The sequence below is a fragment of the Zeus faber genome (genome assembly GCF_960531495.2).
Source record: "Zeus faber genome assembly, chromosome: 20".
NCBI classification, from domain to species: Eukaryota; Metazoa; Chordata; class Actinopteri; order Zeiformes; family Zeidae; genus Zeus; species Zeus faber.
Window position 1 is genome coordinate 21,060,074 of NC_137207.1, and position 144,179 is coordinate 21,204,252.

Genomic DNA, 144,179 nt, shown 5'->3' on the forward strand with positions numbered 1-144,179 from the left:
CGGCCGCACGCTTTGGTCATGGTCCCAGAGGTGGAATTGGATTCCGTTTCGGATTGGCTGGGTTTAATTATGGGATGAGGTTTACATTCCTCACTGACAAATGGAGGAATTTAAAAATCCAAGCGAGGCTGCCTGGCCGGCCCTGGAAAAATGTCAATAGTTTTGCCGGCATTTTACTTTATGAGAAATGATGCACTGTGTTTGATGGGTGCCGGTGTTACACCACCTGTTTCCTAATTGGGTTCATGGTTTCACCATGACAACCAGATATGATTATCAATGCGTCTCGATGGAGGTTTGATTTACTTATGGCTGTCTGGATTGTGAGGAATGCTACGTTTGTACATTTTGCAGTTTTTGCTGCTTACTTTTTTTTATTTTATTTTTTTTTTATAGATGTACATTTTAAGGTTAAAGTGGTAACTTGTGATATTATTTTGTTCAAAAATCCCATGTTTGATACTTTACTGAGCTGTCACCTCACCTGAAACAGCCATTCAGTGTATTTGCGTTGTGCATGTAATCCTCTTTATGCTGTTTCAGTTGTCTCGGCAGGGTCCGCCACGCCTTTCCCGGCGAGAATGGAAAGACAGGTGAAACGCAGCTGTGGTGAATTTGCTAGGCAGCGTAGTTCACTGTGGTCAGTAAACTGACGATATGGAGGAATGTTCAGGAAAAAAAACAACCAAAAAATATCCCCACCACCTCAAGTGAAAAAGAAAAACTTTGAGACGTCTTGGACCGAAGACGAGGGTTAAACCCGGAGGGAAGTTGCAGTTTTGATTGGAATTCTGGGACTTGTAGTGTAATCCAGCCAACACAGACAATATTCAAATATTTTATTCTAATATTTAGATATATAGTTAAGTTCAAGTTCAAGTTAAAGAGATTATTTGTCACATACATATACATACGTTCATACATATATGCAGTGAAATGTCATGACACCCGGTGATTACGCACAATAAGCTCTATAACTAAAAAATACCAAAATGTGCGTAATCGACACAAGGTGCTCGCGCAGGCAGCCGCAAGGGGAGGCGCCACAATCGCGATTCTGGGTCCTATAATTATATAATAGAATTAATTGACTGTGTTGTATTAAATATACATTTAAATCCTCCTAAAAGTAATTTTAAATAGCATTACATTATTTAATCTTACAACCAGACAGAGAATGCAGTGCAAGGAAAACATACTTGAAGAAAACACAATCAGCTACAATACTCAGGTATGCTGTGGCCTTTAAACCATGCTCAGTTGGTACTAAGGGACCCAAAGTGTGTCAAGAAAATATCCTCCACACCATTACACCACCAGTGTGAACCCTAACCCTAACCCTCAAGGCAGGATTGATCCATGCTTTCAGTTCTTTACGCTAAATTCTGACCCTACCATCTAAATGTTGCAGCAACGTTTAGAAGAAGTAATGATAAATATTAAATATTTTCAGTTTTTTTATAACTCATAAAGTCACAACCCAAACTTAATTACATTTTGTGAAATTAAATTGGTTCAATTATAGTATAGTAATAGTGCAGCAAACGATAATAACAATGTCATCGTGACTAAAAACCCAATGGAGTTTTCTGAGCTTCTAAAAGGCAGCTTCATCCAGACAGCAGTAAAATGCAAAGAGGCCTCATGATAACGCCAGGAAAACAACGCCTGAGCAAAATGGGCGTAGTCTGAGCCTGTGGCGGTCCCAGTTCTGGACCAGGACCCACTAGTTGAGAACCACAAATCCCATAATACAGAAAGTTTTCCATGTTTTTCTTCAGGGCATGAGAGTGACCTTCTGTTCTCTGTTTGTATGACCCCACAGCTTCGACGACGGGGAGAGCGGCCATAATTGTCCACGCCCCCTCCCCCCCGGGCGTTTTCCATCTGGCGCCTGCAGCCGCCTGTAGATGATCGAAGCCATGCCCATCGTGTCGGCAAGCACGGGTACGGCCGCACCTCCGCCAGATGCATCCCTGACAATTCCGACCATCGCCTCAAAATCTGCTGCTCAGTCACGATATGAATCCGTTTATTTTGCCATTTCATACATTTTCACATTCCAGGAATTTGTTGCAGTGAGGATCGGTGAATTGCTGAACAGACAATTTGTATTAAAAAAAATCTGCAGTCTGAAAAAGTACAAGAAGAATAGACAAAAACAGCCCAATTTACATTGAAAGAAAATGCAAAAATACAATTATATAAAATATGCTAAAAGCGATACTGTGCGCATTGATTGGTAAGAAAGTGTTTTTAAGTAATAATCTACTCTGGAAACTTCCCTTCGCCACTAAATAGACAGACCAAGTGAATTTTGTTTTTGTTTTTTGAATATGAAAGTTGTGGAAAACAGGACATTGTTCCAGTCGGCAGATATGAATATATGTACTAATACATCATCATGAAAATATAATCATGTACAAGCTCACACACACACACACAAAACAACTCCCCAAGATACCCATTCTAGAGAGCACACAAAATGGAATTCAAATGTTTCTGCGGTTTTTCAAGGACTTCAAGTTGCTGGAGTAAACTATTATAGTTAGAAAATATTTGTTCTCTAGTTGTGCAACATGTACTGTACATGAGGGATATTTAAATTTAATTTTGTTTTCTTTTTTTAAATTGTCCCTTTAATTCTTACCCTAAAATCAACTGCTAAATGCAGAATAATTTATAATTGTAATATTCTTTATTTATTTAAAAATATTTATTCATATATTATATTTGATGTATTCATAATACAATATATATGTTTTATATTTATTCATATTTATTGATATGTATTTATATTTTTTCAAATTTTTATTATTATTTAATGTCACGAGTGTCACTGCCCTGCTTTTGGAAAGGCAGACGACTGCTCCATCCTACTCCTCCACTCATATTGGCAGGAACTGAAACGGGAAACATCGGTTTCCAGAGACATTTACAAATAGAACAAAGAGGCTGAGGGGGTCCTACAGAACTGCTTTGTAACAAATGACTGGCTGCTGCTTGAGGACACAGCTGATGGCAACATCAGCGAATACACAGACTCTGTCACAGGCTTTATTTCGGTAGTAGGCGCATCGATGACGCTGTTCCAAAAGCCACCGTCTGCCTTTACCCCAGCCAGAAACCCTGGGTCGGCCGGGAAATCGGCGCTAAGCTCAGAGCGTGGACTACCGCCTCCAACCCAGGGCACCCTGACGCCCACAGAGCAGCCAGATATGACCTTTGGAAGTCCACCGGGGACGCCAGGAGGGACTACAGAGCCAGAGTGGAGACTAATTGCGGCTCTGACCCCGGACGCATGTGGAGTGGATTACGTCGCATTACGGACTACAAAAGGAAAAACAGGAGCATTGTTTAGCCCTCCGCATCGCTCAACGCCTTCTGCGCTCGGTTCGAGTTGGACAACACAGCGCCCGCCACATGTCCGTCAGTTTCGAGGGTCACTCTGGCAGCTTCCCCGTCCACAGCCGATGTCAGACGGTCCTTTCAAAAGTGTCAACGCCCGCAAAGCTCCGGGACCGGGAACGGCAACCCGGGCCGAGCTCTCAGGGCGTGCGCTGATCCGCCGGCAGAGGTGCTCGCAGAGGTGTTCTTCAACCTCTCCCTCAGTAACTCACGTGGTCCCCAGCTCCTTCAAAGCGTCCGCCATCATCCCTGTCCCCAAGAAGCCGGTGGCCTCCTGTTTAAACAGCTGACGTCTTTAGACATGAAGTGCTTCGAGCGGCTCGTCAAAACCCACACCTGCTCCTCCCTTCCACCCCGACGCCTTGGACCCTCTCCAGTTTGCTCACGGACCAAACAGGGCCACGGGATGATGTTGGCAGAGCCTTGGCGACGCACACTGCGCTCACCCACCTGGATAAAGGGAACACATATGTGAGGATGCTTTTCATCGATTACAGCTCGGCAATCGATACGATCCTTCCCTCAAAACTCATCACTAAGCTCGTCGATGTTGGACCGGACGCCTCCCTCTGCAGCCGGATCTTCAGCTTCCCCACGGGCCGGCGCCAGGTGGTGAGAATGGGCCGCCACACCTGCCCCCTCACTGACACTCAACGCAGGGCTGTTTGCTCAGCCTCCTCCTGTACATCCTGTACGTTCATCTACGACCGCGCTGCCGAGCACAGCTCAAATTTCATCATTGAGTTTGCTGATGACACAAACGTCCTGGGCCTCATCACAGCCAGCAATGAGACAAGAGAGGAGGTGAGGCAATAACCAGCTGGTGCCAGGACAACAACCTTCCTCTCAACGTCAGGAAAAACAAAAGAGATGATGGTGAACGACAGGAGGCAGCGGAGAGGAGGACACCTACGCATCCTCTTAAGATTAAACAGGACAAGCTTAGCTCGGCTTTATAGTCACAAACACACCACAACGCACATGCATTACGTGCAGCAACGACCGACACACACAGACACACACACACGCAATGGAGGCCGCGAAATGTCTCTTTTGCATTTTCCCATCATGGCTCATCCTTCCTCCGGGGGACAGGCCAGGAGCGGTAGGCAGCTGTACAGCGCCTGGAGACCAACTTCTACATCCATCGCTGGTCAGATGATGTTTCTTGTGCATGTTTTTAGTTCCTACGATGTTATATGGAGGAAACCCCATGCGAGCATGGGGAGAACATGCAAACTCCACACAGAAAGGCCCCTAATCAGACGATACCCTCCGGAGCGCAGTGCCAACAGCGCCCCAGGCGGGAATCTGACCCAGGACCTTCTTGCGGTGAGGCGGCAGTGCAATGCATCTTTGGTGACGCTGTGGTTGAAAGGGTCCGCAGCTTCAAATTCCTCGGAGTTCACGTCACCGAGGACGTCTCTCCTGGAGCCTACAGACAGACATGGTTTCGAGAAAGCCTCGCCAGAAGTTCTGTTTCCTGGTACGAACACCTGCCTCCAGCACAAACTTCCACAGACGCACCCGCCCAGAGCTGGCTGAGCGCTGCACCGCGGTACGGAAACCGTTCTGCCCGCAGTCGCAAATCACTACAGACGACAGTGAAGGTGGCAAAGCGCACCGCTGGCAACGGACTCCCTGCCAGTCAGGACATCTTCCACCAGCGCTGCCTCCCTGTGTAGTCTACAGTAGACTGTACAGGAGCACGGCTGCGCGCACCACCAGACTTAAAACACTTTTTACCACCAGGCTTCTGAACACCTAAAAATAGGAACACCCGTTGCATATCTGCTCACCTGCTTGTCCGCACTGCTGCCATTCAACCAGCACTCGTGCAATACACCTGTCACTTTTATGTACATAGAGCTCACTTTACCATATGTATGCTTCTCTTATATTGTATTTATATTGTATTTGTATCTCATTTATATATTTATATTTTATTCCTAATTTTTCTAAATATTCTTCTATATTCTTACCATAGGTTTTTTTTTTTTTTTTTTTTTTTTTTTTTAAATTACTGTTTAAGTTTTTTACTGCTGAGCTGACCTGTCCAGCACATTTCATTGTATTGTTGACCCTGTGTTAACCTACGTAGGTTTTATATGTTTCATGTGTTTTTTGTGTGTGCGTGCAGGTCTCCATGAGACCCTGGCTCTGCTCACATCCCAGCTCCACCCAGACGCCAACCACAAGGACGACATGGTCTTCCTCAAGGACGTCTTCAGTGAAAAGAGCCTGGGATACCTCATGAAGGTGTGTGTGTGTGTGTGTGTGTGTTGTTTGGGCATGAGGTCAGTGACTGGAACTTTACTTTGTCGTTTTAATGATGGCTTTCAGCAGAGATTCTCAAGCTTGGGTTTGCGACCCCACATTGGGTCACTTGATATGCACACGGGGGTCGCGGTCTCGTGGAACGTGACTAGGACTGATACATTTATATCTGATTAGGTTTGAAATATATTATAATTTCTATATAATCCATTTGGGGCTCCGTCCGTGCTCTATGATGTAATAAAAGCAATATTAAAATTCAGATGAAACAGTTTCCTAATCTGCAATGTGGAATATCTGCATTTGAGTTTAGAAAGTCCTCAGGCTGTTACTTATAGGTTTAAATGTGAATTGTAATGTATAAAATAAGTGGGTGGTTTTTTTATTTTTTCTTGTCCTTTATTGATCTTGCTGTCTCCAAAATAACAATTACTGTTGCCAGGGGAATTTTAGGATCCAGAAACGGGGCCAAGGGCCGAAAAAGTTTGACAATCCTCGTTTTAGAGGGATAGTCCAGTCAAGGTGAAGATCTTTATGAAAATTTTTTGTGTTATCCATCTTATCCGACACATTTAAGAAAAACATTAGCACACTTTTGCGCGAGGATTACTGTTTCTTTCAACGAGATTAAAAGAAACCCCAAAAAAATCCTCAAGTGTTTAATTTTTATTATTTTTTTATCTCTATGGAGAGAACATTTTGAGGGTTGTAATATAAATGTATGTGTGTGTGCGTTACAGATCCACGAGAAGCTGAAACAGTATGCGAAACACAGTCCGACCCCGGTGCTCCACAGCGCCACCTGCCTGGCCGAAGATGTAAGGATCCCTCCACGTTTCAACCACGGCAGAAATTAAATTGTCGCTTTTGATGCAGACGAGGGACTAGTAGTGTCCTGGCTCGTGTGACTTGAAAAAATTCAACTGTATTTGTATCGCATCGATCGAAAACAGATAAACTGAGCACCCAAACGCAAATATTAAAAACACAACAGCTGAAGGACAGGTCCACTGCTGTCTCATTAAAATGTTTGTTCCCATCGTTTGCACGACTGTTCACAGCACAACCTCACTGAACGCATCGCCGCTGAGAAACTTACCTCTCTGCTGCAGCGTCTCACTCTGCTCCAATGCAGTTCGATGGGGCCAACGATTAAAACCTTTTAAAAACAAAACAAACCTCAAAATAAAAATAAAAAACCTCAGCACTCACGTCAGAGACTAGAAACACAAAGTTGCGTCGCTTCCCACTGGCAGCCTGTTGGAGGCGTCGTCTCAAGTTCTGGATGCTACGAACGGTGCAGCACGATGACGTGTGAGTGTTTATGCTGCTGCTGCTGCTGTTGTTGTTGTCGGTAGCTGGCTGAAGAGCTGCAGAGCGGACGGATGGAGGACGACGAGAGAGAACTGCTTTTCCTGCTCAGCACGCCTCATCTGAAGGTGCTTCTAACACACACACACACACACACACACACACACTTAGAAGCAGCACCATTAGGACCCTGTGATGGATGGATGCTCAAAGTGCGACAGACTGCCCAGCATCAAATCACTTCAGCGTGAGTGATTCTCACACTTCCTCCGGACCTTTTTTCTGCCACGGCACAAAACCACCATCCTGTCAACCACTAAAAATGTCAGAAACACCTAGAACTCTGATTATTATTATTATTATTATGGCCTAGTAATAGTGATGCCCGACCTGGGAACGATTCGTTCGTAGCGAACAAATCTTTTCAATGACTCCGGAGTCACTCCGGCTAAAGAGTGAATCTTCGATTCACAAACGGAGAATAGTTGGCTGTCGTTCACCGTTCAGTGGAAGTCCTCCCTTGTTCATCGAGCGTTAAATCAACTGAGTCCCATTTTCAAAAGAATCGCTCGTTTTACTGAGGGACTCGTGAAGAACAGAATCTCCAAACGGAGTGGAACCTTTCATCACTACGGATGGCCGTCACTTTCAGAGTGAAACTTGTTCTGAAGGACACAGAGCTGCTGAAACCGATTACGTTACAGTAGAGGAATTATTGCAGCCTTGCAATTTTGATCTTGCAACGCAAAGGCTAATTTCAACTGTGTATATACAGTATACATTTCTATCAACATAAAGATTGAAGTGGAATTTGAAAAACACTCAGGGCACACAGGACGAGTTCTCGCGGTACAGGGATTGAAAACTGATCTAAGCCTTGACTTGTATTTTTGTTCTCCAACTCAATTGGATGGAGGGATGTGATCACAGCCAAGCTGTGCGGTGTGACAGCCTCCCTCCCTCCCTCCCTCCCTCTTCCCTAATCACAGTCATCAAGTCATTAAACCAATTGTTGCCGCCTTTCAGGGCCACAGCAGCAGCTTGTGACATTGAAGTGGTAATTCGATGCAGCAGCGTGTGGTGAAAGCTGTCGCTGGGAAAGTTCCCTCGTTGTTTTGTGTTTTCCCTCCAAACATACTGTGAGGTGCCTTTTAGCTTTTTGACTTTTCCAATTTCACTCGGACACGTTTTTCTGCCTCAGCGCATTTGTTTTGATTGTTCCATTAAATATATTTGTATATCTATTATCTACTTAACATAAATGTGTCTGTCCATGTTGTTGTATATTATATTTAGATCTTCATATTATGTTTACACATGATTACATTAATTATTAATAATCAGATATCATTATTCATGTCAGTATAACTAGTGTGTGTGTGTGTGTGTGTGTGTGTGTGTGTGTGTGTGTGTGTGTGTGTGTGTGTGTGTGTGTGTGTGTGTGTGTGTGTGTGTGTGTGTGTGTGTGTGTGTGTAGGCGGTCCTCTCGGCCCACGACACCGTGGCCCAGAAGAACTTTGACCCGGTGCTGCCTCCGCTGCCAGATGATCTGGACGACGACTTGGAAGAGGAGTCGGTGAAGATCGTGCGGCTGGTGAAGAACAAGGAGCCACTGGTGAGCGGAGACGGGGAAAACTCTGCGAAATGAGATTCCTTCCACTCTTTGTTCGTTTGATTCGGTCGGTACGACGAGTCAAGAGTCGTGAATGGAATTCCCACGAGAATCAATTCAAGCTGTTATTATTTAGGAAGATTGTAAATCAATCACTTCCACATGAATTGAGTCCTCAGTCATTATTTTCCGTTCACCAGTGGAAGACTTACTGTGACTCACGACTCTCCGGTCTTTTGTGTTTGGGATCGGAGTCTCGGTTGAGCCGGGGTTGCCTTGGCTGCAGTTACCGCGACTCCTAAATCATTTAAAAGATGAATTCACAACGAACGTCTCGCCGCACGTCGGCGCCATAATGATCATTTGCCCCGTGGTCGGATTCAAAGCCACTTGGTCGCTCGAGGGTTAAAATCAAAGCGAGGAGTCGTTTCCCGAGTTCGAGCGACGTCGGGACGCCAGACCCATCCCAAAAGTACATGTCGTGAGCGCCGAGCAGCCGGAGATGGCGGGGCCGCTTCTTCGGAACACGGCCTTGCGTAATGTAATGTGATTATTTCGGGATCCAGAACACAGTGCGGCGCCCCTGAGATCTGATCCCGGATTAGCGCTTGTTCAGCCTCGCGGCGGCTCCGGCCCTGACCGTCCGGTTTGGGAAAGGGGCCTCGCGTTCCCCTGCACCCAAGCGGGGCCAGTGGGGATGGCTGGGATTTGACCGACTGGGATTCCACTTCCTCCCCCAGGGGGCGACCATCCGCAGAGACGAGGTGACGGGGGCCGTGATCGTGGCCCGAATAATGAGGGGAGGCGCGGCGGACCGCAGCGGTGAGACCCACCACTCTGTTTCATTCTGTTTGCGAATTAAGTTTTCAATGTGTGTGCGATGGAGAAGACCCATCGAGCGCGCACACACACATTCAAGAGCCAAGGGCATCTGGTCTGGGAGTTGCCCGGCTCCGCCCAGAGTTCTGATCCATTTCAGACTTGGTCTTTCCACCTCCAACCCTGGAAAAGACAATCCCAAACCGTTACCGTAACTTCATTTCTTTTTTCTGGGTTTAGATTAAATGCTCTTCTTTTCAGTTTCTTCCCTGTCTGCCTAACGCCTGCTGCTGCCAGACCCGCCTTGGGTTGGCGTCTATTTGGTTGAAACTTGATGGTTCCTTTATCACCAGAAGAGACAACGTTTTGCGGGATCCCCCCGGAGGGCGAGTGGAGTCCAGGTTTTTTTTTTTTGTGTGCGGCGCAGAGCAGAGGATCCTCAGCTGGAGAGAAACAAGATGTGGACACGAGTTGTTATTGATGATGACGTGCTGATGGGGAAGACGCGGGACTACAACGCTGGACGATCGCAAACAAAACAAATCGCTAGTTCAGCACCAGTCAGAGGGGATGAACTCCTTGAGATTAGCGACACCAGATTACGTCTTGGGAGATTACAGATCACTGGGTTGTCGTGCCCATTGCCATGGCACGTATTTAAATTATTTTACAGCGGCAGAAAATCTTCCCCCTTCACATCCAGGTTTATGAGACGATATATTGGACAAAAAGTTATATTGTTGTTATTGAGTTGTGTTTACTGGTATAGATGGGGTTTTTTTGTACGTGTATAACCATGTGGTGCTTATATTTGAGGGTTGTTGTTTTTTTGAGTCGTGTATTTATCTTGTGTTTATCTATTGTTTATAATAATAAGGTGCGCGTGTGTGCTTCCTCCAGGTCTGGTCCACGTGGGAGATGAACTTCGAGAGGTGAATGGGAATCTGGTCGTACACAAGAGGCCAGATGAAATCAGCCAGATCCTGGTAAAGTAATAGAGTCAGCCTTGACGTGCGTCTTGTCGTATGATAACATCAAACTGCGGCGGTGATCTCTCTGCCGTTAGAGGAATAGTGAAAAGCTTCAAAGTCAGTTTTTATTCTCCGGTTGAACGGTCGTTCGCCCGGGGGCGGCTGGTGTTTAGATGTAATTTATCTCATGCTCTCGTACTGAATTTGTACATGACTGGGCAAAAAATACCTATAATCCGAGAGCGAACCAATGCGAAACATCCACGACAGCAGCATTCCAGCCCTGCGGTGTGGACGTCAGTGTTACTATCCACATGATGATGAAGGAGTCTTTCTTCTTGACCAGTCCCAGTCCCAAGGCTCCATCACCCTGAAGATCATCCCAGCTGTGGTGGAGGAGGACAAGCTGAAGGAGAGCAGGGTGAGGACTTAAAAAGAAATGTATAACACACACACACACACACACACACACACACACACACAATATGAACAATTAAAATACACCCTGACCCAGGGTGATGTGGCTTCACCGTACCACCCTGAGATAAAGATGTTTTGATTTGAGGTGTGTTGATATGAACATTGAACACGGCGAGACATAAAAGACTTGACACTGAAGCTATAGAACTAAAAACAGAGTAAGTACAACTAAAATTAGAGATCAAAGGTTAAAGTACAATTTAATACAGGCTGGAAGGCTGTATTAAGCTTAGAACCCCACCCACTTTTGGGTGGATAGCACAGGTGTAGACTAAGGTGTCATAGAGAGGGGACGAATAGTGCATCTGTTTTTTTTTTTTGTTTGTTTTTATTTCATGAGCATAAAACTGTCCCTGAGCCACGGAGCGGGTCCCCGTGGAAGTGGACGGAGGTCGCGCAACATTTTAGTAAAAAATGATCACTTTCTGCTGAAACGCTGCTTACTTTCCCCAATGTTCATTTTCAAATTCGAACCATGACAAGGCTTGACGTTAAATCAATCAGTCGATATTTTACTGTGATTGCAGGGTTTTCTTTTTACAATTCAAGAGTTAAATAAAAATGCTGTTCATCTCATTTCATCACTACACGTAGGCGCAGTTTACATGTTGACTGCACCCAGTGTTGTCCACACTACAGAATGATTTATTGCTTGTGTTTAGTGATTAATACAGAAGATAAGGAACTTAAAAAAAAAAAAAAAAAAATCCCATCCTTAATCACAATCTCAATATTGATCAAAAGGAAAATCGCAATCACATTATTTTCCCAAACCGTTGAAGCCCTTCTCATAACCGCATTCAAATGCGTTGAAAACAGGACTGCGCATCTTTGATGCTACGATGTTACAGGTTTATCTGCGGGCGTTGTTCGACTACACCCCGTTCGAGGACAAGGCCACGCCCTGCCAGGAGGCGGGGCTCCCCTTCCAGCGCGGCGACATCCTGCAGGTGGTGAGCCAGGACGACGCCACCTGGTGGCAGGCCAAGAAGATCGGAGACTGCAACCTGCGCGCTGCCCTGGTCCCCTCCACCCAGTTCCAGGAGAGGTCTCCATTTCTAAGATCTCTAATAGCTCCATTTCTATTATATCTCCATCTGTAATATATCTAATGTCATTTCCTGCAGGAAGTGACATCTTAACAAGCGAAACGACCTTGAATCTGATTTGCTTTTTTGTTGTGTCTGTTCTGGCCCAAATCTGGCTCTGCCGGCTCATCTACTTTTCACGTCACAAAACATTTTTGCTTTTCATATCCACTGAGGAGCCGGGGGAAGCTTTAGAAACGGCAGAAAAAAAACAAACAGACGCACACATTCCCGTCCAAAGGTTTTATAGATGATGTCTTTGAGAATCTTTTAACTATGAATCATTGTTTATAAACATTTTTTTTTTTTCTATTAAGCTTCACATCAAGATGAATGAATATATATATATATATATATTTATTTATTTTTTTTATTTTTATTTTTTAATCCACAGACGCTTAAGGTACCGGATGAAAATGGGAACCTACCCCGCCCCAGTGTCCCCGAAAACACCAACCTGTAAGTTTTTGACCTTTAACCCTGGTGACTGTTTGTGGTAATGAAACACGTCCTGCTTTATAAAAGATGTGACGACAGGTGGTTGTTCTACTGTTGAGCAGCACAGCTGTGATGGGGCCGTTCGGTCTGAACCGTATTACAAGGGGACCTCAAACAGCACAATCTGTTCACTTGCTTTTAAACAACAGTTCTATAAAAGCACATTAATGATGTTAAGGTCATACTACATATTTGGTATATCATCATCATTCATAGAATGCCTCCTGTCCAATCAGATTACAATGTTGAGTATATGTAAATAAAACTATTTCCGTTCCAGATACCAGCAGAAAAAAAAAGATTAGCAAAAAGAGGGCAGTGAATATCTAATCTCTAAAATTCATAATCCATAGTTTGAGTTTGTTTGATCCAATATTTAACAAAACACACAAACCAAAGTGGTGTCTCCTTTAATCTGTCTGGTTTAGGTTTATTTGATTTGATTTTATTAGTTTGACCTTTTACCTTCTGTTGATCTGAGCCTGAAGAGATTAGTGGTTCCTGTCTAGATGCCTGATGGTAATGTCCCGTTCAGGCAGCACCCAACCAAATTTTCGTATAAATTTCCACAAACTCATACTAAACGGAATGCAGTTTTACATGTCCCTCAGGTCAGTGCCACAAAAACCTTTCAAAATTGCAAGTCTGCACTAATTCATTTGTTCCGGACAGAACAGAGAACTACTAGTCTGCTATGATGGATTTTTGACGAGTTTGAAACATGGCAGCCATCAGCCAAAAAACACATTGCACACCAGTCAATATGGCACAGCAGGGTTTGGTTGATACTTGTCCTTCATTAGTGCTCCACATGTGGTGAAATTCTGTCCACCTGGTTTTCAGATACAGGTTTTTGGCATTTGTGGCGCCCCCTATGGATCAGGCTCAAAATGCTTTGGTCGACCGTTTCCCGAACACGGACTGACTGTATAACCCAAGATTTATGATGATTGGACCCTCAGCTCTGCCTTTTGCGGCCTTTTTTGGGGATGATGTCGGCCATGTTTTTGGACCGATCTTGCTCATTTATAATAGAAACGTGTATCTCGGCCGCAACGTTGTATCCCAAATTCGGTGTTGATGCAGTCAAAATCCAAAATGTAGATGTCACACAGCCGTCTTTCACATTATGCAAAGGAGCAAAAACATTTATTTTCAAAATTTGCAAGTGATTAAAATTGTGAAGTTTCCATATCGACACATTACTAGTATCAAATGTTATTGAACAGGGCTCTGGGACACAACGTTTGTGTTAATTTGTGTGGCTGTGATAAGTAAGTAAGACGTTTCTGATGTTCTGTGTCATCCCTTGCATTGCTCCCCTCAGATGACCGAACTGACAAAGGTAGGCGTGTCTCCTCTCAAGGGAAACCTCTTTCCCGGCACGGCATGCAGCACTTCTGTGTTTTTAAGAGTCAAAATCTGAGTCGTCCAAGACTCAACACAAAACACATTCCTGAGTTTTCCTCCAAAGCCCCGCAACCCTGAATGGATTTCCAGTTGCATTTTGACCACGACTCCCAGTAACTGTCCCTCACACTGCTCCAGCATCCCCCAAAGCTTTCACCCCTGTGTTCTCTCCCTTCTTGCATCCCAACAGAGGACAGTGACAGTGATCGTACTCGCAGCGGACAGGACATAGGTGAGGAGGATGGATGTTGTATTCACTGCTCAGGCAGGCATGGCTCATCAATGCACTACACTGCACTGACCTCAACAATAGCAGAGAGGGATACTATGTACTACTGTGGATGGATGCTATAGAGCATGATACTGGAGAGGATGGATACTAGAGAGGGTGGATGCTATGTTCTATAGAGGAATGATACTATAGAGGAATGATACTATAGAGGGTGGATTCTGTAGAGACCATTGAGCTTCTTCCAAGCTCTCTGCAGCACATTTATCCCACTCATGACCCGTGTTCACGCTGCGGGTCGTTTCCACGCACCCACGTCTCACATCCTGGTGGACGGCCAATCAAACGCATGGCTTCTGGCATCACCCGCCTCTGTGCTGTTGCTGAGACGCGCTGCCTTGCCCAATGGTCTAACACCAGCTGTAGTCTCTCCCAAGAGTAAGGCTCCCGCCTCCTGTGGCCAAGCTTTCTCATGGGATCTCTACTCAGGTACGCTCAGCGACTCCTTCCGCCGCCGTGCCTTGTTGTGGCTTGTGGTGGTTTTGATTTTTAACGACGAGGACCCCACCAAGCGTGAGATGGGGAGGCGGCCGGCTGCTCGGATCTCTGTCGCTGGTGTGACTTTGAGTTGCTTTGTTTGTTCGCTTTGTGTAATGTGACCAAGCTGTACGTGATGTGTTGTTCTCCCGGAACCGTTCTCCTCCTGAGCTCTCCCTGTGTGTTTCTGTGCTTGCAGCCGGGCTGCGCAGAAGTTTCCGGCTCAGGAAAGACCGGCAGGGTTCGCCGGTGGAGGCTCGCACGCCAGACGCCGCCACCTCTGCCGCACACGTCGACTTCCTGATTTACGAGGAAGTGACGCTTTACCAGCCACGCCGAGGGGAGAGGCCACGCCTCGTCGTGCTGATAGGTGATTAAGTAATAACCAAGTTGTTCCATAACTATTGGTGTAACGGATGCACGCTGCAGGGTTTGAAACGGTCACTATTCCTGCCCTCTAGTGGTTAAGGTAAGTCATGTAAAATACCGACATTTAGTTGATACCAAATAACCCGTTATCTCCATGATACATAGTCACAAAATGTTGTTGAAATTGTTCCAGTCAACATTCTACTGAAGTGAAAGTATTTGGGTGTGGGGACACCTGCACCCATTTCATTTACTGCCCCACCCCCATATTTATTTAGAAATTGGAGGTGCGGCTCATGTTTGAATGACGTCATGGCAACGAGTGAAAGACAAAGCACCTTGTCAATAACAACAAGTGAAAGTTGTGAGAAGGCAGAACAAAGATAATCTTAGATCACATTTTTGGTGTTTGTATGTTGATAGCCCACATCAACATAATTAAACCGGGTCCTGTTGTCCAACACAACGTCCCTCTTCCAGGTTCCCTCGGAGCTCGGATCAACGAGCTCAAACAGAAGGTGATCGCTGAGAATCCCCGGCGCTACGGTGTGGCCGTGCCTCGTGAGTGACTTCACACCGTGTAACCGTCGCGGGGCGCTGAGCATTCAAGTTCTTTCGACCATAAACAGAAGTAACAGCACAGCCAGCGTCATGGAAGCGATGAAATGCCGCATCATTGAGAGGAAACTTTAAAATGCGACTCCAATCGACACCTTTGAACGCCGGCTAAATCGTTTGAGAGATTTCCCATTTTTCCAGCGCAATCAGCCCATGCTGGTTAAACGGAATGATGAGACGGATCAGCTCTGTTCCCACATGGAATAAATGCATCCCAATCAGCATTGTTGTTTTTGTCTGTTGCTGCGTCAGATACGACCAGAGTGAGGAGGAGTCACGAGAGGGAGGGCGTGGAGTACCACTTCATCTCCAAAACAGCCTTCGAAGCCGACATCCAGAACAACAAGTGAGCGCAGAGGTTCAACATTAATTTGCCTATTTTTGATGCAGTAATTTATTAACCGGAGATTTAAAGCTTTTAAGAGAAAATAACTCTAACATAGTGGAATAGCAAGCGTACTTGATATTGTCAAACCACAACTAAAACACTTAAATTCAGATTACACTGCCCTACAGAATTATTAATCAATACTTTTAAAAAGGTCTGTAAGTATACACACTTTAATGCAATTGTTTTAATTATTCTACTTTGTAAATGCGCTTTGTTGAGGGACCTGCAGTGATGTAAGTGCACGGTCCCTCCGTGCCAATAAAACAGTATTTTTGTTGTAGATATCTTCTTCTCGTTTTTTTTATTTTCCGGCGTTAATTGAATGATGCGAGCCTGTGCCTTAGGAAAGTCGGAGCAAACATTTAAATGACATCAAATATGAGTGAAGATTCAGCAACTGGATTGTTTAGTCCTCGCCTCAAATTTGTTCAGAATCAGTGAACGCTTGAGTAAATACAACACAGAACTCGCTGAAACCCTGTTGGCTGACCGCAACCAGAAAAAAATAAAATAAAAAGCCTTTGAAGGTTCCTAGTTCCCCGCAACACCTTCAGAGTCTTGTGGAGTCCATGCCTCAACGGGTCACATACGTAATATTAGTGGAGGTTTTAATGTTGTGGCTGATCGGTGTAATGTAAAGCACGTCATCATTATTTAATTCCTACAGATTTATAGAGTATGGCGAGTACAAAGAGAACCTGTACGGCACCAGTCTGGAGTCCATTCACAGCGTTTTGGACCGAAACAAGGTGTGTCTGGTGGACGTGCAGCCCGAGGTGAGTGTCCGAAAACTACTGGTCGTTTAACCTCTTTAGACGGTATTAGAGCTGACTTGAAGCAGTAAAGTGTATTCTGGGATATAAGAATACTGTCAGTAGGTGACTGTTCTTCTACATTCAGGCCTTGAAGACGCTGCGTAGCGCTGAGTTCAAGCCCTACGTTGTTTTGATCAGACCTCGGATCCACGACAGCCACTGCAAACGTTTCGGCTCGTCCTCCTCCCTTAGCGTCGGCATCACGGTGAGCCACATTTAATTCTTACAAATTATGGATTAATATATCAAATTAATTAACGCTCAATTAGTTTTATGCCGCCTCACACGATGCATATGACCCGAATGGAACATTTGATTCTGACATAATTATTAATGTCCATGGGATGGTGTAGCTGCCACCAGAGGGCGATATACACAGGTACTCCCTTTTAATGACTAGTTCCGTTCCTAAACCTGTGTGTGTAGAGGGTGATGCGTGGTATTGTACGCAGCGTACTGGTCAGAGAGCTGGTCGTCAAGTGAGGAGTACATGTATATATGCGTGTAGGACAGTTTCGTTTTGTGATTCTTGGTATAGTAAGGACACCATGAATATTGCTGTCTTGATAATCTGTGCACTTGCATGTGATTTTTAACTTGAGATTTTTTCAGATTGGTATAATGGCCACAGTAAAACAAGAGTGGTGTATTGGAATTTTTTAGAAAAAGTTAAAGAGGCCAGACATCTGGTAAACAATGCATTCGGCTGTGAAGAGTCCCATTTGCAGATACAATAACTAATGTGGACGTGCGGATCATACATTTTTTCCTACCATGAAGACATTGTTTAAAAGCACATCCAAGAACATGAATTATCCCACAAAGTTAAATTTACTGATTAAAAGGATTCCTCTGCACAGTTGAGGCCTTTTTGTATCAAGAAATCTGAAAACTAGCCGGAGCCCAAGTCTCGTTACAGTTCTGTAATTAGTCACATCTGTACCTCCAGGACGACGACCTCCAGGAGATGAGGCAGTCGGCCGAGCAGATGGACGAGCGCTACGGCCACTGGGTGGACTACGTACTGGTGAAGGAGGACCCCATCAGTGCCTTGGAGGAGCTCCACGCCGTGCTGGAGCGGGCGGAGCTGGAGCCCCACTGGGTGCCTGTGTGCTGGGTCCGTACCTGAGGTGATGATGGGCACCTTTGAAGCATCTGCATCGCTGCCCAGGTACATGTGGAGCCATCTTCGCTAAAGTTACTTAACTCATTGGGGAAAACAACCGGCTTGATGGCCACGATGTAGCTAAACTGTAGTGGTAGCTATTGGCTCTGAGGGCAGGTTGTACATCCTTCAAAGAGATTGTCTCAGCTCTACACTCTGGGTGATGACGGCGCTTCAAACGTGGTGATTCCGTAGGCATCACCATGTAAGAAGCTTCCACCATGAAAAGGTCACAGCTGTATTACTCTTTCCATATCTGAAACTAAATGTGTGCCATATTGAATGTTATGACGAGGAGAAGGCCCTGTGATGTTGACGCAAAATGAAAACAACCTGCGGTTTTGAATAAAGACCTGGAATAATGAGTCACACCGACCTTCACTGTGCAGACGCGGCGCCTTGCTGGTAAACATTTTATTTTAGAATAACTAACTACAGTAGGTTACAATGAGGAACCAAACAGAAATAAGGAAATATACATGTGATGGTGGATCTGTCTCACTACTTCCAGAGCTTCTTGATGGACATGTTCTTCTCACTGTCTTTCTGCATCACCTGGGGACAACGGGCAGTGGAGTAATTCATATTAGAGGTATTGAGAAAGTATCAGCCAGCCTTTTTAGTCAAATGGTTTGTTTTTCCTGCAAGACACGAACCTTTGCCACGGCCATCTCAAAGTCCTCCTGGGTGACGTGGACCCGCCGCTCTCTCAGGGCGTACATCCCCGACTCGGTGCAAACCCCCTGAAACACACAGTGAGTTATTAGAAGGACGCGCTGCGTTTCCCCAAACTGGTGACGTGGCTGGTTCCTCACCTTGACCTCAGCCCCGGAGGCTCCAGGCATCAGCTCCGCGATTTTCCGCAGGTTGATCCCACGCGTCAGGTTCATCTTCCTGGAGTGGATCTTCAGGATGTCCAGACGAGCCTGAGGAATGGAAACGGAGTACAGCAGTCAAGGTCACATCCAAGCAGCAGCGCAGATGTTAAACAGCTAGTAAAATGAGTGGCATATTGTTAGTATTCACTTTGTTGCATAACCGCCACCTGCCCAGGTTGGGCTCACTAGTTAGCATAGTACATGTTTTTGACTTGGGCCGTGCACCTTCATATACCCCCTGGCATCAAAGTGTCATCTTATAGAAAACAAACATTTCATCAAAATGTTCCTCAGTCACATAAGGTGGAGCACTCACCTCCTCGTTGGGCGGAGGAAACTCGATCTTTCTGTCAATCCTGCCGGGCCTGAGCAGAGCCGAGTCCAGGATGTCAATACGGTTGGTGGCCATGATGACCTGAAACCAGAGAGAGGGTGAGTCACGACGGCGAGTCCAGCGGCGGAACTCGGGACGCGCTGGGGGGCCTCCGGGAGTCACCTTGATGTTCTTTGTGGCCTCGAAGCCGTCCAGCTGGTTGAGGAGCTCCAGCATGGTCCTCTGCACCTCGCTGTCGCCCCCGGAGCCGCCTTCCAGACGTGACGAGCCGATGGAGTCGATCTCGTCCATGAAGATGATGGAGGGAGCGTGCTCTCTCGCCATGACGAACAGCTCACGCACCATGCGGGCGCCTGGGGAAAATTCACACCGAAAGAGTTTAACATATAATACATGTTATCAACATAATAAAACCTACAGATTTCAAGGCGTAGTGAAGATTCGATCCCTTCAAATGAACCGTTCCAATATTTTTCATGACATGAATATTGCCGTTAAAAACGAGGTAACATTTGTGCTCAGAGTATCACAGTGGAACCATCCACTCACCCTCTCCAATGAACTTCTGGACCAGCTCCGATCCAGACACCCTGATGAAGGTGCAGTCTGTGTGGTGGGCCACAGCTCGGGCCAGCAGGGTCTTCCCGGTGCCGGGGGGTCCGTACAACAGCACTCCCTGGGGACACAAGTAGTAGTTAGATATTGCAAATACAGGGAGATGTATATATCCTTTCATTACACACATCTACACACTTTTAGGTTAACGCCGCTTATCTGAACGAGTCTCTCGCATATGAGCACATATGGGAAGGATTTGTCATGTGAGAATATCTGCATTTCTCACACAATTAGGATAAACAGTAGCCAAATACACTTCTGTAGTTATACACAATATAAGAAGTGATTATTGCTATGTACTTCCTAAGTTATTACACACACTCCCTACCTTGGGCTGAGCGATGCCCAGGGCCTCAAACAGCTCAGGGTGCTTGACAGGAAGCTCAATCACTTCCTTGATCTCTTTGATCTGCTTGTCCAAGCCGCCGATCATTTCGTAGGTGGAGTCTGGGACCTTCTCCACCATCATCAACGACACCAGGGGGTCCACCTTGTTGGGCAGGATCTTGTGCAGGGTGTAGCTGTCGTTACGCAGCGCGACGCGGCAGTTGGGGGTCACCTGGCCAGATTGCGGAAACGTCAATTCAACTGTGACATTGTTGAGCTTTACTATAGTTAATATCTAAATAATAATGATTGAAAACCCGAAATAGAATAAACATACTTATTAAATGCATTGTTTTAATTTTTTTTTTTACTATCTGGTTGCCATCTATTGATACCAAAAAAATCACTGAGTTGCATGTTGTGTATGAAAGGTGCTGTATAAATAAAGGTTTTTATTACTATTAAAAGCTAATTAAGTATGTGAAATCAGCATTAAGAATTAAACTATCAATGCTAGATCACTTACATCATTGATGTCAATATTCTTGTCAACATCCACAACAAATTTCCCCTCTGGATGCACCTGATGGATGAAGGAGATTTGTTTAGATCAGCCACTCGTGGTCAATTCAAATCATTCTACAAAGTCTTCAACAGAAAGGAACTTGAGAAACTGAGAAAAATGACCTCAAATCAACATCACATTTATGGACAACGATGAACAAATTTGTTTTCTTAACGTGGCACAAAAATATTAAAGGAAAAACTGGTGTTACATTCAGACAAGTGTGAGCTCATAGTCAAATTTTCTTTGTTCAGTCTCCTGTCGGCTAAATCCAAAATGTGAGCAAATCAGCAATGTTCTATTTTTTGTTAAGATAACACTATAAATCACAGGGGGAAAATCAGGCATTTCCTCGCGTTGACTAGAAAACCCGGACGAGGCCTGGAAGATGACATGATGACTGGGTGTTTCTTAAAGTCGGTATCGAGGTAAAATAATAACTTTGTATACGTCCAAGTCCTTGTAAACAAGCTGGAGCAGAACCTGTCTCTTACATCTGACAGCGTTTTTGTTATCCACGAATTGCCCGTTTTTGACTGGGAAAACCTGCCAACATATTTAAATCTCTCCGGTCATAATGTCTTGAGAAACAAATTCCCTCCAAGCACAATTTGAATGAGCGCTGGTTGGATCATTTAAATTAAAAAAAACAAAAATCTGCAGATATGTTCATTCCCTGTTCGGCAAATTGCAACAGGAAGCCAATCAGTTTGCACGATCTAAAGCTGATCCGAAAGCTTCACCTCTGACCAATCACGTTTTTCGATATAGAACTAAGCCCCGCCCCCTCCCCCGTAGACAAGTTGCTGTTGTAAACACAGTAAACACTGAGAAGAAGCAGAAAGATGTATCATTTGGACACATACATCCAGTTTGGCGTTTATATTTGGATATTTACGCTCCCACCCAAAGCAGACTGTAAAAATTCATCGTGAAAAAGATGTCGACGGGACGTCACCACCAAAAACTTAATTATATATTTCGACCTACTTGCCATATTTATTTTGTTTATGATTGAATTGTATTGTATGATTGAATTAAAGCGGCTGCACTTGTTATTTATTGTTCACGAACGGAAATTATTTAATTTCAATTAGTTAGACTTAATGTCACTCTATACAACCCGCTTATCAATTGTTTTTAAGCTCAATATACACAGATCATATTTGACCAGAACTTTTCCCATCTGTCTGGGAAATTGAAATCTTCCAGGACACGTTGACCGGCACCAATTCTTTCTAAACTCTGGTCTCGGACCCATTTGATGAACAGGTGCTACAAAACACACCTTGACTAGAACCTTCTTCTTGTCCATGGCTCTGACCACCTCCCCCACGTAGGAGCCCTGTTCCTGCAGCAGCTGCAGCTCCTCGCGGAGCAGACGCACTGGAAGCATAACACAGCTCCAGTTATTTTCACATTTGACTTTAAAAATATTTGGTAAAAATGTTATTGAACTGGCTTTAGAGGAATACCTTTAGCATTGAGCTCATTTCTCTGTGCCTGCAGACGTCGCAGGTTCTGGCTCTTGTCGTTGACCGTCAACTGTAAAAGATAACAGTGTGAGACGGTCGGACAAGGGAAAGCCGTGCACCACGTAGCTGACGTACACACGTAGCGTTTAACATTCCTCACCTGAAGTTCTTCTATTTTAGATAAGTAATACTGCCGCAGACCCGAACCACCTTTACTGTCCCCCATCTCTGCCTGTCAAATGCAAAGTAGAAAATCAGCAAATGCAAAAACAAAAAATACTTAATGTGGAGAAAGTTGGCTCGCTTTTTAGGAAAAATCTGAACAAAAATTATGTTTGGACAAATCATTTTCCATGGAATTCCGACCAGTAAGTACAAGGATTTTCTTGGATTTCTCTCCACGAGTGCGATGGTAATTGAGTGGTGGGCTGAGACGCGCTGACTCTGTAAGAAGTCCCAACTGTCAAACTATGGCTGATTGATCCGACCAACGTTCTGCATCGTGAACAAATAACAGTCACTTTAACAGACACCAGCACAATAGTTTAAGATCTGGCAGCCTCCGTCATTTTGAGTTACACTATCATTATCACAAACGGATGATCCACTTGGTGTTTGCTGTCCAAACTCTAGTCTTTCACCACATTTAATTTTCTTTTCCATATATACCAAGTAGGCTAGGAGGGGGTAGTTGGAACAGTGTTCGTATTTTTGTTTAGTTCTATTTAATAAAAAAAACAAGTACATGAACACAGTACTCATTACTTATAGTACTTACAGTACATGAAAACCTGTTTTCATGTTCTGTCTCTCAAACCCCTGTACCTCCAATACAATTAGCTTGACAGAAATGTTAACTGATGCAGAGCAACTTGATTAATTTTGACAAAAAAATATGGATGAAAAGGTCAAAAAAGTTGAGGCTGAAGTTAGAACCTCAAAACCTGTGATAGGACTATCATGACTTAAGGCCTAACATTTGTGAAACTGATTTAAAGACTGTTAAGGACGCAATATAAGAGAAAAATCTGGGTTTTGAGCAAATGTCTAAGAAAACACACTTTGACCACAAAACTCTTTAGTGTGTCTTTAGAAAGAATGAGGAATAAACCATTGAGTCACACGGTAAGTTTGGAGCAACCAGAGTGTGTATTGATGAATATAAAGAGAATTAGCTAGTGCATTTGAAGAAAAGACAGACTTATATTTATACACTTGTGAAAGACATGGATAACATAGCTCCTTTGGCAAATAAGGAATTATAAGCAATGTCGAGGTAGATCTTTGTCCAAAATGTTCAAGGATAGTGTAAACTCAGATGGGTCAGGGGAAGCGGAGTTATGATATACACTCAGTGGGCATTTTGAGGTACACCATACTACCCAATGTAATGAATGGCTTTATTTCAGCTATAATTTTCAGGGTTTTTTTTACGCTGTCAGAAGAGGTGAATTAAATATGTTTTAGTATCGAGGTCATAGTTGGTGGTGTTGTACTGAGCTCCATTATATTCAGAGGTGTTTCTAATATTCTAACCCCCTTATGTATGTCAGCAGGGAGGACAAAAAATTAGAAACACCTCCCAATATAATTAGTTCAGTAAAACACCATATTTAACTATCACCTCAGTCATGAACATACAGAATAATTTAATTTACATATTTACGACTGTGAACAAAACTGAACATTGTAAACTTTATAAAAGTAGAATTTGTGGCAGAGCGGTTGTACTGGATTACATTGGATTGTACAGGTGTCGCGAATAAAGTGCACACTGAGTGTTTAAGAAATGAGGGCGTTGCAGCAGCTCGCAACAAAACAATGACATAAGTAAATAGAATAAATAACTGGCAATATGCAATAAACGTAAAAAAAAGGCAACGTACAACAAACTTAACATATAACTTATTTATACATTTCGAAAAAACTACCCATATACAATGCACGTGAAAATAAACTATAAAATATAAACATGTACAACTAATTTAAAAATGAACGCTACACCATCAATAATTCACACAAAACACACAAGCAGTTTATGGTTCGTATATATAATAACATCTCCAGATATCGTGTTAGTTACATTAATGATGGAGTTTATTGAATCATAATGTATCAGTATAAAAGTATTACTATAAACAATTCAGTCGACTAACAAAACGGTGATTAGAGCGCTAGCTGCAGCTTGTGTTAGCCGTTAGCTTGATGCGACAATGAGACAGCAAACCGGCAGCGAAGCGGGATTGACGGGGACGATAAAACCCGACATTTAAAGTCTAAGTCCCGGTTCGTTTGGAGACGTCGCGGTGAGATGATCGACTCTGCCGCGGGCGCCGTTCGACGGTAAAATACAAACAAAACAAACATAAAAAAAAAACCGAACACGAAGCGGGAAAGAAAAGGCAGATTCGGAAAAGAAGCCACTTACATGGTCCAGCCCGTCCACCTCCATCTTGATCTCTCCAGCTTCCGGCGGGAGTCCCACGTACTTCCGGCAGACGCTCCTCCTGGGTTTTTGAGGCGTTACGCGACGCCGCCTAGCGGTGTGGCTGCGTCGGTACACGTTAATAGTGAACTGAGTTCCAGATAGAATAACAAATATATATATATATATATATGAATATATTATACAATATTAAAATGATGATGCTATAAAAAAATATCAAAATAATAAAATAAACCATTAAAAATAATCAAACAAACATACATTTTAAAAGTTAGAAAAAAAAATATATATATATAACAAGTGAGCAAATATTGGCCTTTTGTTGATAGATGTGTAGGTTTGAATAGAAGTGGAATGCAAGGCACATGGCAAGCACCGAATAACAGGAACAGTAAAAAGATCAAATAGACTAGAATAGTACCAGTCTGTGAAAGAGGACAGGAATTGAGTGAGGAATGCAGGGGCAAGGCCGGGGACCAGACCATAACCCAGTGCAAAGTGCACCTCGGGGGGGAAAAAAAAGCACCAAAAGGGACGTGTTTAATCGCCAGCCCTCTTTAATTTGTACACGCAAAGGACGATGGAGGCAGCGGCCGCGAGGCAAGAGAGGGACAAAGACAAACGGTGAGAGCTGGACGGGGGCACACACACACACACACACACACACACACACACACACACACACACACACACACACACACACACACACACACACACACACACACACACACACACACACCTACAACCTCCCGGCGGTGTTTCGGTTGGGCCAAGCCAAGCCGTTATTCAAAGTGGGACGGGGGAGTAGACATTTCGGTGAGACAGGTAGGACCAGCCGCACCGGTTTCGCTCCCACAGCTCTCCGCAGGCCCTGCAGCTGCTCAGCCAGTCTCGACAGGAACCCACCGAGCAGCTGGATCGGAGCGACGGGACCGGCGTGACACCCCCTCTTCCCCGACAGCACACAATCACCCGACACGAAGGCTCCATAGAAAAAGATTCTCAACGGTGAAGGTACTCCTACAACGCAGAGGCTGGTCTCCAGTGAAGATATATTTAATGTAAAAAAAAAATAAAATAAAAAAATTACAAATTTATAAAAGATAGGTGTTTGATTGATAAAACATCACATGCAAAAACTCTGTACATGTAAAAAAAAAAAAAAATGTATTAAAGCGGCACATCAAAATTTCACTAAACCCAAGGACACTTTTGGCGCTGTGGCTCAACTTTCATTGAGGAATGTTTTGAAGGTATGTCCTGTTGAAACCAACCAAAAAACCCAACCTCAGTGTAAGGAACGGTCGTTCCGCGGTTTGATCGGTGCGACAATTCCTTTGCCTATACGATCAATACCAGTCCACTTATTGTTTCCAGACAAGAGGGGGTTTTTATCAAACACAGTTTAACACCCCGTCCGCCCCGGCTGCCCTCGCCTGGCGTCATGACACTGAAGCAACACCGAGGGCAAATGAAAACAGCATGTAAACATCAAGTTGTACAAAACAATCTCTTCTGAGCTGAATTAAAACAGCTGCGGCGTGTGGAACGCTTCCAGCAGAGCAGAGCTTTCCATGTCGGATAAGGAAGGATTCCACCCCAAGTGGGGGGCGGGGGGATATTTCAAAACAAAACTGTCCAACATTTACAAGTAATACATGTACTGTATAATTAACAGAATCCTTAGCAGTTTTTAGGGTTTTTTTTGCTTTACATATTCACTGAAATATTTAAGTTGCAAATAAACAAACAAACAACAACAAACAACGAGTCGTCGTGACTGTATAAAGCGAATTAAAAAAACAAACAAAAAAAACTCTTCATTCCAGCAACTTCTCCTGAGCCGGGTGTTCTGATACTGGACCAGAGTGTGGCTGTTATTCCGATTTAGCGGATATGGCTTTTCAACGTTAAGAGTCGAAACCTACTTTCAAGTTATGGCACACAACGACGGCTGCTTAAAAACAACTTCAGCAGAACGTACAAAACAACGTACCGTACAAAGCACAAAAGATGAACATTTAGTCAAAGTCCAGGGTCGACCCGAACCAGCTACTAGTTCCAAATCAAAGACAGTAAAAAGTTAAAAAAAAACAAAAAACATCAACTTGGTCCCAAATAACCTGCTTCAGACACATTACCTATGGACAACGCTGCTGCATGGCAATCTGCCCTCCTCAGGGAACGTAACGTGAGCTCGTCAGGTTCCAGATCATTTGGATTATACATTTAAGAGGATCGCACAATGTGAGCTGTAAAACACAAGGAGCCATCCCCCTCCTCCAGCGGGGCATCAGGTGAGTCGAATCCCCAAAACCTGCTCCAGCTCCTGCCTTCGCTGCTGCACCTGGAACAGAAAAGATCGTCTCCGTGATTAGAACCACATGTTTCCATTTTAAAGGTGAAAAATGAAGACGATGTAAGAAATCCTAAATTACAACCCGGGGATTAATAAAATACTGGGGCTCTGGGCTAGACCTAGGGTGGTGCGGCTCTGGCCTGGATCTGTGCTCTCGGGGGTTTTGGGGTGGATCTGAAACTCTGGGATGGATCTACGTCTCTCGGGTGGATCTGGGTTCTGGATTTGATCTACGTCTCTGGGTTGGATCAGCGACTCTCGGGTGGATCAGCGTCTCTCGGGGGGGGGTCAGCGACTTAAATTTAATCGGGATCTTGGGGTATACAGGGTACACAAGGAATACTGGGAATACGGGGTGGCTCTGGGGTTCAGGAGCTCCCACCTTAGAGTAAACGTATCGGCCCACGGCCTCCGGCACCCAGGGGGCCTGGTAGAACTCGGTCCTCCGCTCCTCCTCCGGGTTCCCCGACACATCGGTCATCAGCTGAGCGAGAGAGGGACAGAGATAGGAGGTTACACTCTTCACCTTAAAGTGGACTTTAACTATTGAAGTCATGCGCTTAGCTAAGCACGCTTCATAGGCGCCGCGGCCGTAGTGTCATCTAGTGCTCACGCCATAAAACGCCACCATTGCTCGCACCGGCGCCGTCAACGCCGCCACCTCTCGTGAGCTCACAATTTTTTCGAGAGGTCGTGGAGAGGTCCGCAGGTACAATCTACACCATCCGTCCATGAGTGACCACAAAAACAACCGGAATTCATGGAAGGAGATAGCGCGTCTATGTTTACACCGAAGATTTGCACAAACCCACGACTATATAAATGTCCACACCTCCACTGAATACACTACGCAGATATAATTAGATTTAACACTTTCTATTTTAAATTTTACTGCCCTTCTCCACTTATTCAGATCCTTCCCTCGGGACATCTTTGTCATGTTTACAGCAGTTCCTTCAGTTTCCCATGACGGCACGGCTCGCTTGAGGCGACCATAAAGCAGGGTTAAAGACAACTAGTCTCCTGGAAGAGCCAAACATCAAATAGACATTGTACCAGTCAGTGAAAGATAAAGGAATTCCGTGAGGGATGCAGAAGCAAGGCCTGGGGCAGACCATAACCCAGTGGTCGTAACTCTAAGGCGTACATTGAAAAAAAAAAGGGCACCAAAAGGGACATGTTTTATCTCCAGCTCTCTTTAAATTTGTACGCGGAAAGGACGAGGGAAGCAGCGCCGCGGGAGGGTCCTGCCATGTTTTAGCTCCCACCGCGCGCCGACTCAGCCGATTCCACTCCAGTTGGACCCCTGCGCTCGCGACGCTAGACAACATGGGGTAACTCGCAAGTCCCGGAGCGGGGTTTTGACTCTCCGGGGCCGGATTTTCCACCTCTGCCGGAGAACGGGCTGAAAGCCCAATTTGCCACCGCTACGGTCCTCGCGGGTTCACCTTCAGGTCTCTGCTTTGGGACTTGAGCCAGTCCTGGATGAAGTCCTGCGGGTTGTTGCTGAAGCTGAGCATGAAGTCCCGCTGGGTCTTCAGCTGGTTGATGGACTCGATGGTCTCGTGGATCTGTGGATCGGGAGAGGACGACGGACCTCGTCAGGATAACATATCACAAGCACTCATTTTTGGGATGTACGTGTACCGTAATTGGTGGGAGGCTGAAGCATGTGGGCGCAGAATGGAAGGGTCAGAACTTTAAGGGAAAACTCCAGTTATTTGCTCATGCTCTCGGTGCTGCACCGATTCCAAAACTTTCACCGACGCAGGATTCTTCCTAAAAAGGGCTTTTCAGTCAGACGTCAGGCAGAATCGATATGAACATACGTGATTCATATTCCTATCGGGTGACGAAGGGGAAAAAAAACAAAGGAAAGGAAGAAAAACTACTTCATCCTATTTATCTAAAATGTATTTTAAGTCTTACTTTGAGTTGCACTTGTGTATGATATGTCCTGCACAAAGAACACAATTAATATGTGTAATAACACTGCACATAGCTACATAAAAATAATTGATTATTATAATTTATACCCTATAAACCCATACAAATAACTTATCCCGTGCATAAAATCACATTTCTATGTTCTGTATTTATTTATTTTATTTCTTTATTTATATATCTGACTAGATTACGGTGGTGTGGTTTGAGCAGCCACACCTGTCCTGGGTCTAGATAATTGGGCCCAGGATCAGGGTGGCTGTACGCCTGTTGCTAATTGGACCAATCAGCGCACAACAGGCGTACAGCCACACTGATCCTGGGCCCAATTACCCAGACCCAAGACAGGCGTGGCTGCTCAAACCACACCACCCCCACACCACAATTGCATATTATTTCTATATTTGACTATTTATGTTTTATATTTTTCGGCTATTTGTGAATATTTGGCAATTTTTGTTTTTATTTTACTTTTTATTCTATTGTATTTTCTTCAGATTGTGAAGCTTTTTTCCATGCTAATAGTCCGTAGTGAAACGCACCAATCCTCACCACGACAACTCGTATATGTAAATCATTTTAATTCAAGTTTTTTTTTTTTTGTTTAGTTTTTTTTTTTTTTTACACTTTTTTTACAGATTTATTTTTTTTAATTCTCATGGGGATTCTGATGAACATGTCGCGCTAAACACAGTAGAAAGACAGTGAGCACTGAGGCTCATTGTTTAAGTGCGGTTAAAAGTCATTCTACGAAATCGACAAAATAGCGCCAGGACTCCCATGATGCACTGGGGCCGTTTACTAACTCTGTGAAGCCAAACTGGGTCAAGAGTAAGACTGGGGAAAACAGATTGCAAGTCCGAAAGCTTTCTGGTGCTCACTGATGGATGTTTCCAGAACAATCCTCAACTTGCTGCAACTTGCGCCACATGCAGCGCCGGCCAAGCGTCAGTTTGGAAACTGTTTCAGTACTTTTTCCTGCACCTTCATCTCCAGGATGTCGATCTCCGGCTGGTTGGTGGTGGACGACAGGAAGCTGCTCATCTGGCCCTTCAGGGGGTCGTCCACCTCCACGTCGATGTCGTAGCACGCCGTCTTCTTCTGGTCCTTGGGGTCCACGCTGGCATGAAAAACAGTTCAACTATCAGTTAATTATTCACTTCATTAATGGTTGATAGAAGGGATACTCCAGTGTTTTCATGGAAATGTCACAGGAGGCTAGACGAGCTGATCCCATCTGCGGCCACGCAGAGTCTATTTCCCTAATTTTCACTGGAGCTAGGTTAGCTGATCCCGGTAGCTGAAGCAGTAAAAATAAATAAATGACAAACAAACAAAATTATACATAGGATACTACGATGGGTCAAATGCAGAGAACTCATTTCCCACACAGGGATTAATAAAGTATATCAAAATTAATCAATAAATAACAAAGAATAGCAGCAGAAATAAAATATAAAAATAAAAAAAAAAACAAAAAACAGGTAATCAATAAATAAATCCATACGTGCAGAAAAAAAATGTGGATAAATTATGACAACTACAGAATGTCCCTTTAGAGAAAAACATCTGCTATAAATGACTAAAATGGTAAAAGTATGAAGAAAAGAAGGAAGAGATTACAAAAAAGATATTCTTCCCCACTCCCAAAACATCGACAAGATGGATTGGCCGTAAATGTACCTGATGATGTGATTGATGATGATGGGGTCGGGGTGCTGCAGCAGGCCGGCCAGCTTCATAGGGATCTCCGAAAACCTCATGCGGGTGCAGGCGAAGATCTGCACGTTAGGTGTGAGCACAGAGCGGGTTGGAAAATGTTTACGTTTTCAAAATATATATATATTTTTTTTTTATGTGTGTGTGTGTGTGATTGTGTGTGTGTGTGTGTAAATCAGCCAAAGTAAAAAATAAATAAAAAATAATAAAAAACATATTCTTCAAAAGTGTTTGTAATATAAAATGAATAATGGAAATTTATATTTAATTAAATTGGCATGGTTTAAAGCAGGGCTAGGCGGTACTTTACTGGTATTGCGTATCATTTTTCAGTGTTATCCTATAGTCTACTCAGTAGATATCAAGAGATCTTTGGGCTGGGACTCAAGTTGGGAAGAAGATATGACCTAAATCTTATGATGATGAGGTTCTGAAATATAGGAGGGATTTTTACTTAGAAAATTTGCACAGTACCATAGAGAGCTTGCACATTTCTGAGAAGATTCCGGGATATTTATGTATCAGTATTGGGTGATTAGGTTTATTTTTATTATTATTGTATATTCCCCAACTTCTACTGAATCTCTCAAATGAATCCCTGGATTTACTGTATATCTATCCGTGTGTGTGTGTGTGTGTGTGTGTGTGTGTGTGTGTGTGTATGTGTGCGTGCGCGTGTCCCTGCCTGTCTGAAGTAACGGTTGCAGTTGATGAACTCCTTGTCGTGGGCGTCCTGCAGCTTGTTGTTCTTGATGTAGAGCCACAGCGCCTGCATGATGCTGGCCCGGGTCTGGGTGTGCACGCCCAGCAGACGGGCCAGGCGGAGGTCCAGCTTGTACTGGGGCGGCTGTCGGGGGGGGACAACACAACGAAAAGTTTGGGCTTTTTGGAGCTACTTCATGTTTTTCTCTGGCATTCTGAGAGGTTTTCCTGTTTAACGTTGACTTTACTTTACAGACAGTTTTTCTCCCTGAAACAATGAAAACAGCTACAGCTCAGTTTACATTCATTCATTCATAATTCCTCACATCTCTGAGTAGCTGCTGTTCCCAATGTATGAAACCATAAATAATTAAACAAAGTTCACAAAAAATATGTCCCAATAAAAACAACAGTAAATGAGCCAGAAAGTTAAAAATGTTGTCATTATACAGTATGTTATGGGCTATGCAGGCGACTTTCTTATTTAAGTCTATTTTATTCATTTATTTACTTATAGAAATGTTTATGCAACATTGAGAATTAAATATTTGTATTTAAGGAGTAAAAAAACAACTTTATTTTTGTAAACTTCTTAGCATCAGTGTGTCCAATTTGAAGTTTAATGTCAAGTTGAATAGCAGCTGGCTGCACGTCTACCTGGTGGTCGAGCATGAGCAGCAGCGTGCACTTGACGTTGACGTCACCGGGACGTTTCACTTGGAAACCATCCGTCTCCTGCGTGGACGGCATCCGGTGCCACTGAGGAGGCCAAGCAGCAAAGAAGCACAAAATAAACCCAAAACTCATTTAGTGATGTTAAGAGGAAACCTGTTCGAGGTGAACAAAAGCATGATAGTCTACAGCAGTGTTTCCAAAGCTTTTTTTTTGGCGGCGGACGATACCGCTTTACTTTTAACCACTAAAAACCACAGAAACATGCAGAGCTGTGCTTATGGGCTACTGATGGTGACGCACGACTTCCAGATGATTCGCTCAAAAGGAACAATTCTCTGGAATCACTCCGACAAAAGAGTGGGCGAGTGTGGGAATGTTCAACTCACCAACTGAAAATTTTTTGACTCTTGTTCATCGTTCACACGAAGTCCCCGCCCCCACCCTCCCTCCCATTAACTTTTTTGTTTTTTTTATAAACCACCAACCCCCCTCTTTGGAGAACTATTTATCATGTTTGGGTCTATAAACAACTGATCACTACTCCAGGGAGGGGGAGGATCACCACGGGTGAGACAAATAAACATAGAAACAAACAACATTTACACAAAAACAAACATTGGATGACAACATGTATTGATATATAAATAAAAAAAAAGGAAAACTAGAACTACACCTGGTCATATGGCCTCTTCCTGTCATAATCATGGCAGCAAATGAGGGAGGGAAGCAGAGGAATGCAACCAGGAGGGTGCTGGGGTGCACTCCAAGCAGGTGTGGTGGTGTGTGCATGTGTGTGTTTGATGGGACCGCCTGTATCTGTGTGTGTGTGTGTGTGTGTGTGTGTGTGTGTGTGTGTGTGTGTGTGTGTGTGTGTGTGTGTGTGTGTGTGTGCGTGCGTGTGCGTGTGTGTGTGCGTGTGTGTGTGTAATATGTCCACTAGTGTTGGTATTATGTTGTGGCGCCTCCAAGCAGCGGAACGGGCTCCGAAGCCCCCTAACTCTGCAGCCTTGTCGACACCCTACGACTGCAGGAAAGCCCTGAGCACCCTGCCCTGCGGCCACAGAAGACCTCCAGGCCCCAAGAGAAGCCAGAGGGCTGTGGAGCAGCCACCAGGTGCAAGACGCCAGGACTCCAGCCCAGCCGGCAGGGGGGATCCGCCAGTGACCAGCCACCCCGGAAAACCCCAGTGCTCAATATGTGCTGTTGGCAATTGCAGTTAAAATTGCGGGGTTAGGTTGGGTTAGGTGTGTGAGTGCAGGCCCCTGGTCAGCCCCCAGCCGCCGAGCATGCGGATCACAGAACAGAGGGCGGCAGACGGCACCCCCAACCACAGCCCAACCACCCAGCGACAAGCGCCCCACGCACCGAGAGCACCAGAAGACAGGTACCCCAGCAGCCCGGGGTGACGACAGGAGACCGCCCCCCCACCGAAGGATGCCACATGGTGAGCCCTGCACCGAGCACAGCCAGCCAGGTAGAGCACAGCCAGCCATGTTGAGCACAGCCAGCCAGGTCGAGCACAGCCAGCCAGGTCGAGCACAGCCAGCCAGGTCGAGCACAGCCAGCCATGTTGAGCACAGGCAGCCAGGTCGAGCACAGCCAGCCAGGTCGACCACAGCCAGCCATGTTGAGCACAGGCAGCCAGGTCGAGCACAGCCAGCCCCCCTCACATTAAACAAAGTGAATCAAATGAGCAAAGAAGGAAACTCGAATGACTCGTTTCACTGACGTGATGAATCTCACTACGAATAGTCGTCACTTTCACAGTGAAACTTGTTCTGATAAAAACAGACCTGCTGTGCTGTCTGGAGCTGATCAGTTACACAAATGATTATGGAAATTTAGATCTTGCAACACAAAGGCTAATTTCCCTTCCTTTCAATAAAGGGGCAAGAGACAACTTTTTTGCTTTTACTTATCATTATGAAGCAAATATGTCCCCTCGCACAGTAATGCGCTGGGATTTTTATTGGTACAATAAACACGTCTACAATAAAAACACACAAATAAACAACAAACTGTTATTATTGGTTTTGTTTGGAGAAACCGGGAACGGACACACACTGGATCGGCCGGTGGAGTGGAGAAAACGGAGATCGGCGGCACAGCCAACCCTTTTTTTATTATGGTTAAAACTCTGGGAAAATTAAAAGACACAGCGGACAGCGGGAAAGACTGGAAAATGCAGGAAAATCCGGGGAAAAATGGGGGGTTGACAGCTACGCATTTCTTACACAGAACTTGGGACTGAGGAAAACGTAAAGCGATCCGATTGTCTGTGCGACAGTGGCGCAAAAAATAATACCACTTGGACACGATTGGGGGGGGAAAGCTGAAAAGTTGTTGTGGCAGATCCTCGGCCACACGCCATTCAATTGGCATTTTCAGGGCCCCGTGAGTGGGTTGAAAACACACCAGTTTATTGTTGAGAGTCGGCTAGGTGGAACAAGCCCGGAGCAGAAGGAAAACATGTCATGACAAAGGCTCCTCTCGTGTGTGTGTGTGGGGGGGTGGGGGTTTTACCTGTTGCTCATGGATTGATCTAACGAGTAACAGCCGTACAGCCATCCTGATCCCGGGCCCAATTACCTAGACTCAAGACAGGTGTGGCTGCTTAAACCACACCACCCCCACATCAGAGTTGTCTAATGCCCCTTTAAGTGAAATTTAAAAAGCACAGTGATTCCATAGCACATTGGTTGTAAACACTGATCTACACTCATCATTGGAGTTTAGTCTTGATAAACTGCTAAAAATGTCCTACAAGGAAGAGTCAAGTGGCGTTTAATGTAGTCGTGTGTTGTGTGTGTGTGTGTGTGTGTGTGTGTGTGTGTACTTTAAACGGAACATGGTGGCGACGTGAGCAGCGTTACCTCCACCAGGTGGTTGTCGGGTCCGTAGAGCTCCTTGTCGAGCTCGATGACGAGGCTCTTGAAGAATGAGGAGAACTTCCTCTTCTGCTTTCCAGGCTGAGAATAGACAGAACACAGGGAGAGTATGGGAAGATGTAGCGATGGACAATAGGCCCAAAAAAAAGTTTTAAGTAAACTATTTTTCATTACAATTACAGCATATAGATAGACAATAAAGTAACATATATTTTAATTATTGTATTGACATTTCTATTATTATTATTATTATTATTATTATTATCATCATCAATGACACAATATTATAATAATTTTGTTTCAATTACATATCTTTTTTTAATGTTTGTGGAGATATAATATAATATTCAGCTGAAATAACTGCACAAATTACCTCCGAAAAACAGAATCAATACTATACATCTAATTTTCAGTAAATCTTTTGGATGCTGCTTTGTTTTGATAGGCATGAAGTTGTGTGGACAGACAGACTGACAAACAGAGCAATATATAATTGAATATTAATGGTATTGAATACAAATGGAGCTTCAGGCAGCTCTGGTAGTTCACAGAATCTGTCAAAAAAAAAAAAAGAAAAGAAAAGTAGTGTGTGTTGCACCGTTCAAGTTGCACCGCTTCTTTGATTTCCATACGGTTTCCATAGCGACCGTAACAATGCTGAAAAAATATTTACCATGTGGCATATGGCCTCTGGCACTGACATCACCCACCACAACAAGACCAAAAGATAAACAAGTGTTTTTTAATGGTTACTGCATTGTTTTGGCTTTGACCACATCGTGTGTGCGTGTGTGCATGTGTGTGTGCGTGTGTGCGTGTGTGCATGTGTGTGTGCGTGTGTTGTGGAGCTTGCAGCAGACCCCCCCACCCCTTCCCAAAGCATGCGTTTGCGCAACATGCCCCCTCTGACCCACTCCTCCAGTCGTTCTCCCCATTTCTGTTCAACTCCTACGCATGCCTGAACAACCAAGGGAGCGAGAGGGAGAACGGGAGAAACAGTGAGAGAATAGGAGAAAGGGAGAGAAAACAAGAGAACGAGAACGAAAGAGAGAGAGAACAAGATAAGTGGGGGGGGGGGGAGAACGAGAAAAAAAGAGAGCGAGAGAGAGAGAATGACAGAAAGAGAGTGAGCCAAAAGAGAGTTGGAGTTTAAAAAAAAAAGCTCTTTATATAGCTCATGTCATATTTACTGTGATTCCAACGAAATCAAGAAGGTTTTATAATAATAAAGAGAAAGAGAGAGAGAGAGAGAGAGAGAAAACCCCCCAGAAACTCGGAAAAAAAAAAAAAAAAAAAAAAAGAAGTTCTCTATCTACACATGATCCCCGGCTGACTCTGCGTCCTGCTTGGAGCTGATGGACGGAGAGTGTTAATAATGTGCACTGGCGGCACGAAAACGCCCGCTGGTTTCAATTCCTAATTTTGGAGGGGGAACATGAGTGTGTGCGAGCGTGTGAGCGTGTAGCGTGAGGGAAGGGGGGGTTATTCACATCTGGCTCTGTGGTGGGAGGCCGAGCCCGGGCCCGAGCCAGAGCGAAATGACTGCGCACATTTCTCAGACACAGCACCAGCGTCCGGGCAGCGGGAACATTCAGACCCGACAGCGCCGATTTGGTGCCGAAGCGAATTTTGTGCAGGTTCTGGCTTTGCTGCGGCTGGAAACCGGCCAGAGAGGGCGTGGCGAGGGGGGCGGGGCGCGGCCTGCTGGAGGGAAGAAGCTGTGTTAGTCACTCACATCCTCCAGAAGTTTGCCTTCCACCCGCAGCTCCCACGACGACATCTTCTCGGCCTCCTCGCCCTCGGGCTTGCCAGGCGTGTGCGTGTTGGAGATGTAGATCCTCAACTTGCGCTTTTGCTATGAAAAGTCAGTTTCATTAGGGGGGGGGGGGGGGGGAGAATATATATATATATAAATAAATAAAAAAAGACTCAAACTGGTCAAGAGACAGGTATTGGTTCTAGGACTAACAGGGTCGATTCACTGCGGCAAACTCTCCAACTCTGCTGCCAGCTCTGCGCAAAACCTGAAACCGGAAAAGTCTCTTTCCACATCGGTTCCATTCGTGGCAGCGGAAGGTGCGGATGGGCAGCAATGCGGCCGTGGGATGCCAGGTTTGGGCAGGTTTTCGTGCCAAACCAACCCCTAAATAAGCTCCTCCTCGTCACCGTCAACATCATGCTGAGTGTGCTAGTCATTAGTGTAATCACCGGTTGGAGGGAAAACCTGCAGAGTCCCGGGCCAAGGAGACGACTAAAGAAATAGGAAACAGGCTCAATAAAAATGCAGATGAACTGGCGGAGGCAGGTCGTCAGGGAAGACCACTAACGACAGTGCATATACTAAAACCCAGGAACTTAAAGGAAAACTCCAGCATTTGTTTTCCCTACACCACACACACGCACACACACACACACACACACACACACACACACACACACACACACACACACACACACACACACACACACACACACACACACACACACACACACACACACACACACTTATTTATTTATTAAGAGAACAGCTTCATGGCCCCCATGGCTCCCGGCCCTCCTTACCGTGATGGGCTTCTTGATGGCCTCCTGGATCTCCATGCGCTTGCGGGCGATGGTCTGATCCAGCTTCCTCTCAAAGGCCAGGAGGTCCATGTAGGCCTGGGACTCTGGCACCAGGTCGCGGATCTGAAGGGCCGGCAAATATATTCAGTTTCAGGATCGGGGGTCACGGTTCTACCTAGGGAGAGCTCGGTACGGTGGATGTGGTTCCTACCCGCTGTGGGAGAACCTTGTCAGCCAGCTTGCGTCTTTTGGACCTAAAATGTAGATAACACTGAATATGAAGAAAGCTGTGCTTTTATTTTGAGACATGCTGAAATCATTTATCATCAAGTTGTTCACCAACTGAAAGGATTTGGTTTAAAACCAGAGGAGACTAATACCTGATGAATTCCCTTTTGAAAAACGAACCAAAGGAACATTTGATTTTTTAATTGTTACCTTTGCCAGCTTTCAATAAAGAACCAATCTCATCATTGTAACTTTAATATTATATAATTACAATATCTACATCTAGCGAGGTAGCATACGTAAGACAGGCATTGTGGTCTAGTCAACGAGTCAACAGTGGCACCAAAAGTGTCCAAATGAAGAGACATTAAGACATTTATGTGACGCGCCCTCGAGTAAAGACTTAAGCCCACTTTACACCGAATCAGAGAGACGACGACAACAACAATCCGGGAGCCCATGCCCTCCGACGGAGAGTCGGGCTCTGCACGCGGAAAAAAGCCGCGATGCCCCGTGGTGCTCAATTTCCTGAGCGTACCGCCACTTCAATCCCTTTCCGGGATCCCACACTCACACCCGGCATCGCCAAAAAGAAAAGCCATGTTGTTCCTCGCCGGCATTGCGAGTGAATCTAATTCTCCGGACCCGTCCGGGGATCTTAAGTTGCCACTCGCGGCTTCATAATGTGAACCGAGCGCGTCGACATTAGCGACAAAACTGCGGAGGACAAAGAGGCCCGTTGTGGCGGGGAAGGGGGGCGGGTGGGGGCTTCAAAAAGCCTCCGGGCCGCCGCGGCTCTGCGGCTTCACGAGCCGGTGGCGTCACTGGGCCTTTTGAAGTCAGAGATCATCTCGTCTTTGTTGCTTTTAGAGCGTAAAAGGACGATCATGAGATACTGGTTCGCTTAGGGACACTTTGTTTGCTCAGATATGAGGTTGTTGTTGTTGTCGCCCCCCCCCAACGGTAATTCTAACTGAAGGCAGATGGAAACCCACGAGGGACGCGAGACATGTCTATCTCATAAATATCGAATATCTTAAGAATCAGGACTCTTGGTTTTTCCAAATTCGATACCGCCGCGTTGATTCCGCAAATAAAAGCGTTTTATCATGTTAACATATTTATGGATCCCTCTTTATCACAAAACTCCTTGTCACCACGGCGTTCGCCGACGAGCTTCTTCCTTTCAACGGCTCTTCTGTCGGAATGAGTCGAACCGAGCCTCGCTGGGCGATGAGGCGCTCTTTGTTTTGTCAAGTTTCACGGTTTGACGTCGTGTTGTGTGTTTAAGTCGCCGCCGGCAAACGTTTGCCCCTCCGTGTAGGAGGTAAGCCGATGCGCCTCCCTCGCCGGGAGGTGCCCTGGCGGTGAGGCAGGGCTGCCAACCCCGGGAAGATATTGTGAGAACCCCAACGGCGGAGTAGAGTCTCCGTGGTGTTTGAGTGACTGCCGCTCAACGACTCCATCAGTCACTCACACCGTGGCCGTCTCCTGACGAGGATAATCACAACGTATGAGAGCTACTACAGCTAACTATATACAGTACACACATTCATCTCATTAGGATGTACCCCTTGAAATGCATCATCTGGTAAAGTTACCCAACATGTTTACCAACTAGAGATGCACCGATTGCAATTTTCTTGGCCGATTTCTATTTCTGATTTTTTTGTGAAACTGTCCCTGAGTCCCAATAAAATAAAATACAACATAAAAATGTTCCTGAGTTCCAATAAAATAGAATATGGGACGGCCACCAAGGTTCAGTGTAATTCAACCTGTAACTCACTGAGTATTAGGACACAACATATAACTAACGTGGAAATGTCCAGTTCAAACTTCAATGAAAGTCTCTTTCCCTTTAAGTGCAAATATACATTCATATCATATTTATATGGTGCTTTGCAAATAAATTGCAATCATCACAAAAAAATAACAAAATTAAATAAATGGCCAACTCTTCTCACTCTGGTTCACCGGAAGTCCTCCTTCCCTCACAGCGAATTAAACCAACTGAATCAAATGGAACGACTCGTTTGACTGAGTGACTCGTCAAGAACCGGGTCTCGACAAAAGAGTCAAACTTTTAAATCACGAGAGGGGCCCTGCTGTGACAGTAAAAGAAACACAGTCTGCATAATGTTAGAATATTGTCAGGTGATAGATAAATCATTTATATAATCTTAATCGTTTACCTTGAAGTACCTCCAAAAAGAATGTCCTTTCTATTGCTCGCATTTTTGAGCGTCAACTACGTTACATTACGTTGGTATCGGGTTTGAGTATCGGAGCATTTTGACGAGTACATGAGCACAGTATCGGGCGTGTAAATTTGACCGGCACAGAATCAGATATATCTCACACTGATCAGCCGGTGAAAACCGGCCAATTCCGGTCACCGGCCGATCGATCGGTGCATCTCACGTTTTTATACGTTAACATTCCGGTCACATTTTTGTGCTTTATTATAACTCTCCCACTTCCCATTTTACCGGAGCAAGCAGCGTTACACCTCGCTGGATAATAAAGTACGGCTCAGTGCTGCGTATCAGCGGATGTTGAATGAGAGGAGAGGGAGGGACGGGCTCCCAGAACCACAGGTCGTAGCATCTGGTCCAATCCCAGGGATGTAGTTAAAATACCCAATAAATGTACAGTATTTTTTTGTATTGAATGATTGATTTCCATCATTAAATAACAATAATATATATATAAAAAATGTTTTGCATAGCTTCAGCTGGCATTTCATACCTGTGTATTTTGACTAAGAATTGCGTAGTTGGTACACAGAATGTGTGCAGGTTGACAGGTCTGGATAAGGAGCGCACCCCACTGTCACGTCAGGTTCACAAAGCCAAGCCACACACGCACTGTTCGGACGGTGAGGTTTTATTTCAATACGTTATTTTACTATTATTATGTATGTGTGAGAAATGCTGTTTGTACTGTACCTGTTCTACACAAATATAACTTACTATAGTACTGTTTTTTTATTTATTTATTTTTAACCGTTTTAAAAATATAACATATATACAAACAAACAAACAAACAAACAAACAAACAAACAAACAAATAAATAAATAAATAAATAAATATTAATGAAAATGTATCCTGGACACCTCCCCTCCAATCAGATGAACTTGCAAATTATAACAACCCACCATACATACAAACATACATACATACATACATTCCAGCCACTTACCCCCGCCGCAAGCCCCCCAGGGCACCGTGCTGCTGCTGCTGCTGTTGCTGCAGCTGCTGCTGCTGCTGCTGCTGCTGCTGGAGATGGAGGAACCTCTTCCTGGAGGCCTCCATGGTCGTGAGCCCTAGGGCCCCGTGCCGTGCGGCAATGTTGCCCCCACTGTAGGAGGGCCCCGGGAGCGGCCCCCCCGTGGAGCTCAGATTACCCAGTGGACCCCCACCTCGGCTGGGGGGCATTCCCGGGCGCTGCAGGAGAGGATGGAAGACGACGCAGCGTCAGAGGAATTTCCCATCCGGGTTCAAAAGAGAAGAAGAGGTGAAGGAGTTGAAAGACTGAAATTTAAAATTTCAAGTTCCAAGTCTTGAAGTTAAAGGATTCTTCCTCTATTAGCCATCACTAAACTCATTATAGTGTGTGTGTGTGTGTGTGTGTGTGTCTGTGTGTGTGTGTGTGTGTATACACTCATACCATCATACCACCTCTCCCTTTATGACATTGCCCAAATTATAATGAAAACCTTTGTGTCAGTCTTTGTTTTTTATTTTATTTCATGTAAAACATTCTATGAGGTGCATACTAGGTATGGATGGAGATATATAAATAAAGTTCATTATCATTATCATTATCATCATTATAATCATTATCACCAATAACGATGATTTTGGTTTTTGGGCAGGTCTCTCTTGCAAAAGAGGAAACAACAGCCGTGTGGTGGTTGTAACCGTCTTTTTAAAAGTGAAAGTTTATTTAAAGCCTGAAAAGCTGCAGGTTGTGAGGAGTCAAACGGAGCACGTCAGCGTAAACATGGAAGAACGAGATAAAGACCCGGAGGCACGCACAGTAAATCACCCAGCGTGTGCAACACAGTGGACTCGTTTCAGACTGATTATTTTAACTCCTTTATTTATGAATTATGAATTATGAATTATGAATGACTACTGTCCAAATAATTATTGATGAAATTTTGATTAAATCGGGGGGGGGGTGGGGACAAATCCGGAAGTATTGTTCCAGATTGACGAACTAAGCAACTTTATTATGTTGGTACATGATTCTAAACACAGTATTATTATTGTATTATTAGCGTTGTTGTTGTTGTTGTTGTTATTATAATTATTATTATTATTATGTTATTATTGGTTAGTTGAAAAGTTGCTTTTAGAGCAAATGTATTGTATAATACCATGGTAATAAAAAAAAATCTGCGGACTTTCGGTGTTAGCGACTCGGATCAAAACAAATTGGCGCAAAAGTGTCAATATTCAAAAAGTTAAAAAACAAAAAACAAAAACGAAGTTAAAACAGAAAATAAAAAGTTTAAACACACACACACACAAACACACACACTTTTTATTTATTTTTTTGCATTAATGGAAAATAAATAAAGTTATTACGTGGCGGTACCGTGTCTAAAAAACCGTTTTCCAATCTATTCATGAAAAAAAATACATATTTTATAAAAAATAAAATTAAAATTAAAAAAATAATAAAAAATAAAGCTGGTACCTGGTAGTGCGGAGCGCCGAGCACCGCCCGGGGGAGCCCCGCCGGACTCCCCTGCACCCTCACCCCGGCAGCCGCCTGCGCAGGGTTCCCGGGGCTGGTGTTCGGACTCATCAGAGAGTTGGAAAAGCCCCCTCTGGAAGTCATGTTGTGCGGCTGGGGCTCGCCGGTTGGCTCGGGTTCAAATGTCGCTCCGGCGGGGCGTGCGGTGCGCGTCCAAGTGACCCGCGGAGTGAGGGCTCGCACCGGGTCCGTCTGACAGCGCACACACGCTGTCAACAAAAAGCTAGCGACGCTGTCAGCTAACGGCGAGCGCCGAGGCTAGTTCCGGGTTTGCGTGCGCTAAATTCAAATCCCGCGGGGGGAGATGGGAATAGCGAGCGTTCAAACGTTAAACAATATTTATTTTTCAATAACAATAACTTTTTCGCTTTTAGCTCCACTTACGCTACTTCGGTCTCCCATGCATCCTGGCAAACCTGGAACTTTGTAGTACTTTTTTTCAGCCATGGAAGGACGGGCTCGGATCCTGGACAATAAGAGTTTCCTGGACAAGTTGCATTGCGTGTGCAACAAGTGCATGTATTTTTGTGCAGGAATATTAACTTGAGAATTAATATTTATGTAAGAATCGTTTATACAATTTAAACTCTTTCGTGGGAACCCTCTGTCGGGTTTAATATAAACACGTTTAATACAGACATAAAATGGTCCTGAACTGGTCCTTCTAACCAATTAGAGCCACATGTAATTTCATTTGAGCGCATACAACAGAGTTACATATTGATTTCATGTTCATCTAATGGTTGTTAATAACATAATAAAAACCGTGCGTTTGCGTCTTGTTTGTGTTGAACGGGTTCGACTCGGTGAACACTTTGTGTTGCGCAAAGCGGGGAAAAAAAAAGAAAAAAACTTACTACGTGACTTGAACGCAGCATTAACTTCCTGAGAAACCCGATTAACTTATTGTCAATTTTTCTTATATATTTAATACTTGAAAAAGAAGAAAAAAATCATTCCCTTGAAAGGCGTCCAAATGACAGTCCAGCTACAGATAAAAGTCATTGCGAAAAACGTGCCTCCTTTTTGAATTGATGTCAGCCGAACAAGAAATTGAAGGTGTACAGTGCAATCACTTCTCTGCCAGCCGTGGGTTTAAAGTAAGAATGAGTATTGCGGGAGATGTGCGTTATTGGAGCACGCCTTGCTCAAAGGCACTTCAGTGGGCATTCAAAGAGCGGACAGAGATCTACGTTCACCCTCCATCAGCCCCCATTTGGAGCTAAACCATTAAAATTGCCACTGCGATAGCGCCACCTGGAGGTTATACCCGGTCGGTACAGCTGGACGCAAAACACAGTCCCATACAATTCCATGCTCTCCTCATGGATGATGCCAGAGAGGTTTTTGTTTGGTTTGTTTTCACCACAAAAAAATAAATAAATAAATACATTAATACATTCCATTCATGCATACCAAATTGTGTGAGGAAGCCTTCTGTTTTTATGATGCTAATAAATGACACATTAATCCAGAAAAGTGGAAATAACCACACACCTACAGACTGGTAACAAATCATTTATTACGCTAGACAGGGCCATGATAGCAGCAATTTGACTATTGAAATATTTACACTATCACATCACACCGAGGATACAATGTTACCTTTACAATGTAAACACATGATAGAAAGACATGTTTGAACGCTATAGAAAAGAAGCTCAACTATCCACCAACAAGTCAAACGATAGAAACCCGCCTTTTTTTTTTTTTTAATTCATTTTTTTGCCGACAGCAAAGATCTGTCGGCTCAATGGGGGGGGTCATGTCACAAAATGTTTCCAAGGGCGAGTTCACACAATCCCTTCTCACATACTGGATGGGAAACGGAGCATCCGCGGTGGGGGGGGGGGCGGATTGTGACCTTGATCGGGTGGGTAGTGAAATAAAAATAAGACAAATCATCATCCACGATTGTCCCAAAGTTCATGTGAAAACGTGTTTAATTATCATTCCGAAAAAGACAAAAAAAAAAACATATAAGTACGACTCATACCTATTTACGTCCGCATTTAAAAAAAAAAATCTAAAAGTATGTGCACATGTAACCAGTCCTTATCTGCCTGTCTGCCCACCAGCAGCTTTTACCATTTGCGTAGAAAACGTCTGTGAGGATACTCGTTATTTCAGAGTTCGGCAAAATAATTTACAAACCAAAAGGAACTGAAAACAAAACAGAAACAAACAAACAAAAAAAAAGTGTCGGAAGAATAATTATTCTTTTTTCTTTTTACGTCAAGTATACTGTGGTTCGGTGTCGTGGACGTCACCTAAAAAAAAACAAAAAAATAAAAAACAAAAAAAGACAAAAAACACCAAAGTCCATCGATTCAACAACGAAAAAAAGAGCAGGAGGATGAAGTCGGAGCCACGCCCCCCTCCCAGGTGTGTGTACAGTGTGTATTTGCATGTGCATTCCCGTACACGGGCACGTACGCACGCAGCAGGGGAAGGGCGGGCGTGGCAGCGGGCGTGTCACTGAGGGAAGGCGTCGTCTTTCATGAGCATGCGTGGGCTCTCCTGGTTCTCCATGCGACGCCGCGGCCCCATCATGCCTGAACGGGAGGAACCAGACGCTCCGTCAGCTACGGCCGTTCTCCGCCCTTTTGCGCACAAAGGGCCCTCAGTCTGATACGCATCGGGGGCCCCCGGACCCCGTGTGATTAAGGTGTCCGTCCCTGGCCCCCTGAACTCGCCGGGAGGACACGCATTTAGGGAGCATGGTTCCAGCTCTGATATTAGGATTTGTTTGAACTTACCGCTTTTATGCTTGAACGATTTTGATCTTCTGGGCGAGTTTGGGTTCTGAGACAAGTTTGGATTCAAGAAAACACACACACATATATATATATATATTACTTTGTGTATTCAAACAGAAGAGCACATCACACGGCGGCAACCGAATCTGAACCAACTATCTCTGGCTGCAACAGTTTGACTTTCTGTCATTCGCTGCAAATCTTCCGTAAAAACATTTCGCAGCATCAACAGGTGCGTCAGACACCAAAACCATGAGCATGAACGTACCTTGTCAGATTTCCTTTTCTTGGCTGGAAGGAAAATAAAACACAATTTTAGATGGATAACCGTACAGATAATCAGATTTTTAGATAGATTCAAGAGGAAGACCTCAGAAAATAGACAATAACAAAGCAACGGAATAAAAAAAACGTTAAAAAGAAAATGGCAGTTTAAGGAAAAATGTGGAAATAAAACTGTTAAAATGGCTCAGTGAAATGAAAAACAAAATAGAAAAATAAAAGCTTTAATGAAAAACACAATTTGTTAGAATGGAAGAAATGAGAATAGCATTTTATATTACTTCAAAAAAAGTTAGAATATTGATTTTTTTAACCTCAACATTTTAAAAATATGTTTTTATTTATCCAACATAACTGACAGTCAAAGATGACTTTTGATAAGCAGCCAAACCTAAAAGAGGATTCCTGTTTCACTGAACAGAATAAATAATACAAAATAAAGAATAAAGAATAAAGAATAAAGAATCACCTTTCTTCTCCGCTCCGTACGACCAGTCGTTGTCGTTGACGTCGTCGTTGTCCTCCTGGTCGCTCTCTGACTTGTTGCTGGTGTTGTTGCCAGTAACTATCCTGGAAAAGATGCACAGGGAGTCAAAAAAATGAATAAAAATACAAACAAAACAGAAAAAAAAAAAACAACACACACCGATCCTGGTCTGAAAGTGTTTCCAGTAAAAATAAATTGTGTATATTTTAAATCTGGCTTAAAGGAAAGCGCTGGTCTTCTTCTTGGGTTGACCGCCAGCAATCGGAAAAATAAATAAATAAATAAAGAGGTTAAAGTTTAAAAATGCCGGATTTCTTCTTTAAACAAACAGAGAAACGGTGCAAAACCCCTGAAACGGGTCAAAGGTCAAACCCAGCCAGGGTCAAAGGTCAAATCCAGCCAATTCCTGCTTTTCCCAACTCAAATTTCCCAGGGCAGCGAGAAACAATCACACCACAACAAAACTTTGGAGGTGGAGGGTCTTTTTCATGTCATATAAATACAATAAAAAAAAATTTCAAAAAAAAAAAATATATATATATATATATATATATATAAATAAATATTTCTTCTGCCGTTGAAAATCAGTTTAATGTCTTTTTCTCTGGGCTGCTCCAGTTAGGGGTCGTCACAGCGGAGCATCTGCCTACACCGACCGCCTGCATGTCCTCCCTCACCACGTCCATAACCCTTCTCTCTGGCTTTCCTCTTTTCCCTCCTGCCTGGCAGCTCCATCCTCCACATCCAATAATAATAATAATAATAATAAATATAAAAACATACAATCCGAATGATACAGACCTCTAACCAGTGTTTTGCGCTGAATAAAAATTAAAATTCCTCTGAAATAAATGCATGGGTTCGGTTCAGAGCCTCCTCCCTGCAGAGAGCGTGGCCACGTCGGGCCGAGTTGACGGCACCGATTTGTATTTTTTTTTTAATTTATTTAACTGTATTCCTTTTTTATGAAAATAAATAAATAAATAAATAAATTTCTATTTGTACTATTCCTGGCACAGTCTCTGGAGTTTGCTAAAAAACAAAACAAACAAAACATTTTCAGACATATTGTACATACAATGCAATATGTATGTGACGAATAAATCTTTTGAATCTTTGGAAATTAGCTTTTGTGTTGCAGGATTAAAAGGCTAAAGCTGCACTGATTCAGCAGCTGCAGCGGAAAGCGTTTCGCTCTCAAAGTGACGACTACCCGTGGCGATGAAAGACGCGACTCTTTTCCGGGCAGTGACGCGGCTCTTGACGACTCCCTTGGTATAAAAAGGGCTCGTTCGATTTTCTGACCCCTTGTCGGTTTAACACACGGCGAGCGAGGGAGGGAGGACTTCCCGAACGACAGACAACGCTTCGTCCATTTCGGTTTGTTCAGTGAAGGCTCACTCGCTCTCCCGCTCTTTGGTCGGCGTGACTCCAAACCCGCCCCCCCCGGCCAGCGAAAAGAATCCTTCGCCGTGGATGAATCGTTTGCGAGTCGTGCACCAACGACGATCAATCTGCTGCGATAATTAAGCAAGAGTTTTCCCACGATATATATATTTTTTAGCGCTTCACAGGCGGCGCGGCTGCGGGACTATGCCATCGCTCCAGCGACGTCGGGGCCAAGATGGCCGACCGGGTCCCCCCGCGGCGGTACCTGCGGTTGGCGATGCGGCTGCTGTTGCGCCCCATGCCCAGGCACTTCTCCAGGTGCGGGGCGAAGCGCGAGGCGGCGATGCTGCGGCTGCAGTTGGGGCACACGCACTCCTTGTTCTTCCACTGGTTGTACACCTGGCCGAACACGTCCACGCCCGGCTGGTCCACGATTTCTGCAGGGAGACGAGGGGAGCAGTTGCAGCGGCCAGTTGAACAAACACGCCGTTTGTACGGAGCCGTCACGGTTATGACTACTTTACCGCGTATTGGAATTTTTTTCTCCCACCACATTTTTCCATCCTCTAGCTTTGAGGTTTTTTTTTCGTGTTTTGCCATTTCTTTCTTTTAAATTTTTTTTATTCTATTGCCTTATTATTACTATTATTATTATTATGATTATTATTACCTATGTTTCATGTTAGCTGCCATGCGGTGCAATTTCCCTCCGGGGACAAACGAAGCATCGATCTCATCTGAATATCGCCATTGTTTTGTGAAACTTGACGCCACACGTTTTCCACCAAAATTTCGCGGGAATTTCGATCCGATGTCGCGACAAATACAACGTTTCCATCGAGTGGGTTGAGACAAATTAACTGTTTTGCCAAATGTCTGCCTTCCGGTACTCATGGATCTCCTTCCTGAGGTGGACAGGTATTATCTCACGATTATGGTGAAATTACTTCTGACAAATCGCCAAATGAAACGTCACGGTCGCCCGACACACTTCGACTGAAAGAGCGGACGTGGCTGACGTGGACGACGCTGAGTTGGTAGGAAAGAAAACTAAGTAGAGCATCGCACTGAGTGAAAATGCACTGCATTCAATTAAGGGGGACAACAAAGTGTGGAACGTGTCCTCGACTGAACCAAACAAATAGACGGCCGTGTCTTCGCGGCATCATTTAGAAATGTTAGCGAGGCGACCGGGCGGAAAATCCCTAATCTCCCCCAGAGTGAAACCACCTGCGTGGCGAGGCGAATAAAAACGGCGTCATTTCGACGAGAGATCATAAAGAAAAGAAATTTGTTGAAGCAAAATGTAAACGCTTAAAAAAACATCTATCGTGTTCCCATCGTGAGGGATCCTCCCGACGGCTGTTCTGACCCCGGGCTGTGGAACAAATCCTCGATTGTTTTTTAATTGTAAAAAAAAAAAAAAAGTGTATATATATATATATATATATATATATATATATATATATATATATATATATATCTATATATATATATATATACACATACATACATACATACACACACACACACACACATACACACACACACACATACACACACACACAGTATATGATATTTATATACATTTATATATATTGACATTTCACTGCATATATGTATGAAAGTATGTGACGAATAAACCTCTTGAATCCCCACACACACACACACACACACACACACAGTACAGTAACAATCATACAGTATATGATTGTAACAGAAATTCAAGGGTCGCTTTAATCTGCAGTTTGTCAGTCGGTGGTTTTGAAATAAAGAGGCAGACGGACGTTGTTTTTGGCTTGTACAGGGGTGGGATCAGAGCCCCCCCCCCGCTCGAGAGCAGCTCCCCGAGGCGGACACTTTATGCAGGACGCACACAAGTTGATACGCTCATGGCTCGCATTATGACAGAGGAAGGAGTTTGTCACAATGAAAGGGATGACGGGGCGACTGGAACTGGTTTCAATGGAAGTTGTCTATTGTGACGAGTGCACACAGTACGCAGAGTACGTGCGTTAAAAAGCGTGCACGACTGTGTTTGATTATATGATCATACAATAATACAGTATTGGGGCTAATATATTTGGCAGGAATCCAAGGCTGACCGCCAGCGCCTACATGTGTGTGTGTGTGTGTGTGTGAGAATTAACCCTGTGTGCTGAAATGTGCAACTGGGGCTATATGAGGTGGGGTTCATTATGTGTGTGCATGTTTATGTGATTACACAGACTTAGATATATCGTCAAGAGTAACAACACATCTACACCCAGAGCCAGGAGGGGGCGGAGGCGCGTGTCCGTCCGCTTTGCACTCACCGAAGTCCCTCATGCTTTCTTGGTCCGTGTCATCCAGGAAGAAGTAGCCCTGCTTGACGGCCCGGTGCACCTCGAAGCACAGTCCCAGGCAGGCGTCCTCCACCAGGTCAGACAGGATGTCCTGCGCGAGGCCCTGGCACGGCGGAGGCAGCGGGAGCCGGAGGAGCGGGAGGAGAGGGAGAGGGACGCGGAGACCGGCGTCCGGGTGATTCACCGGCGTTTAAAAACAGGCGGCGAGCGTATCGAGCGTTTTCGAGATCGCCGGCGGAGGGGTGATCAGGTGGAAGGGGGTCCCGCCGATATTAAATGTACGAATACGCATGTAAAGTAAAAAGGTAAAAAAAAAAAACCAAAAAAAAGAGTTTTTACACTGAAGTAAAGTGCACGACACAAGAACCGCCAGGCAGGTTTCGGGTAAACATCTTAACACATAAATCAAAATAAATAAAAAACCTATCAACATCAAGAAAACAGCATTTTCACATGTCGCCAACCACCCACTCACTATCACTAAACTTTACCGTGGAATATAATCATTTAAATCCTTCGGAAATCGCGTTACTTTTGCATTACTGCGTCAACCAATTTAATATCCAACGCTTGAAACGTCTTTTTTGTGAGTAATTCATTATGATTATGACAAATTCACATTTGAGTTGTGTTGCATACAATTCACTCAACCCTGTTACCTGAACACACGCGCCATGTAATATTTGGAATATTCCATAAGTCACATGTTCGACCACAAGTTGCATTATCTGAACTTCCTGAGGGGAGTGGGGAGAAGTAAAAGTCCGTTCTCCTTTTTGTTCTGGATTTTTACTGATATTGTCAGGTCACTCTCCAAGTACAACCCTGTGACAAAAATGGTGCCTTGGAAGTAATTACATTTATTTTGTTCTATACATTTAAGGTCAATCATTAGAATGTCCTTATAGTCCTCACACCATAAATACAGAGGCTAGTGAGCCACATTTTGGATATTTGTCAATTCTATGCAGCCCTGTTACTTCAACCCTGTTACTATTTTGACCCATCTTTAAAACAGACAGACTTGTAAAAAACATGGAATGTTACCCGTGATGGGTAAATACTTTATTTTTTTATTTTTTTATTAAATGGTTAAATGCATGTTTTCTTAGATTCAATGTTGAAAAATTATGAAAAATGAAGTTGAATTTTTAAAGTTACAAGTTCGCCCCCACCCAAACCGTGGAATTGGGCCCGCGGCGCCGTGGCGCCACGGCCCCGCGGCGGGGCGGTGCGGACCCGCCCGGACGTACCTCCAGCTTGCTGTTGTCCAGGCCGGACATTGAAACCTCCTCCATTTTCATTTGCCAGAATCGCGGGTTGAGCCGACGCTGCCGTGGTCATGCTGTAGCGCAGCAAGCGTCAGCCAAAACAGGGCTGCGGCGACAGGACAAGACGGACACGATGACATCACAGTATTGTATATGATGACGTAGAACAACACCCCACTTTGTTATTCTTATGGATTATGGAGCCATTTTCAAATCACGGACCCCTGGATTTGATATGCGTTGGGATCGATCAATTTGGGATCCAATCGGAGAAGATTTTTATTGTTAGACCTCGTGATGGGCATGATTAGTCGACTAATCGGTTAGTCGACTTGGGCGGTGACGTCGACTACTTGATTTATTTATTTATTTTAAACACAACTTCTCTGCCCAGACTCAAATGTGTAGTGCACGTACGACGAGAAACTCCGCCCAGACTCAAATGAGTGTAGCAGACGCTTCGCGCTTGTACCGGGGCGAGTTGACTAAAATTGTTGTTGGTCGTCAAAAAAACGAAACCACCCATCCCTAGTTAGGCCAACGGTCATTACTGGACATGATCGCACCGCTGCGGGATACTCCATCCTGAATGGCGATCAACAGTGACAACCAGCGGTTGGTTATTTCGGAATCGCCCTGATCTGTTATTGATGACCGTTGCTACGGGCAACCGCTCCTCCGCCTTAAGTGTTGACGCTAACACTGACCAGTGGCGCCACCCTGTGGCGCCACACAGAAACTATAACGGAGGACATGACGAGGTGAAGGCGGATAAGGCATAAATCATATTGCATCAGTGTGTTATTTAATTGAGTAGGCAGCCGTGTTATGAGTGGGATAATGTGCAGCCAGAGAGTCATTATCACAGAATAACCCCCTTCGGACTGATCCAGATCAAGGGGTCGGTTGGACGTGATGTGTGAGTAAAACAACAGTGAAGTTTGAATTATTTATCAAATTTCTTTTTTTTTTTTTTGGTTTTGCTGGGGACCCCCTGGATTGGGACCTCCAATCCAACCCCCCACGCCACCCCACCCCACATTGAGAACCCAGCGGTTCAAACGAGCGGGCTACTTACAACCGCACGGCTGGGTCTCCCTCCCGGTCGGGGGGGGACTCGGTTTCCAGGCGGCTTCCCCACCTCCTCCTCCTCCTCCTCCGGTCTAGAACCGACCGAGGGAGCGCAGGAAAAAAAAACAACAAAAAAAAACGGGGACAACGTCGGTTACGGTGGTTGGGAGGGAACAGCCCGGGAAGCCGAACCACCGCAACGAACACGGAACCGGATCAACAGTGTCGGTAGAAACACGGACCCGAGCGCGAACCTCTCGTCCAAAACAAAGAGCTGGTGTTTTTTTTTTCTCTCTCTCGCCGACCAGACGCGACCGCACTGCGGCTGCTGCTCGGCGTAGCGACGCCCGGGCGCCGCTCGCTCCGACCGGGGGAAGGGAGCGGAAGGGGAAGGGGAAGGGCCGGCCGGCCGGCGTGCTCCGCGTTCCGTGTGTGTGTGTGTGTGTGAGCTGCGATCGCGGGGCACCTCGGTCACGCCGCAGCCCCCGCGGCGCTCGATAATAATCGCGTTTATTTACCCTGCTCGGCGGGCGTCCATCTTTACGCCGGAGACGCCAGGCAAGAGCAATCGATCGCGGATCGCCGCGCACGCCGCGCGACTTGAGGCTCCCTTTCTGACGATGCGCTCGGTGGATCCGAGCCCCCGCTGTGACCAGCGCCGAACGGGAAACTCGTTTTATTTTTGTTTTATATTTTCCCCCTTTTTTATTTTATATATGTAAAAAGGGGGAAATAATATATAAAAAAAACAAAAATAAAAACGAGTTTCCCGTTATATATACACAGTATGTATATATATATTTATATATACATGTATAAATATTTATATATACATATAAAATATAAAAATATGAGTGTTATGATTGAAAATATGAACAAACATTCAGAAATCAATAAGCAGTTGCACCAAATATAAATTACAGGCCTACATTTTTACAATAAGCTCAAATAAGATAACGCTTCAGTAATGCCCAGAGGGTAATTCGGGATATTGTTTATAGTTTTGGTAAGGGAAGACGAGAGAACATCACACTTGTTTTATGACTTTGCTTATAATTTATTAATTTGAGACTTTCCGTCATCCAAAAAAAAAAAAGAAATTTAACAGCTCATATATAGCAGCTCAGCTCATACATAGCAGCTCATATAAACAAAATAGGCAATAATAGTAAAACAACGTTACAAAAAAAAAAAAAAAAAAAAAAAAGAAAATGGCAACATAACATTAGCAGTAATCACTGTAATAACAGTAACTTATAAAAGTGGTTGCCTTTAGAATATGGTCAGTTTAGGCTCTGGGGTTGGTCCTTGTTGAAATCCACATTGAATCCCAGATTCACAGATAAACAGCACCAATCAGTTTCCAATCCCACTTCCTTTTTTTCTAGAGTCACTCAGTTATAATAATCCAACACTGTGAGCCAACAAGATAGTTCCAAACAATAGGTCCAACAGTCCTTGGGCTCAACTATTTACAAGCAGAGACGCAGGAAATGCTTGATGCAGAGATGAGACTTGGGCCTGGGTCCAGACCATTGAATCCGCCCACTCGACCACGTCTTCTGATTCTTCTGGTCCGGCATCATGACTTGAAACAGAGGTTTCGAATAGCAAGGCTGTTCTAAAGGGATTAAAAGTACAAATTACTTTGGAATCCAAACAGCACTCTGCTTTACTTTAGTTTGTTATTTTATTTTTAACTTTGCCCCGCTCCACTCTTAACACCCCGGCAAAACCAGTATGTTGGGCATGGATACTCATTAGTGTCGACTTAAAATGACTAAAGAATTAAATTCAGGCAGATGCATTGGTCTCTAGTAATTGGTTAGGATAAATTGAACCCCCCTGCACCAGGGAAATCGGTTGGGGTGGAGGCAACGTCAGATTGAAGATGGAAATGGAGCGTAAGGAGTTGACAATTCTGTCTGACGTGAGGCAAAGATGAAGCAAAACGGGAAAAGTAAAACGTGGGCCATTCAGCAAAGACAGAAAAAGTTGTGAATTACATCGCACCGGGACAATGTCGCTCAATCTCCCGCATCAGATTCAGAACTTGAGCTGGGTCTGCTGTGCTTTTCCACTGCGATCCGCTCATGCGTCCAGAGTTTGCCATCTTCCAGCTCCTCCTGCACGTCAACACACCAGACATTTTATTTATTTATGCTCCAACAAACATTCAGAGAAATAGAATCAACGTAATGTAGCAATAATTACCTTTATTTGTATAGCACCTTTCATACATTACTTAAAGTGCTTAATGTAAAAAAATAAAATAAAAAAGGGCAAGGAAGCAAAATGCATTTAATACAAAATAGAATAATAAAATAATGAAAAGAATGAAATACGTTAAAAAGAGGGTAATCTCGCCTCAGAATCTGAATCCAACTCCTCCTCCTCCTCCTCCTCGCTGCTGCTCTCCTCTGTGTCATCCTCAGAATCCTGTGCGTTCTTGGGCAGACAACAGAGCTTAAACTGGGAGAAGAACTTTATTTCCGCCTGCTTTGAAAAGCCTCCTCCAGGCCACACCGCACCCACCTTATCGATTGAACAAAGTCAATTCTCACCAACCCTAGGCTTCTCATTGTGGGCCTCATTCATAAATATGTGCATATCAGCCACATTTGTTCTTAAACACGTGCAGCGTATGTTGATACATCTGAAACATTCTAAAATGGACAGGCGTTTGTGTGTAAATGCTAATTACCATAAACTACAAACCGATTACTCCACATATGGAGCTTCCTGGTTCCGGCACAGAAGCAAACAAAGAGGAGGAGCCCACTCTACTGCGCATGTCTACCGCAGCTGCTTTGACGGGGCCGGTGGATGCCATGTTGCTGAATCTCACACACACACACGCACGCACGCCTATTCCATATATATATTCCCTCTATCTATTCCATTTTATTTTATTCTATATATTTTTATTCTAAAAGTATGCGACTTGCTGTATTACGTTCTAGGAGTCAGTTAGTTGGGCTATTAGAAATACATTTTTCCTAGGACATAGTGTGTTATCACCGGGTGCGTTGATTTACATTTCACTGCATTTATGTATGAAAGTATGTATATGTATGTGACGAATAAACCTCTTGAATCAAGGATCTTGAATGAATATACACACACAGACACACACACACAGACACACAGACACACACACACGATATTTAAAAATAAATGTATTAATTGCATGGAGGCGGTTTGGGGCTTGTAGCCAGGAAGCTGAGGGACAACTTGGACATGGTGGGCCAGGTTGTTTCATATATAATAAGATGAAAATAAGAATAATTCATTATAGAAGAAGGGCTTCTCTTGCCAGTGGAAACAGCTGATCAGGTATTGATCAGTCAGTTAACAGATCATTGATCACTCCCAATTAACAGATCCTTGTGATCTCCATAGACGCGGTCTCTCCCAAAGCGGCATATGAATATCCATAAAGAGAAATAATCCATTGCAGTTTACCATGTTCTGAAACTGGAGCAGAGAGGGAAAGGTGGAGAGAGGCTCTCGCCCCCTCTGCTCAGCGCTGTTGAGCAACTACTCTGGATCTCACTTCCCCCTCTACAGTCCCGTACATAGACTTTGAGGGGCAGGTTCTCAAAAAAGGCACATGGACCCCCAGTTCTGGTTCTAGGCATTTTGCCGCTCTGGTCAAATGGAGCAGCATAGCAGAGCACTTATCACTGGGAGGAGGCGACGCCCTATCAGAGCACCTGTGAGCCGCCCCCACGGTCGTCCAATGCCTATATGCCACTTACTGTACATTTAGTTAAAACTCTGCAATATCATTTTCCCAGACTGGTCGTCTGGGTGGTTTGTGCGGACGACTGGTCCGAGGCAGTTCATAATTTTCTTCTTGAGTAAAAACAAATTCAAGTAAGAACACGTTGATGGATCCAGAATGTTTGCACAGATCTGTGTGGCGCGCTGTCCATGAGCAGAATTTTAGTTTTACTTCTGAAATTTGTTATTTGTCAAAAACAACCAAATTGATGTATCACAGCAGGGACGTGTCAGCGAAAAGCATTAAATAGATTTCAACAATACATTCTGGAGGGATTTTTTAAGAGACAATTTTCATAATGTGTGGAAAATGTTTCAACCTGAAACCGCGATTGTGTGGATTTGATTGTTTCACAAAGTTCCAATGCCATGTGTCAACTTACAGTTGGTTTGAAGCGGCCTGATACTACGTCTCTGGTACCCAGAGAGCTTCTTTGCTGCAAAATAATTTAATACAAAATAATTATGAACAAACAAATTTTAAATAAATACAGGAAATAAACAAAACATCAAAACAAAGTTCTCGCATTTTTCATGCATTCATACTTACTCTGGGTTTATTCTCCAAGTATTCTTCCTGCTCCTTGGGTGTCAATGTCTGCAAAGAAATTTTATAATAATTATTATAGAAAACTAAAGTTTAAATAAGGACAAAAAAAGTTCATCTTTCTGGTTCACCTGTTGTTTTGTAAGTTATTACTTATAGATATATCGAGGGGGAAGGAAGGAACAGATGTACTTTTTCCACCCCGAGAGAAAATTTGTATCAAACGCGCACAACACAATATGATAAGATAATAATAAAGTAAAATAAAGGCAAATAAATAAACGCATAAATTAAAAAGGCAACCGCCCCAGGCAAGGAAAGACGTTGGACGCTGGTGTGGGACACAGCCCCTTTCCTGTGACACACAGCATGATTGCGAGTAACTGGGTGTCAAACAACTTGCATACAACCTGATTCTGGGTCAGGGTGTCATAAGCAATATATAACATTTGGAAAATATACAATAAACAGTTAACTATACCCCCCCCAAAAATAAAAACACTAACCTGCCAATATACACTCGCCCTAATGCTATACAATTTTTTTTATTAGTATAATTTTTCTGTTTAATTCGGCTTATATCATGAGGTATAGTGTACATTGTTATATTGTATATATATTCCAATTTTATATTTTGTTTGTATTGCTTTTTATTATTATTTTCCTACTGTTTTGATGTGAGCTGTTAAGACAATACAGTTTTCCCTCCGGGGATAAATAAAGTATCCGTCCACCTGTAATAATCACTAATGGATCTTTTATTTCCAGAACAAGATGGAGGAGTTGCACCTACACTGAACCACTGGCGCAGCTCCTCCATGTATCTCTTGAAGTTGTCGCTAGCTTGCCGCTGGTAGTGTTGCTTGCTCTCCTCAGACAGACTCTTCCAGGCCCGGCTGAACGTCCCCAGGGCCCCCCGTTTGGTGCCAGTGTCTCCCAGGAGCCTTATCATCTCAGCACAGTATAGAGAGTTTCCAGATCTGTGTGAGGGATAACATTCTGTATTACTACATGACCATATCTACACACTGTTATTTCATACTATACTCTACTTTACTTTATATGCGTGCATCGCATTATTTTTATATATCTCAGTATTTGTTTTTTTATTTTTTGTGGCTATTTGTATATACACCGATCAGCCACAACATTAAAACCACCACTAATATTGTGTCGCTCCCCCTCATGCCGCCAAAACTACTCCACAAGACCTCTGAAGGTGTCCTGTGGTATCTGGCACCAAGACGTCAGCAGCAGATCCTTTAAGTCCTGGAAGTTGTGAGGTGGGGGCCCCCTTGGATCAGGCTTGTTGTACCACCACATCCCACAGATGCTCCATCGGATCGGACCCTAACCCCCGTCCACATGATGTAGAAGAAAAGGTGATTCATCAGACCAGGCCACCTTCTCCCATTGCTCCATGGTCCAGTTCTGAAGCTCACGTGTTCATTGTAGGTGCTTTGGGTGGTGGTCAGGGGTCAGCCTGGACACTCTGAGCGCTCCCATACGCAGCAAGCTGCCATGCACTGTGTGTTCTGACACCTTTCTATCCTAGCAACAGTCACCTTTTCACCAATCTTTGTTACGGTAGCTCTTCTGTGGGATCGAACCAAATGGGCTAGACTTCCCTCCCCGTGACCCAGTCGCCGGTTGTCCTTCCTTGGACCACTTTTAGTAGGTACTAACCACTGTATACCGGGAACCAGGGCTGCCATCTGAAAGTCGACGAGTCGACTCAGTCGGAAACCCTTCTGCTCAACTTGAAGAATGTCAGTCGACGATGTTTTTTTGTCAGTGTGCATTGCAATAACAGGATAAAACAAATAGAAGCTTATAAAATGTGTTCGCGTCCGGACGCAAACACGGCTCTCCGTGCACCCCAGTTCCTCCAAATAAAACAACCAAACACAGTGAGTGTGTTTTTAGTTGTTTGATTTGGAGGGATGGGGTACGGAGGATCGGGTATCGTGAAGATTTCATTGGTAGCGCTACTTTTACCGATATTGCGGTCTGGTACAGTACAACGCTACTCTTATCGGTAATTTTTTACGAGAAAAGCTCAAACAAATTAAGAGCAGAATTAAGACTGCTTTATTTTCTGTGCATTACACATGGAGAGGGGGTGATCGGGGCCTAATCTGTGCCCTCGTCTCCTCGTGTTTGTATGAGAGCCAGGCAGAGGGAGCCAGCCCCACCCCCCTCACACATATCTCCATTCAGGCGATAGAGAGAGAGCAAAGAGGTCTCTTCTGATAATAGCGGAAATGCTTCTTAGACAAATATCTTAATCTTATTGCAAGTTAGAGAGAGGTTATATAGTCTTCATAAATAAATCTATGGACTTAATGAACTTAATTTCTCCAATACCGTTAACAGCCCCTGTAACACTGGAGTTTATCGATATTACCATCTTTAATAATTTGGCCTCCGGACCTGTTTAATCCCAACCCGAGGCTCGAGCGATCATTCGTGCCCCGTTCCTCCCTGCCCCCACCCTCCCGCCAAATAGTTGAATATTCACATTGAACAGCCTAATCTGATTCCTTGTCGAAGTGCCTCAGATCCTTCCGCTGCTTCCAACACATCAACTTCAACAACTGACTGTTCACTTGCTGCCTCATACATCTCACCCCTTGAAAGGTGCCACTGGAACCAGATGATTCATGTTATTCACTTCACCTGTCTGTCTTAAGGTTGTGGGTGATCGGTGTGTTTGACAATTAAAATTTTATCGGAACCTTTCATTTTTGTTTTTATTCTGCCGTTAGTCTTTTTGTTTTTTTTAAACGCTAATCTTCTGTAGAAATGCACCAATCGTCACCAAGACAAATTCCTCGTACATGTAAGGGCACCTGGCGGAATAAACGGATTCTGATTCTACTATATTATACTATGGTCACTATCATAAATCATTAAAAATAGTAAGTAGTAAATACACTTTACAATATACTAAATCATACTTGTATAAGTATTGCTACTTATGCTGTGATGCCATTCGCAGCCTTGCATATTGATCATTACAACCATAGTCACCATATCGTTTTAAGAAAAGGACATCAGATTTTAATGAAAATAATAATAATAATAATAATAATAATGATTATCTGTTTCACGTACCTGGGCGGCTGCTTGGGCTCTCCAGGGAAAATCCTTTTAATAGGATTGAAAGAATTCTGCGTAAGAATCACAGAAAAGTTTGTAATTAGACAATAGTGTGCAAGTTAAGTTTTCAAAAACAAATAATGTATGTTAAGATGTTCAGGAAGTGCAAGTACAAGCTATAGGATTACATAATAGAGCAACTTTTCCATTACGTGGAGGAGAATTCGGAAACTGAGGGTACTTGAAGGTGTGTAATCACACTTGCATGCTCTTGATGGACATTTTTTTAACAATTGTCCTGTTATAGTGTTCTTATCGGTTATCTTATATTATCTTATTAAAACCTCATCTAAGAACCAGAGTGGTACAGATCATATATTTCATGCAATTTCTCTCTGGGGATGAATAAAGGATATCATCTATTTTAATCCCAAAATTTGAATCATGCAATTTGCTTCTCAGCACAACTTGCATTATTTCCAGAGTGCAAATTATTTGCAGTTTGGCCAGTGTAACACGATGTCAGCCTTTCCTCTCTTCACAGGACCACAACGCAAACACATCGTAAAAATATAATAAGTAAATTAATAAATAAAAGATCAAAATATAATGGGGCACAGTTTGAATACCACTGCTATAACCATTTGAAGACCTGGGTAGACCTAATCTCCTTGGTATTGCTGAACTGAGAGGTTCTGACCTTACAGTCTTTTATCATCTTTTTTCCGTCATTCGTCAGAAACAGCAGCTTTTGTTCCTCCTTCGGCAGAGCCTGGAAAGCAGAACACCAGCTCAGAACGAGGACGGCAGATTATGAAGACGAACATTTAGTGCTGAAGACAAAAAAAATTACTTACAATCACAAACTGTTTCAGGCTTTCCTCATACTGTTTCTTCAACTGAGAGAGATGACACAGAATGATTGGATGATGTGAAAAAGCCAGTGAATTCCTTCAAGTGCCAGCTGAAAACATACCTCTTATAACTTAGCTGTAGACAGAAAAAAGGAGTGTAGCTTTCCAAATGTTTTTATCTATTCTTTACCATTTTGCGTGATGCACATGCTATGTTTTTATTATCTTTTCATGTTTAACTTTGGCTCTTTTTTTATAGCATTTCTTTGTGTTTATTTTTTATCTTTCAATTTAAAAAAAGGGCAACTTCCAGGTTGACCCATCCATGTAAATGCACCTGGCAGAATAATCTCATTCTGACTGTGAAAAATAAAGTTGTTATTGTGCTCTGTGTGCGTCCTCCCACCTCTCTACAGCGTCTGTTGTACTCCTCCTTCCTAGTCTGAGTCATTTGTTTCCAGTGTTTTCCGCACACTTTGATATGTTCGAGAGAAGATGAAGTGGCGCCCTTAGAGGAGGCCCGCTGCTCCCGGGCGAACAGAGCGAATCCATTGCTTAAAAAATTAAAACACAAAGATAAAAAACACAAAGGTAAACACATGAACACCATTGTAAAAATAACAACTAAAGTGCTCAGCTCGACCTAGACTGAAACCATCCAACATGTGTGCCGTCATTAGTAAATATTTTAAGGCCGTAAACGATGGTAAGGATCATTTTGAGAATAATGATGGAAAATCACTCTCTGAGCAATGGTCTTGGTCCAAATTGATAACAATTTAGAATATTTAAAACACACACACACACACCCATAGAGACATTTCAAAGTACACACACACGCTATGTCCACAGCTTACACTGGTGCTTTGACTGGCATCCTGTCTGCCTGGTGCTCCCCCTCACCATTCAGCTCCTTCAAACAATAGAGAACACAACTACAAGGTTATTTTACAACCAGATCAGCAGCCTTTGTGTGTCTTATCGGAATTATACGACTGTGTTTCCACTTGCACGCACCAACGTAAGCCATGCAATTTCCTGACATGTCATGTTATAAAAATGGAGGCCCAAATTGTTAATCTGATTGCCTTCTTTTAATGTAAAGCACTTTGAGTTGCATGTTGTGTATGGAAAATACTAAGGTTCCAAGGTTGTTATTAATATTAGATTTATAATTTTTATTTTATTGTTATAAATAATAATAATAAACAAGCAAAATGCATTTGATAAAAATATTGAAATATTATACTCATTTAACATTTGCGTTTCATTAATTTATCCTTTGAAGGATCACAATCTCAATGGATTCCCCATCCTTCGGGAAACATTATTTCTCTTAAATTATTATTCTTGAATTACTGTTCTTGACATCTCTCAATTCTCAAATAATCCTCTCAATTTAAACCCAGTTTCTGTCCAAGTTCAAGTTCAAGCTCTAAAAATACAAAAAAATACCTAAATGTGCATAATCGACACACATTTCAAACAAAATTAATTGATCTTGATCTAATATAATGAGTAATTAGCTGAAATGTTACGTACATTTTGTAAACCGGCTTTGTCGTCTTTACTTTTCCTTTTGGGCGTCAGCCGACCGCCGAGGTACTTCAATCTTTGTGGCATTTTATCGCTGTAATTCTGGATCCTGCAGGACAACATCAGGGTTTAAACACACAAGAACAGCTTCGTCTTTTTTTTTTGCTAAATTAAGTCCCATAGAAACAGAAAGCAACGCCAGGGTATGTGTTATATTTTCCCTACACGTAGGATTCCTGTTCGGCCTGAATCCCGTGTCTCAAGGTGCCCGTTCAGAGCTACAACTGATAATCATATATATATAAAAATAATCAATCTGATTATCATATATTATATCACAATTTATCATTTTTAATATTACATGATCTAAATGATCAGAATTATAGTCACGTGGGATTATCAGTTTTTCCAGCCATTGTGTATGTAATGGGTATGTAGCGGTAGGAGAAGCAGGCATCCTCCTGCTGGTTACAATACATATTGCAGCTTGTCTCTAGCTGTTTCCAGTGGTGATTGCTGTGTCAAATGATTGCCATGAAATATGAAAAACAGTATTTCTGTGAGTAATAAGCATATCACGGCTTCTCTTTTTCCGACGCCTTGCTGGATCTTGAACGCATCACGTACTCGCATAGTCGAGTGGACTGGACATGGTCATGGGATATTTTAGGATTCGTTTTCATGTTTTATCATAAATCCGGCAAAGTAACAGCAACCAAAGAGAAAATATCAATCGAACAGATCCACAGACATCTACCGGGTAAGAAGATACATAAACACACACCTAGTTAGTAATCTCTAACCACTACAGAGTGACAGAGTCTCCACCGCACACTGGACATTGTGCCAATTGACTTTCTGACCCATAACCTGCACATTTATAGTAAATAGTATAATATCATAAAGCGTGTTACTGTAAATCACATCTCTCTCCATTTGTTTCCGAACGTTGGCGTGTCAGTGACGCATGACTATCCGGCAAATGTGGGTCCCATATGGTCGGTTTTTCCACTAATTCCTGCTCCATATGTGGATCGATTTGGATGAAAGCTGAACCAAGAGATGTTTTTGACATCCCGGTTCTAATGAGATGTCAACTGTGTTCGTTGCTACTGTCATTGTTGTGTTCCAGATAGTTTTAGCCCCATTGTAGATACTTTGGCGTGTCAGTGAGTCACGACCACGACTGTGATTTTGGTCAAATTTGGTCGATTTTTCCCTAATTTCGGCTCCGTATGTGGATCGATTTGGTTGAAAGTTGAACCACGAGATGTTTGTGATGTTGCAAGTTTTCACCGGAAAAACTCTTTCTTTCATGCAATTAATACAATAATAGCATAGATAAACACCTGAACAGTTAGGAGCTTTAGCAAAACTAGACTTTAGAAATAATAAACAATAACTTAGTTATTAAACTACTTTTAAGTTACTCACCAAAATAAGCGCAGAAAAAACATGCTATTTTTGCCAGAGGGGAATGATGGAAGTAAACGGCAAATTACTACTTGTGTCTTCTCTTTTACGTGGCTTGTACGTCAACTCTGGTTTGTGCGTCCGCCATATTGGAGGGGTTGAGATCCACTGCTGCTAATCCCAATTGAATTTGTATGCTTTATTATTTTTTAATATTTTCAACATTTTAATGCTCAAATTTACTACTGGGGGGGCATCACGCATGGTTCTGCAGCTCCAATCGTTTAGAGCGATCTTTCTTCAAACAAAGCAAATAAAAATTTGAGATGTATTTAATTTACCCCGTTACCTGCTGCAGAGAAGCCGATACAAAAAAAAATAAAAATAAATAAATCAATAAATCCCGCCCCATTCTCACGGCCCGGGTGGCAATTACCCAGGTCCAACACATTGATTCGCTAACTTTAGCGGGCGGGCGCACACAAACACACACACACACACACACCCCCCCCCCTCCGGAGGGGCCCGCAACCCCGAGCGCACACTGCATTTGGTTACTGGTGGATCTTGACAGCCACGATAAGGCGGCCATGTGGGATAATATTACTGAAAAATACGGGGAGAATAGGGAACCTGCTTGTGATTTTAAAGTTCTAAATTGAACTTGCTCATTTCGATCGATTTTTTGAATGTGAATGGTGACACCCTTTATCAATACAGTTCTGTTTTTATAATAACACTATACTACTCAAGGAGAAGGTAATTCATTGTATTCATTTTTTGTTATTGTTATTGTTATTATGATTAATAGTTTGGGAGGTTGTTATTACCTGTAGTCGGCCGTTCTCTGTTCATATTCTTCACACGCCAGCTTGAATTTCTTGGCATATTTGTCCTGTGATTGAGGAAAAATACAGCAATGTAATACATGTTATTATACAACAACAACAACAAACCATCTTTTGTTCCACTGTACCTTTTTGCGTTGAGGGAGATTTTTGAAGCCTTTGCTCATTAATTTGAGCATCTGCCTGGCGTCCGCATCCGGGTTCTTTTTCTTATACCTATTCCGTTTGTCCTTCATGAACAGGGACAATTCGTTTAGAGGTCTGCTCTGGAACTCTGGATGAATCTAGAAGGAAGAGATTTCATTTAGAAAATGTATATATATATATATATATATATATATAGCCTATCGCTACTCGCCTTCATCTTGCTTGCGTCGTCCTAGACACAAGTGGAATTGATTTACTATGCAAGGCATTTTATATGATATTCTTTTTCACATTGTTGGTCAAACACAGAAGTGTGTGTGTGCACGTGAGCGCACTTATTAAAGGTCCAGCCTGAAGGGCGGGGTCCTATTGTCTTTGTTCAGATTTCTATTACTCTCCTCGGCATTATCACCGGTCAAAGTGTCTAGCGCACAGAAACAATCGAACTAAAGTACATGAATGAATAAGATTTGAATTCGGGGCAGTCCACACACATTGTGGTCCAAGTTTAATCCACATCGGACTACTTCTGTAGGAGTAGTAAGTAAAAAAAAAATAATAATAAAATTGTCACTTCCATCAAGGTTCCCAACGAGCTGGGGAGATACCAAAAGGTCACGTGGAAACAAATTTGCTTTTGTTACCTTCAGATTTTTCCTGGTGAAAGGATTTTCAATCACACATTCAGCTTCATCGATGAGCTCGGTAAGACTTCGAGTCTTGCGCATCTGAAAATGATAAAAAAAAAAAAACAAGACTTTACTGACAAAATCTTCAGAATGTTGCCAAGAAACATTTAAACAGCTCACATTTTGTTATGCACATTTCAACAGGCGTTTTCACACCAAACCTGGGGACACCCTGAGGGGAAGTGGGGAGGCCCCCGAGAACTAATACCTTTAAGGGCTTTTTTTTCCTGGTTGCATTCACAATGAACTGGAACTCTGACAGAGTTCTAAGAACTACAAACATTTCTATTTCCTGCAGTGTGGACACAAAAAAATGAACTGTTCTTCCAAAAGCTCTTAGAACTATGAAAAAGTTCATGCGGTGCGTAAACACCTATTGTTCCCAGTACTGTAGCTCTTTCCATTGCATCAATGTATATAGCTAGTCGAAAGCGAACTCAATCCCTTCTGGAAAATATTAAAATGTCAGTCGAGATTGTTTGCATTTGATGTTTCTATGACATTAGACAGGTGAATGGATGGATGGATAGACAGAATATAAAAGATGCTTCTCAGTAACAGAGCTTCTTTTCTACAATAGGTTTATATCAAGCCACATTCTGTACAATAACCTTGTGTAACAGAAGAATACATTTTTTTGGCTCCACTAAAGAGCCCAATAAAGAACTAAAGAAGATTAAGATCATAAAACGGGGAAATTCTGGTAATAAGGCACAAATAGGCAACACTAATAAAAGTAATAATAAAATAACAAAATCTATTTTTGAAAATCCACGATAAACCTAAAAATAAAGCTCTGTATCAACAACTCACATTTGAATTTAAGACGAAATTGTGCATATATTCAAGTATACATACATAAAGTAAACCCCAAATCTGAAAACGAGTGCAATATTTCCCTTTTATTAAATGCAATTTTGTAAATCTAATTTTATTAGCTTATTCTTACCCAGTTATTAATTTATTTAATTATTTTCATTCTTTTATTAATCTACTTCATAAGTGCGTTTGGCTTGTTTGCTTTGCTTGTTACTATTGTTGGCCTTCTTTAAATGTAAGGCACTTTGAGTTACATGTCGTGTATGAAAGGTGCTATACAAATAATAGTTCTTCGTCTTCATATTATTATGATTATATACCTCTGTATGTATAATGTATACATTAAAGTAATATAATCACGGAAGACAAATTGTAAATAAAATACCAGCAATGAAGGCATGGGCAATGTGTATAGTGATTAGGGCAGCGATTCCCAACCTGTGGGCTGGGAGGGCAATGCAAGTGGGCCGCTAAATCATGGGCAAAACAGATTTTATTGAAGAAAAATTTTGACAAAAAAATGTAAATGCAAAAAATAATAATAAATCTATTTTTTCTCAGGCAAGTTTAATTTAGGAGGATTTAAATGTAAATTTAATACAACAGACAATTAATTCTATTATATAATTATAGAACCTAGTTTCGTGATTGTGGCGCCGCCCCTTATGGCCGCCTGTGCGAGCACCTCGTGTCAATTACGCACATTTTACTATTATTAGTATTTTTTGTATTTTTAGAGCTTATAGAGCTTATTGTGCGTAATCAGCGGGTTTCATGACATTTCACTGCATATAAAGTATGTATGACCAGATGTATGTGACAAACAATCTCTTGAACTTGAAAAATTCATCACTGATGGATAGGAACTTATGTTAGGGTGTACCACGTCAAAGCTGGACTACGATCTACGTGCACCTGTACATTTTTGACCTTGCGGTGATAATAAAATGGATCGGACAGGCGGGACAGTCCTGCCTGTTAAACAAAAAAGAAAGGTTTGGAGAAAGTATAGCGCTGAATATTTATCATTGGGTTCTTTTATACAGGCATGGAAGACGAACTGTTAACGCGGTGCGTGGTGTGTTCCGAGATTTGATCAAACAAAGCCATGAAGCCATGTAAACTGCAGCGTCACCTCGAGACAAAACACCAACAGGACATGCCCAAGTCGCTTGAATTTTTCAATAATAAACTCAAGAGTATCAGGGCAGCAAGAAAGTCATCGAAACTTTGTGTATGGGCACCCAGAACACAAAGGCAGCAGAGGCTTCCAATCCGTCGCCCGACTGATAGCTAAGCCTGGTAAGCCGCATACCATCGGGGAGATTTTAATTCTTCCTGCCACAAAAGAGATAGTTGGGGTGATGTTGGGAGAGAAGGCGTGCAAGCAAATCAACCTCATCTCATTGTCTGATAACTCAGTCAAACGCAGAATTGCCGAAACGGCAGAAAATGTGTCAGAACAGCTGATAACGAGCGTACGAGAGAGTCGTTTTTAATGGAAAATGGAGATGTGGGCCAGTCGAGTTGAGCGGTCAAATTTTGACTCGTTTGAGAATTTATCTGATTTTTTGACAAAGGAAGAAAAGTGGCTTCCTGTCACCGTAATTAATCCTATCAAAAAGCACCCACATGGTTTGAGGACCAAGCTGCACGAATACCTCCCCATCCCAGATGTGCAGGGCAGCTGGATCAAAGGCCTGAGCACAAAAGAGGAAGCTCTTGTGGATCTCTCCTGCGACAGCGCATTGAAACTGGCTTTCTCACAGAAGGACCTGACAAGCTCATGGCTTCATGTTGCTTCCGAGTATCCTGATCTGTCCAACAGAGCCGCGAGATGCCTTTCCCGATGACGCATCTCTGTGAGACTGGCTTTTCGGTGCTTGTGGCATTGAAGACGAAATACAGGAATAAACTGAATGTTGATCCAGATCTTCGCCTGAGGCTGTCGTCCCTGAAGCCAGACATCAAGCATTTGGTGTCTACCATGCAATATCAGCATTCTCATGAGGTGAGTTAATATTACTGTGCTCCTGTTATTGTTAATTTTACATCATGAACGTTACACGAAAGTTCCATCGATATAAGGTTATTTTTAACCCACCTCTTTTTTTTGTTTTACCAGTTCTGCATTTTATGTATGAGAATGCATATGATTGTTAAAATATACATCCTCAGAGAATGCACTGTTTGACTCCCGTATTACTTCTGGTCAGATGTGGGCCGCAAACACTTGAGATTTTCAAGTGGGCCACGAGTCTGAAAAGGTTGGGAACCACTGGATTAGTGTGATAGAGGACTCACCTTATCCAACATCTGTTGCCACTTCAGTTTACATTGTTCAGAGGAATAAGGGTGAAATGCCACTTCCTCCCAGTCCAGGGTCTTCTGTGTCCGGGTGTATGCACGGCATATTTCACGCTTCGGGATGTTGTTTTTCATCGCAGAGAGAAGGCTTATCAGGTGGTCCTTAGGCCAGACTAAAAAAGGGCCAAACAGTCCAAGACCAAGTCAAAAGTTATTAGTTCAATACATGGTTCTGCTTACATAAGTACACTACCACAATGCAGTACTTGAATGTTTTTTATTGTCAAAAGCACTACAAAACAGCATGGAAGCAGTTATCTGTGGTGGAAAGTTAAAACAGTTTCAACTAATATACTCAACTTTGGAGAATTTCAAAGCAAATATTTATAACTTTTAGAATAACAGAAACATGGTTAAAAGTTAAAAAAAAAAGTTAAGTTAAAAATAAGAAACGTATCTAAGAAAAATGAAATAAAATATATAGTGGAAAAAAAGTCTAAAATAAAGTAAAACAAAGTAAAAATATTTTGTTAAAATAATTATAATAATAATAAATGGAAACAGCTGAGCAAAACGAAAATAGTTATAGAAGTTTCCCCGTTTTACTTACCCGGTTCGTTCGTCTCCATTTCACGAAACGTTTTATGCCGTGTAGATATATAAATTGGCCACAAACTTATAAAAAGCAAAAACAAATGATTCCAATATATGGTAAGAAACCAGACCAAACTGCTGTTTCGCTCGACTTCGCGATGCTTTTTAGCTTAACCGCTAGCCACCTCGGCTAAGTTATGTTGTTTTAAATTACGAGTTCTGTGGGTATCGTCATTACACAACACAAATGTACCACGCTGCCACGCAGCTGTGTTAACCAACCCACATTTTAATTCAAATAAAATTACAATAAATACAATGTTTAAAGCGGGGAAGGGGACACCGCATTCAACACATGAGACGCCTTGCTTGTGCCCGGCGGCAGAGCAGCGGCGACAGCACCTTCTTCTTCTACTACTACTTCTTCTACTTCTACTTTTGCTGCTGCTGCTTCTTCGTTGGTGTTTATTGGCGGTGAGCAAAGCAGCTCAGATGTGCATCACCGTCATCAATTGGATTGGAGTGGAACAGGAGAATAGGCAGGAAATTAAATTAAATTAAATTAAATTAAATTAAATTAAATTAAATTAAATTAAATTAAACAAACAAATACATAGCCAAGCAAACAAACAAATAAATAAAAATGTTAATAAATAAATAAACAAACAAACAAACAAATAAATAAATAACTATATTAAAATGGGTTTCTATTTAAAACGTAATAATGTCACAGTATTTCTTGCCTGCTGTTTTCCCCAAGAGACCTGACAATGAAAAGTCATGTTGTTGCTTTTCCTTCCTCGGCGACTGAAAAGGGTGATTTGTGTTGACACTGCATTTCCTCCACTGAAGTCGTCCACGTTCCGCTGTTTCTGCTTGGTTGGAGTGTTGGGTGCTGGCCTGTTTGATATCATCTATGGTTGAGACCCGTGTGCGATGACATTTTCTTCCCTTGGTTTCCAGCCCGCCGTCCTCCCAGCACCGACATGTCTTTGTATATTTTAAACAGTAAATGTCGCCGGTTTCACCATCATCCCAATCCTCCTGCCATACTGATTGTGCATACTATGTCCCAGTGAAGGTCTCAGCTTCAGCTTTGCTAAGTGCAGTGGTCTCAAACTCAAATTACCTGGGGGCCACTGGCCAGGTTGTGTTATTCCAGGGGGACTGTGTTGAATTTCAAGGGAAAAAACAGCCTGATTTATTTTTTTGTCTTGTTTTGTTTCTCCTGAACGTTGGTGAATTGCTCTCTTTCGATCTATTTCTATTTCATTGTGATTAAAAAAAAGACAGATTTATTAATATATCATCACTATGAAGCGGGCCAAATTAAAAAGCATCATGGGCCGGCTGTGTCCCCTAGGCCTGTAGTTTGAGACCTCTGACTTAATGGAACTTGTTGCTCTATATCCTTGATTCTGAGTGTTTGTTTGACCAGAATATCCACCTGCTCATTTACCCTCACACCAACATGAGCAGGAACCTGAGGAAACGTGTAGATAAACGCTTCATTTCCATCCTGAGCATTATAAGGAGTATTTCATTCATAATATCTGCTGAAAAGCTGTCAGATGCAATGCAGGTGTTATTTATTTCTTTCTCCTTTATCCACTGCAGGGCCAATAATACTGTAGTTTATAGTGACGGAGGGTCTGTTACCCTTTTCTTAATATATGTCTCACTCCCTGGGAGATATACTGCTGCACCTGCACACCCTGTATCGAGATCTTCTGAGCCATCTGTGAATACAAACACTCCTCTTCTTATTTTTCTTTGGGCTGCCCCCGTTAGGGGTCGCCACAGCGGAGCATCTGCCTCCAACACCTTCTGTCCTGAGCACCTTCCTCCCTTACACCAACCGCCTGCACGTCCTCCCTCACCACATCCATAAACATTCTCTTTGGCCTTCCTCTTTTCCTCTTGCCTGGCAGCTCCATTCAATGCTGCTCAAAATACTAATAGTAATGTTAATGTATTAATTACTGTACTCACTCACACTGGGACTAATTGTTCTCATACATTTGGGTCTCTGATGGACCTACTAACACACAAACTGTGAAATAAGACAACTCAGTCCATTTTTTTTGTGAGGTGCCTATTTCAGAAAACCAGAATACCCCAAAGAGCCGGTATATTCGACCAAGTGGTGAAATGTTCTAGTAACAGATTCAAGCCTAGTTATTAATGGTTAAAAAAACACACACACACACACACACACACACAAATACAAATGATAGTGAACGTTTTCTTTATTATTCGCTGGGTCAACCAATTTAGTTTATATTGCATAAATGTGAGGTTTTGCTTCTTGGTGTTTAAAAATTATCATTTGACAACATTTTGGATCAGAACACATCTCCACATACGATTCCAAAATATCTCAATATCTTTGACGCTGAATTCAGAATATACAAGCCGGATAAAATAGACGACAATATGTGTGTTTGTGTGTAGGAGGTAGCTTTAATACTACTACTGAGAGATGACAGACACAACGTGTTGTAAGAAATGAGTACATTCAGAAATACAGGATCAAATGTATGGTGATGCACCACTGCTCTTTCAAAATCAAAGCCAGCTTTTAAAAAAAATGTTCCATTTTGGCAGACAGGCACCTCTACCCAAACTTAATTCATACACTACTTAAAATGAAGTTCATTAAAAAGTTTTGTCCCTGTGATAAGCGAGAAAAACTGATATGGGAAAAGGGTGTTACAAAAACTCACCAAATACATACAATAGCTTTGAATAATGTGATTGCAACGACCCAATATCCCTTTTTACACTTGACATTTAAAAACATTGGATTTTAAGCAATGAATATAATAAGGCTTTTTAATTCTTTAAAAGACACATATTGTAAAAATTCAGGGAATAAGTTGTCATGAATTCTTTTTTTTTATATGGAATACCAAAATCAAAAAAAATAAATAACAACACAAAATTACTTCATAATTATATGCGAACGTATAGCTCAAGGGATCCAAGGGGTAGAAATCCAATATATTTGGGTCTTAAAATAAAAAAAACAGGTATATAATATAATATCTATTCATATGAATGTATACGCTATGGTTAAATTAAATACAAATTAGAGACATTTATCGAAGACAAATCTTAATAGATCTTACTTATGGACAGTGGATCTACAACGGCATCTGAGACTCGTAGTACACGTCCTGTCCCGGCTGCTCCTCGAACGTCACCTTTGCGTCGTCAGCGTCGAGCTGAAAGAGACGGAAGACAAAACCCCGCTTTACACTGAATGCAACAAACAACAACAACAACCCGGAAGTCCATTTATTCCTATGGAGAGTCCTATGGGGGGGTCGGACTCTTGCGACAAATTTTGTTCCGACACGCTCAAGTTTTTCTTTTTTTTTTTTGAATGGAATTGAGCTTCATTTTTCATTCATCGAACATGGTTAATGTCCAGTTGAGCAAACTGCTCACTGTTGTACTGGCAAAAAAAAACAAGCTCTCCCATTTTCGCCGACATATTTTGTGACACAAATCCGAGACGCAATTCATCCGACAGCCACTAGGGGCAGGATCCGACTGTCGGATACGTTTTTGGATTTGGATTTGGGGATTAGGGACACAGAACACAAGCAACCCTTCATTTTCCTTTATATATTCAAAGTCTATCCAAAAGGCCTTCGGCTGGACCATGCTTACTTTATTATTATTGACCAATGTAACACAGAATTGACGACTTACACATTTCATTTCCAGCTCGGTGAAAAGGCGTCCGGTCATGAACATACGCAAGGGAATGGTGAGGATGAGGATGAAAGGGAGCGCCAGCGACACAGGGCTGGATTTGACAATCCACAGGACGGCCAGGCACACTATCTGGATGGCTGTGTACAAGTGCATTCTTCCCGTGCTCACCTGCATGCAACATAAAACAAACAGTTATTAATTAACAAACCAGACGAATCTGACTGAATTGTAATCTTGTGTCTGTGTGGAGTTTGCATACGTGTAGCTACACTGCAACAGATTTCCTCACATCTAGAATTCCAGCATTGCTTTCCTTCATGGACACCCTTTCTTTGTAGATACCCTTATTTCTGGTACAGGTACTCCTCACTTAACCACCGAATTCCGTTCCTACAATCGTTAAGCAAATGGTCGATAAGCGAGGACCTGTGTTATTTCATGGTGAGGAGGCGTGGCTGGTATATAAAGTATATATAGCATATATAGTGTATATCGTGTATATAGGGTTATTTCACAGTTTAAGGGGGCTTGGCGATTGCGAACGCCAGTGTAGTGAATACTGACAGACTGTGTGAACGAGACAGAACGGTGATGAGATGTATACAGTGTATATAGTATATATAGTGTATATAGTATATAAAGTGTATATATAATGTATAGTGTATATAGTGCATAAAGTATATATAGTATATATGGTGTATATAGAAAATATAGTATATTTAGTGTATATAGTGTTTATAGTGTATATAATGTATATAGTGTATATAATGTATATAGTATATAAAGGGTGATGCGCAATGAGATGCTTGACGCTGAGACGCCGCGGTATTGTACGCAGTGTACAAAACCCACTGGTCAGAGAGCTTGTCGTAAGTCCCAACGGCCGTTAAACAGGTAGGTTTTTAAGTGAGGAGTACCAAAGGACTTTCGGAGGGATTTTCTAATCCCACACCAAGATCTTGTGAAAATCACAAGGAAATCTTTGTCTTAAGGGTTGTTAAGAGTGTGCTCGTCGTTTGATTTGAGATGGTCTGAACAGGTGGAGAAGAACGGCGAGGAGACGATGATGCGTTCGATAGCTCAACCGAGCCTGGTTTTATTTGCTTGGAACAGCTAACCGGTGGTTGAGGTGTCCCCGGTAACAAAGTGAAACAGGGTGGCTAACTCGCTGGCTCTCTCCTTGTTCTCGCATCTCTACCTAACTTCCTCCCTCTCGTCTCCCTCCTTCAACACAGACACCTTCCACTTAACCCCCAATTATCCTGCCCCGCATGAATTTCCTAGCCAATTACCCACTACAGTGAACACCTCCCTCAATAAAACACTGCACAACAACAATAGACAAACAGGAACTTATACCCAACGTTTACACAGCCCCTCCTTTCTTAATCTCCTCGTCCGAGGAGCTAACTTCAGTCCTGATAACGCTGGGGAAGCTGATGCTGTCTTCTGGGTGGAGGAATCATCTTCAATCTCACTTCCCCAAATTCCTGTGAGGGGACTACTGCTCCAAGCGGTGTGACTTGAACCTCAATCTGTTGTCGGCTAGAAGAACGCCGTGCATCCTCGGAACGCACTGTGGGGAAAGGGCCCTTCCTCCAGGAGATGTCCGAACAGCCGGAGTAGACCGGCGCCCCTGATTGTAGTTCGGATGGCTCGTTCCTCGGTAGGGTGCTAAGCGGTCACGTTGTATCACCACAGCTCGTCCCCGTCCGGACAGCTTCACCCGATAAACCATCTGCCCCACCCGTTCTAAGACCTGGCAGGGTCCGATCCACTTACTCTGCAGTTTAGGTGACTTCCCCATGGTGAGTTGAGGTGCATAGGCAACACTAAATCTTTTGCACTGAAGTGAACACTTTTGAGTGCTGGTCATAAGCTCTCTTTTTCCAAGCCCCTGCAGTCTGATCTTGCCTCCTTGGAAACTCTTGGGCCAGGTCTAATCTCTCCCTAAGATGGGTAGCATACTCAGCTGGTAGTTGGGGGGTATCTGGGGGGCCCGTCACTCTGGGGGTGGAGAGGTGCTGTTCTGGTCTTGTGAATTCCGAGCTGTTTGCACATTTCCTTGAACAGCTGGGCCTCAAATTTCCTTCCTTGCCTCCTCATCCGGAACCACCACAGCCTCTGGCCATTTTGTAAAGGAGTCCAGCGCCACCACTACATAGGGATTTCCCCATGGTGTGTGGGGAAAAGGGCCCAGTATGTCAACGGCCACTCTGTCCTTAGGGGTTGCCCAACCTGATACTGCTGTAGCGGTGCTCTACTTTGGCCTGTAGGGCCCTTGCGAGGAACACAGGGATCACATCTTTGACATTAGGCTTCCATATCCCGCCTACATGTGCTCCAATAGAGCCCTTGCCACAATCTATTTAGCGTTTTATTGACGCCAAAGTGACCTCCTCCTGGTGGACCATGATGGAAACTAAACACCTCCTCCTGTCGGCTCTTTGGCACCACCAGCTGAGTCAGGCCCTCTCCAGCCACTATAATACTGTACTTAGCCCTGGGTCGCTCTGCTGCTCCCCGGCCCAGTCGGTTGTGTCCTCAAGCCGCAGGGCCATACACCTCTCTGCTCCCTGTCTCACTGCCTCTGTGTCCTTTACTTCGACCCGGTCGCAGTGCGCACATTCCAGCCCACATGGTCGTCTGGAGAGCCCATCTGCAATCGTGTGACTGTCTCCTCCTCTATGTACCACCGAGAAGTTACGTATATTCTTGAAGTTGTTCAATCCATCTCGCGACCTGCCCCTCTGGTTCTCTGAATGACATCAAACACCTGAGGGAGGCATGGTCTGTCCGGATAACAAACTTTCCGTACATATAATTAGTGCTTCAAGTGGTTAACAAACGAACACCACCAGTAGTTCTCTCCTGGTGACACAACAGTTGCGCTCCGGCTTTGAGAATGTCCTGCTGTAATAAGCGACTACTTGTTCAACCTTGGTCGTGATCTGAGCCAGGACCGCCGCTAGGGCAGCATTGCTTGCATCAGTGTCCAACACGGATTGCCATTCTGGATCTGGGGACGTCAAAACTGGGGACGGACACAGTGCTGATTTTACTGCATCAAATGCTCACTGTTGCAAAACATGGCAATGAAGCGGCGATAATGGGAGGCTAACCCCAGGAAGGAGTGTACCTCAGAAGTGTTCTTTGGAACTGGCCAGTCCCGGACAGCAGAGACCTTTTCCGTTTCCGTGCTCAGCACTAAGGTTCGTAAGGCTGTGCCTAAGCACGGTGGCTAACTCGCTGGCTCCCTCCTTGTGTCTCGTCTCTACCTGACTTCCTTCTTCTCGTCTCCCTCCTTCAGCCGAGACACCTTCCACTTAACCCTCAATTATCCCGCGAAGAACCTTCTAGCCAATTACCCACTACGGTGAAAACCTCCCTCAATAAAACACTGCACAACAACAATTGATAAACTGGAACTTATACCCAGCATTACAATATTATCTGAAGTCTCAAGTCTAGGCTCCTGCAGTGTGAGCTAGAATCCAGCGATGTGTCAATCACTGTGATTGCGGTCCTGATAAATCCTATAGTGTGTAGCGCTATGTGAGATGGAAAGAAAAGTCTTTAATATGTGATACTGTCTTTTGAAAGTCTGTTATTGTAACCCTGCTATTAGTTCATTGGATATAAACCGGTAAAAGGACATTGAGGAGCTGGGAGCACATCCTTTAAACTTCAAGACTATGGTGACAAGACAGGATACCACCACTTCATGTTTGACAAACAGACGTCCACCTTCGTGGCGTACGGCTCGTCAGGGTGATATTTCTTGGGGACGAGCAGAAGCTGCATGCGGTCCCACAGCTGGATGCCGTTGAGCGACGTGATCCCCATGTAAAGGAAGATCCCGAACAGCGCGGACATGGGGATCATCTTTAAGATGGGCTCCATCAGAATGGACAGACCTTGAAACGAATGGAAATTCACATCAGTTCAGACGGGTGACACTCAAAGGTTATTTTAGTTTGCATCAATAATGATGGAAATGGAAACATCAGACACGCTTCTACAAGAAACGCTGTTTTTACGCTTATTACATATTTGTCATGTATATATGGAATATATATATACACAAAAAGCAAGTAACATTATCTTTGAGTAAGGCAGATCACTCAACAATTAAAAAGGTCAATGACAGTGGATGGTTTGTTGATATCCGAGACTTTAGAGGCTAACTATAGGCTTAACTATAACTATACAGATAACTATACGTTTTCACTTCGCTGTCTGTTGTGCTGTTGTTTCTGCCACATACAGTAGATGCTCGTGCCACCTATTTCTGGTCTGGTCATCCTGGAAGGGAGATCCATCCAATGTGTCCCTCCTCAAAAATAATTGTATTTCTGTTGGAGTTTTTGGGAATTTTTCTATGCCTGTCTCAGAATGTTAGGGAAATGCCTTCATGTACACACCCTGTCTTTGAGTATTGGCCTGTCACGCCTTTTGAGACTCCAACTGTGATATAAACTTGACAGGGTGAGCACACTGCATTAGAAAAACGGATACATTTTTTTTTTTTTTTTAAATTCTAATAATTTCTTTGAATGAGCCCGAACACTGAAAAAAAGGAAGAAGAAAAAGCTCCATTCATGCCTTGTGGACTTACCGACCAGAAGTGCAACCAGGATCCCGCTGATTCTTTGCTCCAACACGTTCTGGATCACGGGCTTTGGTCCTTTGGTCATGACGGTGAGGGCGTTGGCGTGCGTGACGGAGCGCACGGTTGCGGCGCTGAGCCACGGTACGCCGAATATGGCGCCCAGCCCTCCCATCCCCACCAGGACCAGCAGGTCAAAGTGGAAGCCCGAGCCCTTCACCATCTTCCTCTCTGGTTTACTGACGATCAGGCTGATGGAGGAAGGTGCATGGAAACAAAGAGGTTTGAGACAGACATTGGTGGAAGGTGTAACACACACGCTATAAATAAATATAATTACCTTAAGGAAAAAGTACTCCCTTCTACCCAAGTAAAAGTATCAAAACACTGGATATTGAATTTACTCCAGCATGAGAAATACTTGGTTAAAATTTTACCTCATATTTTGGAGTTCCTTTCCGCCCATAATGCACTCAAGTTGAGATAAAAGATTAACGTGCCATTTTCGGTCGTGTTTTGCCTCCTTTATTGGTTTCCTATTGTTGTTGTTCGGCTCAAACTTTAACACTTTGCCAAAGATTTAAACTCTTTTACTCAGTGATTTAATCACAAATCCTTTTAATGTACAGCAAACACTGTTCTCTGATGTTTCAGGATAAGCGGCCTCACGTGGTGATCTGAGACTCCAGGAAGATCAGGATGAAGACGAGCAGGGCGGGGACGCAGCACGCACACATCACCCACACTGGGAAGGGTTTGTGCTCTCCAAAGGGGTTGATGAGCCAGCCTCTTTTCTCCGGGTTCGACACCATCAGACCTTTGGGGACCACCAGTTTCTGTCCAGAACCAAGATATTCTCTGCATGGTAACTGTGATTATCACCTGGGATTCAGCCTGCGTAAACTCAATGTATTGACGCTGTCGGGTGTCGGGTTGCCAGTGCAGCCAAGTGACTGAACGGTAACTTTCTGGTGCAAGGTTTCGCACCTGGCAACCCGAACTCGCTCTTATAATCACTGCACCCAGCAGAGGGATAGTCGAAATAGTTCTGGATGTAGCTGCATTCAAAACAACTATGATCGAGTTTTTAGGTTTTTATTTTTAATCTTCATAATGACCCAAGGTGTATCGCTACTGGACGCAGGGATGAAATTGGGCCTTCTCATCTGAATCTGGGTAGGTTAGACAAAAAGCAAATTCACCACCAAACTCCTGAGTGTCAATTGGAGATGAATCCTTTTACTCGGTTAAAAGCGAAACACCAAATGAAATTTAAGTGCAGCAGCATTTAGTTTTTCCAAGCGTAAGGCAAGAACCAACCTGCGTGTAAGTGTCCTCAACGCTTATGTCAACAACGATCATGAGGAAAATGGCGATGGGCACACCAAAGTCACCCATCAAGCGTCTGATCTGGAGGGACAGGAATGCAGAGGTTTGATTTAATTTTGGGAATCGAAAAAATAGTCCTGAATATAATTAAAAGACTAAAATAAAGAGTTAAGAAAAGACAAACTCTCCAGTGGACAAAATACACTCAGGAAAAAACAAGGAATTATATTCCCTTTTTTTTTTTTTTTTTTTCAATCAAATACTATTTATATTAGCCCAAGTATATCGAATGGAGGACATTTACTTTCACCGGAGTAGTGTTTTTGTAGCGTATTTTATACTTCCACCAGCCCCTTCACGTACCTTCCCGGGAAGAAAGGTCCCGTTTTTGAACTGGCGCAGGAAGAAGGCGATGAAGAAGCATCCCAACATGAGGCACATGGACAGCAGAGCCGTGTTGGGATAGGAACGGTTGACCGTCATGGTGACAACCGTCGTGTTGCCGGTCGCGTTGTCGTAGAAACTCTCCTCCACGACCACCGGGTGCCAGGGGTCGTCCACGGTGGCGTTCAGTTGGTCATAATTCAGCACCAGCGGATGGGCCTTGAAAGTCTAAAGCGTTGGGAGTTGGGATTCCATTTAAACTTGAAGATACTTGGATCTGTGGAGTCGTAAGTTACACTGAAGTTCTAATGCACGTTCATTTTAAGTTCCTGAAGTGCTGGATGGGTTGACCATCAGAACCGGGGCGAAATGGTTAAGAGGGATGGCAACAAATCTTAACATACGAGCATGGGATGAGATGAAATCGACAGATATGCGGATGCAGAATGGGAGGGAAATGGTTTACCCTGCCCAGCTTGGCGAAGGTTTCGTAAATGAAGATGAGGGAGATGAGGATGGAGAAGATCTCCTGGGTGAAGCGGGAGATGAAGCGCACCAGGAAGCTCCCCTCGAAGGCCACGATCACCACCACGATGATGACCAGCCAAACACCAACCCATACCCTGCCCACAATGTACTCAATGTCCTGGGACTTGCAGAACTGGATGGGAGCGGCAAGGGGGCGTATTTAATCAGTACGCTAACAGACAGAAAAAAAACGATGTTTAAAATAATAATAATAGACTGTAACATGACAGATCGCTATTTTTTAGTGTTATACTGATAAAACTCAACTCAACAGACCAAAAAGTGGGAATGAGTACTGGCAATTGAGCATTCTAAATCAGGGTTTTCCAAACTTTTAAAGGCTTTTTGAAGACAAAGCTCTGGCTGAGGACCCCACCCCCGAAAAAAGAGAGTTAAAAAAGGAGTTTTATATACCTCTATATCTGCCTATAATAAACTGCTGTGTAGTTTAACATTTACTTAAACTGAAAAAATGTAGAAAATCTCTAAACAGAACTCAGAAAAAGTTGTTATATTATATAGTATAATATATTTAGTTTTATAGTAATTTATAATTCTTAATATATGGATAAAAAAACACAAAATCTAGTATGACTATGTTTATATATACATAGAAGTCGTAGTAGTAATAATAATAATAATAATAATAATTTTTCTGCGGACCCCCTGCAATTCCTTTGAGGACGCCATAGGAGGCCGCGGAGCCCAGTCTGGGAACCCCCTGTTACAACCCACAGCACACTTTAAATGCTGTGTCGTGTTTCAGTTTTTCGGGTTCAGCTTACTGCAAAGAAAGCTTCCTCGAACACGAGCAGAGGGCCGGAGAAGCCGATGACGAGGACGGGCTGAGCGGCGACGAAGCAGAAGATGATTCCCTGGATGCTGGTGGAGATGAGCAGCTCAGAGACACCCATCATGTTGTCCACCTTGTCCGCTGCAAAAACACTGTTATTATTATCACTGTTACTTTTTTGTTGTTGTTATTTATTTTTTATTTTTGTTCTTATTTTTACTTATTTGATTTTGTTATTATTGAATTATGTTTTATTTATCTATTTATTATTTTGTCTCAAAGCAGGAGATTCCCTTGGAGCTTTATTTATGTATATGATGTTTTTTGAGAAGTCCCCCCCCCCCCCCCCTGTATTCCTCTCAGGGAAAAAAATTCTAAATAACAGGGACAAAATGTAGATATCAATACTTATACCAAGAAAATGATCCCCACTTTATTTCATCATATTCTGATTATATGAATGTGCATTAAGAAGCAAAAGTATTTTCCTCTTATACACATAGATACATATACATATATATATGTAAAAAATACCTTAGAAAAATACACATCTATACTCACCCATATACATGAATTCATATCCATATCCATTCTTTATTGATTACTCATATTTTTGCTTCTTGTTGTATGTACAGTATATAGATATCTCACTTGATCAACACGGATGAAGAGCACAAAAGAACCAGCAAGGTCACAACACTCACACACACAAACGCACAAAACTGACACCGGCACACACACACCCACACCCACACACACACACATATGCACATACCCAGCAGTCCTCCGAAGGTGATGGCAGGAGATAAAGCAGCAAAGTAGATGAAGATGACGGCAGCGAGCACCTGGGCATTGAGGGCGTCTGTGATGTCACTTTTGTAGTGCTGATAGCGTCTGCGTATGTCCCGCATCATGCCCCCGAAGGGCCGCCCTGTGCGGGCCAGGGGGTCCTCGGGTGGCGGGGCCGCGGACAGAGAGGCTGGAGTGACACAGTAGGTTAAATACATTATTAAATATTAACTCTGTGTGTGTGTGTGTGTGTGTGTGCGTGTGCGTGCGTGTGTTATGTGTTTGTTGTGTGTGTTGACGTACACTTGCGCGGCTTGGGGTCCAGGCTTAGCACGGGGTCAGAGGGCCGCAGCCTGTCCTGCAGGAGCTTCTTCTGGAAGTCCCGAAGGGAGGAGAGCATGGCCTCGCTCTGGATCTCCGTTGGGGGGATGACGATGCTGCAGTCCATGAAGTCCGACACGGCAGCGGTCACATCGCGGGCGCTCTGGGCCTGAAACACGGCCTGGTTGAACACCTGGGAGGGAGAGAGGGAGGGAGGGATGGAGAGAGAGAGAGAGAGAGAGAGAGAAAAGGGATAGGAAGTTTTACGTTTGGGTTGCTATGTTTAATGTTTAGGATTTGATATTCTGGTTTCGTTCTGTTTTTTTCCCCAAAAGTTCTCAAATGGTCCCTCCTCAGGATCCATATTTGTCCTCAGTCATAATATATTTTTGTTTGTCGCCACACACCCCCGAACCATGAAGATGTGGCGATTTGGCAAACACCCACCATCCAATATCTGAAATAAGAATAAAGAACATTGTAATATCACAGAGAACCATATGAGGAACACAAAGAACCTTCCAATTAAGCAAGTGGTACTTTGGTTGGTGATGGTTTTTAATGGAACCACCCTGCAGTTTAAAGAACCATTTTCAACTTGTTATCTTGGCCCCATCTACAGTAACCATACTAGAAGATGGATCCCTGTTCTGGTCCTTTTTTTTGCCGTTGCTGTGTTTCCCATCTCTGGCTGTTATGACTTTATCAATGTACCGTTAGATGACCCATGAATCACCCTATCGACTAAACACCCTTGGGTAAGTGCGATCTAGAAAGTCATACGGGGAAACCTATGTCCCTCTTTCCCATAGACTGCTGAACCAAATATAGGGACCTGTGTACTGTACATTAAACCACGCCCATTTCCTTTCTATCCAGACTATACCATTGTGGTGTGGGAGTAGTCTGGTTTGAGCAACCACACCTGACCTTGATCTAGGTGATCGGGATCAGAGTGGCTGCATACCTGTTGCTCATTGGTTGGTCTAATGAGCAGCAGGTAAAACTCCCATCCCCATACACATTCAGGATAGGAGCCCATGTCATGACATGTGTCTATCTGCACCCGGGCTAATTCCAGCTGGGCAACTCTATACAATAAACTGGTGTTTAGAACCCCCCCTGTCTTCTGTGTCTTTGTGCCGGGGGTCGCTGAAACACCACTTGGATGGCAGGTGGTAAGTGAGACAACCATAAATACTGTGTGCTGACAAATTACTGGGACTCTGCTGAAACCCTCGGTCTCAGCTTTGTTCTCTGGCCAGCCGAATGCTTCCCATTCAGAATACTCGCCCTCTTTTTGTATACGTGCCACTCCCTGACTTACTTTATCCGCCATCAGGGCAGCCATGGCACGGCCAGTTTCGTGGTAGTCCATGTTGCTCTTTCCAGGACCGACCAGAACAAAGACAAAGCGAACCGGAACGGGAGCCTCGAGGGCCGAGTCCAGCGCAACGGCTTCCTTCAGACGCACAAATGCTACCGTAGGCCTCTCCAGAAAGTCCAGCGCCCCTGGAGAAAGGAAGGGAACCATGTTCATATTTTCACAAATTCACACATCTTACTGTTTATTTCTGAGGTTCATTGCCATTCTGTTTACCATTGAATTTTTGTCAAATTTTTGGCTAATATTTAATGTTTTTGTCATTATAAATTTTGTAGTTTATCATTATGGTTAAGTATATATTGTCATATTTTATTGTTAAGTCAACCGATTTATTGTATATTTTCACATGTTCCATACCACTGGCATTTTCTTTGTGAATTTTTTTTACTCCATTGCTTTATTATTGCCCATTTCTGTATATAAGTCATTGCTGTAAATTGCGCATTGCAATTTCCCCATCTATCTATCTATCTATCTATCTATCTATCTATCTATCTATCTAATGCATACATATGACATGCATCCAAGTGGTTGAGGTGCAACATCATGACGAGGACACCAACCTCAAGTCTCTAAAGAGTGCAAAGAAAGTTAGCCCACATACTTTAACAATCATGATAAAGCACATACAAAAAAGCCCGCCCAAAAAGACATAAGATGCACACACACAAAATAAAATAAATATGCCACTTTACCCACTAGCACCATGGAGGCCTCGACATGATCGGATGCATCTCTCTGGTGTAAATCAGCAGAGGGAACAAAAAACAAGCGCAACTCAGTCTGCAGTACAGTAATTTTAACTTTTTGGTACTCGCTATACACACTAACTTTTAGCTCTAGAAGACTATAGATAATAAGATACATGATAGAGCAATATGTAATAATGATAATACTGATATATATGATTTATAGTTTGTCCTTTGTTATCTTTGACTGTTTGGGTCTGTTGTTTTGAACATTTTCACCAGTGCATCGAATAACAAATTTACTATCAAGAAAGGCATAACAAAATACTTACTCTGACAAGTTTGAATGTAAAATGCCTTTAAATAGTCGGCCAAACAAAATGTCTCCAAAGTTTCAAGGGGGTTTCACATGTATACAAAAGGAGTAGGTCACCAAGAGCGCTGACAACAACTAAGAATAAGAAAATACAAAGAATTGAAAGAGAGGTTCTGCCTCAGAATGCCTTTTCTCCATGTAAAATGTGAAGCTTCTCCAGGACTAGTGGTTGTGATGACGTCAACCAATATCAGTGGTGATCCATTCAAATGCTTGATGAGATTAGGGCGTACCCTTTCTTTCACTGAGAACTGCTGCATCTCGGCCCCTTGGGTCAGGGCCTGGCTCTCTGGGTCTGCTGATTGGCTGAAGGGAAAAAAGGGCCTTACTGATATCGGTTGTCAATTTGGTGTCAGTAATCAGTATCTGTTAATTTCTCAGAGAATATTTTCACATACAGTATGGGGAATTTGACATGGTAAATATTGCTGAACAGTTAATTTGCATAAAAAATGACAGAAAAAAACCCCATGCCAAATGTACAAAATATGTACCGAATATATACAAAACACAAAAAAATGATACAATGCACAGGATAAATGAGGCTACAAGGCAGCAGCTACTAAGTGGCTGCATGGTTTCAAGTATTGCTACCTAACTATCTAATCTAACTATGAAAGGTATGGATCTCTGTCCGTCTGTCTGTCCGTCCGTCCGTCCGTCTGTCCGCTGTCTGTCTGTATGCAAATCTGGTGTGTGACTTAAACTCGGCAGTTTCATCTTCCATTGTGGAACACAGGACTGAATCGTTGACATTTTGTTAAAAAGTGCCGTTAAGGTGTCTTAGAAAGTCTTACATTTTAAACAGGTATGCAATAGTCTTCTTAACTATAAAGGAAGGAATCTCTGTGTCTGTCTGTCTGTCTGTATGTATGTCTGTATGTCCTTCAATTATCTCGACAACCGTTCATCCATCGACTTCACACTTGTTGGGTGTATTGCTGGGGACCCAAGGACATGCAGTGTCAAAATTTGGTGCAATTTGGACACGTGACACATGTAATGTTAATAAACTCCACGTGACGCCTCAGCTCTGTGCAGCAGTGCTGCGACACAAAGCCTTACGGCCAGCAGGGTTGGCACATCAAGCAGGCTTCACATTCTTGCACAAGATGAAATGTCTTGGAAATTCTTACATTTTGAACGGGCACGCACTAGTACAACTAGAGGAGGTGGCCGGGTGGGGCAATGGCACCCCACCACAGAAACGATTGCCCTAAATTTCAGCCTTGGCCAAACTACCAAGGTACTGAGCCAAGACAAAACTGTGGAACTGTATCTTATCATACCCTGCCCAAACATACAGTTTATTAATATATCTATTTCTTATATTGTACATAAATATATAAGAAACCCCAAATAGCTCACTGATTGTAACCCACTATAGGCAACTTACGTCAAACGCATAAAAAATAACTTTTAGTTCATATAATTTTTGGGTAGTTTAACTAAGATTTTTGATGTAAAATACCATGATAACATACCGTTAAGCCCCCCACATCCACTCTGTATTGGAACAGTGATATTAGTCGGACAAGGCAGTGATGCCGCGGCTTAAGGGACACGTTTGATGGATTTATTTTGAATTTGTACATGTTGTTGAAAAACTTGTTGGCTGTCTTTAGAAGCATACTCTCTAGACGTGTGTTTTTGTTTGGATACCTTCGGTTTTGGAGCAGGGAGTTGAGCACACCTTCCCTGTCTCCAGGTCTTATTTCCCTTTTCTTCACCAACTCGTCCACCATCTTCTCAGCGATGCCGGCCAGAGCCTGCTCCTGGCAGTCAAAGATCACCACTCCTAGCCGTGGGAACAACAATTAATAAATAAATTTATTCACGTATACAAATTCTAAACTATATTAACCCTTATTTTATTTAATATTGACCTCTATTCACCGGCAACAGGTTTATAGTCATTTACATCTATAACCCATTTACTCACCCATTCATTCCCTCACCCATCAATTAATTACTTGTTCCATACTAATGCTCAACACTCATTCATTCATTTGTCCACATTAATAGCATAATTTAATCATGAATTCAAATTTATATTATTGTTCCCATTTTTTCCATTCAGGTACTAACATTGACATTCATTCATTTCAATACTATCATCCATTAATTCATTTATATTAATACTATTGCTCCCATTTATTCATTTATTTACAATGCTATTATTTTCAGTCATTCATATTAATACTATAGGTTCACAGTAATTCATTCATTCATTCATTCATTCGAGCATTTATTTGGGCATTCATTCATTCATTCATCCGTTCGTTCATTCATTCATTCATTCATTCGGGTGTCTCTCTGACCAGTGTTCATGGTGCGTCTGAGCTGGACAAGGCTCTTGAAGGTCAGGTAGGAGATGTGTGAGGAGCCCCAGCCCCCAGCCTGGGGGTCGTAGCTCTCCTCGTAGCCCACCCAGCGGCCCATTTCCTGCCAGTAGCCCTGCTGGTTCTGGTCCTTCATCAGCTCCCTCAGCTCCACGTAGGCCTGAATACAGCACACACGCACGCACGCACGCACGCACGCACGCACACACACACACACACAGTAAATTACAGCATCCTGACACCTGTGGCAACAACGTAAATCCAACAACTCTGATCACCAAAGATTTTAATTTGAACATTTCTGGATTTGAACACACTTTGATTAGTATGTCCATAGTTCAAGTTCAGTATGTCTTGTTATCTGCTTAACATTAGAGCAAGCGTCACCTCAACCGCAAAATGCTTACTCTGAATGCCATCTGAACCATAATAACAATAATAAAAAACACAAAATATATCAAAAATACAAAGTAACAAGCACACTGTATATGAAGGAAAGCGAGAAAAACACAAAGTTGAGAAGGGGCCAACTCCTCAACAGAGCACTCTTGTAATCCTTAGTTAAACAAGAATGGATTTTTTTTCTATTACATAAGCGTCCAGAATCTGGCACGACCATAAACTTAAGAGTTGTATTAAAACGATCTTATGATGCACGCTGTAAAACCTACTATGCTACTGTACTTAAGTACATTTTTAAGTATCTGTTCTTACTTTAGTATATTCACTTTTGGAGTCTTTTAGTTTGACTTAGATTTCAAAGCAAATATCTACATTTATAACACAGTCACAAATTCTTTAGTTCTAAATAAAATAGGATTTATATTTGTATGTATTTGTAAATTACCATGACAACCTAACGTATTTTATTGTAAATTGTAATCTGGATCTGCATGAGGACTCATCTGCAGAAAAAATGGTACAGTCGTAATTTATGTCGTATTATACATTATATCACGACACTGGATGTGAAAAGTATTTTTACTTTAATTACTTTGACTGCATTTAGGAGAAAGTCCTTATATACTTTCACTTAAGTAGAAATGTCAATATGGTACTTTCACTTTTCTGAGAGTAATTTTCTTCAAGTACTTTTTCCATGGACGTCGATTGGTCTATCTATGGAGTACGGCTTTAAGTGGTTGTCCTCTCAGTCAACTTAATGGCACTTAATCCAGCGGGCAAGGGTCACGATGGGGTTGTCGAGACAGGAGGGGTGACGAGGACAACCGGCAACCTCCATGTCTACAAGGTAAACACGGAGCCGGATCTGAACCCTCGGACGCCACGCTCCACCGCGAGAGGAGAGAGAGTCCAGAGGAGAAACAAGCCACGGCCACGGCTGCTGGCTGTTTAGACATTCAATACACATTAGGAAAGTGTCGCCGTGGGTCTGTGTGTGTATACCCGTGGGTGAGGGCGAGGGAGAGGGAGAGGGAGAGGGAGAAAAGGGAGAGGTGGTTGTACGCGTTGTGTGCGTTACATAACTCCCGGAAACTCACAAACCTATCCCTAAACAGGGTGATCAGGGTCTTGTTTCACTCTGAAGGGTGTTATTTTGGGATAATGACCGTCTGGCAGCACATTTTACCCCCACTTATTACACGGCTTCTTACTAAATTAAATAATACACTGCGATGAAATAGTCATTTGAAATTATTTTATAACTAGTATGCATAGCTTAAGAGCTTCCGCTTAGAAAAAATGGTCCACAGCAACTTAGCCGACACTGCACCAAAATTGCAAACTATTTGCCCTACATATAAAGAACCTTTTTACTGTTATTAATGTGAAATTGGACATATCCCCATCCATCTCTTCAAGCCTCCCATTGTTGTTTCCACGTTGCATGACAAGATGGCGCCACTAGCTAATGTAGGATGTAGACAGAGTGACGCAAGGGCCGTGAAACTGGGCGGAGAAGTGGTTGCTCCTGACAACGGTCATTATTAACAGACAGCATTATTCACAAATAACTTAGCACTGATTGCCGCTTTGGACCAATCAGAATTGAGTATTCCACAAAGCCGTGTAAAAACAAGTCGTAACATCTGCATTGTCTTCTTCCAAGAGGCTTGCTGACTATTACAATGTATGAGTCAATTCTGTCCATAATAATAGTTCTGTAATTAGGTCATTTTATCTGTAAGGGTTTATGACTTGCCTGGCACTCTGATCCTGAGTTGGCGTTGTTGTTGCTGTTGAAGGCAGCTGGAACACATGAGAGTAAAAAATATTTTTATGGACAAAAAATATTTTGTACAATGTTGTTATGTTGAATCACTCAATGAAAGATATTGTTTTGTCAAAGTTATTTATCTGATTATATATTTACCTCCACATGTTTTTGGAAAACGAATAGTATTTAGAATTGTTTTGTTGTCATTATTATTTTAGTTGCATAAACTTTTCAAATGAAAAGGTGAAAATTATAAATGAATTCTAAGTATCTTAAAGTAATACGGATAAAATGACATTTCAGTTGATGAACTGACAACAATGCTGTGTTTAGCTTAGTTTCTGTTCTAATTTGTTCAAGGTTAAAAACTGCACGTTCTGAAGAAAACGAAAATACCTTCAGTGAAAATCACTGTAGAAGAAAATTAAATCAATAAATGAATGAACGAAAATTGATTTATCAATGACATGAAGGTCTCAAATTAAAAAAAATATATTTGGTTTATTTTTTACCAAATTAAATAACAGTCACTTCTGTGAAACGTGCATGTTTGGTAATTGATAAGTAATAATAATAATAATAATCATAATAATAATCATAATAATAATAATAATAGTTCACTGGCACATTCCCTTCATGCAGTCTGAGACTGATGCCGTCCTGTCAGAGCGCTCACATTATCTCAGAGTGGATACGAGCATTGAAGTTGTCTCTGACAACAGAATGAATTATTTCCAAAACAGAAACAAAGAAAAGGGCAGAAGACAGATTAGACTGACTAGACACAACCGATTTACTGTGTGTGTGTGTGTGTGTGTGTGTGTGTGTCTGTGTGTGTGTGTGCGTGTGTGTCAGTATGCACGTGCGCCTGTGTGTGTGTGTGTGTGTGTGTGTGTGTGTATCTTAAGTCACTGTTTTTTATTATGTGCTTCTTTAAGGAATTTTAAGTATGCGTGCATATGCGTACTTACTTTGCACTTTTCTGACATTTGAGATTGTTGTTGTTTTCACCTCGACCAGTTTCATTTGTCTCCAGGGATGCATGTTTGCATCTGTGTGTCTGTATGGATGTCTGTGAGGCAATTTTTTTTAATCTGTTTTATAATCTTTGTTTATTATGCAAACCTGGTTGGCAAATACAATTTGGTTGGCACAAAAAGTAAATCCATGTTGAACACTGAATTCTAAAATCCAATAAATTTCCTTGGCGAACGTTTAAAATAAAAATATATACAATTTCAATTATTTTATTATAACTTGCTTGTTTGGAAACAAGACAACTATGCAAAGACTAGACTTTGAAGTTGCAGGGAATATTTAAGGATATTGTATGTTATTGCCTGTGCATAACATGCCACATTACACTTTTGCTCAGTTTATATTTTGCATTATATTTCCAATATTAAATGCACTATATTTCAAATATTTATATGCATTATATTTCCAATATTTATATGCATTATATTTCCAATATTAAATGCATTATATTTCCAATATTTTGTCTCCTCTCTGTTTCATCAGCTGTTCTGCTCCTTGTTATTGTTTGATTACACTCAGGCAATATCCAAATTGGAATATTAACATCAAGCATCGCGCCACCCGTATTATGTTAAGATTTGTCTGAAATTTGGCACTTACCTGTCCAAGCCAGCAGCTCTGACAAGTGGCTAACCCCAGAGTGGGAACAAAGCCCGACTTTATAAACTCCACCTTTTTAGGCCTGAAGCGTACAAGCTGTTCAATGGATGGGAGGGATCAATGTGGCATGGGCATGTATGTTGAGACACACATACACACACACACACACACACACACACACACACACAAGCTTAAATGTATATTCATAAAGTCGTTCTGTCAGACACACATGCGCTCACATTCAAACACACCGCTCACGCTCCGAGCGCTGTTCTGGTCAGACCCATAATATTGACAGTAAACACGACAACCCTTAAAGCGTTGCAGACCAGCCGCATAGTGTCTTTATCCTACCAGCATCTTATCTGATTTATTGTCCATGTTTGGAGGATAACAAAAGCTAGGATTACACCGCCTGCCGCTCACCTTCAACATCGCTGGAATGGATGGTGAACTTTCCAAGAGGACTTTCCTCCTCCTCTTCCTCCACATCACCTTCCAGAAAGGCTCGCGTCCCACTGTTACACCATCGCCTGCAACGTCAAATAACCGGGAAAAGGGTCGAAGTAAAGGTACTCAATTTCCTTGGATGAGTAGATAAAGATACGATACGATAAACGGTGTGAAAAGTGCGGAAGTACCGAAAGGAAGCGTTATTGTTCAACCTCATGCTCATATTTTGGTGAGGAGACAAATTCCATCCTGAAAGCACTCACCTTAAAAAGTCAAGGTAAAAGTGTTGACTGTCTCGTTTTGGTTGCTGTGGTCTAGCATCAGGATCCCCCTTCATCAGGATGAAGCCCTTTGAGGCTGTACCGTGATGAAGCTTCATTAAGTTGACTTGACTAACTCATTCACTCACTCATACCATTTTATCCATAAAACGGAAAGAAGCCGGAGGGTACGATTATGGAAATGTGGTGATCTATGTTGGGTGGCACAGGGGGTTTTTCCCCCCACCATCTGGGTTTACCACGGTCTTCGCTCCGAAATGGTCACTTTCTTCCCCAAAAATGCACCTTCTTCTGATCGATCTGCTTTGTTTTTCTTGGTCACTTAAGGTGGTGAGGATCATTTTCATCACACTGGTATCTGGTATTGGTTATAAGGGACCTCTTTTCATGTACTTTTGGTATGTTCATTAAGTTTATTGACGCTATAGATCAAACCTTCTCATTTGATGCTGCCATCAACTGGGGCTTATTCCTTTCTCTAAAATGTTCAACACCAGCGACGATTTACTGACTTAACCGACGACATAGCAAAATTTTGCGTCATCTCCCAATGGAGGGTCTCACACTTTAAAGTGGAAATTTGACAATTATTCTCTTTGAAACGGTGCTTGAAATGAGTGAGATCTTCCTGTATTTAGAGAGTCAACACCCAAAGAGAGAGAGAGAGAGACAGGAAGAATCACAGATGGGAGAAAGGGAACGACGGGCTGCGTGGCTTACACTCTGCAAGGTCTGTAGAGGGTGGACGCCTGCCTCACACACACCGCGCAACCACCCTGTAAAAGACACATCGACAGATAAACACGGAGGTCGATCAACAGATTTATAAACAGATCGATGGATCGACTTTTAGGATCAAGGTCAGTTTTACTTACAGCTGCAAGGTCCGTAGCCATCGACATCTACGTCTTCAACCCGAACTGAAACATTTACACTTCAGTCATTTGCAATGACATCACTTGTTGCATGCCTTTCAGACACAAAATAAATGCAATATAAACAATAAAAATGTATTTTATCTTGTTTTTCTACATTTTTTCCGAAATGTTAAATTTTACATTTGATGTTCTCCTTTTTTGTAGATCTGACATCCTGTAAGTAATTAGGGTTAACTGTGTCCACAACAAATATGTGCTTAAATCTGCTGATTAAACAAAACGGCTCAACAAGCTGATATAAGCTACGGAACGAGCATGGGCGGCCGACCTCCACACGTGATGCAGGAAGTTCCAGACAACTTTTAATGTTTGGGGAAAACCAGACGTGTGGCTCCACTGTGTTCTGTTCGGTTGTCTGTAATGACAAGTAATCTAAGAGTAAGTGACATGATTACACAGGTACCACTATGGTAATAACGTAGTAATCACACTTTTGCTGTATATATTATCAAGGTAAAATAAAAAGTACTGTAAGACACATGTTAAGGTAAGTAGACTCTTTTGGCTTGAAAGTGGCCTGTTGTTACACTGGTGGTGCAAACCATCAGTGGAAATGGAATGTTCTTGGTTCTTGACTTGGTACTCCAACGCACCCTTATACAGTAACTGTCCACACACATCCAACCAACACACCCAACACACCCACACACACGTACACGAACGCGCACGCACGCACGCACATACACACACGCACACACAACCCCACACACACACACACACACACACACACACACACACACACACACACACACACACACACACACACACACACACACACACACACACACACACACACACACACACACACACACACAGACAACACACAGACGTGATCGCTACCTCCTGCGTGCATTCACTGTCCTGTTCTCAAAAGATAAGCACAGGACATAACATGTGTAAACATCAGTTATCTTTTGTAAATGTACAACAAATGTGAAGCAGTAGAGTAGAACGAAGAGATGGATGGTTCCATGTTCGCCCCAACACTTTGAGTTTACCATCTGAATGAACCGGAGGTAGGAATATTAAATTTGACGAGCTGGATCAGGATGGAGCCAAACCACAGTCTGACTTTTTACTTTGTGAACCTGGAGCTGCCCAATTCTGTCGTACACAATTTATTGCCTTCTTCCAGCTTTATTTACTAAATAAAGGCATTTTAGCCTTTTAAACATTCCTCCAGTTTCCCTCTCTGGATTCCAGATTATTTGAGGAAACACAATTCATTGAATCAGAAATAACCACGGTATCTCCGAACATAGCGATTGGCGAGTTAAGTTGTATCCCGTGAGGGTTACAATAATTAAAAATAAAACTATGATTTACATAGTGAATTATTCCTTGATTACAAAATACAAATGTCTCTCCAGTTGGTACCAAGCTTGGATAAGAAATATTGCTTATTACACCATTTTTTATGTTTTAATGTTTCATCATAATACATCATATAATCAATATCTGACCTATTGACCATGAGTCCTTCATACTAATAACAACTGATCACTGAATGCAGACTTACCAGTGTGAAGGTCTATCAGATGTGGCACTGAGCCAAAGTGGTCCCGTTTCTCTAGATTCTGCGTGGTAATCACTCGGAAAGCAAACAGCACCACCCACCCTGAGGTACCCAGCATCACTCAAATTCATATACTGACGAGTGGCCAGTGCGTCCAGGCGCCTTTTAACTTAATAGCATGCAAGCAGCCGATAGGTTTGACTGAACCCAAGTCAGTTGTCGTGGACGGAGGCCTGTGGCCTCAGAAGTAGCAACACACCCTTCCCCTTCATGGATTGTTAGGGGAGATTAACGCTGTCCAGGGGCGCCAGATGCCTTATCATCCATCAACATCTGGTTCTCACAGTAGGGCTAATCCCTGGAAACCACCCCACCATGCCCACACAGGGGCCGCAGGTAGACCCACTCCCCTACTGTCGGCTTTACATTCAAAATTCTTGCATTAGGTTTTTACCCGTGAGTAGAGTGTGGTGTGAGATTGTCAACAGTGAATCAGGTGGAAAATATGCGGCTAAAAAACGTTTGTCCCATCCAAACTGTGGGGCAAGCCGGACCCCTGCCAGTTGTCATTTCTAAATGGCAGAGCGCCACAGAGACAAATGACACCACCTCCACTTCAAATGAAGCCCAATCATAATGAGTACAAAATAAACATTGGCCCTTGAGGGCTCCAGGCAGTGACATGAGACTGGAGACACAGGAGCCCAATTTGGCACCATTATAGTTGTTCTGTGAGTGGATCTGTGCTGATATGTGGGCTGAACAGGACGTTATTTTGAGAACATTCTGTCAGGTGCTACAGTCGGAGAGACTTTATGTGGCACAGTGCCAGAATGAAGAGGAAAATATGGACGAACCTCCCATTTACAAGTCATCAAGGACAGGAGGGGTGTGTTCCCACTGTTAACTGTGCCCTTGTGCAAGGCAATGAATCCCAACCTGCTCGAAGGGTAATGTTGACCCTGCACTCTGACCTCTCCAATATGGCTGACATCTATAATATATATTATCCTGTGCTTTGGCCACTCCAATATGGCATCCCCTGCACTCTGACCTCTCCAATGCAATGCTTATGTATAAATGGAAATTGACTATATGTTGATGAGAAAAATGCGGAAAAACATCATTTCTAATGACTGTAAGTAAGCTTACAGTCAACGGCTCCGATATCAATTGCTGTTCTGAGACGGAGAAAGGATAAAATGATGGTTCTGGAAGAGGCTTGGTCACGAAGAGGCAATAGAAAGGATGCAAATTGAAGAGCCATCTCTTCAATGGCCCGACCTCTAAGGATCTTCACTTTATCTTTCACTAATGACAAAGGTTTGTATTGTAAGCGCAGGGACGAACCAAGATATTGCACTGAACAAGCAATTGGCTTTAGAGAGTTTACCCGAATAAGTTTTATAGAAACATCCCTGCACTACCGTGGCAGTGGAAACTCCCACATACATGATTTTCCTGCTGAGGCAGACGTCGAGGATGGACAACACGCATCTTTGAGCTCTTAATTCATCAGAACGGGTAGTGAAAATTGATCTTCTCAGCCAGCATGGTGGTTCAGATGCAGGCAGACTCCTCTATTGACAGAGGTAACAAACAAACACGACGACACATGTGAACACACAACACACATTTGGTTCTAGAATGTTCTTCAGTTCAGTTAAGTTCACTTCACCGCATTCGTATTTCAGCAAAATTGTATTTGTTGCCAACATTTAAATCAACATAACAATAAATGCAACAAACACCAGAATGATAAGGGTTTATAAATAAACAAAATAAATTGAATTCAAAACACACGCGCAGGAATTAGGTTACCACATGACAAAAAATGTTGGCATGTGGAAAAAACAAGTTCAGAGCATCCTGAGAGCTGTGCAGTTTCTCGCATGATTATCTTTGTTTTCCATGCGGCTCTCATGCAACAACCTCTATGAAGCCCTACAATATAACAAAAATATTTCGTAAACAATCAAGAAAAGAGCTCTTTGGGGTGATCTGCACCGGTTTTTCACCATTTTTGACATACATCTTATGTGTATAAGAAATAAATCAGTTCTTACCCCGAGACATTTCATCTGGTGGGCGATAAGGGGGATAAAGAGCCGATTTAATTAGAAGCTGACAGGCGTTTCAGCATGTAGAGCCTCCACCACCAGAGTTGGAGTAACTCTTGTCAAACCTTATCATTAATTTATCAACCCAACTGGTAAAGTCATTGCTCTTTTTTGTTTTAAGGTGTAGGCCCCTGTAATTTCATTTATTTGGATGCGTTATGTGAGTAGGGACTGACCTGACCACTAGGGGGAGGTATATACATATAAAAAACTTCTGCAAATGAAAATTCAAAAATGAATTAAAAATAAAGAAAATAAATTAAAGTAACACCAGCACTCAGATTGTATGCAGCAGACTTTATTTACATAATAACACATGTACAAGAGATAAGGCCTTCCTTGGCATTCCTCCTTGTTCCCTTCATTCCTTCTTTCCACCCTTCCTTCATTCCATCCAAAATCAGTATGTGTCCTCATCCAAACTTTATCTTGAATTGAACAAATAAATCTTTACATATCCACTTTCCAAAATATTTCTGGAACGATTTTTCGGTATAGAGCTCAACAGTGAGTTTCCGGAAGTTAAAATCCCATTCACGTCCCGAATCCAGGGTTTTGATTATTAGGCACAATGTCGTAACCATCCAAGGTAGACCACCACGAGCTGTTAGATAGTGAAACAATGGTACATGCTGCTGAAGAAGCCACAAATCCACATGATATCAACCTTGTTTTAACAAAATCATGTTTTATTCGCGATGTCATGGAGAAGTACGACACTACCCACAATCCTAAAGATCCTACCGTCTCTGATTGGCAGTGCTCGCTGTTACCATGGAAATGTTTACCGCGCCCGCAGTGATGTTTTACGTCGTTTTACGTCACTATCGGCGAGTGAGTTACCGCTACCACAGAACTCTACGATGGTTTACCTCACGTTAACCACAGAGCGACCATGATTATCAACACTATTATCAACAATATAAACACTATAATAATGACAGAGGTTAAATTCAAGAAGAAGCGCGCTCAACTATCGTAAGGTTGGATATCGTTGGGAAAGGCATCATACATATGGTCTATGGGATGAGTAGTTCCTTCACTCTGAAAATAATGAAGTATACACTCTTGTACCCTTTCCATTTCTTTCAGTTTTCCAACTTTTATTATTATTATTTTTTACTCGGAATCAAATGTTTCATGGTCACGATTCCTCTCATAGTTGGTTGGCTTGGTTCGAGGCTTAAAACTCTCAAGGATTTTCTGAAGTCAATGAAGTGAATAAATGGGAATTTCTCACTTCCGGAAACTAAAAGTGGGCGCTCACCGCTGAAGCTCTGTCGTACGCATGTATTCCCTGCTTTGAGAAGTGACCATTTTAAAATCAGTATCAGTTTATTTGGCGGAGTATATTTTCATATGCAGGGTCATGGTGCGTTTCTCTACAGACAATCTTAACAGTGTGAAATTATTTTGAAAAACAAACAAACAAACAAACAAATAAATAAATAAAAATTGCTTAATGTACAGCAAAAGAAAAATGTATGGAACTATAGAGTATACAAAGTGGGATTCAACGCACAGGTTAACTAATTGGCACACAGCGATGATAACCAAAAGTCCAAACGAATGTTCTTCTCAAACTGAATATAAAACTATAAACGATGAATGTATTAAACAAAATTACAAAAATAATGCAAGAAACTAAATATAAATTCCTATTTGTTTGTTTTTTTTCTAATTAATGACCAGTAGCACCTACAGTATCAATAATAGCGTAAACCGCCATTTGCTAACCACCACGTTTCAGATAGCTGCTAGCAGCTAGTTAGGCCAGCGTACGTTTCCTGTACAAACATACACTAAAACTCAAAAAACGAAAAGAAAAATTGCTCGCACAACACAGAAAGTTTACAGGTGTATATTTTTACGAACAGCATAAACAAATGATCACACCTGACAAAGGTGGAGAAAGATGACGTAGTGTTCGCGGTCTCCCCCTAGTGGACACACGAAGGCATAAACAATCGATCTCAGATCGGTACGATCTTAGAAGGCTTTCTGGCAGATTCATATTGAAAGGCTTTCGAGTAGATAACAGATAAGTTACCCGTAAATAGATAAAATGGGGAAATTAACTGAAAACTAAAGCATTTTAACAAGTATAGAAAACATTTTTAAAAGAGCAAATATCTTCATGAATTTACAAATATTGAAAATGACTTCTACTGTGTACTTTTTGAAGCAATGTGTATAACCAGTGACATCTCGTGGCGAGACTGCATGTTGCAGCAAACTGAATATACGGTGGCTACAAGCTAACTTGAGAGAGGTTATGATCAATTTTTATTTTATCATTTATTATCGTCATTAGTCTAATAGCGAATCAGCGTGAGCAGGAGATGTCATTCATTATCCGTTTGCGAGGTCATATAGAGAAAGGAAGCGCCGGTGCTTTGCTTGTCCGTTCTGAGTTCCCGTAGAAACATGGCGTTGCAACATGGCGGCCTCCGTGGAAGAGGACCCCGCTCTCCACGTGGATATAAACGCTTCTCGGGTAACGGAAACACGACGGTCATCATTTTAATTGGAATACATTGCAATAAAATCATACTTGTGAACATTAGATTCCATTTTTTTGCCGCGTCCGTCAGCGTGGACGCAGTGGACGCAGAGGTTGCCGGTTCCAACCTCGTCGGGATCGGCTCCGGCTCCTGATCAAGCGCCGTCGTCGAGTTCCGTTTTAGGCTCTTCCCGTTAAATAGGTTGGCCCCGTAGCGTCGGATCTCGTGGCGCAACGGTAGCGCGTCTGACTCCAGATCAGAAGGTTGCGTGTTCAAATCACGTCGGGATCAGCGCCCTTTTCTTTGGTTTTGCTCACGTCGGACCTCGTTGCTCCGCGTTACGCGTCGTGCCCACAAGTAGGTGAGTGGCGAGTGTTTATTGTGTACAGTTGACCTTCAGGGTTTGTTGTATATTTTCAAAATTTCCCATTTTCCTTTGGGTTGTTTTATTTCAGTTTAATTTCATCGCTTTATTAGTATTATTATTGCCTATTTTTGCCGCCGCCACAAGGGGACGCGGTAGCTCTATTTATTACGAAGGTGAAGGCACATAAATGCCTGTTTTAGTTGCTTAACAACAGTATAAGCATTTAATTTAGTAGGTCAGCTGCTCGTCGTTTAATTTATACACCACTTTACTTTTTTTTAACATTTAGATTGTATGTGTTCTCGATGATTATGCTTTATTACGTTTTATTTTTGTTATTCCAGACCATGCTTGGATGTAATTAATCCGCATGATCCTGTACGACTCAAAAACTGTTAATAGAGTTTGCATAATCATTAAAGTGTAATTGAGCTATCTTTCAAATTTTCAGCCTTAATTAAAAATAGAAAAAAAAAGGCGACTAGAAATCCACCAAAAAGCCCCTTTTAAAAAGCACTGTTTGCAACACGTAATGTTACTGTCTGAGAACATTATGAGCTTCCTCTTTTTGAAAAAAAAAAAAAAAAAAAAAAAAAAAAAAAAAAAAAGGATATTTAACACGTTTTTGCAGCAGAGTTTCTCAGTTAAGCATTCAGCAAGGTTGTGGTGTGTACAAGTGAAGTTCACGACACAAATGTCACGCTACGCGTGACGGAAATTAACATTTGAGCAAGGCCTATCTAAGAGAAAAAGAGATTTCGGAAATCATTTCCGGTGACAACTTCATCAAACATACTTTTTATTTAGAAAGATCGGTGCAAAAGGCGGTTACAGTACACGGTGTTAGTAGGCGCGGGGGCTTTTGTGTCCGAGGCACGGTTAAAATCAGATGAAAGTCTGTTTTTTTTATCACATTTAGGATGAGGACGTCGCTGGGTTCTGCCCGGCGGCTCGCTCCTGTTGCAGGGGGGTTTCACTCCGGGTCCCACGAAGAGTCCGTTCCAGGTCTTGGTTCGTGCAAAGGACAAACCCTCTTAAAAACCAAAGGCACCAGGAAAAAAGTGGAACATATCAAATTGCAATGTAGACAATAATATTTTGGAATATTGACCCTCTGCAAGTGGGAGGAGAGAGGGGGAGAGTGTGGAGGGAGCCGAATGTGCCTCTCTCTCTCTCTCTCCCTCTCTCTCTCTCTCCTCGTCTTCCTCTCTTTGTCTTTGCGTCAGAGCATTAAATTACAACCACACAAAGCGCTCAGCGCCATCAGCTGACATCGAGCATTTTGGGCAATTAAGCAAAGTAACAGTATTTGTACTGAGCTGAACACTGTTGACGCCACTAAAAGCCTGACTCGGCGCGGTTACCGGACCGGAGGTGATACTCCCGGACTGTACGTCGTTATCGGGCGCTCGGCTTTGTCAACGCCACGCAAACGTTTTTGGGGGAGGGGCCGTGTGAATACTCAAAATGCCACGCCCGACGCTTCCATCAAATGACACTGTTGGGAAGAACAGAGCACTAGTTCTAATAAGCGAAACAAAAAAAACAAACAAAAAAAAAAGACGGATTTTGTGGTTCGCAATCGGTTCAAAGTCTGTGTCTGTGTGTGTGTGTGTGTGTGTGTGTGTGTGTGTGTGTGCGCGCGCCACGCGCGCGTGTGTGTGTTGTGTCAAAAACAAAACACACACGCCGAGGTGTTTCTAACGCTTTCCTCCGGCCTAAGCCGTTAACGCCGAATCGCGTATGCTCTGGAAAATCTCACGGGATAAGGTCGGCGAATAAGGAAAATCTAAAAATGGTTGCGACTCAAGGCGGGCACAACGCCACCAGACTTTCCGACGACTTGCAGGAGACCAAACGGGCCTGACCCCCCAAGACCTCAACATCCCCCAAAAATGGTCACGAAAGTCATCCGGCGTGACAAAACGCGACGGCTATTCCTCACAAATGCAATCTGTCCACAACTACCGACGAGTACTGACAACAACGATGCACCGGGGACACATTTCCCGACACGCCCATGGAAATAAACACACAAAACGCATGGCATCCTGTTTCGTTTTTTTTTTTTTTTTTTACTTTTTTGACAGGTGGACGGTGAGGCAGACCCCCCGCTGGGGTGCTCAACGTGCCGCCACCGCTTCCCCCACTCAGTCCTTCAGCTCCTCCACGCCTCCCTCCAGGCCGGCCTCCCCCTCCTCCTTCTTCTGCTCCTCCTCCTTCCCCTCCGCGGCGACGGCAGCTTCCGTCGTGTTTTCCTCCGGCGCCGCGTTCCGTTTGGGCTCGGTGGCGGCGTCCTCCTTCCTCTCGGGTTCGGGGAGGAGGATCACTTTGCCGACGTTGAGGCGGTCGTGCATGCGCCTCATGGCGTCGCCCACCTGGCGACAGACGGGAGAACAGAGCGAGCGTAGAAGTTAGAGCGGTGGCACCCGTTGGTGGGCGTTGGTGGAATTGCAGTGGGGTGTGCAGGGGAAAAAAATAAAATAAAGATTGAGAATATTTCCGTAAATCGAGGGCTTGGCCCAAAAACGGGGCATAACCGATATTTTCAGAATTTTGCAGGCGGGCAAAAACAATCTTTTGTTCGATTGTAATTATTTCATTGACAACTGAATAGAGTATATGAAACACTTGTACTTTTTTAGCTTAGGCTTAAGTGAATTACTATTTTAAAAGACAATCGCATAAAAAAGAGCAATGCACGAAGCTGTCTTGCATATTTGTTTTCAATCTTTATCTTTATTTTGGAAATACGCCATCATTCCACCAAAGGACCAGGGACTTTCCTTTTGGAACCCATTTCCTCCTGTGGAAAAAGGCCTTAAGTACCAAGAGTTTGTGTTGTTTAGCAGGTAAATGTGTCACAAAGGGTTAAATGGAGGAAGGTCGCGGCTCCTCCATTATCTCCATCCATCTGGAAGAACCAGGACGTACATCTCTCTCTGCTTTATCATCTCTTTCGCTCTAAGATGCTCTTGGAATGCAGCGGTGCACTTTACGGATCTTTACTCTTTGTGAGTCGGGAGACCGCACCCGAACTGAGGGAGCAGCTGGCATCTCCCACTTTCAGGGAGAACCAACACAATTTAGGCATTTAGTACCTCGGTTCTTTGGGGAGTGGCGGCCCTCAATTTTCAACTTAGAAGAAAAAAAAAAAAACCCCAAATAAAATTCGAGTGGATCTTTGGCGGAGCCCGCCTACTCCCCTGATCCCCAGGGGGAAACTCAAACCCAAATACCAACCTCTAATGGCCGATGCCATGGCAACCGTGTTTGTCACCTAGCAACAGCTGTCGGAGATCAGACCCTCGCGTGTGATTCGGGCGAGGAGGGGTTCGCCGAGATGCGAGAGACGTAGAATTAAAGAAATACACAAAGATGAATCACAAGCATCAATGGAGCTCGGGTCCTTACAGATGCGATGGGCGCGGATCAGCGCTCCCCCCCCGCCACGCCGCGTTACACTCACTTCAAAAGCAAAGATCTCTTTTTACTCCGCGACTTTTCGAACACAGTTGCATTACGTGGGCTTATGAAAATAAAATAAAATCATGGATTGGATCTATCAAACTATTACGCAAACTGCCGTGACACCACCTACTGTGAGGCATTTTATTATCAATTTAATAATTTGCATCAGCGCTGTCTGCAGAAAAAACCCAAAAAACCTTTATTACCCGCATTCGTGCACGGAAGAAAACCAATTTATTGCTGAAAAAAAAATAATGAATTGGTTCTGAAATGGTTTATTTGAAAATAATCTGAGTTTTTGCGCTGTGACAGTGCCCAGACACCGACTTGTTAAAAATAATAAACAATGTATCCACCGGCGTTCGGCATTTTGAAGCAGACCGGACCGGCCCAGAAAGTTTCAAAATGACCTCAAGCTCCCGATCTGAAATAAAACAACATCTCCTTTGTCTTTCCGCATCGCAGCGGCCGTCCTTCAGTCAGAAGGGGAGTGTGTGGGGAGGCTGTGGCGCAGTCTTGACCAAAAACAACACACTCCCTTGTGAGTGTTCCACTCTCCAAATGCTCTCTGCACTCACACAGGAACTTGAATCACTCTCGTCCGACATCGGAATATAAAGGGAAACATATAATATACATTCAGCAGGTGGGGCTTGTTCCTTTTTAATGCACTAAACACTCTGCTTTCGTGCCTTTATCTGCCTATAATACACTGCCATGGAGCTTGTGTGGAGTAATAATATAATATACCATATAAATATCTACCATATAAATGTAAAATATACCATTCAGTTATATATATACAGTATACAGGATATATAATGGAAAGAAATAAGAAAAAACAAGATAAAAACATTGTTAAATTAAAATGATTAAATCCGTAAAAAAAAATATATATATATAATAAAGAAATTAAATAAAAATGGTATTAAAAGAAAATAAAACCATCAAATATATATATATATATATATTTTTTCTGTGGACACCTTACAATACCTTCACGGACACTTTGTGGGCCACGGGGCCCCAGTTTGGGAACCCCTGCACTAAACTTCTTTCTCCAGGACCCAAGCCTCGCAGACCAGGACCCTTCCCACATCTTCAACCAATAAAGTTATCTGATCTGATCTTATCTCATCCCCTCTCTGTGAAATGGGGGGACGGTGGAGGGGGGCTTAGAGGGGGAAGACGACCAGCCTTATTTATCGATCATCAAATAGGGAGTTTTCCTTTATCAATTAAAAGCGGTTACGCGAACCTGTTCGAAGTGGAAGGTGGAGTCGATGCGGGGCTGGATCTTGCCCTGGGTGTAGAGCTCCATCAGGGTGCTCATGGTGCTGGCGATGAGCTGGTGGTCGCTGAGGAAGCCCAGGTGGAAGCCGCACACCGCCCGGTTGGCCTGCATCAGCTTGAGGGTGCTGATGGAGAGCTGGTTGTACCAGGTCTTGGCCAGCGCCAGCAGGTTCTTCTTCTGCCCCGTCACGCAGTTGGCCGCCCCTGGAAAGACCCAATGAGCCACCACAGACTGGAGATTATACCGGTGGTTTTCAACCTGCGGGCCACAGCCCCCCCAGCGGTCCACAAGGTACTGTAAGTGGGCCGCAAAATGGTGGCAAAATGTCAACTAAAATATTTTGAATTAATAGGACAAAGGGTATAAATAATTAACAAAATTAATTATGTTACACAATTATCATTTTCTTTAAATATATATTAATTACAATTAATTAAAATCAAAAATCCTGCGTTGACTCCACCTATTACTGTCAAGAGGTTCAGGATATTAATTATGGGATGTTATTTAAAAATAAAATATACTTGCCAAAATGTAAATTGTTTGCCCATTTGCTTTTTGCATGAAGGAAATCTAATCAAGATTTTTTTTTATTACAGTTTATTTTGGTATTCCTCTAAATCTCAACCAGAATCTTTGTCCAGCAGCAACGTGCACAAGGAATTGGTGCATGCGTCAGCAAAGATAAAAATTTCAAACAAGAATATATATTTTAAAAAGTGCAAATTTCAAAAACAAATTTTGATTATTATTTATGTATTTTTCTTTGAGACTCGGGAAATGCACCAGCGCCCTTTGTCCGGGAAGGTTTCATGTCTCACCAAACACTATGATGGAGCCCAGTGGCTTCAACAAACCAAAGCCTTTCTGGGTGTCGGAGCCTCCGAGGGGATCCAGGACGATGTCCACTCCTGCGGAGAGACAGGAAGACGGATTGGAGGTCTTAATACGGGAGACCGATAGTTCTCAATGATGGGGTCCGGGGACCTCAGGGGTCCTTCAAGAGGTTCCAGGAGGTCCCCAGCAAAACTATTCATGGTCAAACCATTGGAGAATGTACAATAATGACTGTTTTGACCATAGTTTCACTGTTATCGCCGTAACTAGAGTATCGACAAGTATGGAATTTTGGAAGAAATCATAACTTACAATGATAAAGACCCAGAGACTAAATCTAATTAAATGGGGTCTGTGGCCTACTGTGTGTCCAATTGAGGGCCCTTGATATGAAAATTAAAATGGCAAAACATTAATATCAACTAAACAGAATCTAATGTGAACTAAAAATCACCAAAAAAAAAAAGACTTCCCAAAAGGCAGAAAACCCCCAACTGTCAACCGAGGCGCAAACGCAACGAAATCCAAACCTGGCCCAAATCTCAGAACACTCTTGATGAAAAAACAACAAACACACGTTCGACAGGCGTCCTCACCTTTGGGGCTGATTTTGCGAATTTCCTCCACGTAGTCCTTGGTGCGGTAGTCTATGGGGTGATTGACGCCTCCCTGGACGATGCTCTCATGTTTGCTGGCGGACGCCGTGCCAAACACGGTCACATCGGGCACCGTGCGACACAGCTGGGTGGCTGCGGTACCAACGCCCCCTGAGACACACGACAGATGAGTGAGATCACGGCCAGGCGCAGATCGGGGGTGGCAGAACGTGGGGCGCGTACTCGATTCACCGTGAACGGCGTGAGTTTGGGGGTCGTTGTCAGTTCCGGAACCATGCAAAGCTTCCGACAGCGACACCGAGGTGAAAGGAACAGCGCTTGACGAATCACGAAAACCAGGAAAACGGTTTAAATACCAACACATTCTTATTATTATTATTTGGTGGGATTCTTAAGGGACACTTACTAGCATTTCTTTGCAAACAGTCAACTAAACAGTTGTAAAATGGGGCGGAGAGCTCACCGGTGAAGTGAAAAACCAGATTCGGAAAGTAAAATTTGACTCCGGGATTTTGTGTCAAGCATGTGGATTTGCAAATGAAGATGAACTTCAAGATCCAACAGCTGACCAGTGCATGGCTGGGATCTGGACCAATCTGCAGCTCATGTTTCGTTGGCTCTGGCAGAATATGTCTGGCAACCCTCCCATTCAAACAGATTTCCACCCAACCTTGCCGGGGTCGGGCCAATCACAAGCGTTTATCTAATAGGGGGCGGGTTTGATACCGTGACGATGCAGAGGAGAGCCGTTGACGCACCTTACCAAGATGGCTGCCGCTGACGTGGAGCGGTCTGTTGTATCCGCTATTGCCGTTGATGCACCTTACCAAGATGGCTGACGTGCAATGGTCTATTGTATCCGCATTGATGCATCTTACCAAGATGGCTGCCACTGACATGGAACAGTGTGTTGATTCCGTTATTTCCCTTGACAGACCTTACCAAGATGGCAGCCACGACTGGAGTTGGTAAAAATTAAATTTACCGACTCATTGGCTCAGCGCTACTTCACACGTTTCCTTACTCTGATTGGTTGTAGCTCTATCCAATGCTCTGATTGGTTGTAGGTCTATCCACTGCTCTGATTGGTTGTAGGTCTATCCGATCCTATTAGGTTTAGAGGAATATCTGGACACTATAATGGCTTTGGGCTTCGAGTTGCCTTCACTGCATCCAAAAAACAGAACAATGTCCAAACAATGGAGACGTTTTCTTCCTTTCCCCGTATTCGCTGCCTCGTCGAGCTTCTCTTTCCGGTTGTCGTGTTGTCATCGGTCTGAAAGGCCGCTCGGTGCGGTACGCAGCTGGGGCCATTTTAATGCGATTTGCTGTTGATTTATTGCTATGAGTGTGTGAAGATACCAGATTTAAAAGCTGCTTGTTCTCCTCACACAACTAACCAACTAACTGCGGATTAAAAAAAAAAAGGGAAAAAAAACCCACAAAAGTACAAAGGGTCTATTTGCGCTGACAGCTTGTTGACACAAAGACATTATTTGTTTAAATGTTCTGGCATTGATAATGAAGTTAAATTCCGGAGCCTGACTTGCCACTGTAAAACCACAGCGAGATAATGACAAACACAGCGTGATGAACATTAACAGGAGTGGGATGCAAACACATTCCGTGTTCGACAACAACAGCACGAGGTAATAAATGATGGCACGGGCCACACAGTAACAGAAGTGGCACCACAGCCAGGACAGAGGGCCGTTGCTATGGCGATGGGGGGTGGTGATGGTAGTGGTGGGGTTGATTTAGGAGAACCGATTCCTCATTTAGGTCTTACCTTTACCTCTAAATTTCCTCATGACTGTTTTAACCAATTATTATCATTACTATGATTGTTTTTACTGCTGTTACCACTAAAGCGTGCTTTACACCGAATCCGACAAACGGCAACAACAAGCCGGAAGTCCATTCATTCCTATGGTGAGTCGGATTCCGCACGCGAAAAGCTGCAGTTTTTTTTATTGGGGTTGGTAAAACAAAGTAAATAAATAATGTCTATAAAATAATGATCGTTGACGTTAATTGTCATTGATGTTGGATGTCACCATATTCACTATCAATAAACCTCTTTGTATATCAGTCAATTGTGCACTGCAGGGTAGTTCTTGTTCGCACTCTGCAAACACTATATAAAAGACGCTTTCAACCCTCATTCATGGAAAATGGTAAACGTCCAGCTGAGCAAGCAATCTCTCCCATCTCTCCCGGCATCTTTTGTGACGCAAAACTCGGACGCAGTTCATCCCACGGCCACCGGGATGCGGATACGCGTTCAGTGTCAAAGACAGAGCAGCTGGACCTGATAAGAATTTGGCATTTCAGAACTCCCTAAAAGGCCACGTTATCGTAGGTTTACAAAGACGTAAACAACCTCCACTTTATATTCACACACACTACACACACACATTAAAAACCTCCACTCTATCTTTATACACACACACACACACACACACACACACACACACACACACACACACACACACACACACACACACACACACACACACACACACACACACACACACACACACACACACAGGCTGCTATCTGACTAATCAGCTTTTCTGAACGCAGCCACATGCCCAGATAGGAAAATAGTTGTCTACGTGTCTTGTGTGTATTTTTTCTAAGATGTTTATCCCAGTTGCCATTCACCTACATGGGAAACGAGAAAATAATGTAAAAGTTGTTTTTCGACCTGCCAGTACAGGGCGACAGTGAGACCGGCTTTATATTGTCCTATTTTACTGTGTAGAGTTAGCGGTTAGGTTTTAATGTATATATTTCCACCTCTTTCCATACAGTGCCATTTTCTTTTTTAATATTTTTTATTCCATTGCTTTGTTATTATTATCATATAATGTCGTTTTTTGTTTGTTTTATTTTATCCTGATCTAAAACACTTGGTGACTATGATTTCTCAGAAAGTATTTATTCTTTATGTATTTGGTGATGGATTCTGATATGCATGTAAGGACATGAGCCAGGGTTAAAGCGCAGTCCAATGTGGGCGTGGCCAATGGTGAAACGGAAACTCAATCTATCAATAAACGTTCTATTAAACTAACACAAAAGGCATCAATGGATAAATGGGACCAGCTGCAAAAAGCTAGGAAGTCCAAACTAAACAAAACATCAAACCTAAAAAGGACAATTCAAGAGCTACTGCAGGACAGGGAATAGGAAACAGGTGCGTTGCACTTTGGACAAATTCAAGACCCTGTGCAATGAGGCAAAGGAAACTCGGGGATCTCTGTTGCAACTTTCGCCTCCTGAAGGAAAGGAGAAACATGAGACCTGGCTCAAAGCAAAAATGTTGAGTGTCCACGAATTTAGTGATGATGTGAATGAGTGGTTTTTACAAATGCGGACATTTCCAAACCTACAGAAAATGTAGGTCAAACCCAGCGACGGCATTCCCAACGTTGGAACAAATGTTTCTCGTAAGAAACGCAGCAGGAACACGTCACGCCGCCAGTTCAAGAGGCAGTAAACCCAGGAGATCGCGCATGCATTCAGGCAGAGAGCCGCGCTTGGAGCTCGCGCCGCTGGCTCAGAGGCGATGCACGCACCCCTCACGCTTTCTCAGATACTCAATCAGATGGAGGGGAATCGTGCTTCCAAAAGGGAGAAAGGTTGAAGTAAACCTGCACCTCTCTCCGCCCCCACATGCCGAAGCATATCAACCACCACCTATGGACTCACAACAACAACAACAACAACAACACCAACCATCCCAGGAGCGAGCGACATCTCACAGTGGAGGTACGTTCCTACCACCCCAAAAGAGGACTGAAGGTGGATCACTTGTCGACGAAAAGAAGACTGATCGATGGCACGGAGTGGCCGTGGAGCTCACAAGTGAAGTTGTCGTCAACTGAAAACATACTTTTCTGACTGGAAAAGGGTCGGCTGCACCGAATCCTGAAAAATAAGTCTGACTCTACTGGAGATGAGTCGAAAACAAGAAAACAAGTGAGTCATGAGGATGCAGGCGTCAATGGCGACAAAGTGGAACAGGAAATGCAACGGATTAAGGGCGATCTTTCGGAAGCAGAAACCAAACCCGTCCTTGGCTTCACGCAGCAGGAAAGGGTTCCACAATGAATTTGCTCAATTATCATGGGGCAAATCCGAAGTGAAAAGGGGATAGCGCCGCCTACAAACCGGACCCTGTCCTGGAAGCTGGACGGCCTAGAGTCGGCGGGGGATTGAGCGAGGCGGTCATGCCCGAGGATGACAGAACATCCGGTCATCCTATCCCAAGGCCAACACGTATCCCCTCTGACACGACAGCACACCCCCGGAACAGGTGTGCCACGGCGGAAGACACCACATTATGCCCCGACTGCGGAGGGAATACTGGATGAGCAGATCCAACGCGGCAACGAGAAAGATCCTGTCCAACTGTGGCAAGAAAATGGCTGACGCGCCTGTAGAAAGAATCGTTCCGGATCTTCCTCCATTCACCGACGCTGAGAGTTTTTTTTCCCTTTGGGCCGATTGAGATCAAGAGAGGACGTAACCTTAAAAAGCGTCAAAAAGAGTCATTTTTTCCATGTACGGGCATGCGGAGCGGTCCACTCAGAAGTTGCCTACTTACTGGATGCTGACTCATGCACACCCGCTCTGCGCAGGTTGGTTTGGTGAAGTGGTCAAGTATCTCATTGACGATCTGACAATGGAACCAACTTCATTGGTGTTGAGGTGAAAAGCAGTCTTACCACCTGGACTTTTTGCGAAGACCAACCTCTACATCAGAAAGGAGGTGGAGACAAGCGCGGTACCTTTCCGACCTTTTTTTGGAAACGCCGGCTTATACCCCTTTCCCGCTGCACCAAACACCTGCTAACACCCTCTGGCCCCTTTACCTGCACGAAGTGATGCGTGTTGAAATTGTTAATAGACAGGATTATCAGTATCATTCCCTCATTTCATATCCAATTTAGGATCCAAAATAAAAATCAGAAGTTATTGATTTTTTTTCTGCACGGGGGACCATGACATGTTGTGAGTGTGGGGATGGCACCGTGGGAAGCACAGTGGAGAACCGCCACCCCCTCACTCCAGCATCGCCCCAAACCGGTCCCCCGATTTGTGCGCGGGTGCTGCTTCTACTGTCCTGTTGGGTCGTTTATGAACGATACGATTTTTATGTGGTTGCTGGTTTAAGTTGCTGTCTCCTCTACTGTCGTATTCCCAATCACACTGGAACCATGACACGCCCCTTTTCCGACGTGTTTGTGATGTCTAACGTGAGGCACTAGAAAAAAAAACTGCCTTTCTTCTGGTGATGGGAAAGTTGTCGATCGCCTATTTTTAGCGGGTTGACCGGGGTTGAAAAGATCCGGGTGAACCCGGCTGAACAAGTCTTGTCCCTGGAGACATTGTACTCGCTGCAGATGCTACAGCCCCACGTAGTTCCCGGTTACTCTAAAGAGTTCCAGAGACCCACCCAGACCGGAAAGGACTGGTGCGTTCTGCACGAGTGCAAACCAAGGCCGACGCACTGGACAGGCCCCGTGACCAAACTCTGTCTTCTTCAAGAAGCTGCTGATAAGATGCAATTGGACAGAAGTTACTGGTGACGTCTGACCCATAGAGGATTTTATCTTTGTTTGTTTTGTTGATTCATTTTTTCACATGCATTTATTGGCTCCATTATATAAATATGTCTTGAATTGTTTATGCCCTCCTGCCATTAACAATAAGGGGCCGGCGTGTTGGAGACATGATGTCGTTTTTTGTTTGTTTTATTTTATCATAATCCAAAAACACGAGGCGACTATGATGTAAACACATGCAGTTGTGACATTGGACACAGGGTGGAGCATTAATGTCGGAAATGCATTTGGCTGAGCCCCAGGTGGTGAGGATCGGGTATGGGGTACAGGAAGCAAACCGTTTTTAACCGTGTCATTGGGTCGGCGTGGTTACGAGAAAGCTGAATTTAAATGCTTTTTGAATGTGGACAGTGCTGCCGTTCACATTAAAAATAACACATATGCATCGAAATGGGTTGGACGGGACATCTCACCCGCCGCCATGTGGATGAGGATGCTCTTGCCCGGCCGCAGGTTTCCCATCTGGAACAGCATCATGTGGGCCGTCAGGTAGTTGACGGGCAGCGCCGCCGCCTCCTCGAAGCTCATGGCGTCGGGCATGAGGAAGGTGTGGTCCGCCGCCACCACCGCCAGCTCCTGCCACAGGCCGCTGGGGCTCAACATGAGGACGCGGTCCCCCACCTGGACCACGTGGGAGGACGCAAGAAAAAAGCGAAAGACAAATTACGATAAGATAAGACAGAGTGACAAGATAAGCCCTAAATATGCAAGAGACATAATCTTTTTTTTTATATATATATAAATAATAAACAGCTCAACAAGTAAAATAAGTAATACAAAAACCTAATAATAATAATAGTAATAATAATAATAATAATAATAATAATAACAAACAGCTCAAGATATACAGTGTAGCTATTTTTTCAATGTAATGCTAAAAGAATAGTATTTAAAATTGAGATGAACAATATATATATATATATATATATATATATATATATATATAGTATCTGTCTCTCCATTTAAAGCTGAAAATACTCCACTTGTCACTGTGTAAAAAACACCGAAATGTGAAGGACGCAGGAAAGAGGTCTGATTGGGCGACGGACGCCCTTGTGCTTCCTGTTAACACAGCAATCAAGATCTGCCAGCCACGCCCACTTCCTGCTGCACTAAAACCCGAGACAAGCAAGACACACACACACACACACAAACTGTGACTTCCGACAGACATTCATGTGGGTTTTTTCACATGCATTTAATTTATTTAATTTATGCATTTAATAACCCATTTTTCGGGTGTTTAGGAGACACGGGCGGCTCCCACAGGCGACACGGACGTGGTTTCCCACTAAACCCTTGTTGATCTGAAGGGGTCCACACGGGCCCCTGGGAAGGAGCCACTCGGTGCCCAAGCAGAGTCCCAAAAGCCCAGGGTACGTCTGCTTTGTCTCACCTCGACGCAAAACAAACGGCCTTGGCCCTTGGCCCCCTGCTGGAAAAAAACGCCGCTACATCTCAGAGACACAACACCATCCCTGCTCAGCTCCACCCAAAAAAAAAACAAAAAACCCCAGTGTCCGGAGCTTCCAGCTGCTGGTTTTGTTGTGGTGGATTCAGTGTCTTACGGCATGCCGCTCAGATCCAACTCCCACAGAAAGACATTGGAATGCACCGCTCCCATTTCAGGATTCTCCTTCTTGTAGGAGAGGGAGAAGGAAGGTGGGACGAGAAGAGGGCCCGAGAATTTTGCTATTTTGCCGCCACTTTTTCCTGTAATATTGTTGCTACGTATTGCTGTATTTTGAAGTGTCTTGGAGTACCTTGAAAAAAACTACATGCATATAAACCGTACAAATATAAAAATAAAATGTATTGATTATTATTATTATTATTATTATTATTATTATTATTATTATTATTATTATTAATATTAACTATTGCACAAAAATCGTTGCAACATGAGCAATTGGAAAGTGTGACAAAATGTTCCTCTTTTTATAATTTCTATTTATTATTAATTTAATATTTATTTAATTTTATTTTTTTCTACTATTTTGGAGCTGGCACCACTCACTTGATGTGTTACAATTCACATTTAGACCTTAAGCAACAGATTTTGAAATGTTCCATTTTAAATCAGGAGCAACCATTTTTGGCCCGTCCCCGGCCTTGTTTTAGGCCCCAAAAAACTCATGACATGACAACAGCAATATCAGAGAGTGTGACAAATTGTCGTCTCTCAATTTTTTCAAAGAATTATTATTTTGGAGCCAGCACGTCTAATTGTCTGCATTACAATTCACATTTATATGCAACAGCTTGAGGCTAAATAAAGCCCGCTTCACACCTAATCTGACAAACTCCAAGAACAAATCGGAAGTCCATTCATTCCTATGCAGAGTCAGATTTCCGCGTGATTTCGAGGCTCCGGGACGCGTTCAAATTTTCCAACTCATGCGACTGTGGGATGCGATTACGGAGTCGGTGTGACGCAGGCTTAAGGATCTTTTTTACTTTGCTTTCTAAACTGACATACCTCGGCAAAGGGCAGACACTCCACATTGCATTTTAAAGGAAACTGTGGAAATGGTTATGACAACGGCTACTTTCATTACATCATAGAGCGCAGAGGGAGCTCCAAATGGATTGTGTAGAAATTACGACACATTTCAAACCTACTCAACTACATTTCAGAGTAAAAACGTGTCAATCGAATATCAATATCTCCGTCTTGTATATCAGAAATGTCCCTAAAAGACCCCGTGCTCATATCAAGTGACCCCACGTTGGGTCTCGACCCCAAGGTTGAACACATCTGTTTGAAATACTTATATACTCCGATATTGGGTATTAGCATTTTCACTAGTCACTAGTTTACATTGATGTATGAGTTGGATATTATTCAATTACTGATCCTAAAAATGGATCTTTAAACTAATGAATAGTACATTTCTGCTGCCATTACAGTCAGCACTGTTTTTCTTTTTGGAGTCTTATGCGTCTTCTACCATGAAATGTATTTTTGTGGTCGTAGATTAACCCCAACTCCCAAAGAGAAAAGGAAGTGGAATGCACCACTCCCATTTTTGGATTCCAGCTCTTGGGGGACAGGGAGAAGGATGGCGGGATGGGATGGGAAGTGCAGGGAAGGAGAAGAAGCGGGGATGAGGAGGAGGAGGAGGAGGAGGAGGAGGAGGAGGAGGGGAATTCCAGGCTGACACTGAGGGAGAGGGCGGAGGCCATTTGAGAGCAGGAAGGAACCTTTTATATGGAGCATTGCATTATGGTCCACAAATGGGAGGGAAGTGATCAGTCGGTCTATTATCTTTACCTGTGATGTTAGGTCAGTGTTTTCATGTCACACACACACACACACACACACACGTCCTCTAAAAAAAATCAACATTAAAAAGCTGCAGGACGAACTCACAACGCCGTGTTAAAGTGGATATCCGTAACATTTTTTTGTATCAAAAAAAATCCTGTATTTGATATTCATCCCTCATTTAATTAGCTGGCGCTGGCGCAGTATGCATGCGGTGCTCTGTATGGTGTTTCCATTGTTGGTGGCGGGGTCCGCCACGCGCAAGAAGTGAAAGGCAGCCGCACAGCAAGTTGTGGTCAGTGAACTGTGGATTTGGATGAGCATTCACAAAAAAAAACAAAAACACAAATATCCCCACGACCTCAAGTGACCAATAAAAGGAGACGGCCTAACGAAGAAGACAAGTGTGACTCCGGATACTGAATAGGAAAGGTTACAGTTTGGAATGGAACTCTGGGATTCGCAGTATCACCCACCCAACACAGGCCATCTCATGGATTACCACCTTAATACAAATATTAAACGACAACGTCTTTATTTACGTGCGAGCGAGCGGAAACGACCGAAACCACGAGGGGAAAAAAAACAAAGGCATGGAAAAGCAGCGTTGGACCGTGGTGAGTTCTCCTATTATCCAAATGAGAGCGTTGCACAGTGACGTAACCCGGAGCCAGGGCCAAAAACCTCAAAGTGCAGGGGAAGTCAGGAGAACAAAAAAACAACACACAGCGCAGGAACAGCAGCGAGGAGTCATTCCCTCTGTGCCTCAGTCATGAGGTGTTTGTCTGGAGTATGACCTCGTCCGCAGCAGGATCAGAATCCAGTTCCCACGCGTTTTAAACGCTCTTTGTTCCACTTGATCTACCTTAATCTGTTACCAATTAGTAGTGGATCAGGAGGCTGAAAACAAAAAAACACACAAAAAAAAAAAGGGCTTGAGAGTCGCAAAGTTTGTCCGAGCTCCGGGTTTAACACTTGCCGGTCAACTCTCTTTTCTTCACAGTTTGCTTTCTTCGGACTGACCGGCGGATTTGGTTTTTGGCTTTTCTTGGTCACTTGAGGTGGCGCCGGATTTTTTATGTTTTTTATTTGTGGATGCTCACCCATATCGACAGTTTACTGACCACAATAAGCTGTCGTTGCATTGTTGCGCGAGAAAGGCGTGGCGGACCCTGCCACCAACAGTGGAAAAAGCATAGGGAGGAGCACATAGATTGACGCAGCCATTCGCAGCAGCGAATGGCTGCTGAAAAAAGCCAAATATGGGATTTTCTAAACAAAATGATCATACGGATTTGCACTTTAAAATATGCAGGGTTAGATGGATTGATTTGGGTGGGGCTGGTTCACCACACAGTATTTTACTCCTCCTTTTTACAAACGTCATCTGAGAAACTTTATTCACATTCCCATCTTTTCCATAAAAACCCTGAATCCTACATTTAAACATCCATCACTTGGCCCCACTCACCTTCCTGTCCGCCACGCCCTCCCCCACGGCCTGGACCACCCCGGAGCCCTCCATGCCCATGATGACGGGCGGGCCGGGCAGCGGCTCGTACAGCCCCTGCCGCCCCATGAGGTCCGCGAAGTTCAGCCCGCACGCCCGGACCCGCACCAGGACCTCCCCGCTGCCCGGGTCCGCCCTGGCCGTCCGGACCTGGAGCCGTATCTTGTCGTAGCCCCCGTGTCCCGTCAGAACCAGGGCCCGGGAGGTGAGCGCCGCCGCCGCCTCCTGCTGCCCGGGGTGCGAGCGCTGCATCCCGGACTCGGACCCAGACGGAGGCTCGTCCGGGGTCTGGTCCTGCTGCTGCTGGGCAACCGGAGCCTCCTCTCCCGACATCGTGAACTCGATTCCTTATTCGCTGTTAATAACTATGAACGGACCGAGACACTTGTTGAATGATTAGTTTGCTTTGTGATGTCATCGAACGGTGCGAAGAGTAACTTCCCTGCGCTCGGTCCGCGGGGACGCGCCGGAGCGGCGACGGTACGAGGAGCGAGAACGACGCGTTCGGAGCGAACAACTCGTTGAAGTGACTCGCGAGTCACGACTCACTCCGGCAGAAAGTGCACGTTCCACCCGCAGTCACCGAGAATAATCACTGAAGACTGAAGGCATATGACATACTACTACTACTACTACTACTACTACTACTACTACTACCACTACTACCACCACCACCCCCACCAACACTACTACTACCACTACTACCACTACTACCACCACCGACACCACTACTACTGCCACTACTACTACTACTACCACCACTACCACCAGTATTACTACTGCTACTACTACCACCACCACTGCTACGACTACTACCACCACTACAACTACTACCACTACTACCAGCAGTGCTACTACTTCCACTACTATGACTACTACAACTACTACTACTACAACTACTACCACTACTACTACTATTACTACTACTACTACTACCACTACTGCTACTACTACCACTACCAGTCCTACTACTACCACTACCGCCACCACCACTACTCCACTACTGATACTACGACTACAACTACTACAGTATTACTACTACCACTACTACGACTACCATACAACTACTACCACTACCAATACAACTACTACCACTACTACTACCACTACTGCTACTACTACTACTACTACTACTACCACTACTACTACTGCTACTAACACCACTACTACTACTACCAACACCACTACTGCTAATATCACTATTACTACTACTACTAATGCGTCTGCTACTACTACTACTACTACCATTACCACTACTACTACTACTTCCACTATGACTACTTCTACTACTACTACTACCACTACAGCTACCACTACTACTACTATCACTACCACTACCAGTACTACTACTACAAATTCTACCACTACTACCACTACCACTACTACTAACACCACTACAACTTCTACCAACACTACTACTACTACTACTGCTGCTTCTGCTGCTACTACTACTACTGCTACTACCACTACTATTACTACTGCTACCACTACACTACCACTACTACTACCACCGCCACTACTACTGCTACTACTGCTACTACCACCACCACCACCACACTACCACTACACTTCCACAACTGCTACCAACACCACTACTGCTACTACTACTACTACCGCCACCACCACTACTACTACTACCACTACTGATACTACTACTACTACTACCACCACCACTTCTACTACTACTACTACTACAACTACTACTACCACCACTACTACTACCACTACCACCACCACCACCACTACTACTACTAACACCACTACTACTGCAACTAGCACTACTACTAATAATAATAATGCTAGTGCTACTTCTACCACTATTACCACTACCATTACTACTACTACTACTACTACTACTACTACTACGACTACTTCTACTACTACTACTACTACAGCTATCACTACTACTAGCACTACAGCTACCACTACTACTATCACTATTACCACCACCACTACTACCACTACTACCACTACTGCTGCTACTACTACCACCATTACTACTACTAGTACTACCACTACTACTATGACTACTACCACTACTAGTACTACTACTTCTACTACTACTACTACTACTACTACTACTTCTACTACTACTACTAATAATAATAATAATAATAATAATAAAAATAAATATAGCTGCAAGCAATAATATAGAGGGTCCAGTTTAGCCGTATTAGCTAGGTATTACAATTTTCCGAGTTTCTGAATGCCGGGGTCAGACCACACAAAAATATCTTGTAGTCTGATCCCGGCATAAAACACGTGAAACATCGTTTCACGTCGACGGTTTGGGGCTCACAGTTCACATCGGCTTCTCCAGTCTGTCGTGGCAAACAATACTGTACAACACGCAACGATACAGCGCAAGTACCACGCGAAGCCACCAGGGTCTACACAGCGCAAGCCTCGGAGTAGGAACGAGCCTCCCGGAGAACCGCACATACGTAACGTCGGATGATGACGTCACAGAGCGCCCGGCTCCTCAAAAACGAATCAAGGCACGGCAGCGTTCTTCAACCTCCGGTGAATTTGCAGCGGCTTTCCCATGGTTTCTGCTCCATATGTGCGTCGACGCCGATCAAACCTGAGCCACAACAAGTCCGGGCCGTCCCGGTTCCAACGAGACCTCAGCCGTGTCCGTGTGTACTGCGGTTGGCGTGTTTCAGATACTTTTAGCCCGAAAAATGCCAGGAAGATCAAAAATAATAAAAACATGAGCAAAAACAATTTTAACTAAAATAATAATAATAATAATAATAATAATAATAATAATAATAATTATAACCATTGTGATGGATTTACGGTTTTGCATTCCTCCAGATAAATCATTTTGACGGAAGTAAATCATTTTTGGGATTCACACTTAAATCACCAAAATAATTTTGAGAGAATTTGGCTCAATGCAGCATTTTCCGGGATCCGCAGCATTTTCAGTGTTCCGTTGTGTCAGTATTATTATTGTGAGAATCCCCAACTCACCACTCAACAGCCGAACCCACTCATCCGACCCGCCACGCGTCGAACCCACCGAGTCGAACGAACCAAGAGTAGGACAAATCGAACGACTCTGACAAAAGGAGTCGAACCTTCCATCTCGATACCAGGTTGTTCCTCTGGAGAGGGTGTGGTGAGCGACGAAACACGGAGATCGGGCCCGCGTGTAAAACTGGACGGGGGTGGAGCAGGACAACAGCAGCTTGTTGGGGGACAAAAGCAACAGGTGCTATCAGATGTCAATAAACCCAGATAATACCATGGAAATCCCTTTCCCGCTTTCAATCCTTATCATTTCATATTACACATGGATATATATAATTTTACATCAACACATGGTGTTTTCATTTGTAATTGTGCAAGCGCCCTCTGAAACGAATGGGGTGGGGGTTGCTCGTGCAATGTGAATGCAACGAAACTTGATGCTGATTGGAAGCCTTAAAAGATGTGTCGTGTGTCTGCTGGTGTCGTGTCGGCAGAGAGGAGGCAGAGGAAGTGAGAGGTTGCTGAGGAAGCCAAAAAAATGCTGAAGGACGGAAATGGAAAGTTCAGCGAAGGGGCGCATGGTCACATGGTATAGGTCACATTTCCATTTTCTACTTCTTCACAGAGAGACAGGTAAAAAATAAGGCATAATGTGACACTGTGATGCACGGAAGACAGCGATTTGTACATTTGAGGGGTAATCCATATTATTATTTTGTTTTGATTCATGTCGATCTTAAGGATTTTCACTTGGAGTCCAAACTTTTGACTCTTTAAAGTCACCTGCCAGTGGCACGGCCAAGGGGTGGCGATTTTAGGGGGTGGACTGGGGTCACTGGGGCCTACCCCAGACCTGATAGATGGTTGGTCAAGTTCATCAACACAAGAAGGCGTGGCAAATGATGATCAATGATGACAGCTAATCCGCAGTCATGGTAGGACTGAGGCTGTGAGAGCTGTGGTCGGTGGACACCTCCAAGGAGAGGGGGTTTCGGAAGCGCTCTCCGCCTGTTTCTCAACCACTGTCTATCCCATCCCTGTTTCAAAAGTCACCTAGGCGATCGAGTGAGTGAGGTTTTTTTTTTTTCTGGGCGCAGTTTCGCTGCCCCCTCTTGAGATGGCGCCCTAGGCGGACACCTATGTCGCCTACAGTAAGGGCCGCCTGGCCACCCTTATGGGGTGGCCCCCTGCTGGGGGCGCCACTGCCACCGAGGGGTGGCCGAGGGGGCCATGGCCACTCTGATGCAATCTCTGGATTAAAAAAAAGTAAAAAAAAAAAAAAGTAATAATTCACAAGCAATCTCTGCACCGCTGTGCGTCGCCGTTCACAAAAACGAATGAAAACAAATTAACAAATAAAAAACAGTGTGTGCGGTTGAAAAAAAAAAGAAAAGCCTTGCGCGTAACGGGGAGACTTTCTCATTCACTCTCTTACCCCCGAACATCCTCCAGTTTTCTCTGCTTTAGCCTTACATACCTACAGCCCTACAAGCTCTTTCACTTGATATTTCCATTTGAGAGGGATCTGTAGATCCACTTTTTACAATCAAATAGGATACCTTCACTTTGGATACAGACGTGTAGTCGTACGGTGTGGTGCCACGGCTCTTAAAACGGCTTCATTATTTCTTATCACGTTGGAATGTAATTGTGTTTTGAAAAAAATCTTTAAACACAGAGAAATCTCACCTCCACCGGTGCGTGATGCCGTGTTCGGCAGCAGATGGAGCTAGAGACTTGGAAAAGAATACACCACACACACACACACACACACACACACACGCACACGCGCGCGCACGCACGCGCGCACGCACGCAGGCAGGCACGCACACACACACACACACACACACACACGATTATTGCTGATATCAGAGTGCAAGAAGGTGGTGGGAGGAGAGATGGAGAGAAAATAGAGAGAGTGAGAAGGGGAGAGAGAGAGGGGGAGAGAAAAGGGGAGAGAGAGAGAGAAAGCGAGGGAGAGGAAGGGAGAGAGAGAGAAAGAGAGGGAGAGGGAGGGAGAGAGTCAGGGGGGAGAGAGAGAAAGAGAGGGAGGGAGGGAGGGAGTGGGTGGGGCCCGGAGAGAAAGTGAGACGGAGAGAGGTGGGGAAGAGAGGAGAGGGGGGATTCAGAGAGTGGGAGAAGGTGAGAAAGAGCGGGGGAGAGAATGGGATAGAGATAGAGAGATGGACAGAGGGGGCGATAGAGAGGAGGGGACAGAAGGGGGAGAGAGAGAGAGAGAGGGAGAGAGAGAGTGGGAGAGAAAGAGAGAGAGAGAGATAGAGAGATGGACAAAGGGGGAGATAGAGAGGAGGGGACAGAAGGGGGAGAGATAGAGAGAGAGAGTGGGAGAGAAAGAGAGAGAGAGATAGAGAGATGGACAGAGGGGGAGATAGAGAGGAGGGGACAGAAGGGGGAGAGATAGAGAGAGAGAGAGATAGAGAGATGGACAGAGGGGGAGATAGAGAGAACGCGAACGAAGGGGGAGAGAGGGAGGGAGATAGCGAGAGGGGGTCAGAAAGAGTTAAATATAATAATAACAACAGTCATAATAAGAATAATAATAACAATAATAATAATAATAATAATAATAATAATAACAATAATGATAATATTAATAACAACAGTAATGATAAAATTAATCCTCTCAGGTGTGATGCTGACGGACCGCCCTCGCGTATGACGTCACACACCTAGACGGCCTCCGATTGGCTGTCAGGGCAGCTTGTGGGCGGGGCCACGGGGAGGACCAAAACCCAGTGCGGGGAGTTGTGGAGCCCGGTCCAATCTGCATCACTTTCACGCAGCCCCACGCACGGAGCGCACCCGTCCCGCTTTCTTTTGTTTACTTTTTATTAGCGGTAGTATTATCACTATTATTTCTATTATTATTATTATTACTATTATTAATTTCTCTGACACCCCGAAACGGAGATTTGACCGGGTCCACCTGGACACCCGGGACCCCATGGAGAGCAAGGCGCTGAGCCGCTGCAAGGTGGTGGTGGTGGGGGACACGCAGTGTGGGAAGACGGCGCTGCTCCACGTCTTCGCCAAAGACTCGTATCCAGAGGTGAGAGGGAGGGGCACGCAGAGAGAGAGAGAGAGAGAGAGAGAGACAGACAGAAAGAGACAGACAGAAAGAGAGGCAGAGAGAGAGATACTCAGAGAGAGAGGGACACACACGCACACAGAGGGAGAGAGAGAGACAGACAGACAGACAGACAGACAGACGTGCGTCATGGTGTCCACCCAATAAGTTTTACGCACGGTGCGACACTTGTCATCAGTGTTCATCATGAAACCACGAGGAGGAAAATAAGAAAATACTTAATCTACTTCCCGGAAAGGATAGAAATGTTTTTTTTTAAGAGACCCGATATTTCCTGGAACTGTATTCGGTGCAGGTGACGGGTGGCGTGATGGAAAGTGGAAAGTGCGCGCGGCGCGGCTCGGCACGGCTCGGCACGGTTCGGTTTGGTTCGGTTTGAGGCAAGGCCCTGCGAAGATCGATCTGTCACAGTTTAACACAGTTAATCACATCAGATCGATGAGGGAATCGGTTACTCATTAGATATCAGAAAATAGATCGATAGATAGCTTATAGATTATTCATAGGTTATAGGGGATTATTATTAATATGTTTGGCTATGATTGTTATCCGCTGTTATAGATAATTACAATTATTATCGCTATTATTATTTTATCGATTATTTTATAAGATCAGAATAGGCCGGTGTTTCTCAAACTTTCTTTAAATCAATGTTCAACTGAGTTGACTTCACTGGCATTTGGGAGAAAAACAAAGAAAATAAACACAACTTATGTGCTGTATGTGCATCCTATGTGTTATTTTTAAACATTATATCTAACCAATATCTTTTTAACACTTTAATTTTTATTCTTGGAGTACCCCCTGCAGTACCCCAAAGTGACCATAGGGGAACGATTTGAGAGACACCATCAGGTTATAGATTGTTCTTCTTGTAATTATTTATGGGAGCTCACAGCAGAACCTCACCTGTTAAGTGCACACGTACAAAGACTGTACAGAACGATCGATAGGGTTTAGAGGATTTAGGCCTGTTATTGTTATTGTTGTACGTGTGACTCATACACGTTTGGCTTTGATTTGACATTCCAGAATTACGTTCCCACGGTGTTTGAGAACTACACGGCCAGCTTCGAGATCGACAAGCAGAGGATCGAGCTGAACATGTGGGACACCTCAGGTAAGAGGAGGCCCCGCCCACCCTGACGTCACCCAGGCGGGGCGGAGGGAACTGTTGCCGAAACGATTGTTTCCCCTGAATCTTAAGGGGGGAAAAGATGCCGAAACAGCACGATCTATAGTCTACGCATCCCAACTAGCGCAGCAGCAGCATGACATCATCCACTTCATAAAAAAACCACCAAATTTAGATATCTGGGTCATTAGGACCATACAGGCATGAAGTCGAGTTTTAGTCCTCTTGTTGTTTCAAATAGCACGCACAATGTACATTACCCATGACCATTTTAGTTTTTTTTATTACTATATACAGTATATATATATATATATATATATATATATATATATATATATATATATATATATAAAAGGTTTTTTTTTGTTTTTTTTTTTTATTATTTTGTATTTTTTGTTTTCATTTCACATAGATCTTATTTAATATTTATACATTTATTTATTTGTTTATTTGTTTTTAAATTCAAAATATTTGGTGAGAAATCTACCAAAAAGTTACCGCCTGCAGGGCCCTGCCAACAGCACTGATAACACATATCTCGGTATCTTCAAAGTCCCTGAAGGCATTTCATTTTGTTTTCCCATTGCATAGAGTTTGAATCGAGAAAACCAACAATATTCTCATGTCCTATGATAGTTCATATTTTTTTCCTCCATCATGATATGACTATGGCAGGGCGGGGACAGTTTTGATTATTTGCGGTGGGGGTTAGAACCCATCCATTCCCTCTGGGATCGACGCCCTTGGACCCTCTGAGCATGAGCTTCACACAGCTCAGCCAAACGGAAATGTATAATTTTCACCGGCATTGGCGGGATGAGCCCCCTGTGGGAACATTTAATTGTGTTTTCTCGGTTCCAGGCAGAAAATATCATTAGCGGCCGTTTGGTTATGCATGCGGAGGGCGACTTCCAAAAAAGCTCTAAGTGGGTTAGTTTAATCTGGTGAAACTCAAATTAAGAGCCTCCCCTCGGCCTGACTTAGGTGTTTTCACTCACGCCACCCTTTCCTTCTGACGGCTGCTTGGCCCCGAGGCCTTTTCTCACGTTATTCCCCACTTATGCAACGCCCTCAAATTCGTTTTTTTCTTTTAACATGCATACCAGGGCGGAACTCGATTGTGCACTATTCCGTTGGCCCCAAACACAGACAGACAGGCTGGACGAGGTGCGGATCAGGAGGCTGCAGAGGCTTGTGCTGCTGCTTTGTTTGGACCAATGTTTCCAACCTTTATTCTGCCGCCGCACACATTTTTACAACTAAATACTCACAGGGCACTCAACCGCTGTCCTGATAACCACCGAAAACATCGTAAACATGTGGAACTGTGCTTATTATTGTTATTATGGCCTGGTAATAGTTTGCGAGGCGAGACATGCGATTCGTTCGTAGCGAACAACTCTTTAAATGACTCCGGAGTCTGGAGTCACTCGTCGGTCGCAAGAAAGAAGTGGGCGATTGAGTTCAACTTTGACTCACAAACTAAAAATAACTACTGAGGACTAAATGAAAGTCCACGGCAAAACAGTACCAAGGCGTTTGGCACAATTCATATTGAATGTGACTGAGTTGCTCTTTACTCTTTGCGCTCCACCAAAATAAATTGTCTACTCAGAACTCATCGATTGGTCGCGCGAATTCCGTTCAGTCGTCGGCGTTTCGAGCGGGAACCGACTCCTCCGACCCTCCTCCGACCCCGTGCGCCAAACAAACGGAATCAAACGAGCAAAGAGTCCGGAACCCAAGCGGCTCTTTTTTAACCGAGTGACGTGAAGAAACCGAATCAAAAAAAGAGAGTGGAACCATTTTGACTCATCACAGAGCCGGCATCCTGACTGGAACGTGCAGTTTTATTTTAATCTTGCAACACAAAAGCCAATTCCCATTATTATCATTTTTAAGTGTAATTTGACATCCCCCTCCCCGACAGCGGCTGAAAAACACTGGTTTCGGGCACTGCGCTGTCGGGCCAGGCTACCTTTTCATTCGGAATGACACCCAGAGCAATTATGGTCTGTTTTCACACGCAGAGCCCTGCGGCGGGCACGGCTGACACTCCGCCAGTCAACTTTCACACGGTGGCCGTCGTTCCTTTTCTTCTTTTTATTCCAACACATAAATAAATGAAGCAAGCATTTTTGTGCGCACGGCGGCCGTGTCATTCAGCGTTTTTTTACGAATGTTGCTTATAACGGCGGCAAGCTCGGCGTAGGCCGGTGCTGAATGGGGGTGATTTAATAAAAGAGCGGGCAGGAGGTAACTCCATTAAAGGGGACCTATTATGCTCCTTTTTAACAAGAAAATATACTGTAGGTCTCTGAGGTCCTCCAAAACATGTTTTTTTTGCTGAAAATACTACCCAAATGATGCACTCCAGCCATTCTAACATGCCTCTGAACCGTCCTGCTGTTTCAGTGGATGGCGCCACCCTCCTGAGGCCCCGAGTTCTGCGCGCCAGTGGCGTTTGAGCACAAGTTGCGGGTTCTGTTGTATTTAGTCCGTAAACTAGCACTGATTTCACCTCATCCGTCCACCCAAATCTGTTTCTGAACAAATTTGAGGCGGGAAATGAGCAATCATGTTGCCGAATCTTCACTCGTATTATATTTACAAGGCCTCATTTAAAAGCTCTTTCCGACTTTCCTTGCCGTGCTCCAAGCTTGTGGGAGACATGGCACGCGGGGAATTTTAGTTAAATTCAATTAGCAAACGTTGGAAAATAAAATAAAAATAAATATATCCACAATAAAAAAATATATATATTTTTATTGGTTTTGTTTGGAGAAACGAAAACATCCTGGGACCATGTGTCCATGTGTCGGCTGTTTGACATTTCTACTTGAGTAAAAGTTTGTAAGTAGTAGCTCTTAAATGTACTTAAAGTATTAAAAGTAAAAATACTTGGAATACCCAGTGTCCTGATATATATATATATATATATATATATACAGTATATACACACATACATACATACATACATACATACAGAGATAAGACTATAATACAGTACTTCAGAAAGTACTACTGAACCTTTGTCAGCAAATTAAAGAGAAATACTAAAAAATCAAAAAATATGCACTCAAAATAGGATATACACATAGTATATCCAGATTATTTTAAATTGAACTAACATGACTGTTTTAGAAATGTAAATAAAAATAGATTGAAATGTAGTGGTCGTGAAAGAATATACGAATATATTTGAATAAATATAGTAAAAAACTATTTGTAATAATAATAATAAACTTTATTTGCATAGCAGCTTTCAAACAAGATTTGCAGCTGAAAGTGATTTACATACATTTGGGAATTAATGATTTAAAGTGAACAATTAGTATTTGAGGAGAAAACGAAAAAAATAAAAATAAACCTAATCTTAATGAAAATGTACTTATTGTAGGGGCAGTAACAAAGTACTAGTACTTAGTTACTTTCCACCACTGGACCCTCACTGTTTCAATAACCAAATTGTCCGGGGGTGTAACCCAATTTGAAACACAACCAAGGAGGAATGCAGAACGGGTCTGGAGATAAACTCCACAACCGTTTTACAAAGATTTCTGGAATCACAGATATTTTGGGGAGGTGGCCCCCAGGGGCCATTCTCCGGATGGACAGGTGCTCTGGCACTGACATCCGAATTTTCAGACCCCCGAGCGCTGGCCTTCTCACTAATGACTAAGTAAGGAGATAATGGGGAGCTGGCGTGTGTGTGTGTGTGTGTGTGTGTGTGTGTGTGTGTGTGTGTGTGTGTGTGTGTGTGTGTGTGTGTGTGTGTGTGTGTGTGTGTGTGCGCGCGCATACGCGGTTTAAAAGTGACACCAACACATCTGTCATACCCTACAGCAGCATTAAGACGAGATTAGGATCATCAGAACATATTTGTTTTCCTCCTTAACGCCGTTTTTAAATAAAAAAAAACATTTCATATGTATCTCCTTGACAACAGTTTGAATTTAATTCACGATTCCGTCCTCATAATTTAGTGTCTTCATAAGGAGACATTAATGTCGTTCTTTTATCAGAATTATTTTATTAGGAGTATATTTTTTATTTTAAGTGCCATTTTAAGTGAACATAATCCCAACTAATCTTGTTTTCGAAGGTTTTTCCAGATGACCCTATAAACTGTGGTTTTTCAACCACTGTTTTCCATTTCCACGTAAAAAAATAATTAAAGAATGGAAATTCTTGTGTTGCAAGGTTGGATCATTTCTTGAGATTCGGTTCCTGACGTCCTTTCACGAGGCCTCACATCACTCACTATCAGTTGGCCATAATAACAACAAGCATCTTTGTACATGTTTCTGATGCTTTTAGTGGTTAACAGCATAGTGGGATTAATACATTGTAAAGAGTGTGCAGAGGAAGAAAAGAGTTTGGAAACGCTGCTCTAAAAGTGATTCATCATAATTTGAACGCAACAAAGTACCTACTGCTAAAAGCACCTATACCCTGACACCTGTATCTGTGTGTTTGTCTGTAAACATGTGTATGAGCAACTTCTCCCATATTAATTCTTAAGAAAGCCTGTTTATGCAAGAATGCCTGAATGGCATGCGCACACACAACACACACACACACACACACACACACACACACACGCACACACACACACACACACGCGCACACACACACACACACACACACACACACACACACACACACACATACTATCACCAGTGTGATAGTATACTTCTGCTCTCTTTCACTAATACTCACACCATCACCGACTTGTTGTGTGTGTGTGTGTGTGTGTGTGTGTGTGTGTGTGTGTGTGTGTGTGTGTGTGTGTGCGTGCGTGCGTGCGTGTGTGTGTGTGCATTTCCCCATCAACATGTGACCACATGCTTCATCCAGACGGACTGGGATAAATGATCAGCGGCCATTGTTGTTTGCTGCCGCGCTGTGTGTGTGGAAGCAGGAGAACCGCAGCACGGACGCAGAAACAGAACAAAAGGCTTTTTTCCCCCTTTTTTTTTTAGGAACAAATATGGTGGAAAACAGAAACGCAGCAGTTTGTTTTGTGTTCTTGACACGACAGTGGCAGAGGGCACGCAGCGGATGGAGCGCTATTATTTTTATTATTATAATTGTTATTATTATAATGGAATATGCTCAAGTATTCATTTTAAGTGGATCCATTTTATCAAAGCACAATTCTTACAGGAGATGCAAATAAAAGTGCTTCACAGAAAGTAAAAAATAAGTAGATTGAAATAAAATAAAATAGAAAACAAAACAACAAGTGTTATTTTATCTCATTTTACTATCGGGGTGGAAAGTAAGCGAGTGGTGTAAATCACGTAGGGTCTTGAGGTATTTTTACTTAACTTGCGTGCTTAGGCAACTTTAGAGGAATTCAACATTTTGACCGACACTATATTTCAATGCAAAAATATGAATTATGTGTCACCTCTCACATCACACTTGTTTGGAGCAGGGTTGTGTTTTTTGGGTCTCGCCTCGAACATGACTATTGACTCCCTGACTGTCTCAGACGGTTCAGACTCAGTGTGTCTCTCAGAGTGCAATTCAGTTGTTATATTTTTAAAGTAATCTCAAACATAAAACGAGATGTATGAAAAGGTATAAAATTGAACTCATATTGAAATTTGAATGTGAAATAGGTAACTTGTTCTCACAGAACAAGTGTAAATAGACGGTGAGGTCGGTGATGGAGGACTACTGCGCCTCATGTCGTGGCGTTCGGTTTGTCCAAGCAGCTCGGGTCTCGCTTTTGACAAGCGCGGAGAAAGAAAGAATAAACGACCGACTTGCACGAGAGGAAGGAACAGTGAGGGAATTTGAGAGTTGAGAGTTTTTCAGCCGCTTGAGAGTGAGAGTTTATTTGACGACAGCGGTGCGCTTGCTGGCTAGTCGTTTTCATTCCAATATAGCACGTTACATGCAAGCCATTTTTCTCCATTCAGTCATTCCTAAACCTGATGACGCACTGGGCAACATTTTAGCGTTGAACTTTGCAGGCAAACTGCTGGGAGGCTGTTGTGCCGCACGACTTGCAAACATTCGTTCGTAGCGAAACCGATATTTGAAATGATTCTCGACTGCGGAGTCACTCTGACAAAACAGTCGTTCGCCCGCTTTCTTCGCGACTCTGTCACTAGCGGCATGACACACGAGCAGCAATTCCACTTGATAATGAATTAAGAATGGAAGTCAGCTTTTGTGTTCCGAGATCGAAATGGCAAGGCTGCACTCCAGCAGAACATATTTCACTCTGAAGGTGACGACTTTTCCTAGGGAGGAAAGATTTCGGCTCTTGTTTTTGTTTTTTTTTGAGATGTGGTTCTTGACGAGTCGATCAAGACCCGGAAAGCGGCGTCGCGTTCTGAAGGCTCCTGTTGCAGACACGGGGTCTTCTGAAAGCTGGCGTGAGACGTGTTGACCCCTGACCTTTGAGGGGAGAATGAACAGAAAAACCTGCTCGACCTGTGGCGTCACGCTGGAAACCTAGAGCAGAGCGGACAGAGAAGCTGAGCCGCCCCGAGCTGCGTCCGCCCCAGGGGGAGAGAGTCCTCACAGGGCGAGACAGAATGATGCTGTAAGAGGAACATTATCTACACGCGCGCACGCACGCACACACACACACACACACGCGCGCGCACACACACACACACACACACACACACACACACGACGAGTTTCAGCTTTACCGTCCATTTTGCCTTTAAATGTGGAAAATGTGGAAAATTGTTTTTGAAAAAAATGAAGATTTCATAGGTTGGATTTGTTTTAAATTGTTTGAAAGGAAAAATTGTGATTTCCTGGAGGGACTGATGGAGGCATCAGGGTTTTATCTCTATGTTGTTCTGTTGTATCGATTGTTGTTCTAACACGACTACGCCCCGCGCCGCGTAAACTCGGGTTTTTCGGTAATCACATTATTCCAAACGCATGTAAACACTTTCAACACATTATTACCTTCACCCGAGTTTTGAGCTTAATCTGGGTATTTACTAGCGCTGCACCTAAATAGCCAACCAAACATTAGTCAACGAGAAGAGTCTTCGTCGGAAAAAATTAAATTCTCTCCATTCGGGACCTCAGCCTGAATGGAGTCTAAATTAACCTAAAAACCAATAATGCTAGAGGGCTTTTAATTTGAAACAAATCTTAACAAAAATAAAGGTTCCCCGTCCCGGATCCCGGATTTCCAGCGACAAACCCACACCGGGAAAACAATCATCCGTACGCCACATCATAGTGCAAAGTCGTTTGCAGTGCAATTTAAATGTGTACATTAATAAAATAATAATAGGGCCTAATACGTTTAATGGATATAATGTTTTAGGGGTGTAATTAACAGGCGGCTCGGTTGGTGCCCGCAGCGCTTGTAAATGGAATTTATATTTGAAAGGTTGATTGGTTATTAGGTTTTTAATTTATCTGTAATGTAGCACAGTGTTGACAATGATAGTTATAACATTGTTTCTCATCGCTGGAACTCAAACCATTTTGGGATGCCCCAGAAACATATATTTAAATGTAATCAAATCAATACCATAAATCGTCGATTAATCGTCTCCGTGCGTAATGGACGACCAAATCACAGCGTTTGCATGGCTCCTAAAAACCTGCTGCAGGTGGACGGATTCCTCCAGCAGTCCATCGTTTATTTATGAGCAGCTTTCATGACCCCGATCGAACAGCGGATCCTTGAAAGCCCAGCCAGATGTGCTTTAAATGTGTGTGTGTGTGTGTGTGTGTGTGTGTGTGAGAGAGTATCAGTGAAAGTGTGTGTAAGTGGCATACAGCTCAATGTCAGAAATCAGTAAAGAGTACAAATTAGTGTGTGTGTGTGTGTGTGTGTGTGTGTGTGTGTGTGTGTGTGTGTGTGTGTGTGTGTGTGTGTGTGTGTGTGTGTGTGTGTGTGTGTGTGTGTGTGTGTGTGTGTGTGTGAGAGACCACTGGTGGAAGTGCCCATGGCTGTGGGTAAGTGGGTTTTTAGTCCAAGCACCATTGGCGATGTCTACAATGTGTGTGTGTGTGTAACGCAGCAGAAGGCTAAAATGCTCGATGAAGGTCTATGTGACCGAAACGTTGCAACCATAAATTATTTGGCAGCTTTCAGTGGACGGCCATGTTTTCTTTCCTGTGTAACACACAAACACACACACACACACACACACACACACACACACACACACACACACACACACACACACACACACACACACACACACACACACACACTTGTTATTGGGATGGGAATAAGTTTGTTATTAAAAAAAAAGTCAATGGCATAATAATTTAAACATTTACACGTTTACATCATTTTTGTCTGTCCTAGATAGGAAAGCATTTTTATTAAAGCAGCCTAGGGACAGCCCTTTCAGTAGGAAGCATAGAATGCATCCTACATAGGCATAGAGGGTGAAGCAAACCCCGCAGCGCAATGAAAGTGAGGGCCGGCTGACGTGCGGGTGCCGGGCGCACCACTGGGCTCGCCTCGTCCGCCCCGATGGGGAAGTGGAGGCGGCTATGTTTTGTTATAAGCATTATTAAACGCAAGCTTCTAACTTATGTTTAATATGTTGTTTTTTTTTCATATAAGTTTTACCAGGCATTAAACGGTAATTACCGGAGCCAAGCATCAGGGAAGTGACGTAGTGCCGTCAAGCGTAACACACTTTTCCAGCGATTTCGTACCCGAAAACAGAAGTTACATAGTGAAAGAACAGGCATTTGGGGGGTGGGAGGGAATGAAAGAGGTGCCATTCTCCATATTACAAGTCAAGGTACCATCAAAATGATTCTGAAGCTGTTATTTTAAGGTAAAAAAAAAAAGGTCACACAGCTGCTTTAAAGCACTTTTTTTGGGGGGGAGGAGAGACTTTTAGTAAGCAGCAGAATCATTGAAAATCGATTCCCTGGGTGAGCTGCTGCTCCCCGGGGTCCAGGAAGCACAGACACATCCAAGGAAGTTCTCCAATCGCCCTCATACACACACAAAGCACAGATATACTCGGGTTGTATATCTGTGTCTTTCTTGCCCAGATTCACACGAGACGGTCGATACCAATGTCAATGTCTGTGTGTCCAGGACAAAAACTGATGATGGGCGGTATGCTTATTGTGATAGCTCAACGCATGGCGGCAGATGGGATCAGCTAGCCTAGCTCCTGTGAAAATGGGGAAATACACCTTCCAGCATCTTAAAAAGCTGAGTTGTTTCAGCGATACATCTTGTTTCTTTATGACAAGTAAACATCTAAACATAAAAATGTGATGTTTTTTAATGCAAACTGTGAATTTGACATATATATATATATATATGTATACCGTTTATATATATATACACATACACATATATATACATATATATACACACATACATATACACACACACACACACACACACACACACACACACACACACACACACACACACACACACACATACAGTACATGCATATACACACACACATATATACCTTTATATATATACATATACACACATATACATACATAAATGTATATTTATATATACATAAATATCAAGCAGAAAAGAGCATGAAGCAGCTACACTCCATGCATAATGAGCCCACCGTGGCTGTGGGCATGCCAGTCATCAACACGTCCACTCGCTCGCCGTGAATTGTGTGCTTTCAGGGGTGTGCGCGTGCGTGTGCGTGTCCAAACAAAGCGAAAAAAACCCGTTGTAATTTTAGATGTATTTAATTTGACTCACCGTGCATAACGGGTACGCTCTCTTAGTCGCTCTCTTACACCCCACCTTTCATGCTGCTGTGGGTACTGTGAAAAGATAAGAATCAAAGAGAGTAGCATGAGGGCGAAGGGTCGTTGACGTCGCTGGAAGTTTCGGGGTAGGTCATTGTGAAAAGCTGATATACAGACTACAGACAGGCTGGGGTGTATTGATCTGCTCAGGTGCACTTGAGTTCCCTCTTCCTCTTATCTATAATGCATCATTCCCCCGGGACAGCGGCGTTGCCGGAAAGACAACTCCTCGCGTGGGGGGCGTGGCTTTTGGACCCTGCCACAGGATGCTTGGATGCGTGGATCTTAAGTTCGGGGTCGGAAATCACGTGGTCGCGCTGAAGCCGGCGATACATCAAATGATCTGGGCGTCTTCCCTCCCCGTGTTTTTTACAGCTTCAGCTTTGTTGAGTTACATGGTGTGGTTGGAAGACCCCAGTTATACTTTGCAAAAAAATAAAAATAAAAATAAAAATAAGCGAAAAATGGGAAAGAAAGATACCTTTGACTAATTATGGGATGTTTAGATGCATTTTGTCCACACATCAGGAGAAGACTAGATAGATGACTACTGACTATGGGTCAGTGAAGGGATTGGAAGGGGTCTGCAGCAATTGTTTTTTTCATATTTTTCTTAGGGGCGGGGTCTGCCAAGAGGGCGTGACCATTAAAACGTTTGGGAATCTCTGAATTAGGTCGCTAAGATACCCATCATTTTGCTTTTGATGCCAAATCAAAGTTCGATCGTGAGGACTACATTTAACTTCTACTTGAGCTTGTGTGTCCTCTTGGACGCTGTTCAGGTTTTGTGGGCGAAATCAGGAACAGATTAAAGGAGATAACAGAGATAACAAACGATAACAGAGAATCTTTTTTTTTCACATTCTCATATTTCACTGTTGATAAGAGGTCGTTGGTTTTTATTAGGATACAAAGTTGCATTTTGTGGACAATATTCAGGAAATTACAGATTATTATTTTGAAAACTCAAGTCAACTCTCTTTGCAAATTTGTCTTTTTTATTTTTTTTTATTTTTTTCAGGGGTTGGTAGGTAATTATTAGGACACAAAGTTACATTTTGGATTTATTATGACATAACGTTACATTTTGGATTTATTAGGACACTGTTACATTTTGCATTTACTTGGACACAAAGTTAACTTTGGATTTATTGAGAATACAAAGTTACATTTTGCATTTACTAGGGCACAGAGTTACATTTTGTATTTATGAGGATACAAAGTTACATTTTGCATTTACTAGGACACAAAGTTACATTTTGGATTATGAGGATACAAAGTTACATTTTGCATTTACTAGGACACAAAGTTCCATTTTGGATTTATGAGGATACAAAGTTACACTTTGGATTTATGAGGATACAAAGTTACATTTTGGATCATTAGGACACCAAGTTGCATTTTGGATTTATGAGGATACAAAGTTACATTTTGGATTATGAGGATACAAAGTTACATTTTGGATCATTAGGACACCAAGTTACATTTTGGATTTATGAGGATACAAAGTACATTTTGGATCATCAGAATCAGAATCAGAATCAGAATAGTCTTTATTGCTAAGTAAGTTTACACGAACAAGGAATTTGTCTTGGTGTTCGGTGCATACATGAAACGTAAATGTAAAACAATAAGTAAAATATTGGTGAAATATATAAGCATATGAAAAACTAAGGCTGTTTTTTTTTTTTTTTTATAAAGCTGTACAGTTTGTGCAGGAATCTGCAAATGCTCAGTCATGCCCACATCATTAGGACACAAAGTAACATTTTGGATTTATGAGGATACAAAGTAACATTTTGGATCATTAGGACACAAAGTTACATTTTGCAACACTGCAGGTGCATGTATGAGGATACAAAGCTGCATTTCTTGGTCAAATCCAAGAATCTACAGATTATTATCTCGGAAACCCTGTAATTCTACGACACAGTGAAGTCAGCTCTCTTTGTACATTTGCTTTTCTCGAATTATTCTTTGTTATATTTCGCTGCTGTCAGTAGTGGGTTTGGTGGCAGGAACTCGTCTTCATCCCTAATGGATACACTGAAACCACCAATTCAACAACAAAACGCCAAACACTGCTTTCGTCTCTGCAGCAGGAAAAGCATTGTAGTCAAGCACGTCATAAAAAAAAAAAGTATATAAATACACACACACACACACGTCACGGATGTCCTGTTCTCAGTAAGAACCAGATAAAGAAAGGAGAAGAATGCTGTGGATGTATGTATGGACGGATGGATGAACGGATGTATGGATGGATGGATAGAAGGATAGAAGGATGGTTGGATAGAAGGATGGATGGAAGGATGGATGGAAGGAGTCATCTGCAGAATGCATGCCCCTGGTGAGTCGCATTGTGGATCTAGCTTCCAGAGCTTTCACAATGTTGTATACACAGAGTACACAGGTTGTATACACAGAGTACACAGGTTGTACACAGAGTACACATGTAGAGGAGGGCAGCCGGGACTTGACATTGACAGTCCTTGGCAGCGTGTCAGACATTTTCAGGTGAGGTGGCTTTGATGATTTGTGTGTAACCACGGTAATGCAGTGAAAACTGGTGGCTATTTCGATGCCTAGCCATTCAAATTGAAAATAAATTATACATTTAAATTTTTTTTTGTGTGTGAACCATGTTATATGGTGCTGTCACAATGACAATCTCCAATTTCTCCAATTATAATTTTATTGCATAATGAAAATTATTTTAGGGGTAAAATATTTGGATTCCTCAATCATACGGTACTGTACAGTATGTGTCCATCTTAATTGAAGGAATGAAATTTACGGAACAAACCAATGTTCAAAAAGTTCCAAAATATGAACTGACCAGATCCATTGGAAAGGCTATGGAGATAAGATTTTATTCTTCTTAATTTTATTTATTTTAGTCATTGACTGTCAGAGCATTTTTCTCATAGCGGGACCTTGTTTGGGGCGTTTTGCCTCCATCAGAGGGTTCCAGAGCAGACAGATGGCCGGCAGCGCGGTGGAGCCGTGCCAAGCGGCAGATCTCCTCCCGGCGGTCGTCGGACTACAGGTCTCACCGAGGGTCAGGAAGGCCGAGAGGATCAATAAACATTAGCTTGTGCTCCGGTGCCGAAAACATGGATCAGTTCCTCCCACGCAACCGACCTTGGGGAGGGAGTCTGCTTCCTGTGTGTGTGTGTGTGTGTGTGTGTGTGTGTGTGTGTGTGTGTGTGTGTGTGTGTGTGTGTGTGTGTGTGTGTGTGTGTGTGTGTGTGTGTTTCATTTCATTCATTTGCAGCCATTCATACCTTCATTGCTATCAAGGTACAGCCAATTTCCAAATTTAGAATTTAGAGACTGATCCTTGACTTTGACTGATCCTCAGCCCTGCGCTGGAAACGGGAGATTTGGTTTGATTTGCTGGGATCTGACCCTCCCAAAAAAATGACTGTGGTCGGAACCAGTGTTTCCCGAACCTTTTTTCTGCCACCGCACACTTTTCTACAATGGAATAATCCCGGGGCACTATACCACTATCCTGTTTACCGCTAAAAACAGCAGAAGAATGTAGAACTCTGCTCATTATTATGTCCCACTAGAAGTTATAGATGCAAGACTCACAAACGATTCGTTCCTAGCGAACAAATCTCTTAAATGACTGAAGAGTGAATCTGCGACTCAGAAAGTGATTACTGAGAAATTAATTAAAAGTCCAAGGCGAACACAAGGCCAAGGCATTCGGCACAATTCATATTGAATTCGACCAGTTTACTCTTTTTGCATGCCACCAAAATGAATAATTTTCGCAGAACCGAACGATTCAGGCGAGAACTCCATTCACAGCTCGGAGCCGAACAGACTCATCCCGCTCTTGTTCGTTGTACGAGAAGCTAATTTCCTTCCTCAATTCTTTGGGGGAATTCTGAAGTGACTTTTGGAGCAACTAATGCACCGAGGGCGCCAAGTGGTAATTCTTGGGCTGAGGTTGAGTTTTGGTTTTTGAAAATGTGGAAAATGGGTCTATTGTAATATACTGGTACTGGTCCTGAGAGAAGATGAGATAAGGCGGAGGAGCTGTGGATTATCTTCCATAGAAATACTGAATAATGTCAGAGGTTTTACCCATTCATGAAATTAGCTGTTGCTCGGAACTTTGCAACGTCGAACATCTCTGGACTGAGTCATTGGATCAACTTTAAATCGCTTCAATGAGCTGAGCCATTTTTTCCTTCTCACCTTAAAATGTGCATCTTGATTTTTCAATTTTAGGTTGAGAACGGGGAAGACAGTATATATTTCACAAATTTAATTCAAAATTTTCTGCGTATAATTGGGTCAGTTGTGCAGGTCTAGCGATGCTATCCTGTCCTAAAACAATAAAATGACAACTTATGATTTGGGCATGGAGAAAAATGTTTATTTTGAGAGTCCATTATATGACTTTGAAGTCGACTTGAGTTTGCATCATGAAAACTTTGAGCCGCAGATGCCACTCACATTTTTCCCTCCGTTAGACTTTAAACAACTCTGTCGGCTCCACAAAACGCACATTGCATCCGCAAACAATATAAAATACTGTTGCTATGGCGACGAATTATAGAGCGGCACTTGGACTTCATCTCATTTGTTGAGCCTTCGTTTTTATTTTGCACGCCGTCTAGTAAAGCTTAAGTAATACTCTCGACCCCCCCCCCCATTCGTTCTGCTTGAAATGAACACTTTTCAAAAGAGTTTCATCATTTTAATTTGACATAATATTAAAGGAATCGTTAATAAAGACCAAGCCGGCATTTTATGGAGTTTATTACTGTTCTGTCTTCTTGGGGAAAGTTCACTGGGAACTCGCTTTAATTGGCTCCAACTGAACTCCACAACGACCCCAAAAAATTGATGCGATAGTGAACCGGGCATCGTTCCCAAACTGATTACAATTTTATTGATTTGTTGTCGTCTTCAGATGTTTTTCCCTCATGGTTTTACGACCGAAACGTTCCTCGTTCTGGAATCCAATAACTCAATAAACAACTATTTAACGATTTAATTTCACCTATTTGACAAATATCATAAAAGAAAATCGTAGGTCAAAAAAAAAATATATCACTTCTTCATCCTCTGACCAACCACGTGGGTCCATGCGGGCCTTCGGGCCGTGGGTTGGCCCCCCCCTAGACCCCCAGTGGGTGAGCGTGGATCTGCACATCACGCTCCACGAGCTGATCCATCACTGTCGTCCTGGTCCAGAGTGACGCTGCCTGGCAGCTGCCAGGGCCGCCAGGGGGGAGGAGGGGGTCACGGGGTCCGGGTGGACCACGACCCGGGCCCGGGTGGGCCATGGGAGCCACCAGGGGCCACCAGGGGGAGGTGGGGGTTATTCTGCTGCAGCAAACAATACACCTACAGGCTACAGGACACTGTATGGGAGACACTTTAAAATTTAATCTCTGGGTTCCATCTGCCAACATGTGGGAGGTTATTCAGGGGAGCGATTGGGGAGTTGGGAGATTAAGTCACTGGATCAACTTAAAAAAAAAAAAATTGCTTTGAATTCTTAAACCTATGTCTTTTTTTTTGAGGTTTTCTCGATTTAAAGAAGAAAAATTAAGGTGTCATCTTTTAAATTGAGAAATCCTGAAAATTTGAGATTTGACCAATTGAAGCATTTTTTTTTCTCCCCCAAACGGGAATCGTGGGCCGTCAAAGTGTGGAGAGAGAGGGGGATGCTTGAGTCCCTCTGTGGAGTACCGTAATGATTGTTTTTATACTGTACAATCTGTGTTTCCGTCTGTACATTTTGCCAAAGCTACAGTATCTGCATGGTTTACCCGAGAAATTGTTTGCGGTCTTCATTCAATATTTATATTTATAGTCAGGAAATACACAATCATGCACTTATATTGAGGACTCCCATACTTAGAACGTCCTCTAGAACAGAGAAATTGGGGACGACTTGGCTCCTTGTTTTTCCAGTGGCTAACATGTAATATAATAGTAAAACAGAGCAGAATATTCTGGATGGAATATTCTAATATTATGGAAATAAATATAAAAGTATGAAAAAGATATAGAACTATTGTGAAAAAATAGTACACCATGCTCCAAAGCATGGTGTAAAAATGTATTGGAATCAATGGCTCAACTTAAGAAAACTGCTTGAATTCTTCTATAATACCATAAAGTCTTTCATTTTTAGGTTTTCCCAAATTTAAAATGCACACCTTCATTTCTAAATTGTAGTGAAGTTGATTCAATGACTCAATCTCACCTTTTATAACTTCACACACGTTGGCACAAAGACGCTTTATGGAACTCATCGATTTAAAAATGGTAAATATCTGCAATATAGCGTCCTGCGGGTATAGTTCGCTGCAGTATAATGGCAATTAAATAGAAATGATGGTTGTGGTTAAAAAAAAAAGGAGAAATAACCATTAAATGCAATAGCTCAGGTGTCAAAAAAAACATTTAACTTTATTTCAGTGATGATTAACACCTGCGGAAAACGCGATGGGCACGGATATCGTCGGGTCCGTGCACATTCCGCACGGCGCAGGGCTTTGTTTTGCCCGTCGCCTTGTGTGGGTGCTGACAAAAGCAGCGGAGTATCGATGACAATACGGCCGATTGGGGGCTCCATTGTCCCCCCCGGGAGCCAGGAATGTGTCCCCTCGCACCAATCACAATGCTGAATTCACAACGCCCCCCCTAAAAAAAATTCCATTCTACAATAACAAGAATGCCAGGTGACAGTTTTTTTTTTTATTTTATTTGATTCAAACCGTTATCCGGCTGTCACACGGCGCCGCCCCCCTCCGGTCCCTCGTTCACACCATCAGGGAGGGGATCGCACTGATGAATCACTGCACATTTTAACAACCAAGTACATTATAATTACATGTAATGATGGTGATTATACTTCCCAGAGCAACGTATGGAGTCGTCGGGTGATGAATGAATAAGGAGTGTTTAATGAAGGGTTTAAAGGAACGAGGCAACCAGTCATACAGTATTGCCGGGTCCTTCAGACCTGAATAGCTCCGGGGAAACGATCCCGCTTTACACTGAATCCGAACAAACAGTCAACGCACCGGAAGTCTCCTTTCGTTAATTTGCGTCGCTGCAATTACGGCAGCACTTCATCAACGGAACACGTTAATATCAGAAGGAGCCAAATGGAAAGCACAAAGGAGGTTCTTACAGGTTTTTATTGTGGAACCCAACTCTCGGAACCCGCCCCCCTTGGAGCCCTCGTCGGATTCGGTGTAAAGACGGAGGAGGGTTTTGGGGCGAGGTTCCAAACTCGCCCCCTGGTGGTCGCTTGCTTCCTGGCGGCTCTAACGTCTCGGTTGTGCTGTTTCGTTTGTGGTCCAATTCAAACAACTTATTACAAAACCAGATGACCGGCATGCAGGTCTCTGGCCCTTTCTCAATCTGCGTTCTTGTCTGTACTTGTGTTCTTGTGGACTTGTGAAACGTCATCAGTCGCAGCCCAAGTACTGTTCCATTTCAAAGTACGCATCAAGCCAAGTCCAGTCCAAATGCCCGGATGTGGACTTGCTCCGCCCATTTTATTGAGGATGCATCGGTGGTGACTTGTGTGGACTTGGGACAGCCAAGTATCCCAGAATGCATTTCGCAGAATGTACATATACAAATAAATATATCTATCAATAAATCAATAAATACACATTGCAATAAATACATTACTTATTTATTTATTTATTAAGTCATTAAGTTCATATTTTATTTTATGATTCATTTAATTATTGCTTTTATTGAAGGGTATGTGGAAAGTATATATTGGTGAATTTAATGCTAATAATTATGAAAATTGTATAATGATAATTTAATAAAATGTGTAATTAATATGACACTCTGGTTCATCGCCTCTTTCAATAAATAAAGAAATCCATCAATAAATCCATGAAGAAATAAAATACATTATACATTATACATTATTCATTATATAATTATTCATTTTAATTTAGTTTTAGGTCATGATTTATTAAAGGATATATTGAAGGGTTTATTTATGTATGGATTTATTTATTTATTTGTGGCTTTAATGAAGGATAAATTCAAGCATATATTGATGGATTTAATAAAATATTTCTATATTGTTTATTTGACATGCTCGGTGCTCCAGCCAGTCGAAAGACAGATATCTCTCTACCTACTGTAGCACAGGAAACTGACGTCGGCTTGTTTGTTTATTTGTACGTTTATTTGCTTATTGCCTGCAGGTTCAGCGTACTACGACAACGTGCGGCCGCTGGCCTACCCCGACTCTGACGCTGTGCTCATCTGCTTCGACATCAGCCGACCGGAGACGCTGGACAGCGTTCTAAAGAAGGTCAGTGTCACATGGATCCGACGTGGCCGAGGTTCTTTTCGGGGTCTGATCCGAACAGCGTTTCCGCTGCTCGGAAAGCCGCCCGAAACCAGCGACAACCATGACGCCGTTTAACATTTCTCTTCCGGCTCGTTTTTCTCTCCCATTTCCCTGACATGTTTTGTGATGCAATACCCAGATGCAGTTCACCCGACGGCCGCTAGAGGGCGAGGGTCCAACTGTCGGATGTCAGACTTTAGGATTAGAAGCACGTACCGATGCAAAAATACGAGCGAATTTCATTTTGTTTTGTAGTTGGCGTACTGGTCTCATGGTTCTGTAAATTCCGTCCTTTAAAGGAAGTCCAAGGCTCTGCACCATGGTTATTGCTCATGCGGTTGACGATCAAAGGCATTTAAAGAAGAAAGGAAATGCAGCGGAACAAATGGAAAGACTTTCCACGGCGGGTCACAACATGGGCTTTTGTACCCAACAGCTATGGGGACTCCCTGAGGGGAACCTGAGGGGTCCGCATCGGGAGAGCGGACAGAGATTTTTAGTTTCATTCAATTAAAAGTCGCAAAAAAAAAAAAAATGAGATGAATACATCAATAAAATACAGTTTTTATTGTTTTTTATTGGTTATTTTTTATTACGGCCGAGTGTACGTGGGCTGGACCAATCACGTGCACTCAAGTCTGGACCAATGACCTGAAGGTTCCTGTTGCGCTGGTTAGTCCGTGCCCTGGAGAAGAAGCTAAAAAAGTCCCTCAAAACAGAATCCCAAGAACTGGGATCTTTCCTGGTTCCCGCCGTGCGGACACACACAAAAAAATAGGGACAGTTCTTCCAAAAAGTTCTTAAAACGAAAGTTCCAGTGGTGCGAAACGCCTCAAGAGCAGGAAAAAAAAAACTCGGAGAATTTCAGGTATTTTTGCCGCTGATTGTCCCGGAGGACAATCCCACAAAGGGATTGTCCTCCGGGAAGCACAATGAGATGGCGGACGACGCTCCTTGGACGACGACGTGGACGTTCCTGCATCGCTCACTAATGACCGGAGCCCGAAACCTCTCGGAACGTCCTCTCTTGAGCCAACTTGAACTTTGACCTTGTGAGAGCCCCCCCGGCCCCAAATTCCTACAATAGACGCAGGATACTCCGCCGTGACGAATGAGGAACTTGGAGACTTGGCATTACAGAGTTCACTCCAAAGGGTTTTGGATATGTGTCTTTTAAAGTGGAAATCCATCAAAGCATCCAATCGACAAGTCCCACAATTCCATTCGAAACTGCAGTGCCCTCCAACGTTCAGGTTTACCCTCGTCTCCGTCCGGACCCTCCCCTCCAGTGGCCCTCGGATGAACTGCGCCTGGGTTTCGCGTCACAAAATACTACGTCGTAGACGAGCTGAAGAGCTGTTTTTTTGTTTGTTTTTTTTCCCAGTACAACAGCGAGTTTGATCAGCTGGTGATTTCATATTGTCCATGAATGGGAGTTTAAACCAGCTTTATTAGTACACATAATACACACAATTCACTTCTATAAAAATAGATTTATTAAGATAAGATAAGATACGATAAACCTTTATTAGTCTCACAAGGGGGAAATTTACAATGTTCCAGCGGCAAAAAGGGGACAGCAGAAAAAAAAGAGCATATCAAGTACACACTATAAACAATCTAAAATATACAGAAACATACAAATAAAAAAATCACCATAAATAGGAGCCAGATAGTACTATAAGTGTACTGGACATATCTTGACACATTGCACATCAGTGCACTTTCTTCTTCTTTTTTTTTTTTTTTGTAAATATAAAAAAATTGCACTTGGATTCTTTCACAGTCGTGTGTGTGTGTGTGTGTGTGTGTGTGGTTGGTCTACTGGCTGCACTGTGGGAAGGACCTGCTGCCATCGTGCTCCTTCCCACACTTTGGGTGAAGCAGCCTATCGCTGAAGGAGCTCTCCAGTGCCGTCAGAGTCTCATGCACGGGTCAGGATTCCTTCTCCATCATGGATGACAGCGTAGCCATCATCCTCCTTTCTCCCACCGCCTGCACTGGGTCCAAGGGGCCCCCCAGGACAGAGCTGGCCCTCTTGAACAGTTTGTCAAGTCTCTTCCTGTCCGCTGTGGTGAGGCTGTTACCCCAGCAGACCACTCCATAAAAGATGGCTGATGCCACCACTGTGTTGAAGAAGGTCCTCAGGAGAGCCCCCTGCACCCCAAAAGGACCTAAGTCTTCTAAGCAGATAGAATCTTCTCTGACCCTTCTTGTAAAGTGCATGTATGTGATTAGTCCAGTCCAGTTTATTGTTCAGGTGAACACCCAGATACTTGTAAGATTCCATCATGTCAATATCCATTCCCTGGTTGTTCACTGGTGTCGGGGGGGAGTGTATGCGCCTGCGAAAATGATTGGTCGTGTATATGGTGACATCCACCGTTAATGTTAATAACGTCATTATCTTATACAAATTGACTTAGTTTTAAGCCCAATACCAGTCGAAACGAAAAACTTGGCCCATGTGACTTCATCGCGTCAGACGTAGAAATCCCCCGAAATCCGACTTACGGTTTGTTCTTGTCATTTGTCGAATTTGCTGGAAAGCTGCCTTCAGACGATCACTTTCTTTGTTCTCCGATGATATCTTCACCCTGATAAGGTTTTTGAATTTTATCCCCACTACCTTGAGGTGAGGGGGATATTTTTTCAAGTGAAGGTGCTGTGGCGGGCCCCGCCACCAACAATGTAAACAGCATAAAGACGAGCACATACTCAACACAGATACATTCAATGGCTGTTTCTTATCAAGTCCCAACTAAATAAAAGTATCAAATAGGGGATTTTTTGTTTTTACAACATGATCCCACGGATTACCACTTTAACGTTAGTAAAATGCCTCAGTAACAGCCGTCGCTGGCTGCGTCACCTTACGATGGATAAAACACTTCTTCTCCGTTTCCGTCTTTCATTCTGCCCTCTCATCACCGCCCCAGATACAGATAGAACTGGCTCAGTGCTTTCATTCCGCCTGGCGCCGACGTCGCCCCTCCGGAGCCACAGATTCTCTCTCTCTCTCTCTCTCTCTCTCTCTCTCTCTCTCTCTCTCTCTCTCTCTCTCTCTCTCTCTATCTCTTGCAATATTGGATCGAGCCGTGGAGGGAAAAACACCCCCTGGACTGCGGACGTATTTTGTTTCTCCCCATTTGTAGCCTTTGTTCTCCGCTCGCCCCAATCCCTTTTCAATCACTTTGTTAAACCCCCGCATCCCTCCGTTATCTGGTGATCCGCCCCACCCCCACCCCCACCCCCTCCGAGGCTCTCGCCTCTTCTCCGCTTCAGCCGCTTCGACCCTTGACCCCACCTGGAGGAAAAAAAAAAAAGCGTTTTCTCGCCACGTGTCCTTCTTCGCCAGCCGCCGTCTCCCTGCCCAGGTGGAGGCATCTTTCTGAGGGTTATTTCCATGAATGTACAGATGTAGTTCACACGATTTGTTCTAAGCAAGACGGTTCTCAACAGGATCCACATCAGTACTCTACCATGAAGTCACGACCCCGAAGGTCATTTCATATTGGCACCGTTCAATTTCACGTCGCGAGAAGAAATAGCGCGGGAATGCGCAATGCTTTGAGGCGGGGACGCCTGGGTACGGGCGGGCCACGATCTGCGAAAGATTCTCGGGCGGGTTTTAACCCCAAAGCACGGCAACGAGACAGACCGAGTCGGGGGGAGGGTTGGCGCTGGCAGAGATATCGAGCAGGTTTGATATCGTGGCGGAGTTGGGAGCGACGCAACGGGTGGCAGCCAGTGAGAGCGGAAACGGAGAGAGGGGGTGGGGTTCGAGGAGGAGGGACGGGGAGACAGGAGTGCACGGAGCAGCAGCCAGAAACACACAGCATACCTATTTTACTTTTCTTCTCTAAGGTTCTTAATGTGTGTATATATTTTTATTTAATTTTATTTTTTTGTTTTTTTACAGTGAGTAAGAATATAATAAAATATGACGCATGCTACCGCGTCATTTCCGGTGTCACTCCTCGCCTGTGTTTTCGTGAGACAAAACGTAGTTTGGAGACCCCCCGACAGACTCGTCGGGGGATTCCTCCCGGTGAAAGATCTCGTGACCGATCAGTCATGTAGTGTGAAAACCACGACACCGCAAGATTCCCCATCACAACACAGAAAGTTGTGTTGTGTGAACAGCGCAGCGATCTGACCACAATGAGGGTCGTGTAGTGAGCAC

At 43.3% G+C, this 144,179-nt stretch overlaps 8 protein-coding genes across 11 annotated transcripts in view; 2 read left to right on the top strand and 6 right to left on the bottom strand.

Annotated features, from left to right (window-relative positions):
• Nucleotides 1–1,910: 1,910 nt before the first annotated feature.
• LOC307245553 (MAGUK p55 subfamily member 3-like) lies at nt 1,911–17,962 on the top strand (the record flags this gene model as incomplete). The annotated part of the gene is made up of 18 exons (XM_080021197.1): nt 1,911–1,947; nt 5,549–5,667; nt 6,426–6,503; nt 7,044–7,124; nt 8,474–8,611; nt 9,349–9,430; nt 10,328–10,413; nt 10,745–10,819; nt 11,730–11,926; nt 12,361–12,449; nt 14,065–14,106; nt 14,530–14,592; nt 14,840–15,010; nt 15,490–15,570; nt 15,880–15,973; nt 16,686–16,794; nt 16,919–17,038; nt 17,783–17,962. 18 exons carry the CDS (start codon nt 1,911–1,913, stop codon nt 17,960–17,962), a joined length of 1,842 nt encoding a protein of 613 aa, XP_079877323.1.
• A 413-nt stretch (nt 17,963–18,375) lies between these two features.
• Nucleotides 18,376–24,658, bottom strand: psmc5 (proteasome 26S subunit, ATPase 5). The gene is made up of 12 exons (XM_080021057.1): nt 24,624–24,658; nt 22,356–22,427; nt 22,196–22,265; nt 22,009–22,106; nt 20,682–20,738; nt 20,157–20,387; nt 19,760–19,886; nt 19,373–19,563; nt 19,193–19,291; nt 18,814–18,924; nt 18,655–18,741; nt 18,376–18,553 (listed from the first exon to the last, which is right to left on the bottom strand). Exons 1-12 carry the CDS (start codon nt 24,645–24,647, stop codon nt 18,500–18,502), a joined length of 1,221 nt encoding a protein of 406 aa, XP_079877183.1. The 5' UTR covers nt 24,648–24,658; the 3' UTR covers nt 18,376–18,499.
• Nucleotides 24,659–25,675: 1,017 nt separating this feature from the next.
• Nucleotides 25,676–42,676, bottom strand: smarcd2 (SWI/SNF related BAF chromatin remodeling complex subunit D2). 2 transcript variants are annotated; one of them, XM_080021608.1, is made up of 13 exons: nt 42,430–42,676; nt 40,924–41,168; nt 37,702–37,744; nt 37,491–37,613; nt 36,664–36,783; nt 34,914–35,009; nt 32,023–32,124; nt 31,349–31,510; nt 30,628–30,725; nt 29,929–30,064; nt 28,449–28,571; nt 27,383–27,484; nt 25,676–26,988 (listed from the first exon to the last, which is right to left on the bottom strand). In XM_080021608.1, the coding sequence occupies exons 1-13, from the start codon at nt 42,571–42,573 to the stop codon at nt 26,935–26,937; spliced, it is 1,548 nt and encodes a 515-aa protein (XP_079877734.1). In that variant the 5' UTR covers nt 42,574–42,676; the 3' UTR covers nt 25,676–26,934. The 2 variants fall into 2 exon arrangements, with proteins under 2 accessions (XP_079877734.1, XP_079877733.1); XM_080021607.1 differs by having other exon boundaries at nt 29,917–30,064.
• A 1,364-nt stretch (nt 42,677–44,040) lies between these two features.
• atxn7l3b (ataxin 7 like 3b) lies at nt 44,041–52,638 on the bottom strand. The gene is made up of 8 exons (XM_080021616.1): nt 52,101–52,638; nt 51,005–51,128; nt 49,722–49,854; nt 47,672–47,843; nt 46,000–46,100; nt 45,517–45,539; nt 45,249–45,294; nt 44,041–45,044 (listed from the first exon to the last, which is right to left on the bottom strand). Exons 2-8 carry the CDS (start codon nt 51,053–51,055, stop codon nt 44,965–44,967), a joined length of 606 nt encoding a protein of 201 aa, XP_079877742.1. The 5' UTR covers nt 51,056–51,128; nt 52,101–52,638; the 3' UTR covers nt 44,041–44,964.
• A 497-nt stretch (nt 52,639–53,135) lies between these two features.
• Nucleotides 53,136–68,935, bottom strand: LOC307245886 (nucleolar transcription factor 1-like). Of its 3 annotated transcripts, none has more exons than XM_080021611.1 (17): nt 68,752–68,935; nt 68,139–68,314; nt 64,971–65,054; nt 64,308–64,463; nt 64,162–64,226; nt 61,925–62,027; nt 61,240–61,295; nt 60,789–60,936; nt 60,386–60,427; nt 60,229–60,300; nt 59,544–59,599; nt 57,220–57,406; nt 56,430–56,477; nt 56,263–56,316; nt 54,461–54,541; nt 54,107–54,219; nt 53,136–53,709 (listed from the first exon to the last, which is right to left on the bottom strand). In XM_080021611.1, exons 1-16 carry the CDS (start codon nt 68,768–68,770, stop codon nt 54,121–54,123), a joined length of 1,446 nt encoding a protein of 481 aa, XP_079877737.1. In that variant the 5' UTR covers nt 68,771–68,935; the 3' UTR covers nt 53,136–53,709; nt 54,107–54,120. The 3 variants fall into 3 exon arrangements, with proteins under 3 accessions (XP_079877737.1, XP_079877735.1, XP_079877736.1); XM_080021609.1 differs by having other exon boundaries at nt 53,136–53,714; XM_080021610.1 differs by having other exon boundaries at nt 53,136–53,714; nt 54,100–54,219.
• A 2,946-nt stretch (nt 68,936–71,881) lies between these two features.
• slc4a1b (solute carrier family 4 member 1b (Diego blood group)) lies at nt 71,882–86,144 on the bottom strand (the record flags this gene model as incomplete). The annotated part of the gene is made up of 16 exons (XM_080021604.1): nt 71,882–71,962; nt 72,456–72,629; nt 76,209–76,378; nt 77,080–77,321; nt 77,740–77,906; nt 78,391–78,480; nt 78,763–79,011; nt 79,250–79,444; nt 80,097–80,245; nt 80,880–81,083; nt 81,197–81,407; nt 82,542–82,726; nt 83,297–83,339; nt 83,900–83,972; nt 85,329–85,464; nt 85,988–86,144. The coding sequence occupies 16 exons, from the start codon at nt 86,142–86,144 to the stop codon at nt 71,882–71,884; spliced, it is 2,526 nt and encodes an 841-aa protein (XP_079877730.1).
• A 12,652-nt stretch (nt 86,145–98,796) lies between these two features.
• LOC307245888 (synaptic vesicle membrane protein VAT-1 homolog) lies at nt 98,797–115,076 on the bottom strand. Its single transcript, XM_080021614.1, has 6 exons — nt 114,599–115,076; nt 110,273–110,480; nt 104,203–104,373; nt 103,591–103,680; nt 102,734–102,972; nt 98,797–100,382 (listed from the first exon to the last, which is right to left on the bottom strand). Exons 1-6 carry the CDS (start codon nt 114,968–114,970, stop codon nt 100,155–100,157), a joined length of 1,308 nt encoding a protein of 435 aa, XP_079877740.1. The 5' UTR covers nt 114,971–115,076; the 3' UTR covers nt 98,797–100,154.
• A 5,401-nt stretch (nt 115,077–120,477) lies between these two features.
• The window catches only part of LOC307245889 (rho-related GTP-binding protein RhoN-like), a 31,374-nt gene continuing 7,672 nt past the window's right edge, over nt 120,478–144,179 (top strand). Inside the window, exons 1-3 of the mRNA XM_080021615.1 lie at nt 120,478–120,686; nt 121,758–121,845; nt 139,845–139,954. Of these exons, the coding sequence (XP_079877741.1) occupies nt 120,582–120,686; nt 121,758–121,845; nt 139,845–139,954 (303 nt within the window). The 5' untranslated portion in view covers nt 120,478–120,581. The remainder of the gene's footprint in view (nt 120,687–121,757; nt 121,846–139,844; nt 139,955–144,179) is intronic.

Coding starts and splice junctions, on each gene's coding strand:
- psmc5 (XM_080021057.1), bottom strand. CDS start 24,647: ATGGAGGTGGACGGGCTGGACCAT. Junction 20,388..20,681: donor AGAATATTGACATCAATGAT/GTAAGTGATCTA, acceptor CAATCTGGCCAG/GTGACCCCCAACTGCCGCGT. Junction 18,554..18,654: donor TTGAGATGGCCGTGGCAAAG/GTTCGTGTCTTG, acceptor CGTTGTCCCCAG/GTGATGCAGAAAGACAGTGA.
- smarcd2 (XM_080021607.1), bottom strand. CDS start 42,573: ATGACTTCCAGAGGGGGCTTTTCCAACTCTCTGATGAGTCCGAACACC. Junction 37,745..40,923: donor CTGGGGGGCTTGCGGCGGGG/GTAAGTGGCTGG, acceptor TCTACATTTTAG/GTCCAAAAGACGCAAGCTGG. Junction 36,784..37,490: donor CCATCAAGAAGCCCATCACG/GTAAGGAGGGCC, acceptor GACTTTTCATAG/CAAAAGCGCAAGTTGAGGAT.
- atxn7l3b (XM_080021616.1), bottom strand. CDS start 51,055: ATGAAAATGGAGGAGGTTTCAATGTCCGGCCTGGACAACAGCAAGCTG. Junction 47,844..49,721: donor AGAAAGCATGAGGGACTTCG/GTGAGTGCAAAG, acceptor GTCTCCCTGCAG/AAATCGTGGACCAGCCGGGC. Junction 45,295..45,516: donor AGAAAAGGAAATCTGACAAG/GTACGTTCATGC, acceptor AACTTGTCTCAG/AACCCAAACTCGCCCAGAAG.
- LOC307245886 (XM_080021611.1), bottom strand. Junction 64,464..64,970: donor TCACCAGGAAAAATCTGAAG/GTAACAAAAGCA, acceptor TCTTCCTTCTAG/ATTCATCCAGAGTTCCAGAG. Junction 56,317..56,429: donor ACTTGGAGAATAAACCCAGA/GTAAGTATGAAT, acceptor ATTATTTTGCAG/CAAAGAAGCTCTCTGGGTAC.
- LOC307245888 (XM_080021614.1), bottom strand. CDS start 114,970: ATGTCGGGAGAGGAGGCTCCGGTTGCCCAGCAGCAGCAGGACCAGACC. Junction 110,481..114,598: donor AGGGCGTGGCGGACAGGAAG/GTGAGTGGGGCC, acceptor CACGTGGTCCAG/GTGGGGGACCGCGTCCTCAT. Junction 100,383..102,733: donor CCACCTTCCACTTCGAACAG/GTTCGCGTAACC, acceptor GTCTGTCGCCAG/GTGGGCGACGCCATGAGGCG.